Source organism: Grampus griseus (assembly GCF_964374135.1).
Source record: "Grampus griseus genome assembly, chromosome: 11".
NCBI lineage: Eukaryota > Metazoa > Chordata > Mammalia > Artiodactyla > Delphinidae > Grampus > Grampus griseus.
In genome coordinates this window covers 19,685,827-19,830,005 of record NC_139005.1, presented here as the reverse complement: position 1 = coordinate 19,830,005, position 144,179 = coordinate 19,685,827, and the positions used below count along the sequence as shown (strand labels likewise).

Sequence of the window (144,179 nt, the reverse complement as noted above, 5' to 3'; positions counted from 1 at the left end):
AGAAGAGAATTCACCTGAGAATACAGTGCATTCCAAATCTACGGCTGGCTGGGGTGGGGACACGGCAGGAGCCATCTGACTTCCCCGTATCAAGTAAAGACCCTCTTAAAGACTGGCTAAGTATCTGTCAGTGTTCTCAATGTGATGTGACTGTTTTTCCCTTCTAGAGCCAGTGAACTGAGGGACAGGTTGAGCTTGGGGCTAACAGAAGCCCTAGAACCTGAACCCCAGGCTCCTAGATCTGTCTGCCTAAGAACATCTGTGAACCTCCATGTGGGATGCTATTTGAGCACCATTGAAAAGCCTCCCTCTGTGGGCATTTGTGACTGATCCAGATGAATGTTCCGAGTATATTAGACACTACATTTCTATCTGCTTTTCCGAGGCATTTTTCTCCTCCTACCATCTGTTTTCTAAACGTCCATGACTCACCTAAGTGAGCCCTGCTCCACGGTCTCCTGTCCGTCCTGTCCAAACATTTTCTTTTAGTTTTAGATCCTGGTAGAAAAGATTTACTGCAATCTGCCAAAACACTTAAAAATACAAGCCTAACTTGCTTTGTGCAATAACTGTCACTGAAAGAGTACTAGCTGAAAATTAAAAACTGAAGGTTAATTGTACTAGTAGAATCGGTTGCTTGGAGTCTCTCTTTTACAAGGAATTTCCTCCTTATTTATCTGTTTTAGGTGATTGAATATTTACTATGTAAAGATGGTACACGTGTAGAAATCCCAATGGCTTCTTTTGTTTTTAAATTCTCTGAACCTCAGTTGTACTCCATACCATTCATTCCTTTAGACATTCAAGCCATGTCTATTAAGTACCTAAGATGTGCTAAACCCAGTGCAGATATGGGTGGCGCAATGACGAGCAAAACAGAATATCTGCTCTCCTAAAATTTTTGGTCTGTGAGAGCTACAGATAAAAACAAGTAAGATACTGGGCTTCCCTGGTGGCGCAGTGGTTGGGAGTCCGCCTGCCGATGCAGGGGAACGCGGGTTCGTGCCCCGGTCCGGGAAGCTCCCACATGCCGCGGAGCGGCTGAGCCCGTGAGCCATGGCCGCTGAGCCTGCGCGTCCGGAGCCTGTGCTCCGCAGCGGGGAAGTAAGCTACTAAAATTGCCAGATTAAATCCAGGATGTTGAATAAAGTTTGAATTTCAGATAAACAATGGCTAATTTTTTTAGTATAAGTATGTCGCAGGCATCAAAAAGTTGCACAGGAAAAATCTATACTGAAAAATTATTTGTTGGTTATCTACCACTCAAATTTCTCTGGGCATCTTGCATTTCTAACTAGCTAACTCTAACACCCTAAAGCCTAGAGATAATAAATAATTACACACTAAGAAAGAAAAGTGCTACGGGCTATGAGAGCATATAATAGGGGTTATCCTAGTTTGGGAGTAAGGACGGGGAAAGATTGGGGGCATCTATTATGTGTCATGCGCTGTGCATGTTATACAGATTGTTTGCTAAATCCAAGGTTATAAACAGAAAATTAAGTGGAATCATAAATCTGCTGTAGGAATGTCTATTTGGATTCACATTAGATAAATGTAATATAAAATAATATTAGAGGTTATCCAAACAAGTTACTTCACTAATTTTATCTATTTCTCCTCTTGTTTTACCTATATCCCATTGTTCTCATTTCTAGAATGAGTCCCGTTATGATTATTGCCTGAATTGCCTTGTTGTATGTAGTAAAGCTCTTGAATCAACACGTTTCAACCATCTCCCTGATCCAGAACTATAAAGCAGCAACTAAAAACCTCTAATGCATGGCAACACCTATAAAACAAGTGTGATGTATTTCTTATCTGAAGTAAGATTATTTTCGCCAGTGATGTAACTACAGAGTTCAACATTAATCTCTAAGACATTTGCACTCTTTGAGACTTACAGAAAATTTTCTACATTTGTTCTGAGTTCCGAAAGAAGTCTTCAATAGATTAGAATAAATTCACCATGTATGTATAACATAGACACTATCTCATATGCCTTAGGAATTTACAAAAAATATTAGAGCATAATTTGTGTTTTCAATATCCATATTCTTCAGTCACTAAGAAAACAGTTGGATTTCTTTGCAAAGAAAGACAAGATTTATACAGAGATACAAAAATAACGTCCTTGAAGAAGATTTTTAGAAAGATTTCTGAATCAAACTCTGACTCAAAAAAGATTATGTTGACAATGTAATTATCTTTTCTTTAACAACCATTTAAAGTTCTTCTCCCTTTACTAATAGTTATTGCTTGAATGTTGAACTTCCAAACTTAAGATCAAGTAGGCTTATTTTAACAATCACTTGTTAATTAATTATGAAATCCAGGCAAATCTTTCATGACTCACCTAAGTGAATTCCACTTGGTGGTTTAATTAAGGCAAAGCCCTTAATTAATGTATGTAAAAAATGTAAATACATATGTATATGTAGATAGATAAACAAGGGGTTCCTTTTGCCAAAAGAGTCCTTCACTAACAATTAGATGCCGGTAAACTTTTTTTTTTAACATCTTTACTGGAGTATAATTGCTTTACAATGGTGTGTTAGTTTCTGCTTTATAACAAAGTGAATCAGCTATATGTATACACATATCCCCATATCTCCTCCCTCTTGTGTCTTCCTCCCACCCTCCCTATCCCACCCCTGTAGGTGGTCACAAAGCACTGAGCTGATCTACCTGTGCTATGTGGCTGCTTCCCACTAGCTATCTATTTTACATTTGGTAGTGTATATATGTCCATGCCACTCTCTCACTTCATCCTGGCTTACCCTTCTCCCTCCTCGTGTCCTCAAGTCCATTCTCTATGTCTGCGTCTTTATTCCTGTCCTGCCCCTAGGTTCTTCATAACCATTTTTTTTTTTTAGATTCCATATATATGTGTTAGCATATGGTATTTGTTTTTCTCTGACTTACTTCACTCTGTATGACAGACTCTAGGTCCATCCACCTCACTACAAATAACTCAATTTCATTTCTTTTTATGGCTGAGTAATATTCCATTGTATATATGTGCCACATCTTCTTTATCCATTCATCTGTTGATGGACACTTAGGTTGCTTCCATGTCCTGTCCCGGCTATTGTAAATAGAGCTGCAATGAATATTGTGGTACATGACTCTTTTTGAATTAGGGTTTTCTCAGGGTATATGCCCAGTAGTGGGATTGCTGGGTCATATGGTAGTTCTATTTTTAGTTTTTTAAGGAACCTCCATACTGTTCTCCATAGTTAGATGCCAGTAAACTCTTTATTGACACATAAGAAGAAACATCTGTTCACTGAGATGTTCCCAGGAAACTCATCTTTAGGGAGACCAGTGGGAGAGCAGAGCATGGATTTCTACTTAACCAGTAAACTTTATATTTGCCAAATCACACTGTTTTTAGTCTCTTTGTGACTAGTATATAATGTGATAAAATAATACCACTTTTTCCCACCCTCTCTAGATAGATGGTAGCAGCTGTTAATCAAAATGATTTGCAAACCACAAGTCCCAGATTTAGTAAATGCTCAGTGAGTCTGCCATCTACAAACCCTTTTCATTTCTAATAATTGCAAGCTGGTGAGACTGGAAGCATCTCCTCCCACCACTCACTTAACCTTGTTATACTAAGCTCCTTGGCTGGGTCATACCAAGCTTATAAACATCTCATATTGGAACCATTCCTGAAATAGTACAGTCACAGATTATGCCTCTGAAAACTGTGTTCTTCTGTTTCAGTCCTTATTATAAGAAGTCTGGTTTTCTTCTCAGAGACCAGGAAAAAACCTATGATATATCTCTAACGCCAAGAACTCGGGTGTTCCCACATTCTGACAGTCTACAAAACCACATGACCACTTTCTACTAACACACATTCCAAACGACCAAGGCTAGAGACAACAACTCAGTGCTTTACCCTCTGAAAACAATTCTGGGATTTGTTTCCAAAAAAACGTTTTGGGGGAAGCTAGCTTTATCGCTTTCAGCTACTCATCTTTTCTCCCAATGTTTTCAGTGTTTTGGGGTTTTTTCCTACAGTTGTTTCAAATTTTCAGTGAGCTCTGTTGAACCTCCGTGTATCAAGTTTGGAGGTTTGTCTCATTCACAACAAACACATTGAACTGGAGACAACAAAGTAGCTACATCTGGGGTTGCTTTTCCCTGTTTAGGGGAGGATTTTCTTGACTTTCGATGACTAAGAGCCACCATCAGCCAAAGTTTCATTATTTGCTCCGGGAAAACTCACCACCTTATTTTCACTTGCCTTCACCAGCATCCAAGAACCGTCTTCTGAGAACTGGAAATGGAGAGAGAGGCCTGCAGATCAGATGATGTGGGTGGAGCTAACGTCTGCCAGGTGGTACGGAGCGAGGTGAGGCACAAAGGCTGGAGAAGAGGGAAGCCACTCACCAGCTACACCTGTCTCTCGGGTTCGGCGAGGCTCACGGGCGTATGTTGCGGCCTCTCCCGTTGCGGAGCACAGGCTCCGGACGCGCAGGCTCAGCGGCCATGGCTCACGGGCCCAGCCGCTCCGCGGCACGTGGAATCCTCCCGGACCGGGGCATGAACCTGCGTCCCCCTGCATCGGCAGGCAGACTCTCAACAACTGTGCCACCAGGGAAGCCCGAAAAGTCACTTTTTAAATTAAATTTCATATGTTTCTATTGGGCCAAATGCCGTATGGTTTCTCGAAGATTAATGCTATTAATTATTGCGTCTTTTATGGGACCCTATCTGGTTTGGAAGGCATAGCATATAAATTATGGAAACTGCAGTAAATGAGCAAAGAAGTAGATGAGTGGTACGTTAAGCGCCAAGGGACGTCAGGATAGGGTGAGTTCAATGTGGATTGAGAAGCCATTATAAAGTATTGTAGGTGGGACATAAGCTGGGCTTTAAATAATACATTATTTTGCATAACAGGGGCTTGGACACACCTGTGAGGTGGGGCGAGACTGAATAAAGCCTAGTGGTGAGATTAAGCTTGTTGTTTTGGCAGCACTGGGTAAACAGCCTGATGGAACCGTGAAATAGGTGGGAGGGGGTGGAATAGTGCAAAAAATGTAAGTTTAAGTAGGGAGGACACAGGCAGATTCAGAAATAAACGAAACCTCATATAATGCCATTTCCCATCCAAGGAAATGATATTCAGCTGTGACAAGCATCTTAAAAACAGAACAAAACAAACCCACCACAAAACAAACAAACAGAAAAGCAAACCAGAATCAGGGTTCCAAATGTACAACCCGAAGCATCATAACTGGAACATTTTGTTCTCAAACTGGTAGGTTTACTTACTACCTGTGGTGCTTCCCCAGCCCGACCTCTGCAGTCCCTAATCACACGCTTCACAGACCTTAGCATCGGTGATTTCCTACTTCTCCCCTCTTTTCTCTCTTCCCCCACTCTGCATAGGGTGCTCTGAAAATCTATTTTTGGAATATCAAGATTTTTATATATGCTCCTATGCCTGTGGGTCGTCATCATTTCTGCCACCAGGCAAGAGGGAGAGGAAGTGTAGTACTTAAGAACTGGGGCTCTAGTTTCAAATAACCTGGGCCAAATCCTAGCCCTTCTGCCCACTAGTGAAAACATTGAATACCCAAAGTGGTCTCTGATAGTACATTATAAAGAAAAATTCTATATTTTTTTGAATTTTATTTTATTTATTTTTTATACAGCAGGTTCTTATTAGTTATCTGTTTTACACATATTCGTGTATATATGTCAATCCCAATCTCCCAATTCATCCCACCATACCCCCTCCACTGTCCCCCCTTGGTGTCCATACATTGTGACAAAGTATTGATATTTAATTCTCTGTGCCTCAGTTTCTTCGTCTGCAAAATTGCATCAATATTATGAATGACCTCCTGAGTTTACTGCAAGGATTAAATGAGATAACATATGTATGATACACTTTCTGAAACTCAGTGTATTTATTCGGATATTAAATGTCCTCTTAAAGCACAAAATAGTGCCAGAAATAACTAATTAACCCACTCCTCTCATTAGACTTGCCCTGTTTAATTTCCCATGAAATGAACTCTCTTATAACATCCACGCTTGTGATCTTCTTATCAATCCACAGATACTAAAACTAGCAACACCCAGAGAGATTTTCCTCCTAGTCATAAAGGAAGCCAGTGGCAGAGCCAGAAATAATATTCAAATTCTGAATCCACTAGACTGTATCACCTGTCCGGCAAACTCTACTCTTTCTTCCTCCTCCAAATGAGTGTTTCATACCTGATGTTTCTCAGAGCAGTGAAACGAGTAACCTGAATTTATTCAGGAATAATCTGAATAAATTCCAATGGCTCTGCAATGAATTGAGTAAACATGTTATTTCATCACTTATTATTTATCACTTATTTATTTCATCACTTTTTATTGTTTGCCTTGGGCTGATTCTAACAGAATACAGTCGCCTCTGGGTATCCATGGGGGATTGGTTCTAGGACCCGCTTGGATACCCAAATCTGTGGAAGCTCAAGTTCCTTATGTAAAGTGACATAGTATTTGCATATAACTAAACAGCTTCTCCAGCCCCGAAAACATGCTTTGTTAACAGGGGAGGGAGTACAAAGGGATAAAATGCAGACTTTACCCCAAAAGAGCCAAGATGGGGCTTTGGCTTTTGGATATACTGCACGTAGGATGGATAACATGTTTCCTTGCCAAGTCATTTCCCTTTAAGGTAGGTTGACCAGACAGGGCCCCTGGTATTGCCAGACCTGAAAACAACTCTCTGTCTTGCTATAATTAGAGAACCTTTAAGAAATGCCATCCCCAACTCTTCAAAATTACATTTCAAGGAAATTAAATCTTGTTGTGTAAATAGGTAAAAAAAAAAAAAAATCTATTCAAATAACATATATCCCCTTCTCTCTAATGCAGTCTTTTTAAAAATTTTTTAACGAATTTTTTTTTTTTTTGGCGTGCTGTTCAGCACATGGGATCTTAGTTCCCTGACCAAGGATTAAACCCATGCCCCCTGCAGTGAAAGCATGGAGTCTTAACCACTGGACCTCCAGGGAAGTCCCTCTAATGCAATCTTTAATGTTGTTAGACATTAGCCAGTAGCTGGATCTCTGGAATTAATCTCTGGTTGATCTAAGGGACTCATTTTATCTAACCAAAACTGGATTGGAGGGGAAGAGAAGCACTATTGGAAGAAGAGAAGGAAGGAAAGAGAATTTCAGGAAAGATTTACGCTCCTGAAATAAAGCAAGACCTACTCGTCCTCATTCAGTTTCCCAGCAGACTGACCTCTACGGACAGCATCAGTCTGGCTCCCCTGCCCTCTGATTTCCTGTTGAACTTGGCCAGATAGCGGAATCCTCCTTCATGAGAGGCATGGCCAAACATACATACATTTTATTTTTCAAAACCTGTTCTATAGGGCTTCCCTGGTGGCGCAGTGGTTGAGAGTCCGCCTGCCGATGCAGAGGACACGGGTTCGTGCCCTGGTCTGGGAAGATTCCACACGCTGCGGAGCGGCTGGGCCCGTGAGCCATGGCCGCTGAGCCTGCGCGTCCGGAGCCTGTGCTCCGCAAAGGGAGAGGCCACAGCAGTGAGAGGCCCGAGTACCGCAAAACAAACAAACAAACCAAAAAAACCCCTGCTCTATGTAAAATTCACTATTTCCTTTTTTTTTAGTGACTATTTCTTATAGTACCTCCCTTAGATTCTAGGTATCATTGTCTTTAAACTGCTTTCTGTTAATTAAACCTTAAGCAAAGGCAGTGTCTTCAGGAAGCCAATTTTCATCAAGATACTATCCCAGAAAGAAAGGGACTGGGAATTTTAGGGATATATGGGTTCCATTCCGAAAAGGAGGAGCCCAGAAGAGAATACTTTGGAAGAAACTTGGCAATATCTTTTTGGAGGGAGGTTAAAATAGAGTGAGGCCCTGAAGATATTACAAGGTGTGTATTAGCTGAATGACAATCATCTGTTGCCCTCCCAGATTTACGCTCCTGAAATAAAGCAAGACCTACTCGTCCTCATTCAGTTTCCCAGCAGACTGACCTCTATGGACAGCGTCAGTCTGGCTCCCCTGCCCTCTGATTTCCCGTTGAACTTGGCCAGTACAAGGCACCAGCAGAAAATAGATGGGCTGAGCAGAAAGAGCTCGGGACATTTTTCTCCTGGATCCCACCCTGCCAGGTCTGTCTGACAGTGGTCCATGCTTTTCCACAGCTCCTGTCAGGCAGCCCTCTCCTAAAGTGACAGCCCTCACTTGGTTCTGAACATCTTCCCTCCCTTGGCCCTTGCTGGGATGCTGATGGCTCCCTAGAGCCACGACCCAGCACCACGTGGCACTCCCCACTCCTTATTATTTCCCTTAACCTTGCCCACACGATCATGATCAAAATTCTTTTCATCCTCCCCTTTAAAAAACTGTGCCGTCTGTTTCCTAAGGGACCCTGACTGATATACACTCAGAGATTCTTTTTGTTGTCATGTTAATTTCCATAGCCCAATATGGCTGTCATCCACATTACACAAAGGGCATAATACCTCCCTTAAAATATTTTGTTTTTATTTTTAAACTCTGGTAGCCTTTCCTTCTGGTTAAGTACATGCAGCTAATGCAAAGAAAGAGATTTGACTTAAAAAACAAAACAAAAACAAAACACTCCACAAACTTTCTGTTGAAAATTGGGATAGCTGTTGCTACACTGGTTTCCATAGCAATTGTATCAGTTTATCATCTCACCAACAATCTGCGAGCCTGTTTGATTCCCCACACCCTCATCAGAGCAATGTGTTGATCTTTGCCAACCTGAGAAGTGAAACATGGCATCTCCTCATTTCAATTTGCATTTCTCTCCTTATGAATATGGTTTCATGTGTTTAAAGCTATTTGTGTTTCCATTTCTAGGTTCTATTTCTTCGTATTCTTTGGTCATTTTTCAATACGGGCTTGATTTTACCAATTTACAAAAGCTCTTTACATATGAAGAAATTTAGTTCTTTGTATTTTATGTGTTAGGAATGCATTTGTACAATTCGTCATTTCTACTTTTATGGTATTTTTGCCACGCATATTTTAAAAAAATAAACTCAGATTTCTATCTTTTCTGTGTGGCTTCTGAGTTTTTTGGGGTTTTTTTGTTTTTTTTTTTTTTTTTTTGCGGTACGCGGGCCTCTCACCGTTGTGGCCTCTCCCGTTGCGGAGCACAGGCTCCGGACACGCAGGCTCAGCGGCCATGGCTCACGGGCCCAGCCGCTCCGCGGCATGTGGGATCCTCCCGGACCGGGGCACGAACCCGTGTCCCCTGCATCGGCAGGCGGACTCCCAACCACTGCGCCACCAGGGAAGCCCCCTTCTGAGTTTTTGTTAGACTTAGAAAGTCCTTCCTGACTCCAAAATCATAAATCATTCTCCCATGTTCTTTTCTAGTACTTTCATGAGTCAATACATTTAGAATTTATCTTGGTATATAGGGAAATAGGACTCCACCTTCATTATTTTTCACATGACTACCAGGTTTTTCTAGGAGGTTATACTAGAGATATACTTGCACATATTTACAAAGATAAATGTTAAAATATATTTATTATAGTTTTGTTTGAAATGACAACATATTGAAAACAACCTTTGCATCCTTCAATAAGGACTGGTTATATAAATTAGAGTTTATTCACACCTTACAATAAAATACAACTGTTTAAAAGAAAGAGGTTCTCTAAGGACTGATATGGAATCCCAAAATTATGTGCTCAAGTTATAAATCAACCCTAATGTGAAGAACAGTGTTTATTCAATTTCTGATTTTAAAATATACATACAGTACAAACCAAAGCAAAACATAGGTATACATAGTTGCAGAAAAAACTAGAGAAAAATGATAATCTGGGGGGTAAGAAACGGGTAGAGAAGAGATTTAGTTATTTCTTTATATTTTTTGTACTGTATTCATGTACAAGATCATCAGTTTAAATAAATGAATAAAAAAGAGAAAAAATAATAGATTTTGAAAACTCAAGTCATTCTATTTTGGTGGCTGATTCATTACCATGTTATGTAGATTTGTAAGATAATGTCATTTACATCATTGAAACCTGCCCCTTAGTTTAGCGCTTTTTAATACATAGGGGTAAAAAATGTGGATCAGCAGTTCCCTCTGCTGGTCATCAGTTGAAATGCAATGACCTAGAAATCAATAAACCTATCTTATGCTTTATTTTGTGATAATTATCATGTACTCAGTATATCATGAGTGATAATACTTTATACCATAATTTTAAAAAAATCACAGTGGGCGTTTCCTAAAGTTAAAAAAAATCACACATTTTTGTAGCAGTTCACAATTCTAGAGTTTTAACTGTTGTCTGAGTACAGAACGCTACCTTTGATGATGTGGGAATATTGAGAATAAAATAACTTTTTTTTTTTTTTTTTGCGGTACGCGGGCCTCTCACTGTTGTGGCCTCTCCCGTTGCAGAGCACAGGCTCCGGACGCGCAGGCTCAGCGGCCATGGCCCACGGGCCCAGCCACTCCACAGCATGTGGGATTCTCCCAGACCGGGGCGCGAACCCATGTCCCCTGCATCGGCAGGCGGACTCCCAACCACTGTGCCACCAGGGAAGCCCCAAAATAACTATTTTTTCACAATAGTTATCAACAATTTGTATAAAAGTAAGCAACATTGTGTATGCCTTGTCAGGCTGTATATTTTCATCATGTTCATCACTGTTATAATTCATTCATTCTACAGATATCAAGTACTTGGTATGTGTCAGGCACATCCTAATGCTGGGATACACTGTGAATAGGCAAACTTCCTGCTCTCATAGAGCTTACTTCCTACCAAAGGAGACAAAATTAACATAATTGACGAAAAATACATAGCATGCTAGTCTGATAAATGCTGAAGAAAGACAAATAAATATAATGTGAAGAATGAGTTTGGAGGGAAGGCTGCAATCGTAGATAGGGTAGCCAAAGGAGGGCTTACCTAGGGCTGAATTTGAATAAAGACCTGGAGCAAGTGAAGAGGCTAGCCAGGAGATACCTGAGAAAATGCATCCAGGCAGAAAAGCAAGTGCAAAGGTCCTGAGGTGCAAGTTTGCCCGGCATGTTTGAGAAACAGCAAGGAGGCCTGTGTGACTGGAGTGAAAAGGATAGAGGAGGGTAATAGGAAATGAGGTCAGAGCATTAATGGGGAAAACTAATCATGTAAGATCTTTGGGTTATAGAAGAACATTGGCTTTTACTCTAAGCAAGGTAGGAAGCCGTTGAAGGATTTTAAGGAGAGCAGGTATGTGCTCTGAATAAATGAATAAACTGAAAGGAGTCAAGGGTAGAAACAGTGAGATTAGTTAGATGTTTATAACAAGAATCCAGGAAGAGAAATAATGACAAGAAGTCATAGAGAGATGGACAGATGATGATAGATAGATGAATAGATAGACAGATAGGTAGATAGAGAGGTAGATAGGTAGATAGATGCTGTTAGATGAGACAGGATATGCTGGCATGAGACTAACAGAAGACTCAAGAATGACTTCAAGATTTTGACCTGAGCAACTGGAGGAATGTAGCTGCGATTAATTGAGTCGTCGTAGAGGGAGGGATGAGTATCAGGAGCTCAGTTTCAGAAGGTTGAGTCTAAGATCCTATTAAATATTAAATATTTGGGGCTTCCCTGGTGGCGCAGTGGTTGAGAGTCCGCCTGCCAATGCAGGGGACACGGGTTCGTGTCCCACATGCGGCTGAGCGGCTGGGCCCATGAGCCATGGCCGCTGAGCCTGCGCGTCCAGAGCCTGTGCTCCACAACGGGAGAGGCCACAAGAGTGAGAGGCCCGCGTACCGCAAAAATAAATAAATAAATAAGTATTAAATATTCAAGTGGAGGTTGTCAAATAGGCAGTTGAGTACATGGTCTGGATTCAGGGGAGAGGTTTGGGTTGGAGATAGTATAAAACAGGGAGTCCTGGGGCTTCCCTGGTGGTGCAGTGGTTGAGAGTCCGCCTGCCAATGCAGGGGACACGGGTTAGAGCCCTGGTCTGGGAAGATCCCACATGCCGTGGAGCAACTAAGCCCATGAGCCACAACTACTGACCCTCCGCGTCTGGAGCTTGTGCCCCGCAACAAGAGAGGCCTGAGCACCGCGATGAAGAGTGGCCCCCACTTGCCGCAACTAGAGAAAAGCTCTCGCACAGAAACGAAGACCCAAGCAGCCAAAAATAAATTAATTAATTAAATTTAAAAAACAAAACAAAACAGGGAGTCCTCAGCATAAAGGTGGCATATAAGTCTGTGGGACCTATTGAGCTCACCCAGGAAGCGAAGGCAGATGGGAAAGAGAAGTCCAAGGCCTGAGACCTAGGACATGTCAACATTGATCAGTATGGGTAATGGGATGAGGAGGAACCAGCAAAAGAGACTGAAAAAGAGCAGCAGAAAGGTAGAAGGGGGACTTCCCTTGTGGTCCAGTGGTTAAGAGTCCGCTTTCCAATGTAGGGGACTCGGGTTTGGTCCCTCGTCAGGGGACTAAGATCCCATATACTGTGGGGGAGCTGAGCCCGTGCGCTACAACGACTGAGCCCACGCGCTCTAGAGCCCATGCACCACAACTAGAGAGAGGTCCACACACCGCGAGGAGCCCACATGCCACAACTAAGATCCGATGCAGCCAAATAAATAAATAAACAAATATTTTTTTTTAAAAAAGGAAGGTAGAAGGAGGAAAATCCAGTAAATGTGATGTCCTCAAAGCCAGGTGGGGAAAGTTTCAAGCAAGACAAAGTGATCAACTGCTGATCAGTCAGGTAAAATGAGGACCAGGACATGATTTGGGATTAGCCATAAAGGAGCAGGTAGGTGGTAATCTTGAAGAGAGCAATTTCATTTTGCGAACGAAAGAATGTTGCTCACCATCTAGTTCTACAAGAATGAAGTCACTAGCCACTGCAGTCACTGACCTTTAACACACCCTGAAAGGAGTTCAGGGCAGAGATCAGGAATGAGGCACTCTGTGCTCTGGGGAAAACTGGCAGAACAGGCCTTCAGGTAGTTATTTTCAGGAGAAAATTTTATGAACCCAATGTCTTGCATCTTCTCATACCTAGAAAAGCACTAAAATCATTAACAGAGACACCTGCTCCTCGTGACCAGCAGCAACCTTCTACCGAGATCTGTGCTTGGTTGCACGTAACCCCTTCACCAAAATCACATACATACTGACCTCCCCCCGCACCCCTTTGGAGCAGTTCCTCAAGCTACCTGAGAGGCTCCCGGGCTATAGTCCTCAGCAAGCCCCCAATAAAACTTAACAGCCCTCACGTTGTGCTTTTTTTTTTTTTAAGTTGACAATTATAATGTGTTTAAAAGTGAACAGGAGGAGAGAAATTAGAGACTGAGTATTGATCCTGCTTCTTAAGAATTCACTGATTGGGGACCTCCCTGGTGGTGCAGTGGTTAAGAATCCGCCTGCCACTGCAAGGGACATGGGTTCGATCCCTGGCTCGGGAAGATCCCACGTGCTGTGGGGCAACTAAGTGCCCTGCGCCACAGCTACTGAGCCTGCGCACTAGAGCACGGGAGCCACGACTACTGAAGCCTGAGCACCTAGGGTCCGTGCTCCGTAACAAGGAAAGCCACCGCAATGAGAAGTCAGCGCACCGCAATGGAGAGCAGCCCCCACTCACTGCAACTAGAGAAAGCCAGCGTGCGGCAACGAAGACCCAACGCAGCCATAAATTAATTAATTAATTTTTAAGAAAAAGAGTTCACTGTGATTGCTGTACAATATTGTGCTTATAGTTAACAAAATTATATAGTGCACTTAAAAGTTTGTTAAGAGGTAGATCTTGTGTTAAGTATTCTGAACATTAAAAAAAAAAGAGCAAAGAGACATAAGGAAACTTTTGGAGGTAATGGATATAATTATTGCCTTGATAATGGGGATGGTGTCACAGGTGTAGGCATATGTCCAAACTCATCAAACTGTATGCATTAAGCATGTGCTGGGGTTTTGTATGTTAATTCTACCGCAATGAAGCTGTTTAAAAAGAAAAAGAGTTTGCTATGAAAGGAAAGATAGAGATAGACAATAGCAGAGAAGGAAATGGAGTCAAGGGAGCCTAGTGCTTTGGGTTTCTTTTAGTTGGAAGAAATAAGAGTATGCTTGCATGTTTATGGGAATAATCTGACGTAGAGGGAAAAACTGAGATTGCAGGAGAGAGAGTTGGGAATGGTGGAAATTGTGGGTGACCATGTATCAGAGAAGGAGGCCTAGTAGCCAGTAAGGGCTAGCCACAGAGACAGCCTATCCCCAGGACTGGGAAGGTACTGAGTTTGGGCCCAGATGCAGGTAGGTGGGTACAGGGGAGGGGTGGTGAATGTTTTCTTCTGATTGTTTCGATTATCTCAGCAAAGGGAAATAGTGTTGGAAGTTTGAGGAGAGAGGGAAACGTATAACAGAACCTAGGAGAAAGCATGAGAGAGACTGGATTAGGGAAGCACAGTATGCTTGCTGGACAGTATGAGAGTCAGCACGAAGGTTCATTGTCCCAAATCTCACGTGAGACCAGCTAGTACAGCTGCATGATTTTTAGCTGCGTGGGTATAAGCACAGAGTCAATGGAAAATTGGAGTTAACTAGGGTTGTGATTTATCCAAACAAGTTTGATATGAGACATGAGGAGTCAGTGGTTCTGAGAGTGTGTGCAAAGCAGTGACTCTGCTGATGGACACGGGAGTTAGCCTGGGCAGAGAAGAAACATAGGATGTCAGTGAGGGGATACAGGACGATGCAACAGTAACAGAATCAGTGGAGGGGAGATGCTGGTGGAGTGAAAGAACGGTGAAGGTGGGGTAGAAGATGGCAGTCAGAGTGGAATCCAGAATTTGGGATTCGACAGGGCTCTGGCTATTGTTAAAAACAAGGTCGGGCTTCCCTGGTGGCGCAGTGGTTGGCGTCTGCCTGCCGATGCAGGGGACACGGGTTTGTGCCCTGGTCCGGGAAGATCCCACATGCAGCGGAGCAGCTGGGCCCGTGGGCCATGGCCGCTGGGCTTGCGCGTCCGGAGCCTGTGCTCTGCAACGGGAGAGGCCACAACAGTGAGAGGCCCACGTACCGCAAAAAAAAAAAAAAAAAAAACAAGGTCAAGGGTATGACTGTGGCAATGAGTGGCAGTGGTAGGGTGTTCCAATAACTATGTAAACCCAAAGTTTAGGTTCTTTCTCCAAGAGGAGGCTGTGTATGGCTCTAGTGACTGAGACATTTATATTTTATATATCAGCCTGGGGTATACTTTCAAAAACAAGCCCTCAAGTGGTTCATGTTTCCATATTATATACTAGAACACCAAATAGAACACATACCCATATTTTTAAAATGGAAGAGAAATTTCATTCCTCCCAAATGTGCAATCATAAATACTTGAACCAGAGCTCTGATTAGTTTGCAAGACAAACATGTTTTTATTTTTCCCGCCTGGCAGGTAAGAATCAGTGTTAGTGTTGTGTTACGTAAGTATTCCACCCGCCTTCTTGTTTTTTATGATATGCAAAATGCAATCACTTATTCGCCATGACTTTTCCCCCATAAAACTACTCACAAAGTAACTAGCACACGGAGTTGAATAATGGATCACTCTCCGTAAAACCTGCGCCTTCTCCACATACCCAAATCAACAGATTCAGCTTTGTTGTGTTATGGGAGAGAGGAGGTTTCTCAGACAAGAACTTCTAGTCCTGAAAATCGGCAGCCAGGTGTGAAACTGGGACAAGGGTAGAATGATCCTGACTCCTGTGATATAAGTCAGCACTGCGTAGGTCATAAGAGGGAGTCATCAATACTTACACCTTCTTTAAAATTCTTTCCAATAATTGGTTTTGTCTACCATTATCTTGCTGGGACAACTCAACTGGGCTTCATTTCCTGATCTTCAATATAGCATTTTTGTCAACAACAACCAAAGTGTGCTGGGAATTTTTTTTTTTCGCCAATCACGTGGCAGTGCTCATAGCACAGATGCTGGGGGATTTCTTGGTGGCCTCTGTCTGCATGGACAGGACCGGCGTGAATGAATCTGGGGCTCTGCTGAGACCCCAGAGTGCCTGCTCCCTTCACGCTATTTTAAGTGCCACATATGGTTGCACGGAGGTCACTGTGAAAAGGAAGAGAAAGAAAGCAAAATGGCCTATGACCTCCATTATTTGTAAAAAATCACAATAATATATTTTGTTTTATCCTGGAGGAAAGCTGCATGGGTCAATCTGTTGATGAGTTTATTTCTTCTGAGGGAGTCATTTGGGATGGGAATGTTAATTTATTTGAGCAAACAGACATTATCACAGGGATAATGTCTGTGTATTTAACATTTATTAAAATAAATGTTAATTTATTTGAGCAAACAGACATTTTCACAGGGATAAAACGGAGCTAGATAACTGAGCTAGATAACGACTCAGGTGCTTTTACTGCCGGGGACCTGGTTCGATACCTGGTCAGGGAACTAAAATCCCGCAAGCAGCAAGGCGCAGCCGGAAAAAAAAAAAAAAGATATTATCACAAAACGGCACTGATGGCCATATCTACCTTATCTACTACTTAGGCTTTCTGTGTCTCTTGAAAAATGCTCCCAAAACAGGCAGATTTCCTCCTAGTCTGCTAGTTGCTCTTAGTGGGAGAAAGGGGGTGGGGGTGTGATTTTATTCACGTAGAGTATGCTTAGTAAAGTCAAAGTTAGCCCTTAGGGAGCCTTTCCAACTTCTTGTTTCTGCTTATGCCTCCTCCGCCCCTGCCTATAATGGCAATGACCCCTGCCTATTCTGACCAAACTTGCTTCACTCTCCCCACTAGAATTAACCATAAGAGGAGCAGGACAGCAGAGCAGTTAAGAGCATGGACCCAAGATCTAGACGGCCGAGGTTTCCTCTAAACTCTGCCTCTTGGACTTAACCTCTCTGTGGCAGTGTCTTTGTCTGTAAAATGGTGATAATAACAGGATCAAAGTGAGGATTAAATGAACTACTATATGTAAAGTACACAGAACACTGACTGCCTAGCACAATGCAGGCACTCCGAGCGTTAGCTATATAATTGCCAAAAATATATCGGACACCCCAAGTAGTGTCTTTCCGCTTCTTTAGGTCTTACGCATCTGTCTTTATTAATTATATATTGCTGGGAAGCAAATCACCCCGAGAGTTAGAGGCCCAGATCAATAAACATGTATTACCTCACAGTTTCTGCGGGTGAGGAATCTGGAACTGTGTAGCTGGGTGGTTCTACTTCCAAGATCACTCCCGTGATTACTGGCGGGCCTCCATCCCTCACCACATGGGTCTCTCAGCACGGCTGCCTCACAACTTGGCGGTTGGCTTCCCCCAGGGTGAGCAATCCAAGAGAAAGTGGGAGAGAAAATGAAGAATTTACACAAACACACACACAGACCAAGAATAGCAAAGTCTTTTTAAACCTAATTTTGGAAGTGATATCCCATCATTTCTGCCATATTCTATTCATTATAATCAAGTCAGTAAATCCAGCCCACACTTAGATTCAGGGATAACACAAAGGCAGGGCTCACTGGGGGGAGCCTATCATACCTTTGATTGTGAGTTGAGCTAGAGGGGGTCCCTAAATTATTTTGCCTATACATAGATCGAGAGAGAGTATTCTTTTCCCCAGTGAGAACCAGCTTCTAACATCCACACTCTTACTAAACAGACACTAGTTTTGGCAATAAAAACTCATATTTAACATCCAATATACTAATTTGCCAAGGTTGATGGTGGAGCTCGGATAGCAGAGAGCTGGCTTTTTCTGTGCTGAGCTAGATAACGACCCTGGAACACATGCTGGAGAGCAGGGCAGCTGGTCACCCCTGGAAATGCAGCTTCAACTAATTGGCGCATACGTAATATTCTGCCAACTACATTGAAGTTTTTAAAAGTAAATTACACACTTTATAACACCTTCCTCGAAGATATTCTCTATGTCCAACCAAAGTCCTATGTCGATGAATACCTCTTATTTTAGAAAATATGGCTATCAATAAAAGCATAAATAAAGGAAATAAGAACAAGAAAATGGTAGAACTTACATATTTTTCTAACGTACATGAGTCTCAAAATGGAAAATCCAGACAAGTGGAATGTCTGTGTTGAATCCCGCTGCACAGCAGCTCAAAGCTGAGAAAGTGTTTTGTTGACTTAATAAAGCTCTTTGGCAGCTCAAAAGGCTGTGGTGGCATTTCTGCAGCACACAGTTCTGAGGAGTTGATCTTCTGTTAACTCTCAAATACAACTAAAAAGGCAGGGGGACACCCAAAGCTGATAAAACGAGAATAGTACAAAAATAATCTTTAAATTTTTAAAGCAAATAAAAGCAAATTATATATACTATGATCTCAAATATATAAAGAGAAAAGGAAAAAGCCTGAAAAGTAAACCCAGATTATTAACAATGGAAGTTCTGAGTAGTCAAATTTTACTTTTCTTTAACTCCCAATATTTCCAAAATAAAGCCATGTGCTTGTGTGTGTATGTGTGTGCGCACACGCACATACACACACACAGACATGCATGTTTTAAATAGAGCTTTTCCATATCGGACTTGCAATGTCAATGGGCGGTCGAAATCCATTATAGAAAACTAAGAAAGTGAAATTCAGCTATCCTTCAATAATCTATTACATCCAAGCCTAGAAACTTCCTTCACAGCATTTTATATGCAGCCTGTTCTCTTCCAGAACAGACACTCTAGCAGTTTAATCTCTCTCAGAATCCATAGTGCTGGGCTTCCCTGGTGGCGCAGTGGTTAAGAGTCCACCGGCCAATGCAGGGGACACGGGTTCGAGCCCTGGTCTGGGAAGATCCCACATGCTGCAGATCAGCCAGGCCCATGCACCACAACTACTGAGACTGTGCTCTAGAGCCCGCGAGCCACAACTACTGAGCCCGCATGCCACAACTACTAAAGCCCGCGTGCCTAGAGCCTGTTCTCCGCAACAAGAGAAGCCACCACCATGAGAAGCTGGCGCACTGCAATGGAGAGTAGACCCCGCTTACTGCAACTAGAGAAAGCCCCTGCGCAGCAACGAAGACCCAACGCAGCCAAAAATAAATAAATTTATTAAAAAAAAAAAAAAAAGAATCCACAGTGCAACTGAGATCCCTGAGAATCTATATCTCTTCCAGGTCTGGGAGTGATTTCTAAGTCTCCTGTGGACCCATAATATCTGAAGTGCTGTCTATTTTTAAGAATATTTTCCTAAGTGGTAAAAATTAATTAAATATGACCACAAGTATATCATTCCAGCTTTATATTTCCTAAACTTGAGGAAACTGCTACGGCAAGCCACTTCCAGCTTGAGAGCAGATCCTGCCTGTTATACATTAGCCCACAAAGCTGTGAATATTAAGACACCAACTGACCAATCTGCATACCACTCATTATCTGGAACCACACCGGAGGTTTTGGAAAAAATTGAACTCCTATGATTATATATGCTGCCCATATGTGGTTATTTAAATTTAAATTAATTAAAAGAAGACTTTTTAAAATTCCATTCCTCAGTCACATGCGCCACATTTCAAGGGCTCCATAGCCACATGGCTGGTGGCGACTCTATTGAACAGAGCAGAATATAGAACATTTTCGCCATCACAGTAAGCTCCATCTGACAGCGCTGCATTTGATTATTGAAAAGTTACCTGTGGGTGGACCTAGAGGTGAACATAGTAAGTGAAGTAAGCCAAATAGAGAAAGGCAAATATCATATGATAACACTTAAATGTAGAATCTAAAAAAAAAGATACAAATGAATTTATACACAAAACAGAAATGGATCCACAGACATAAGAAATAAACTTATGGTTACCAAAGGAGAAGTGGGGGGAGGGATAAATTAGGAGTTTGGGATTAACATATTCACACTATTATATATAAAATAGATAACCAAAAAGGACCTACTGTATAGCACAGGGAATTATACTCAATACTCTGTAATAACCTTTAAGGGAAAAGAAGCTGAAAAAATGGATATATATATATATATATATATATATATATATATATATAAAACTGAATCACTTTGCTGTACACCTGAAACTAACACAACATTGTAAATCAACTATACTTCAATAAAAAAAATATTAAACAGAAAAAAAAGAAAGAAAATTTGCCTGATATCAGAAAATTCTGGTTACTTACTTTGTGACACAGATGTGTACATAATACAAAATTTTTTCTTATCTCCTGGAACTGAGAGTACAAAAATGAATAGAACTTAAGTAAAATCAAGATATTAGAGAAAAAAATGAACAGAACCTTAGGACTGCCTTCCAGGAGATTACCATCTAGACCTGTGATGGTGAATTGCTGTAATCTATTTCTTTGCTCTTCACTGACTTTCCAAATTTCCCATAAACCCTCTCAGTGGGAGTTGTGACACTAGTGAAAAACACCAATGATATGGGACATCGGATGTTGCAGACATATTCCTGCCATTTTTGAAAAAAAGTATTACTCTCTTACACAGGATTTTGTTCTTACAGAAAGACTTAGTATAAAGGCCACCTCTTTCATGCAGAGTTCCCTGATTCCACTTCCTTCTGTAACTCCCTTCCTTCCTTGGCAGCAGAGCATGGTGGTTAAGAGTCCTGATTGGAGGAGATTGCCCAGTTTCAAATCCCAGCTATGCTACTTACTAGCTGTGTGACCTCGGGCAAGTTGCTTAACCTCTCTGTGCTTCAGCAGCACCATCAGGAAAACAGCAATGATAATACTACCAATATGAAGAGGTTTTGTAAACATTCCACAACTTCAAACATATAAAGTGCTTAAAGTGGTACCTGCCACAAAGACAATACTCAGTGAATGTCAGCCAGAATTAAGTTATTCAAATATTTTTTCAACAAGTAAAATATTGTCTGTCCACTGTGAACTGTCCTATACTAAAAGAACTACTAGCTCTATTTTCTAACCTTCCAGAACACTTTGTTTCTTTATTAGGTAGGTTATAAAATCTATCATCTATTAGAGAGGTCTCTGCAGTACCTGTCTCCACTACCTGATAAACTCTTGGAAGGCAATTAGTCTCTTCCATTCTCGTGGTGCTAGTGCAATACATTCATTAGCCGTTAAATCAAGTGTCACACAATCTCTATCACACTCCTTCTTGAATAATAACAAGGATCTGCAAAGGCCCCAAGTCAAAATGGTCTTTCTATTTGAGAAATACGTCAATTTAAACTTTCGTTTAAATAATTATGCAAAATAACTTTGCCATCTTGTTTCTGCATTCCCTCTTTCGCTGACTACAAATACTTCTGTCTCTCCTATAATTTCTGGAATCAGCTTTATTCTCATGTTGTCTCCCTCATTAATGAATGAAATAAATTTTTGACACATGTTCATTCTATATTTGTACGGAGTCGTGTTACTAGCTTTTGCAGTTTATTCTTTGGAAGTTTGGGAGGTCTTACTGAGATGTCCAAGTGGACTCATCTGCCAGGATCAATTAACCTGCCTTAGAGGTACACCTCATGGGCTGCTTAAGCCCAGTCATGGGTCAATAGAATTTTCCCTCTGCTGACTCTCTCCCTCAGTCTCCTTTTCTTTTAATTCTGTGTATTTGTTTTTATTTCTTTTCTTGGCCAAATCTACTAATCTATCCACATTCTGTTTAACTTGTGATTTGGGCCATTTGTCTTTTCATTACTAGGTCCAGAAACCAGTGGATAAAAGAGAGTGGTGGGCTTCCCTGGTGGCGCAGTGGTTGAGAGTCCGTCTGCCGATGCAGGGGACACGGGTTCGTGCCCCGGTCCGGGAGGATCCCACATGCCGCGGAGCGGCTGGGCCCGTGAGCCATGGCCGCTGAGCCTGCGCGTCCGGAGCCTGTGCTCCGCAACGGGAGAGGCTGCAACAGTGAGAGGCCCGCGTACCGCAAAAAAAAAAAAAAAAAAAGAGTGGTAAATGTTTAACAACTGGTTCTTTGAAGTGGCACAGGGGCTTATTTTCAGCATCTACTGACTTCTGTGGTATAAATACTTCCAATGTAGCCAATGATGAGCTACCAAGATGGAGTCCCTGGCTGCAAAGCTAGGAATGGCTCTTGTGAGCCAGTGGAGCTGCCGCAACACACAGCTGGTCCTGGACCACTAGCTGGGTCTTTGTTTTATAATTGAGAGAGCACCCTGTATATTCCTGAGTCCTTAGGAAATAGTGGTTGGAACACATTTTTTCTACAGTATGGTCCAGGAAGTCGTGGGTAATGGACTTTTAGGCGTCACTTCCATGTGACGCACATGGTGGCAATCTCCTCATTGGTGGCAGCAATAATTGCAATAACTGAGGATCTGATTCCATCATCTGCCCCCTTGGTGATCTCTCTGAGAATGATGAGGATCAATCTTCCACTGGGTGAAACGTGACAGACAACGAATATGGTCTATTAGTCATTTTTTGTTTCTGTATTTGTCTATTCGTGAGCACAAGTCAATTCAGAAAATATTTTGTGCCCACTGGGAAGGAGAATAGCTCTTTGAGATATGACCGGAGAGTTTTTGTGTTTCTATATTGACTTTTGACCTGTGACTGAGAACAGAAGTTGTAAATTCTCTGAGGCCTGTGTGTCTATCACTGAGAACAGAAGGTGAAATATTAATAAATTAGATTGTAAATCATTAATACATTAAATTATAATGTCTCTAAAAAGAGTATGGACCAATTCCTTGAAAGATTCAATCTGCCAAAACTCACACTAGAAAAAATAACAATATGAACAGGCCTATATCTATTAAAGAAACAGAATAAATAATAAATAACCTTCCAAAATAGAAAGCAACATGCCCAGATGGATTCCTTGGTTAATTCTACCAAACATTTAAGGAAAAAAATTATTCCAACTCTCTACAAGCTCTTTCAGAGGATACAAACAGACAGAATACTTCCTAACTCATTCTATGAGGCCAGTATTACCCTAATACCAAAACCAGACAAAGACATTACAAGAAAAGAAAATTTCAGGCCAATATCTCTCATGAAATAGATGCAAAAAGCCTCAACAAAATGTTAGCAAATCACATCCAAGAAAGTATAAAAAGAATTATATACCACAGCCAAGTGGTATTTGTTCCAGATATGCCAGACTGGTGCAACATTTGAAAATCAATTAATGTGATCCATTACATCAACAAACTAAAAAAGAAAAACCACACGATCATATCAATAGATGCAGAAAACGTATTTGACAAAATTCAATACCCGTTCATGATAAAAACTCTCAGTAAACTAGGAAGAGAGGTGAACTTTCTCAACTTGATAGACTATCCACAAAATATCTCAAGATCACATTGTACTTAATGGTGAGAAACGTGAAGCTGATGAAATAAAATTTGTGTTTTAAGGCAGAACAAGAAAAAATTAAACATAAAATTCTCTCTCTGTGTTTGTTTGGGCCTCTTCCCTCCCGAATGTGCAGGGTGCAACTGCATTACACATTAACCAGAGCTCCTCAAAGTTGGGAGGGGCCGCTCAACCATAAAGACCAATTTTTTTTTTCTTTCTTCTTACCCTAGCTAAGTAACTTCTTAAAAGAATAGTGTTCTTTCCCAGCTCTGTAGGAGGTCCTAGTGACTTGCTGCTTGCTTTGTACATGCTTATCTGGACTATGTATCCTTGGTAAACTACCAGTATGTCATTTTGATGGTTGATCCTTTGTCTCAAAAATGTATATGATTAATGCCTTTGACTTCTAACAGGCAGAACAGTTCTCAGAGCTTTGAGAATCTGCTTCCCGGGTTATAATCCTCAGTTTGGCTCGAATAAAATCCCCTTTTTTTCTTAATTTTCGTTGACAAAGATTTCCCACCAAGATCAGATACAAAGCAAGGATCCCCTCTCACCACTCCTTTTCAACATTTTATTGGAAGCCCTTGATAATGCAATGAGTCAAGAAAAGGAAATAGAAGGCATACAGATAGGGAAGGAAGACATGAAACTGTCTTCATTTGCAGATGACATGATCATCTACGTACAAAATCTGAAAGAATCTACGAAAAAAAAAAATTCCTGAAACTAATAAGTCATTCTAGCAAGGTTTCAGGACATAAGGTTAACATAAAAAAGTCAATTGCATTCTTATATACAAACAATAAACTAATGGAATTTGAAATTTAAAATATAATACTATTTATATTAGCACCCCCCAAAATGAAGTACTTTGGTATAAATCTAACAAGATATATACAAAATCTATATAAGAAAGACATAAAACTCTGATGAATACAATCAAACTAAATAAATGGGGAGGACTTCCCTGGTGGTGCAGTGGTTAAGAATCCACCTGCAAATGCAGGGGACACGGGTTCGAGCCCTGGTCCGGGAAGATCCCACATGCCACAGAGCAATTAAGCCCATGTGCCACAACTACTGAGCTTGCGCTCTAGAGCCCGTGAGCCACAACTACTGAGCCCACGTGCCACAACTACTGAAGCCCGCGTGCTTAGAGCCCGCGCTCTGCAACAAGAGAAGCCACCGCAGTGAGAAGCCCGTGCACCGCAACAAAGAGTAGCCCCCGCTTGATGCAACTAGAGAAAGCCCACATGCAGCAACGAAGACCCAACACAGCCAAAATAAATAAATAAATTTAATGAAAAATATAATAATAAAATAAATGGGGAGATATTCTATGTTCGTGGATCAAAAGATTCAACACTGTCAAGATATCAGTACTTCCCAACCTGATCTATAGATTCAATGCAATCCTAATCAAAATTGCAGCAAGTTATTTTAGGGGTATTGACAATCTGATTATAAAGATTATATGGAGAGGCAAAAGACCCAGAATAGCCAACTCAATATTGAAGAAGAATAAAGTTGGAGGACTAATACTACCAGGCTTGAAGACTTACTGTAAAGCTACAAGAGTCTGGAGAGTATGATATTGGTAAAAGAATAGACCAGTGGAGCAGAATAGAGAACCCAGAAATAGACCCCCATAAATATAGTCAGCTGATCTTTGATAAAGGAGCAAAGGCAATACAATGGAGCAAAGATAGTCTCTTCAACAAATGATGCTGGAACAACTGGACATACACATGCAAAAAAAAAAAAAATGAATCTAGACACAGATCTTATGCCTCTCACAAAAATTAACTCAAAATGGATCATAGACTTGAATGTAAAACACAAAACTACAAAAGCTCCTAGAAGATAATGTAGGAGAAAACTTAGATGATCGTTTTTGTTGTTGTTGTTGTTCTTTTTTTTTGCGGTACGCGGGCCTCTCACTGCTGTGGCCTCTCCCGTTGCGGAGCACAGGCTCCGGACGCGCAGGCTCAGCGGCCATGGCTCACGGGCTCACGGGCTCAGCCGCTACGCGGCATGTGGGAGCTTCCCGGACCGGGGCACGAACCCATGTCCCCTGCATCGGCAGGCGGACTCTCAACCACTGCGCCACCAGGGAAGCCCAGTAACAGACTTTTTAATGACAGTGATGACAAAATGGAGCTGGGCTGTCTGGGGCTTTGAAATCAATCTCAAAGTTAGTGTCTCTGGGAACTGTTAGAAATTCTTTCTCTTCTTCGAGTTCAGAAAAACACACAAACACATACACACAAAAACAAAACAAACAAAAAGCCCACTGCCCATGGATAAAGATATGGAATACATCAAGTTTAAAGAATGCAACTTCTTTTAATATCTTTTAACTGTGACTTTCTTGAAGTGTAGCGCCACTGACAGCATAACAATCTTGGCTGCCGATGACCCTCTTCATTTGGGAAACAACATTTTTGGTGTCCAGGAGGGAAGTTTGCGGAATGTTTGCATATTGCAATGAGGGACCTCTGTGGGACACTCCTCTCAACATCAGAGGGAAATAGGAGAACAGACAGCCATAGAGAGATTGTTCTCATATTCTTCTGTAGATGTTAATTCCCACAATTCCTCTTTTGCTTTACTTCTAGCTTCCCTTCAAGCTCTTTGCCTTTATACCACCTTCTCTCTTCCTTTGTTGCTTACATAGGAAAGTCATTGGATCTAGAAGTCATTGCCAGGCATGGTTCAGAATTTACTCATTAATTCATTTAGGCCTATCACCCCATCAGTCTCTAACCCTTTACCATGGTTTATTTATCCCCATAAAATTTTCTACTTGCCACCTGATTTTTAAAAAATAACACCTTTATTGAGATATAATACACTTCATACAATTGACCTGTTTAAAGAGTATAATTCTATTTTATTGTATTCACAGAGTTGTGCAACCATCACCACAATTGCATTTTAGAACATTTTAATCATCCCCCCAAAAAACCCTGTACACATTAGCAGCGACTCTCTACTCCCCCCTCTCCCTAGATTGGCAACAACCATCTATTTTCTGTCCCTATGGATCTTCCTATTCTGGGTATTTCAGATAAATGGAATTATGATTTGTGATCATTTGTGACTGGCTTTGTTCACTTTGTGTAATGTTTGCAAGGTTAATTCATTTTATAGCATGTATCAGTAGTTCATTTCTTTTTATTACCAAATAATATTCTTTTGTGTGAATATACCGCATTTTATTTATCCATTCATCAGTTGATGGACATTTTGCTACCTGATTCATGTTCATTTTCTGTTTCCCACTCTAAAATATAAGCTCCGTGGGCTTCCCTGGTGGCGCAGTGGTTGAGAGTCCGCCTGCCGATGCAAGGGACGCGGGTTCGTGCCCCGGTCTGGGAAGATCCCACATGCCGCGGAGCGGCTGGGCCCGTGAGCCATGGCCACTGAGCCTGCGCGTCCGGAGCCTGTGCTCCGCAACGGGAGAGGCCACAACAGTGAGAGGCCCACGTACCGCAAAAAATAAAATATAAGCTCCATGTGTATCACTTTTTTTTTTTTTTTTTTTTTTTACCACTCTACCCCTAGAATCTTGCCCAGTACCTGGCACTTTATAAGAGTTCAGGGAATTCCCTGGCGGTTCAGTGGTTAAGGCTCCGCCCTTTCATCACCCAGGGTTCGGGTTCAATCCCTGGTCCGGGAACTAAGATCCCACAAACCCCGCAGAGACACCAAAAAAAAAAAAAAAAAAAAACTCAATAAATTTATCAAATGAAAGACTCTATCATTCATTCACCTAACCAAATTTAGTTAAGCATCCACACACACATTTGTGTTGATGGGGGCATGCAGGAAAGTTACTCTGGGGAGTGGAAAGTGAGGCGGGCAGGCAGTCAGCTAAGGAGGGAATGACAATCATGATCTGTGACCTGTTTTTCTCCTTTTCTTTGACATCCCCACATCAATGATATACGCACACCCAGGCACTAATTCAAGGGTTACGCGTTTGAAAAGCTGGCATCCTCCACCCCCAGGAGTGAGCGGTGGGTAAGGGTCTGGACTGGGCGCCGGGTCAGAATTTTCGTGCGCAAGAGGCTCTACCCACTGGGGCTCGTCTGGGGGAAACACAGCCTCAAGACTCTTCCTGCTGATGCAATCTGCAGGAGGGCCAGCGATAGCCGCTGCCAGGGTCAGTCTGCGAGGCGCCCGCCACGTGTGCCCGCCGCCACTCCAGCCACTTCCCCAGACTCGCGCCGCCCGGAACGCCTGGGACGCAGCGCCTTTGCCTCCGCTCTCCTCGAGCTGCTCTCACGGCCGACCGAACAATGAAGGTAACTGCTTATGATTCTGACTGTACTTTTACAAAAATGTGTGTGTGGATTGAGCCTGCGATTCCTCAAACGCACAGTTGGCAGAAAGGGGACGGAGGAAGGACCACACGGTTTCTTGCCACGCAAACATTTGCAATTTTTCCCTTATCAGTCATCGTCGGACAGGACCTTACATTCTTCTTCTCTTCAGACTTCTGCTTAACCCCCGCTCACAGGATGTACCGCCCGCCTCAAGCTCTTTCACAACTGCATTCGTGAACCGAGATAAAAGGCTGCTCGCAGCTCCTTCCCCTGCCTGTTTTGAAGCGCAGAAAGGAAGAGGAAGCTCTTCTCAATTTTCTAAGATGCACAGGAGGTGGGGAATTTCGGAGGAGAGGTCTGGGGGATGTCACTGGCTGTAAACGGGTTTTCTGCTCGGTGTTACATTATAAAAGAGGGAGGTGCAGAACTAGGTAAGGGGGGCTGTCTCGCCGCTATTAAAACAGAAGGCTTGTCTTACTTTGTTTCTTGTGAATAGTCAAGCTTCTAAGAGTTACAAATCAAAGAAGCCTAAGGGCATCCTTTTATTCAAGAACACCCTAGGGTCTTTTATTCTTATGCTAATAAAGGATAATTAGCCCAGCTGCCTATTCCTTGGGAAGGTTTATGTGTAGAAATGAACAGATTTAAGGGTTCTGTTTTCCTGGTCCTACATGCTGGAAAACTGCAATGATATGAAAAACTGAAGGGCAGCTTTTTTAAAGGAAAGTGAAGGATGGGCAAGTAGTCCTGCCTTCTAACATCTTGGAAGTAGGAGATTCCTATATGCAGTCTGAACTTTGAGGAGAAAAAAAAGCTGAGTTTCAGAGTTTCCAAGGAGGGAGATAAGTATGGTTTTCAACTGGGCTTATCCACAACCCATTCCAGTCTACAGTTTCACTTACGAGAAATAATATGTCAATGGTGCCTTTTCACCAAACAAAAATTTCCACTATGATTAGGCAGGAAATGAGTGGAAACGTAGTTCTGTATTAAGAAGGGATATGCAAATGCGCCGCGGTGAAAAATTCAGCAGCCTTCCTCTTCTAGAGTTAAGACATTCTATTTCTGACTTGCTCATGCCGTCTACTTTCAGCTGAAAAATACACTTTGATTGAGTATTGAATTAGTGAGTAAAAGGAGAAAATTATGAGAATAAACAGTCTTGCTTTTCCAACTTTCCCCTGTACCATGTGGAACTGTGGTTGATTATCTGTATGTAGCTGATTATCTGTAAGTTCATGGGTGCTTTAACATGAGTCCGAAACCCCCTTCCCTTTTACGATGCACTTTTTATAACACAGGAACTGAAGATATCTTCAAGTAGTCTCATTTCTGTTTTCTGATATCTTACTAAGATTAAGAAAGAAATGCTTATGTCTTTTAGGCATGATCTAAGGAGTACTTAAGGTTCCTTTAAGTGTGTTTTTATTATTTCAAAAAACCTTTCTACTAATCTTTTACCTAAGTATTGCTCATACTTAGGTCATTTTTAAAAAAAAAAGTTATTTGCACAAGACACCATGATAGGCTCTGTCCTCAGCAAATTTTCCAGACATGATCTTGCCTGGGAGCTATTATTTTAAGATGGACACTTACAGAATGGGCAACCGAGTGAGTAAAATAGCGTATACATTGAATAGGCTGTGTATAAAAATGGTAATTACATACTATAACTTACTGAATTAAGGTGGAGATTTACAAGAGACACATATCTGAAAGGACAGAGATAAGAAGTCATTGGCAGGGATGCATGGTTAAATGAAGGGAGAGGGCTGTTTGTGTGTGTGCGCGCGCGCGCGCGCAGGGGGCCCAACAGGACGTGGAGCAGGGAGAGGGGATTCACATTCCAGACACAGGATGTGGCCCCTCAGGCCAGGCTCAGAGATGCATAGCTAGTTAAGCAGGCCTAACAAAAGGGCATTGGTAGAACCTGCAATGGTGAGAAAGAAAAAAAAGAAAAAGGGAGAACAAAAAATGAGTTTAATTTTGGCCAATATTTCATTTAGTGAGCTTCCATAATAAATAACTTCATTTAATTTTAGAACTACAGAGAGAAAGGAAGATGAGTTAAGAAAATTTTCCATTTGTATGCAAGAATTGATCTTGCCTGTTAGCTCATTGAAACTGAGAAGGTCTAATCATTTGAAATGGGCTTAAAATCTTGTGGAAAAAAAGTTGAGAACAGTCCTCTGATTGTTACAGAGGTTTATGCTAAGAATTAAAATCAAGTTATGGTTTCCTTCAGTAGTTGTGTATCTCCCAATTATTTTCATAATTTTAGATGTTATCCCTTACATCAGGTCAGGACTTTTAGTTCTGTAGGGGAGGAAAAATAATTTTCCCTCTACCCTTCTAGATTCTTGGCTAAGAGATCCCTGTAATAAAACACAGCTTAACAGGAAAACAACCCCAGAAGTTTAATAACATGTATACATGAAAGATACCCAGGAAAACTGAGTCACAATAACATGTATACATGAAAGATACCCAGGAAAACTGAGTCACTCCCTGCAATGGCCCAAGCTATCGCCTTAAATATCATCTTCAGCTAAAGACAAAAGAAAGATGCTGGAGCAGTGGAGCAAACCAGTTATGGGAGGTTATCAGACAATGCACAGAAAATTACAGATTTAAGTCGGTATCTTCTTGGTACAGAGAGGGAGACACCCTTACAAATGGGGATTTCCCTTGTAAATGCAACTTCTACTCTGTTTTCAAATATTCTTTTGTGTCTGCAGCCTTTCAGAGACAATCAGTTCAAAATAATCGTTCTGCCAAAGAGGCATATTTTAGGGGTGATCTATTCTGCTCCCCTTCAGTTCATTATTTCTAATATTAAGAGATAGACCAGGGAAGGGTTGACCTAAAACAGATAGACTGCAGCAAATATTTCTCCAGCAAAGATGGGTTTGTTCGGTATCAGCGGAGAATTGCAATTCGGGGTTCGCGACCAAGGCCAGCCACCAGCAAGTCTCTGCACAGCAAGGAAAGAAGTCTTTATAGAGGGGAGGACATTGGAACGGCTCTAGTAAACAGAGTCCATGGCTTTTCACTGACCGGGTTGCTGCTGGAGTCTTTCTTCTTCTCGTTGGGCTCTGCTGTCATTGCGGGCCCGGAGAATTCCCTCTTCTGGGCTCCTGACTCTATTAAATTGAAGGTTCTGTAATTTTTTAAAGAAGTGCACAGCTGGATAGTATAACCTGAGAGGTCTAGGCTTATGAGTAAACTTTTTCTGTGCATAAATGAAGAGTTGTTTCTAAACTGTGGGCACTGTGAGAGTTCGGGTTAGTTATATCTTTGGGGGTTTCTGGTTGTTTGCTTCTCTGAATGGCCTCTCCTCAATGGGTGTAGAAAGATGAAAATGAAGAATTTTCTCTGTCTTATTTTAGGCTTGGCAACTGTAATTCCTCTAACTAACAGATGCCACACTACGGAAACCCAGTGGAATGTTCAGCCTTATTATGCCCGAGGGGATTTAGTTACCCCATTAGAGTGAGAATCTGGTACCTCCCATGATAGACATCATTATCCCAGGCAGCCTCCACTTCCTGTATGGTACATCATTCTTTCTGAGCACAGGAGGATACCATGGCTGGTCTGCTCACTTTACAGTTGTAAACGTGGGCAGCCTTTGTGTTGTAACTTTATCCCCTTAACAGCTGTCCAAATGCTCTAAACACTTAAAGTGACATATGGTAAACATTCCTACTGATGGGCTTTACTGAGTCTCTGTAGCCCATTTGGTAATACATGTCAGTGGCCATTCAACTAAGGCTACTGAAATTGGAATCCATGTACGTCAAACTTGGGTGCAACTCAAATGTTTAAAATGTTTCCAGATGAAGCATTTGGGATGCTCTGATTCCTAAACGTAACTGTAAATATTTGTACACATTTTAATCATAAGATCTAGTCTATGATTCGCAATGTCGGTTGTAAAGATGAAGCCACCGCAGAATCAGTCTTTTCTATCACACAAGGGTTCATGATGTGTCAGCTGCGCCTGTGTTTCCAATCAGTCTTCTCAAATCTACAAGATGAATAATAGTACCCTAGAAATTGACTCTTACATCCTTAAAATAACTTAGAAACTGGATCCCCTTCTTAATACAGTATAGCATATAAATATTTTCCTATTGTCATATAGGCCATGCCCCTTTTGTGGGAAAAGCCATTTTGCAAAATATTTCTCTCATGTTCAGTGATTAATGGGAGAAAGAAAATCTTAAAAAAAGAGATAATCATGCTCCAGAAATTTCGGGAAAAGATCAAGAAGAGAAGAAAAAGGAAGACAAGTGAAAAAAAAAAAAATAGAGGGAATTACATTACAACAAGCAATAATCAGGAAAAGTCATACTGAAAAACATGTGATTCTTTGTGATTGAAAAATTCACCTAGTTCCATTAATAGTCTTATATTTCATCTCAAAAGAACCAATTCATTAGTTTTTTAAATTTTGATATGTAGATCTGAATATTTGATCAATTGCATGTACAGTCTATCCCCTAGTCTGAGAAATGTTTTTGCTATTTTGACTGGAGATGGTTAAGAATCCTAGGACATAATTAGAGTTCAAATTCTGCTTGACTCCTTATAAATCTAGACAGAAGGGGCACCTGTTGGGATGTTCTAAACCAAACAAGCTACAAATGTCTCTTACGTGACCAGCAAAGACCTCAATGGATTTCCGGCATAAGGCCAAGGGTGGATTTGCACACGATGATCACTCAGCAGTTGTTAACATTCCATCTCTATTAAAGGGCAATTTTGCCTAGTACATTTCATTTCATTTTACCTGATTCAGATTCAAAGTTATATTGTTTTGATTTTAGTACTAGATATTAGCGCAGGAATCTGAAATCACAGTAAATGTTTCTTTGAACTTTGAAGATAAAAGGTAGAGTTAAAATGGAGCTGTAAGGTCACTTGGGGAAGCATAATAATGCATCGCTCAGGGATTCCATGGTTTTCAGGGTTAGTGAATGGTTTGTACTTGCAAGGTTAGTGTTGGTGTTCATAGTAGAAACACATCCAGGTTTTGGGAAGGACTTCTTTGCTTAACAAAAGTGAGATGCTTTATATTTTTAAATGCTATATAAGTTACGTAACATTGAATTGTAACCTCAAAACAGTCATATGAGGCTTCCCTGGTGGCGCAGTGGTTGAGAGTCTGCCTGCCGATGCAGGGGGCGCGGGTTCGTGCCCCGGTCCAGGAAGATCCCACGTGCCATGGAGCGGCTGGGCCCGTGAGCCACGGCCGCTGAGCCTGCGCGTCCGGAGCCTGTGTTCCGCAGCCCGAGAGGCCGCAACAGTGAGAGGCCCGCATACCGCAAAAAAAAAACAAACAAAAAACAGTCATATGAGGAAAGCATGGCGACTATTATTAACTCCCATTTTACAGGCAAGGAAAATGAAGATCAGAAAACTCACTTAAATTGTTTAAGATCACAAACTGCCCAACATTATGAGAAACTAGATATATTTGATTCCTAGTCCAGTGTGTTGTCTCCCTCACCGGTGGTTCTAGCTCTTTTTGGGTCTGATGTCACTTTGCAAATCTTAGAAGAATGAATAATCACCTCAGCAAAATGCACAATTACACATAGGCACAAAATTTTACATCTAAATTATTTATTGTTAAAACCAAGGCAATGCAGTCCATACAGCATGAAAGACTAGTGGAAAATACTGAAATGATCTAGTTATTTAGAACAGTGGAGTGCTACTGGCTCTTGCACCTGAAATCAGCTGAGATATGTAAATATATAAGCAAGAGAGCCACACTGCCCTTTGAATATTGAAAATACCTGCCTTTAGTCCAAAAGGCAAGCAATTATTTTCTTTGCCTTTTAGCAACACATGAGTTATCAGTTTCTTCTTTTTATCTCTTAAAGTACATAGTGTAGTGAAGGGAGAAAAAATTTTCTTCTTTCCTTTTAGGTTCATTTCCTGGTATCATGCAAATTAGGCTGACAAAAGACAGATTAGCAAGTGAAAACCAGAGTTTATTAGCTCTTGCAGCTTGCATACATACAGGAGAAACTCAGTGATGAGTAATTCAAGGGGTGGTTAGAACTTGGGTTTATATAGCATCTTAACAAAGAGAAACAAATTTGTAAAGGCAAACGTTTTAAGTTTCCAAGGGCAGCAAACTGTGGGAAGGTAAGTATATGGGGGATACTAGTGGGGGAATATTTGTGCAGGTCCATCTCAGTACTGACTTTCTGTCTTCTTCATGGCTGTAAAACTTCTTCAGGAGAGGAGATTTTTGGCAGTTCTCTTTTCTCAGAAGTTTCTGCTTTTAGTCAGAGAAGGGAGGTTCCAGGAAGCCTTCCTGTTGCATCTGTTCATCTCATTTTGAAGTGCATGCATGGCTGTTTTTATTAAACAGGGTTAGTACACAATTTCTTAGCAGAGTTTAGTAGTTTGGGGTGCCTACCCTTCCCATTTCATTGGTAACTTCCCTACCCAAATAGGTCTACATGGCTATGTTGCTACCAGATGACCACTGCCTCAGCCGCAGCTAATTACAGCAAGGGTGGATATCTGGCCCAAGTCCAACCATCTTTCACTTCTTTCTTACTCTCTTATCCCCTACATTCAGATACAATATCCTGCGGATTCTGTTTTATCTGTTTCTGTATGTTCTCTCTTTCCCATTGCTGGTGTACTGATTTATGCTCTCATTACTTCCTGCTTGCATTATTTCAAAAGTCTCTCAACTGGTCTCAAGATTATTTTTTCTTAATTTTCCTAAAGCATTATTTTGATTATGTCATTCACCCACTCAAAATACCTCTATGACTTCACCATTGTCTACTGAACTGAAGTTAGTGCATGAGGCCTTTTTCTAATCTATCCTCTCTTCTATGTGGATGTGCTTCTCCAATCATTATGGAGGATTTGCTATTCCTCAAAATGAGCTTTTGCATTTCCATATATTCATTTCTAACTGCTTCTTCCTCATACCTCCTCCCCATTTGTGCCCTCCATCATGCCACTCACCATGTGGCTCAGCCCCCAGGCACTTTTTGAGAAAGTGACTTGTTTTACAGTAGAATGAGTATGGGTGGAAGATGGTAAGGTAAGAGTAAGGTTACCTTTTCAAGTCAGGAAATAAGATATTGATCATATCTTGCAATTTCTGCACTCACATTTCCTCTCTTCCCTGAACCTTGTACCATCATTGGGGCTCTTACAGATATTGGTTGAGGTAAATCAATGACCACTTTCTAGACTTCCTAGATCCAGATTAATTGATTCTGTTTTATACTTCTTTGTTTTCAAACAGCAGATACATTTTTTTCCACGTCTGGATTTATTTGAAGTCAAAGTTTTAATTGACTCCCAAAAGATAGAGGGTTATAAAACCAGACAACAGTTAGTAATTACATGTTTTAATGCTTATTGCCAAATTCAATTTATACAGCTAGTTTTTCCTGATTGATTTTTTAGGGGTGGTGAAACTGTACATAGATTGTAAGCATTCATTGCACACATTTCTGGGAAAGTTCATTCAAAAAGATGCTACATAACAATATGAACTGGACCCATGAAAATCATAAGGATCAAACTCAACAACGCCAGTCCACTAAATCGCTACCGTCTTCAGATTTACGCAGTATGTAAAGAGAAAGCGTCCCTGCCACATCCCAAGGAACTGACTTAGAATATAGAACAAAGTCATGTGTCTAGGAATGTTAACAAATTCCAATACTGTTTAACATGGGGATTTTGTTGTTGTTTGCAAACAAAGCAGTTTTTAAGCAAACTAATTAGTGCATAACAGACAAATCCAACAAAAGAGGCACTTAGAAGCAGTGTTCATTGAATATTGGAATTTTGAAAGAAAAAACCTATTAGGTCATTTTAGGTGTTTACTTCTGCTAAAGAAGGATTGTTCTTTTGAGTTTATTTTTCTAGCTTTCAATTCTATTCCACTTAAAAACCTAAAGAACCAAGACTTCTCAAATCTCCTGTGGACAATTTTGCCATTTACTATATTCACTATTTAAAAGTTTCCTGATAATTATTTTCCTTTCCTTTTAGTTCTGTATTCTATTTGCTCTAATTAGTAATGTCAGTAGTTCAGTGAATATGTAGATAGAGAATGTCAATAAGTCTTGTGCTCCTTTAATTATTTCATGCATGCCTCTTACATTAACACTGTGTCTGCTGGTCTACCGGCACCTTTCCTCCTCTTGACCAATGTTCTTAGAACATTTATTCACAGTAGTCCATCAGTCTACCATTTGATGTTAAAAGACAACTTTTTTTTTTTTTTGGCTGCGTTGGGTCTTTGTTGCTGTGCGCGGACTTTCTCTAGCTGTGGTGAGGGGGGGGACTACTCTTTGTTGCAGTGCGCGGGCTTCTTATTGCGGTGGCTTGTCTTGTTGCGGAGCATGGGCTCCAGGCACGTGGGCTTCAGTAGTTGCGGTGCGTGGGCTCAGTACTTGTGGCTCGAGGGCTCTAGAGTGCAGGCTCAGTAGTTGTGGCCACAGGGTTGGTTGCTCTGCGGCATGTGGGATCTTCCCAGACCAAGGCTTGAACCCGTGTCCCCTGTATAGGCAGGCGGATTCTTAATCACTGTGCCAGGGAAGCCCGGACCTCATTCTCTTTTACACCTGATGAATATGTAGGTGACTTCCAATCTTTTCTTATTACAAACAATGCTGCAGTCAATACTCTCATTTGTATGTCATTTCACACATGTACACGTAAATACAAGGCACTTTTAATTAAACTAAGTATTAACAATGATGTTGAGCTATTAAATCTATCTCAGACTATGTAGTTAAGATAATGTGGTTGCAAATGACCCCTCATTCCCAGCATCCTAATGTTGTCTTTTGGGGCTTTCCTGGTGGCACAGTGGTTAAGAATCCGCCTGCCAATGTAGGAGACACAGGTTCAAGCCCTGGTCCAGGAAGATCCCACGTGTCACAGAGCAACTAAGCCCCTGCACCACAACTACTGAGCCCGTGCTCTAGAGCCCGTGAGCCATAACTGCTGAGCCCATATGCCGCAACTACTGAAGCCCACGCACGTGGAACCCGTGCTCGGCAACAAGAGAAGCCACCACAATGAGAAGCCCGCGCACTGCAATGAAGACCCAATGCAGTCAAAAAAAAAAAAAGAATGAGGTTAAAGGAAAAAAACAACTAATGGAGGAAAGAATGAGTGAGCTCTCTATACACAGATTAAAGGAAAATCTCCATGAGCCTTTTCACTGTATACGTTTGTACATTTGCTTTTTGACCATGTGAGTTTATTGCATTCAAAATTGAAATTAAAACAAAACAATGGAAATCCCTTGGAGTGGAATTAATTTGACTCTAGAGCTATTATCAAGGAAATCTGAAATTCTGGTTAATTCAGCACAATCAGTTAAGACCAAGGATATATTTCTTGACAAAATCTCCAAACTATTATATTTAATTATAACTAACTAAAAATTATCCTTTGCTGTACACCTGAAACTAACAACACTGTAAATCAACTATACTCCAATGTAAAATTAAATTTTTTTTTAAATTATCTATTGAGAAATCAGGTAAACATAATATGTACAACAAACTTTACAGTAACTATTATATTAAGAATACACAGGAGAGAAGATGGCCTTCTATGAGCCAGGAAGTGGGCCCTCACCATACACCAAATCTGCCTTGGTCTTGAACTACCCAGCCTCCAGGTCTATAAGAAATAAACTTCTGTTGTTTACAAGCCAAAAAAAAAAAAAGTATACAAACTCTTCTTGAAACCTGACATTTATAATGATGACTAGCAAACAATGATTGACTTGAGTTTCATTTAATTAAACACGTAGCTCTTACTAAGACTACCAGGCTTTATACCAGGTAATAGGCGAATGGAAATAATTCAAGCATTATTCATACTCTTGAGAAATTGCTCTATTCAGAAAGAGATATATAAAAAGTAACACAATAAAGTATAATGCGGGTTACAGCAGCAGTCTGCACAAAGTACTGTGGTACATGGAAAAGATTAGTCAGAGAAATCAGGGAAGGCTTGAAATCAGTGGAGGTGATGTTTGAGCAGAAGCATGAGAGAAGGTCAGGTGAACAAGGAAGTAAGAGTGTTTTAGGCACATACGTGGTCCACTTTCACCCACCCCCAGACTTCTGGACCTAGATTCAATCACTCATTCCTTTACCGTAAAAGACCATGAGGAGGGCTTCCCTGGTGGCGCAGTGGTTGAGAGTCCACCTGACGATGCAGGGGACACGGGTTCGTGCCCCGGTCCGGGAAGATCCCACAGGCCGCGGAGCAGCTGGGCCCGTGAGCCGTGGCCGCTGAGCCTGCGCGTCCGGAGCCTGTGCTCCGCAACGGGGGAGGCCACGGCAGTGAGGGGCCCGCGTACCGCAAAAAAAATATAAAAAATAAAAAAAAGACCATGAGGAAAAGCGTGCCTGGCCTCCCTTCCAGACCACTGGTAAATACAGAGGCCTGAGTACCCAACATCCTTGAGGAATGAACTATTAGAACTCACACCACTGGCAACCTTGCAGTCAGTTAAATTCACCAAATCACATTTTGCTCACAAAATGAGCAAATGGGGATCCCTGGTCAGGGAATTAGATTGTGCACGGCATGCGTGCACAATCTAATTCCCTGACCAGGGATCGAACCCGGGCACCCTGCACTGGGAGTGCGGAGTCTTACCCACTGGACCACCAGGGAAGTCTCCAGCTGGCTTCTTATCACCCTGCCAGCCTCAGACTGAATGTTGCTACCTCAGAGATAACCTCACAACCCCCCAGTGATTCCCAGTCCTTTAGAGCACTAATTACAATTTACAGTTATTTACTGGTGTGATTATCTGTACGGTTTGGGGATTGATATCTGACTCTCCCACTAGATCATATATTTCTTGAGGGCAAGGAGCATATCCAGTTTTTTTCCACTGTGTAAATGCATGTAATCCAATACGTGGCTTAGCATAAGTGGTTGGTGAGTGTGGTAAGCTGAGTAATGAACCCCCAGTTATGTCTGTGGCTCAATCCTCTGAAGCTTTTATGGTAAAGGAGATTTCGCAGGTATGACTAAGTTATAGCTCTTGAGATGGGGAGATTATCCTTGATTTTCTGGTTGGGGCCAGTGTAATCACAGGGGTCTACACAAGGAAGGCAGGAGGGTCACAGGAAGAGAAGGAGATGTGACAATGGAAGCAGAGGTTGGGGGGAAAGAGAGAGGGAGTAAGATTTGAAGATGCTACGCTGCTTGCTTTGAAGATGGAGAAGGGACCGTAAGCCAGGGAACGCAGGTGGCTTCTACAAGCTGGAAAAGGCAAGGAAACAGATTCTCACCCTACAGCCTCCAGAAGGAATGTAGCTCTGCTGACACCTTGGGACTTCTGACTTCCAAAACCGCAAGATAATGCCACAAAATGTATGGCGATTGGTTACAGCAGCCATAGAAAATGAATATAGATTTTGGCACCTAGAAATGGGGTGCTACTGTAACAAATACCTGAAAATGCGAAAGTGGCTTTGAATTGGGCATTGGGCAGAGGATGGAAGAAATTTGAGGAGTACAAAAGGAAAAGCCTACATTGTCTTGAACCGATTGTTAGAAATATGGATGTTAAAAGCACCGCTGATGAGGGCTCTGAAAGTACCGGAGGATATATTTATGGAAACCAGAGGAAAGGGGATCCTTATTATATAGTAGAAGAAAGCTTAGTGGGTTTGTGTATTACAGTTATGTGAAAAGCAGAATTTGTAAGTGATGAACTGAGATATTTAGCTGAGATTTCCAAGCAAAGTGTTGAAGTTGCAGCCTGATTTCTTCTTTCTGATTATAGTAAAATGCAAAAGGAAAGAGATATGTTGAGGGGAGAACTGTTAAGCCCGAAGGAACCAGGTCTTGCTGGGTTGGGAAATTCTCAGACTCTTCGGATTATGAAAGACGCTCACGTGAGGAGATTCACCATTAGGAAAGCACGCTCTGGCTGAGACTGAGTTAGGAGACTGTGGACATGCAAAGAAGAGGTGATGGTGCTTGGACTAGTGGGGTGGTGGTGGTGTGGAAAAGGTAGAGGAATGAGTTGGTTTTATTGGGACTTTGTTTAGGGTCTTTGGGGTCTATAAATGGAAACACATGTTGCCCTCTTACAGAGCTCCCTTTCCTGGCCACCTGAGCTCTCTGGCTGTCTAAACCCTCTCTGGAATGTTTTGTCTTAGTGTCCCTTGGGACCAGATCATCTTTTTCTCCAGAAATGCACTCTGGATTTCTCCCTGGACTAAAGGTCCAGTGAGGAGCGGTCTCTAGCTTCCTGCTCTTCCTCCACCACTCCATCAATGAGTCTTCCAGATGCCCTTTAGGCAACTCACTGGATCCACTTGGTCCAAGAGACAGTCACCATCACATCCATCTCACCCTGGGCACAGACCAGAGGGCGGAGCCATCTTGTCCTTCAGTCCTTGGGTAGCAGACAAGTTAATACAGTGTTTACAGGATTAGAGAGAAAAGGAGAGATAATAGTAATGTGATGGAGCCACCAAAGGACCCAAAGCCTGTAAGGAAGATAGAAATCTCTTGATTAAGAGATCCAAAAACTAGAAGAACCAGAGCAGCTGGTGCCCAAAGGTAAACAAAACTGAGATGTGGTGATATAACTAATAGCAAAGAAGGAAGAACATCCACACCCTTCCTCTCATTTCCCTCAAGATGATGACTTCAGATTACTATGATGCACTCACTGAACAAATATTTGAAAAGTACTTACTGTGTAAGCATCCGGCACTGCTCGAGGTCTTGAGGCTATGAGAATGAATACCAGGCAGAGTCAACACTCTCATGGCACTCATAGGGAAAGGCCACGTAACATGATGGTTATGGGCAAAATCTGGGACCAGGCTGCTGGTGTGTTTTCTTATCTATAAAATGGTGGTAATAATAGTACCTACCCCACAGGATGCTGTGAGGATTGAATAAAATAACAAATGTAGAACCCTTCTATCAGTGGTTTGAAATAAGTACTACATAAGTATTAACTAAAGTTATTCTAATTTACTCTCATATGCTAACAAATAAAATATGTCAATTAGTGATGCAGTAGCAAGGAAATAAAATGAAGTGATGTCATAGTGATAGAGCTGAGGGGAAGCCAATACTAATTTATACTGGCTGGTCAGGGAAAGCCTCACAGAGAAGGTGAATTTTGTGCTAAGACCTGAGTAGCATGAAAAACCATGGGGTGATCTGGAGGTAGCGTCCCATGCATAGCGAGCAGCAGAGTTAGCTTACTAAACTTCCTGGAGTTTAGTGAGAGAGGAGAAAAGTTTCAAGATGGGGCCACATCATGAATACTCCTTTAAGCCATGGTAAGGAGTGTGGATTTTATTCAAAGTGCAGTGGATCATTTGAGCAACAGATGGAATTACATTTTAAAAAGTCACTGGTGAGTCAGATAGTATATTATGGTTACATTTTTTTCCTTACACAACCTTTTGTTTTTCCTGTAGTTAATTATTGCATTCTTTTCTTCCATTTGCTCACTTTACTACATATTTATTACGAATTATTCCCAACTCTCAAATAGCCTCTATAATTTTGCATAGATCAAGTGTATCCATTTATCTGTCAGTCCTTTTTTATTTTTCCTGGACTATTTTTTTTCTGCCACCCTTCTTGTTCTTGTTCCAATCTGTGCTGGTTTCTCTCCAGGACAGCTGCACAGCTGTCTTTCTAAGACTTCTCCTTGGCATCCTGTATCCTCTGTGTTAGGCCCCCAGATTTCTGAATCTCATGGCTTCCTCTTTCTTAGTTTACTTCCTCATTTGTGTGAAGCATATCTTTCAGTAGTTTCTAATTAAAGAGTATATAAGAGGTAAGTGTTTTGATTCCTTGCATGCCTGAAAATGCTTTTGTTTTATCACACTAGGTTGATACTTGATTATGAACACCTTTCTGAGTTAGAAATGATTTTGCATCCAAATTTTAAAGGAATTACTATATTATTTTCTAGTTTCCTGTGTCATTAATGAGAAGTCAAAGGGCGCTCTTATTTCAGATCCTTTTTACATGCAACCTATTTTTGTTCTTTCCAGAAGTATTCAGGATCTCTTTTTATTGCTTGTGTTTGGAAACTTTACGATGACATGAGTCCTTTCATCCTAGGAAAATTTCTGGTCATATATCTTTTGATAATTTCTTCCCCTCCTCTTTCTTCTTTTCTTTTTCTTAATCTCCTATTTGTTTATTGTTAGACTGCCTTGACTGATCCTCTAAAAAAATTTCTCCCCGAATGTCCAATTTGGGAAGGGGGGAGATTTCATCAATGTTACCTTCCAACCTTTTCCTTGAATTAAAAAATTTTAGCCTTCATATTTCTAAGACCATTAAAAATTCCCTAATTATTTAAATAATAACATCATGTTCTTGTTTCATGGATGAAATACCTTTTTTATATTTCTGAGGAAATTAATTATAATTAAAACATTTTCTTCCTACTCTCTGTATTGTTCCTCCTCTATACCTCTTATTTGTTTCTGTTTTTTGGGAAGAGGGGGTTACCTTTCACATAGGAGGCTTTCTTCAAATATCTGGTGACCTGTGCCAACCCATTTATATTTAAGAATGAGGCAGCAAGAAGCCTCTGGGAAACTCTGTACACATGCTTGGTGCCTTCTCTGGTCCATTTCACAGTTTTATGACCACGGGGAAGTGACTAGGCCATTTCATTGGAGGATTCCCAAGTATCCTTAATTCTAGGTCTTTTCTCAGAGTGTTATATAGTTTTTTCAGGAAGAATCATCCAATCTGCATAGGACCTTCTGCCTATGTTTTGTGGACCACTGTAGGGAACTAGTGGTTTTATCATTTAGTGTGTGGATTTTCATTATTTTCCCTGGAAAGTGTTTAGATTCCCTTAAGCCTGGATCTCTTGTGGCTCATTCCTCCAGTGACTAAATCTCTCATTTCCTGCTGGAGTTAGGAAGACGTAGTAACCTGGCTGGGCTAGGTGGGTGTGGAACCCCAGAGGTAGGTGTATATGAACCTTATATGGGTAAGACAGGATGTTAAATGGGACCATGGTCTCCACTGAGGCTCTAGTAGAGTCGACCCTCCAAATCCACGACTCTACTACGTGGTTTTATATAAGGGACTTGGGCATCCTCGGATTTTGGTGTCTGAGAGGGTGTCCTGGAACCAATCCCCAGCAGATCCTGTAGGGAACACAGAGAGACAAGTACCTATACATTCCAAGCAGACATTTTTGATGTATCCAAAGAACTTCCTAAAGGACAGCAAGATTAGTTCTATAAACTTCTAACTCATTACTTATCTCCAATTTATATTTAACAGAAGGCTGGAGATTGAGCAGGCAGGGAAGAAAAGCATTACTTGGAAAAAAATTGTTGGCCAAGCAAGGTGTGCTTGGCATTTCCAAGCCAATGGGATACTCCCATCTCTCCTACAGGATCCTCACCAAAAACTTTGTGAGGAGATCAGTGGGTCCCTTTGCTGAAAGGGTCTGGAGAGGAGCCTGGAGATTTCTTGAGTGCACTTTATTTGTGTTCCCTGGCATTTGGGGGGTGGGGTATATACCAGTGTCTGACTCTCCCCTGGGTCAGTCAGGGCTGGCTGGTGCTGCCTGTGATGAAAGAGTCAAGAGAGAGGTCTTCAGAGGATGCAGTTTACAATTCCAGAGTTTTGTGTGGCAAAGATGCCATGAGCTATGAGGATTCTTAGGAAAGGAGCCATATCAGAATCAGCCAGAAAGGATCCTGTCCAAGAAGGATGCTTTCTGGGGCAAGGAGAGGCCAGCTGTCAGAGGCTGCTTAGGGGGTATAATGCCAGCGTCAGAGCTGAAGGGGCCCCATCGGAGGTGAGGCAGGGTGTGCACTACTGCGGAGGGGAACTGCAGGGCAGAGGTCTCCTTTGGTGGGGCGGTAAGAGAAGACAGGTGTGTGAAGCATCCACAGATGCCCTATGATGCTATTAAAAGCCAGTATTTGACCATTTGCCATGGGACGGGGTGGGAGGGCAACGCCAGAATACAATGGTCCTAGACAAGTCTGTTCCCGTTTCCTCTTGTTGCTGGTGCACATGACCCTGGGGGATCCAGAAATTGCAGCTGCGGAGTAGAGAGAAGATGGAACAAGGAGAGTGGTGAAAAAATAGGAGGCCACATTCCATGCTGGGTTTGGGGTGAGGGTTGATCAGGGAGAAACAGCCGTCAGTGTGATGTGGAAGTTTCATTTCAGTTCATACTGGGTCTTTTAAATGCTTGAAAACGAGATTGGACTCATACTTAAAAGTGACTGGGAACACAACAGGATCGGCCTGGTCGTCTCCACATGGGAGCTAGGTTTTAAAAAGTGGGGTTGAGGGTGGTGGTGAGAGAAAAATAAAACTCTTACTGATTGTACTCATCCCAAGCTAATGCCATTCAGTAATGGTTATGCAGATTTTTATCAAAACTCCCTACTTCAGCTCTAAAATCCCTGGTGCCTCTCTTCTGAGTCTTTCTGAGCTTCTGTGAAGGAAATCAGATTTTCTTCAGTGTCGCCTTTGCAATGTGGTTTCAGTTCCTTCTAGGCTACAGAGTTGGTGATTTCTCACTTTCCGCTTTCTGCCTTCCAGAATGGCTGACGTCACTCGGTACTATTGTCTCCTATTCTCTTTCTCCTGTGGATTACACTTTAAAAATTACTGTTGTTTCAGTGAGTTTCTGGAATGATTGTGGAGAAATGGGCTTGTATTACACCACGTTTAACTGGAATCTCAGACAAATATTTTAAGGATAAATAATAATATTCTCAGTTTTCCCAGTACTGTTACGTAGAGCTTGTCTATATAAATCACCTTGAGTTCTCCTTTTTTTTCCCCCATAATTGGATTTTTGGTCATTTCATCATCACCAAAGAGCTGAAATTTTTCTTTTGTTTCTGTTTCTTTTTTTTTTTTTTTTGGCCACACCACGCAACTTGTGGGATTTCAGTTCCCCGACCAGGGATTGAACCCGGGCCCTTGGAAGTGAGAGCACAGAGTCCTGACCACTGGACAACCAGGGAATTCGTGAAATGTTTTTCAATTTAATTTTTTATTTTTACACAATCTTTAAAGGTACTTTCCATTTAAAGTTATTACAAAGTACTGGTTCTATTCCCCGTGTTGCACAACACATCCTTGAGCCTGTCTTACACCCAATAGTTTGTACCTCCCTCTCTCCACCCCTGTATTGCCCACCCACCCACTGGTAACCATTAGTTTGTTCTCTTATCTGTGAGTCTGCTTTTTAAATTTTATATTCACTAGTTTGTTATATTTTTTAGATTCCACATATAAGCAATATCATATAGTATTTAGCTTTCTTGAAGAGATGAAATTTAACTCAAACCAAATAACTATTGTTTTATGCAAAATTTTTAATAAGGGGATGAAGACTGTAACTCAGAGTTGAAGTGGGGTTTAAAGGTTGTATGTGTTTTTTAATTATTCTGTCCCACATTTTACAGACAAGTGAAAAATTTATATATATGTATGAATTTTTATAATTTCTCCACAATTTTTTTTTAGAGGACTTCCAAACCTACTGTATTAGGCAGGGCTCTCCAGAGAAATAGAACCAATAGGACATATATGGAGAGAGAGATTTAGGCTAAGGAATTGGCTCATGCGATTTTGCGAGCTTGCAAGTTCAACATCTATAGGGCAAGTTGACAGGTTGGAAATTCTGGTAAGAGTTGATGCTGTAGTCCCAAGTCTAAAATTTGCAGGACAGACCAGGTAGGCTACAAACTCAAGGAGCGTTTCTGTGTTGCAGTCTTGAGGCCAAATTCCTTCTTCTGGAAAACATAGTCTTTTTTTTTTTTTTTTTCCTCTTAAGGCCTTCAACTGATTCGTTGTGGCTCACCCACACTACGGAGGGTGACCTGCTTTACTCAAAGTCTGCTGATTTGAATGTTAATCGTATCTAAAAACTACCTCCACAGTAGTTTGGAGTATGGTGTCCCACAAATGGGCACCATAGCCTAGCCAAGTTGACACATAAAATTAGCCACCATCACACTTACTGTAGAGATGACAGAATATGCAAAACACAACCTGTATGTCCTTTATCTAGATTCATCAGTGGTTAAGCTTTTCATGTGCTTTAACTTTCTCTCAAGTGATGAATCATGTGAAAATAAATTCCAGCTGTGATGATACTTCTCACCCAAAATACTTCATGTCCCAGGAATAGGGACATTCTCCAAATAGCACACTTAAGAAAATTAAAATTACTGCAGTGAGATCATTTCCAGTCCATATGCTGCTTGTTCCAGTTGGCCTCAGAATATTTTTCATAGCTTTGTGTTTATTGGTTTTGTTGTTTACACATTGCATTTGTCTCTTTCCAGCCTAGAACTATCCCTTTTTTGCTGCTGTTCTTTTTCATGACACTGTCTGTTTTGAAGATTTCAGCCAGTTGTCTTGTAGGATGTCCCCACATTCTGGATTTGTCTAGTTTTTTCTTTTGGGTCCAGGTTAAACCTCTCGGTAAGAATACCACTGAGCTGAGATTGTGTCCTCATTGCCTCCCATCAGGAGACACATAATGTTTGCTTGTACCTCCATGAACATGTTAAGTTTGATCACTTGGTGAAGGTGATGGCCAGGACTTCTCTCCTTGTAAAGGGATATTTCCCCCTTTTTAGTTTTAAAAATTTTTTAATTTTTAAAACTATTATGATTTTTGGCTGCATCACGTGGCTTGCAGGATCTTAGTTCCCCAAGCAGGGACTGAACTGAGGCCACGGCAGTGAAAGCACCAAGTCCTAACCACTGGACCACCAGGGAATTCCCTCCCCCTTTTTAATTAGTATGTAATCTGTGGCATGATACTTTGAGACTGTGGCTATCTCATTCTCCAGCCACCTTTCATCTGATGATTTTAGCATCCCTTGACTGATCTAATTATATTATTCGCAGCATTGGTCCATTGGCATTCTCATGTAAAGAAGAGGTTTCCCTTTCTCTCTCTCCTCTCTCGTAATTTGTTATTTTATTATAAGTTATTAAAAATTATAATATTTTTCAATAAATGCTCAGTCTAGAAAAGGGAGGAAATGAGAGAGTAAGTTACAAACATACCTGATTGAAAATACCTAGTATTCTAATCATGCCATCATTTAGACCAAAAAGCTACCTGTGCAAAATCAACTTGTATTTTTTTGTTCATTTTGTAATAAAATCTAACAGCGAATTAAACAAATTGATCAAGAGCCCCAGTAATTGCAGAGATGGATATAGACTACACAGACTGCTTTCTACTTTCACATCTGTTAAGTGCTCTGTGTGGTCTGAAGACTTGGGTTCTAGTACCAGCACTGCCTCCTTTTATTTTATTTTATTATTATTATTATTTTTCTTTTGGCTGTGCCACGCGGCATGTGGGATCTTAGTTCCAACCCGTGTCCCCTGCATTGGAAGCGCGGAGTCTTAACCATGGACGGCCAGCCAAAAAGCTGCCTCTTTTTAGATGTGACTTTGGTCAAGGCAATCTACCCTTTTGATATGCAGTTTGGTTATCTCCAAAGTGAACATGAGAACTTCACTTGGATTCTTCACGGCCTTTGCCCTCAATAACAACCTCTCCACAGTTGATCAGGTCTACTCCTGTGCATAAAAGGACTAATGAAGTCGATCTGAGATTGCTAGTCTTGGAAATGTCTACTGGCAAGGCTGGCCCTTGGTGTCTGGGAACTTGAATTTCCAGAGGGTTCCCACAGTTCCCTGATAAGAGTGGCTTACTGTACCTAAACTATTTGTACAATGTGCTTTCTGCCATACATCTGTTTCCTTCTGGGAGCCTGAAATTTGTTATGTGCTGGTAGAGGGTGCCTACATGGCCAGCCCCCGCTAAAAACCTCGGGCACTGAGTCTCTACTGTGCTTCCCTGGTAGATGACATTTCACACGTGTTGTTGCAACGCGTTGCTGAAGGAACAAAGCGCTTCCTGTGTGACTCAGCTGGGAGAGGACCCTTGAAAGCTTGCACCTGGTTTCCTCTGGGCTTTGTCCCATGTGCCTTTTCCCTTTGCTCATCTGCCTTTGGTCCTTTTTCACCCTGTAATAAATCACAGCTGTGAGCACTGAGTCCTGCACATCATCCTAGCAAATCATCACACTTTTTCCAATTTTCTCATCTGCAAAATGGAATTTATAATGATAATAATACCTACCTTATAGTGTTGTTGTATGAAACATGTGTGGGATTAAGGGCCTGATATAAATGTGTCTGATGGACGGTGGTTATTATGATGCAGTATGTTCATTGTTTATATGAGGAACACCTTGTGTTTTGAGTGCATTCTCATGTCTTTTTGTCAAAGTAACACTGACACATCCGCTCACATAAATTAACTCTCACATCTTTGACTCATTTGGTGAGAACAACAGGTTCACACACCAGCTTATAAGGACACCTGCATCTTTCACTAAAATGTGTGTGGGGGTGTGTGTATGGGTGTGTGTTTCATCACTTAACAAATATGAAATAACTTGGGAGTTTTTTATGGTCTGAATGTGTCCCCCCAGCATTCACATGTTGAATCCTAACCCCCAAAGGTGATAATAGTAGTAGGTGGGTCCTTTGGAAGGGGACTAAGCTCTCACGACTAGGATTAGTACTTTATAAAAGAAGCTCAAGAGAGATCCCTTGCCCCTCTACCACCCGGGACACAACAAAAAGTCTGCATCCCCAAAGAAGGCCCTCACCGGTCATGTTGGTACCATGATCCTGGGCTTCCTGCCTCAAGAACTGTGAAAAATAAATGTTTGTTGTTTATTAGCTGCCCACTATTTATGCACCCCTATGTTCACTGCAGCACTATTTATAATACCAAGAAATGGAAGCAACCCAAGTGTCCATCAACAGATGAATGGATAAAGAAATTGTAATACACACACACACACACACACACACACACACACACACAGGAATATTATTCAGCCACAAGAAAGAAAGAAAGCTTTCCATTTGCAACAACATGGATGGAACTTGAGGACATTATTCTATCTGAAACTAAGTCAGACAGAGAAAGAAAAATACTGTATAACCTCACTCATATGTGGAATCTAAAAACAAGCAAACAAACAAATAAACAAACAAGCAAAGCCAAGCTCATAGATACAGAAACAGATTGGCGGTTGCCAGAGGTGGGGTTGGGGGCTGGGCAAAATGGGTGAAGGGGGTCAAAAGGTACAAAGTTCCAGTTATAAAATAAGTAAGTAAGTCTTGGGGATGTAATGTGCAGCATGATAACTGTAGTTAACAATGCTGTATTGCCTATTTGCAAGTTGCTAAGAGAGCAGAACTTAAAAACTCTCATCGCAAGAAAAAAAATTTCTGTTAACTATGTATGGTGACAGATGTTAACTAGACTTATTGTGGTGACCATTTCACAATACACACAAATATAGAATTATGTTGTACACTTGAAACTAATATAATGTTATATGTCAACTATACCTCAATTTAAAAAAACTAAGTTTTTTATATGCTCACACTTTTAAAAACATCTTTTTCTATGGCAGAAGGTAGAGTGTATGAGAAATGCAATTCTTTACTGCTGAGCCTAATTTTACACAGTAGATGGCTGCATTATTGTAAAGTCATAATATCTACTTATATTTTGTAAACTAATCATACTCAAATGCACAGAGTAAATTGCTTTTTAAAATCTGTACTCAGCCGTAAAAAAGAACGAAACAATGCCATTTACAGCAACATGGATGCAACTAGAGATTATCATACTAAGTGAAGTAAGTCAGAAAGAGAAAGACAAATACCATATGATATCACTTATATGTGGAATCTAAAATATGACACAGATGAACCTATCTACAGAAACAGACTCACAGACACAGAGAAGTGTCGTAACTGCTCTAGTAAACGTAAGGTTAAACTAGCATCCCCAACCTGCAGAATTCACACCCCTGGGGATACAGGAAGACTTTCCAAAACAGTACACAGGACAGACAAGTGTTAGGAAGCCAATCATCTCCCAGGTTCTTAACCTTTATTTAACTCTTTCCCAAGCTCTGCCGGGAGGAAAACATCCATGGAGCAAGCATCTTGCCAGTTCTCTTTTCCCATCTCCCTTTTCTCAACAGCCTTCTCCCACGCTACAGGAGAAAAGCTTTTCTTTCATTCACTCCAAATTGCCCAGCAAACCACCAGAGCACAAAGAAATGGACGGTTCAGATGATGTGTCAATAAAACCTTTTAAAATTAAGTCCTGATAAACCCACTGTTGGCCTTCACTTCTTCGTCTTATTGCTGTTTCTCGTCTGGGGTGGAGAACGGCATTAGAAACAGGAAGTTTTGCCGTGTGTTGTGATAGTCTGAATTTGGACTATGTTTAAGATCGAGGCAGCAGGAGCAACGACAACTTTCGTTGAAAAGCCTTGCCTCTTCCATCCCCTGACTCTGATTGATGAATCGTCCCGCCTGGCGAGGAACATTGAAGAAGGCGGCCGTTATTCATCCAGGTGACAGACACACGGCACTGTTCCTTCTGTGCCTTATCTTTCCACATTAAAATGAGAGTATCTGAGGTTTATAGAAAGCACGCTGGAAACGACAGATAGACAAGGCGTGCCCTTGGCCTTTTCACCTCGAGAAAGCTTGATGGCCTCTCATCCCGTTTGTTTGCATTTCTCTTGCCTACTTGGAATGATCTCAAAGAGCAGGTGGTGATTAAGTGTCCTGTTTACCGTTCTGATAGGGAACAGCCAAAGGGACATATCTGAGAGAAGTTAGTATTTTATATTTTCTTGAACATATATTACACTCACAGGAAAGGCATTTTCATTAACTTTTTCCAAAAGTTCACTGTATTCCAAAATACCTAACTTTCCTTTGCTGTATATCTTTTGCTCATGTCAATCATCAACCACTCCTCATTTTTCCTACTTATCATGTACTTATTAGAATTAGTTTATCTTGATGGGAGTATGTTGTGGATTCTACTGTAAATAGTATACTTAACAAATATGTATAAAACTTAATACTTATCTACCTTGGTCGTGGCCCAAGGCCTTTTCTTTCTGCTGTTAATTTCCTCAAAGTAGATTAACTAGTACTCTTAAAAGCGGAGCAGCTGCTTTCGGTGGAAAACAAAATGTTCTCTAAAGCAATCCAGGATCTAATACTCTGGATTTAAAAAAACAAGCGTCATTTAGTTAGGATTAATTTCTCCCTCTCAGAAGTTGATATGTGGTTCTATGTCTGTAAAATGCAATATTATAAGCATAATTGTTTCCAAACATGAAATGAAATGTCTTATCTTTCTACCTAGATTCTTCAGGTGTCTGTTTCTCTGTCCTTCTGTCACTCCTTTTTAGGGTACGTCAAGATGACTCTAGTGTAGAGACTTGCCATGCTAAGGATTTCTTCTGTGTATGAAGGAAAATGAGAAGTGCCCGTGAGGGCGAGAGGAAGGGCGGGAAGGGAGAGAAAGCAAGAGCTTCAGAATTTGCAGAATCCACCGAGCTCAGGAGTCTGCACTTTGTCTGCGAGCCCAGTGGTTTCAAGGTGGCTGTGTACCCCCAGGATGTGCAACAGAGACCACTGGGGTGTCAGAAGCATTGATTATATTTATGTTTTTTCTAACATGTAGGAAAAAATGAAATTGTACGTATATTTGACTCACATGGGTTGACATGGGCACCGTCTACTCAGTCCATCGGAGGGTCACAGTCACTGACTTTGAGCACTGAGTGTCCTGAGGCAGTGCAGGGGAAGGGTCTCCCGTGCAACCTTGAGCATCCTCTTTCAGCAGAGGGGGTTGTGACTGTGACAATTTATATGAGCCTGGTTAAGGGGCTTTGTAGATTATGTCAGCCAGTGTTAATTGATAATCCTTGAAAAAGGGACAACTACCTTTAACAGATTTCTGCAAACAGAATAAAACAAACACAAACAAAATTCAAAGCATATATCATCAAAGAGTCTACAAATAATAAATTCTGGAGAGAGTGTGGAGAAAAGGGAACCCTCCAACACTGTTGGTGGGAATGTAAATTGGTACAGCCACTATGGAGAACAGTCTGGAGCTTCCATAAAAATCTGAGAATAGGGGCTTCCCTGGTGGCGCAGTGGTTGAGAGCCCGCCTGCCAATGCAGGGGACACGGGTTCATGCCCTGGTCCAGGAAGATCCCACATGCCGCGGAGCGGCTGGGCCCGTGAGCCATGGCCGCTGAGCCTGCGCTCCTCAACGGGAGAGGCCACAACAGTGAGAGGCCCACATACCGCAAAAGAAAAAAAAACAAAAAAAAACTGAGGATAGAGTTACCATGTGATCCAGCAATCTCACTCCTGGGCATATATCCAGAAGAGATGAAAAATCTAATTTGAAAAGATACATGCACCCCAATGTTCATAGCAGCACTATTTACAATAGCTAAGACACAGAAACAACCCAAGTGCCCATCAACAGAAGATGTGGAGATACACACACACACACACACACACACACACACACACACACACACACAATGGAATATTACTCAGCCATAAAAAAGAATGAAATATTTCCATTTGCATCAACACGGATAGACCTAGAGATTAGTAACTCAGACAAAGACAAATATTATATGATATCTCTTGTATATGGAATCTAAAAAAATAACACAAATCAACTTATTTACAAAACAGAAAAAGACTCACAGACATAGAAATCAAACTTACGATTACCAAAGGGGAAAAGGGAAGGGGAGGGATAAATTAGGAGTATGGGATTAACAGATACACACCACTACCTATAAAATAGATAAACAATAAGGATTTACTATATAGCACAGGAGCTATATTGACTATCTTGTAATAACCTATAATGGAAAAGAATCTGAAGCTGTATACCTGAAACTAAACAATATTTTAAATCAGCTATAGTTAAATTTAAAAATATAAAGTATTAGTGATATAAAAATAAGGAAATAACAAAAACAAAACAGCTAATATTTTTCCAATTCTATTTATTTGTTTATTTATTTATTTACAGCTGCATTGGGTCTTCATTGCTGCATGCAGGCTTTCTCTAGCTGCTGCGAGTGGGGGCTACTCTTCCTTGTGGTACGCGGGCTTCTCTTTGTTGCAGAGGATGGGCTCTAGGCGCATGGGTTTCAGTAGTTGTGGCTCGTGGGTGCTACAGTGCGGGCTCAGTAGTTGTGGCTCATGGGCTCTAGACAGCAGACTCAGTAGTTGCAGCGCATGGGCTTAGTTGCTCCATGGCGTGTGGGATGTTCCCAGACCAGGGCTCGAACCTGTGTCCGCTGCATTGGCAGGCGGATTCTTAACCACTGCACCACCAAAGAAGTCCCTATTTTTCCAATTCTTATTACAGCTTCTCCATTATCCATATCCCGAGATAGAAATACCAATGATTTAATCAGAACTGACAAGCAGTGGGGCACAAAATTGTGGTATCATCATGAAGACTATTTAAAAGGGAATTCTATCTACTGTCATTAATGATTACTTAGCCCTTCTGTATATTTGGCCTGTAGGCAAGGATGGTAGACAAAAACCACCATAATTAGGAAGATATTTAAAAATGCTAATTATTTCATGTTTATCTCATGTTTATCTCATCTTTTTTTATTCCTATTTTTGTGTATGACTTATGTATTAGGTTACTTTCATAAACGACTATATATGTTAGGCTTGCAAGCTGTTTTGGTTAACATTGCTATATAATCAACTAACCCAAAACTCTGTGGCTTAAAACAATGTTTTACTGTCTCTCATGGTCCATAGATTATCTGGGCTCAGCAGAGTAGGATTTTTCTTTTTTTTAACTTTTTATTTTATATTGGAGTATAGTTGATTAACAATGTTGTGTGGGACCACCCTGGCGGTCCAGTGGTTAAGATTCCATGCTTCCTATGCAGGGGGCATGGGTTAGATCCCTGGTCAGGGAACTAAGATCCCACATTCCGCATGGCGTGGCCAAAAAACAAACAAACAAGAAAACAATGTTGTGATAGTTTCAGGTGTACAGCAAAGTGATTCAGTTATACATATACATGTATCTATTCTTTTTCAAATTCCATTCCCATTTTGGTTGCTACATAATAGTGAGCAGAGTTCCCTGTGCTATACAGTAGGTCCTTGTTGGTTAACCATCTGAAATATGTACATGTCAATCCCAAACTCCCTAACTATCCCTCCCCCCCCTTCCCCTCTAGTAACTATAAGTTCATTCTCTTAGTATGTGAGTCTTAGCAGAGTACTTTTAACTTAGGCTTTCTCATGTGATTTCAATCAGTCATCTGAACGCTCAACAGGGCTGGACACTCAAGATGACCACTCACACGGCTGGCAGCTGGCGCTGAATGTTGGCTGGGAGCTCATCTGGGACTGCTCACTAGTGAGCCCGTACATGGCCTCTCCCTCATTTGCACTTCTTACAGCATGGCGGCTGGGTTCCAAGTGAGGGAGTCCCAGGCACCTTCCAAGAGGAAGGATGCAGAAGCTGCCAGGCCATTTAAAGTGGACGCCTAGAATGGGAGCAGCATGGCTTTTACATTTCTGCTCTATGCTATTGGTCAAAACAGTTACAGGGCCCACCCGGATTCAAAAGGGTAGGGGAAAACTCCACCTCATGATGGAGTCGCACAGAAGAGCAGATGCAATGGGAGAAAATGTTGTGGCCAGTCTTTGGAGAATACAATCTGCCACGCATGCTATCATTTTTAGTGATGGGTTTTTAGTTGTAAGATTTGGAGCCACTGAAACAAGTCAGAATTGTAGGTAAGATCACAGTCTTGAGGACACACTGATTTAACTGACAGCTCTTTGATCTCGGGGAATTTAAGTAATGTCTCTGAGTCTCTGAAAATCAAGAAAGTAGAAGTTATGGTGTGTGTGTCGGGGAGGGGCTCTTTTGAGTATTAGGTGAGAAAATGTGTACCCAAAGTGTTACGGAATCAAACCTGGGTCCACTGGCCCGTGCGTTGTAAAGCCAACCTACTGACGCCAGGTTGTGGTGAAGGAAAGTGCAGCGCTTATGATAGAGCGCCAAGCAAGGAGTCCAGGGCAGCTAGTGCTCAAAATCCCTGAACTCCCGATGGGCTTTTCAGCAAAGCATTTTTACTTTTTTTTTTTTTTTTTTTTTTTTTTGCGGTACGCGGGCCTCTCACTGTTGTGGCTTCTCCCGTTGCGGAGCACAGGCTCTGGACATGCAGGCTCAGCGGCCATGGCTCATGGGGCCAGCCGCTCCACGGCATGTGGGATCCTCCCGGACCGGGGCATGAACCCGTGTCCCCTGCATCGGCAGGCAGACTCTCAACCACTGCGCCACCAGGGAAGCCCTCAGCAAAGCACTTTTAAAGGCCACGTGAGGGAGGGGCGTCGCAGGGTGCACAATTCTCTAACTGGTTGATGGTGAGATAACAGGGCGGTGTCACAGGGGTTCACATTATCAACCCTTAGGCACCAATAGGTCTGGGGGCTACGTACTCATGATCTTCAAGTAGTTTTCTTCCACCTGGTCGTGGTTTTTAGCATCTGTAAAACAACTCCGGAAATGTGCATCAGATACCGTTATCTACGTACTTCGGATAGGAGCTAAAGCAGAAGATATGGGGGAGGGGTCTGTCCTGGGAAGGCCCCATAGGGTCCTGCTTGGTTACAAAAGTGCCCAGGACATCATAACTGGCTGGACCAGTAGCAGATATCATTATGGTTTTGAACTGGGGAGTGACTAGTTTAGAAAAAGCTTTTCAGAACAAGCACTCTGAGGACAGCATGGAGGATGTAGGAGGCAGGGGAGGAGATGCGAGATCAAGAATGGAGTGGGTGGAGGGACCACCTGGGAGACTGGAGCAGCGATGAAGGAGAGAAGCAGGTGGAGAAGTGAAATGTGCAGGCAGAGTCTCAGTGTGACTTGGGGACTTATTGAACGGGCTAAGAGAGGGAAGGGAAAAATCTAGAGCCATGCTTTTGTGATCTTTTGTAGACTATAAGTAAATTTTTCTTTTTTTTGCCTGCCCCCTGCCCCCACCCTATAAGTAAGTCTTATTAAAGATCTGTTCCCATGAAATCATAAAGTCCTGATGAAAAGTTGTGTGAAAGTCGTATGTTTTGTAAATCAATTCATTTTACTGGTAAAAGTTATTATTCAAAGTGGAAAACAGGACACTAAAGATGGCGTGATCATTAAATTTAAAGTTAGTTAACTGTTATGGGTTGAATTGTGTCCCTTCAAAAAGATATATGGAAGCCCTAAAACCCCAGTAACCTGTGGATGTGATCTTACTTGGAAGTAGGGTCTTTGCAGATGTAATCAAGTTTAAATGAGGTCAAATTGAATTAGGATGGGTCTTTAATTCAATATGACTGGTGTCCTTATGAGAAGAGAAATAGAGACACAGGAAAGGAGACACCTGTGATCTCTCATCAGAGGGTGAAGGCTAGAGCTGCAAGCCAAGGAACAACTAAGGTTGCCAGAAGCTGGAAGAGGCAAGGAAGGATTCTCCCCTACAGGTACAAAAGGAGGCATGGCCCTGCCCACCCCTCTTAAGACAGTAAGTTTCTGTGGTTTTAAGTCACCCAGTTAATGGTACTTTGTTACAACAGCCTGAGGAAACTGACACAGTAACTACAGTTGACCCTTAACACGGGGGTTAGGGGCCGGGACCTTCCATGCAGTTGAAAATCTGCACATAACTTAGAGTTGGCCCTCCGAAGATCTCATCCGAGGATTCAACCAACAGGGGATCAGGTAGTACTGTGGTATTTACTATTGAAAAAAATCCAATCCGTGTATGAGTGGACCCGTGCAGTTCAAACCTGTGTTGTTTGAGGGGTTAGTTTTATATACAAAGAACTGCTAATTTTACTTGGGTGAAGGAGGCATGGCATAAAAAAGGCCAACTCAGAATTCTTTTGTCAAGATTTCTTTATGGTCATAGAAAAAAATTATTATTGACATGGAAAGGTCAAGTCAACCTTTCCAACGATGGGGTGTTCTCAGGGCAGGAAGGAGCTGTTTCTCATCCATCTGTGTCCTCCCAATGCCAAGCAGAAGGCATGCAAATAATAGATGTGCAGTTTGCTTTATGAGCCAAACTAAGCCTCTCTTTTTTTTTTTTAACAAACTTTACATTAAAAACAAGAAACACTTGAAGTGCTAGATGTAGATTTTTAAGATTTCTCCTCATATGATATAGTTCTGATTATTAATATACCTAACCTAAGGGCTACACATAAGTGAAAAGCAATCATGGTTTTTAATTTAAAAAAACAGAAAAATAACAGCTGACATTTATTGAGCAATTATGAGATGCTAACTAAGACTGCTGAGTCCCTTATACAGTATCTTCATGTTGAATCTCATCATTGCCTTGTCACTTACTCTAATTTAAAATGTGAGACTCAAAAGAGGTTAGTCATTTGCCAAAGATCATAGAGCTGATAACTGACAGAGCCAGGACACCAGCTCTCAGCTATGGCCAAACTTATAACCATGCCCCCAAACTGCACTAAGACCAGAGCCACATATGGCTATTTAAATGTAAATGAAAATGAATGAAAATGAATGAAAATTAAAAATTTAGTTCCTTAAGCACAGTAACCACATTTCAACCGCTCAATAGCTACTCGGCTTTGTGCAGAGACAGAACATTCTCATCACTGCAGGAAGTTCTGCTGGAAAGCATTGATCGAATCCCTTAACAGTCATAAAATGTTGAAAGCCCATATGATGGGTGGTTAAGGGAAGAGATGGAATAGTAGAAGGATGAGAACAGAGGAAAAGGAAGGAGAAAGATTTAGAGAGAGCAGTTCATGGAGAAAGGAGCCTAAATCTACCGGTAGAGTGGCCCCTGAGGACGTTTTTAGTCTATTATATTTGTAAACTTTGGCAGTTAAAATTCCAAAATATGTTAAATACATACTTCAAAAAAATTAGAGTTGCAATTCAACAGATAGTTAAGTCTCAGTTGTGTGCCTGGCATTGGGTGAGGGGGGATTCCTAGGTGAACAAAATGGACACAATTTCCCATCATCAAAATTAGAGCAACATTAATCCAATAATTAGAATAAAGCATGACAGTTATTTTGTAGTGGAAAGAATTCTATAGAAATAAATAGCAGAGGGACCCATGTAGCCTAGACAGGGCTTAGAAATGTCTCCCCAAAGAAGTGCTGTCAATCTGAGAAAGGAAGGATGAGAGAGGCAGTGGGCAGTAGCAGGGGGGTGTTGCAGGCAGACAGCCAGCTGTGAGAAGGCCTGATGTCAAAAAGAAGGACTGAACTAAGTTACACGGGTGGCTGGAGAGAGGAAGAATAGCGAAAGGTGAGCCAGGGAGCCAGGGACAGGTGGGGGAGCTTGCTAAAATATTCTGTCATAAGGATGATGTAAAGCCTGAAGATTTTTCAGCCAACAAGAGATACGTTCAGATTCGCATTTTGAGACAATTTCTCTGGTTGACACGCTAAGAATGGCTTAATGGGAAGCAAGCCTGTAGGCAGAGGTTACCTGGAAGCTATTTTGTACTAGGATGGCGGTAATATGGCTGGAAAAATGGTGATTGTCATGCTATTTGGAGCTAGAATGTAGACGGTGGTGATCACTTGGTTGTGTCTGAAGGATGACACTTATATTTCTAGCTGGGGAAACTTCATAGAGTAGGGGTCAGTAACCTACAAGCCAAATCCACTCTGTACTGTTTTTGTAAATACAATTTTATGGGAACACAGACATGCCTGCTCTTTGATGTATTGTCTATGGCTGCTTTTGTGATACAGTGACAGATTTTGAGTAGTTGCAGCAGAGACCACATGACCCTTGAAGCCTGGAATATTTACTATCTGGCCCTTTAAGAAAATGTTTGCCAACTGGGATAAATGATCATTACCTACAAGGTATTAAGATTTACTAGGGAAGGCTTTAAATAACTTACATCTGTTACATATTTTATGATAATCTATCTCAATCGGCAAACATGAAGTGTTTGCTATTGTCCCATTTTACAGATGAGAAAACCAAGGCAGAGATATGACATTCTCATTCACACCCATAGCTTCAGTGATCACCACCAGTGACTTATCAAATGTTTACTTCTAATCCAGACTTCTCATTTGAGCTTCAGAGAGGCTCAATATCTCTAGCAGCCTTGTATCTCTAACAGCCAGTCTCAGAGGCACCTCAAAACTCAATAGGCCCCAAACCAGACTCCTGCTCACCCTCTCAAACCACATCATCTGGGCTTCCCTGGTGGCGCAGTGGTTAAGAATCGGCCTGCCAATGTAGGAGACACGGGTTCGAGCCCTGGTCCAGGAAGAATCCACATGCCGCGGAGCAACTAAGCCCATGCACCACAACTACTGAGTCTGCTCTCTAGAGCCCGTGAGCCACAACTACTGAAGCCTGCGCTCTAGAGCCCATGAGCCACAACTACTGAAGCCCATGCGCCTAGAGCCCGTCCTCTGCAACAAAGAGAAGCCGCCACAATGAGAAGCCTACGCACCACAACGAAGAGTAGCCCCCGCTCACCACAACCAGAGAAAAGCCCACATGCAGCAACAAAGACCCAACGCAGCCAAAAAAAAAAAAAAAAACAAACAAAACCACCTCATCTTTCAGTGTTCCATTTTTCTTGGTGAATATCACAACCAGAGAAGCAAGCCAGAATCCAGGGAGCCCTCCTAGGCCCCTCGCCCTCCCTTGTTCTTCTCATTTCCAATCTATCTAAAGATTGCTGAAATCTGACTGCTTCTCTCCATTGGCATCACCTACCACCAGCTTTTTAATAGGATCATCTCACATGTGGGTTCTGTTAATAGCTTCCTTATAGCCCGCTGCACCCAGGCCCTCCTCCAATCTCCAAACTGCAGCCAGAGGGCACTTCAAGCCTGTCAACTCCCACCCCCATTCCCTACCAGATCCTAATCTTTTTTTTTTTTTTTTTTTTTGCGGTACGCGGGCCCCTCACTGTTGTGGCCTCTCCCATTGCGGAGCACAGGCTCCGGATGCGCAGGCTCAGCGGCCATGGCTCACGGGCCCAGCCACTCCGCAGCATGTGGGATCTTCCCGGACCAGGGCACGAACCCGTGTCCCCTGCATCGGCAGGTGGACTCTCAACCACTGCGCCACCAGGGAGGCCCCGATCCTAATCTTTTGAACGTTTTTTCTCCTTCTGAGGATTCCTTGGACCCTTTCATTGTGGTTTTACATTGTTTTATTGTTTTTTTGAGTTATTGTTCAGCTAACTGATAGAAATGCAAAATAATTCTTGTCAGTAGACATGCAAATCAATTCTGAAGGTCAGGGTTCAACTAACATCTCTCCTCCACTTGGAAGAAGCCAGTTTCATGTCCATTAGCAACTTCCTTTAACAATTCACTAACCCAGTAATGTGTCTGTTCTTTGAACCAGTTTTAACCTGTGCCTGGTAACTTCATTAAATGAGTTAGATAAACTCTACAAGTTCATTTTATATCTATATGACAGTCATACTTTTACCTTTTGGGGAAACGTAACCTTTAACTCTCTCTCTGAGGCACTAGCTGGTTGGCTCTCTGCCTCTCCTCCCAGGCTCTCCTTTGATGGACCCCCCTCCACATGTCTCTCCTCCAGCCCTGGCTCTCTCTCTTTTATAAGTACCACATTCCTTCCCTTCTCAAAGATGTCCTTTCTGCCTGGAACTCACTTTCATCCCAGACATTCTTCATCCTTTCTTCCTATAGTAAATTTGTTTATCCTCCAGATCTTTGCTCGAGGATTTCTTGCTGGAAAGCCTTTCCAGACCTTTCTGAGTCAGTTACATTCCATCATTCCATCATTAGAGGCTCTTAAAGCACAGGCAGCACTGGCTACATTTGCAATTTCACATTTGTGGGATTAGTTAACACTTTAACACGAGTAACATTTTTCTATTTGGCTGGAGGCAGTGCATGGTAATAGGATGGAGGTGTGCTCACGTTGCATCTCCAGCACTTAGCCCACCGCCTGCACAAATGTTACATGCTTAATGAATATGTTAGACAGATTTTTGACTGTAATCACATTACTGCTCAGGAGAGAGGTGGGCTGAAAAAATATGTATTAAGAAGTCATCAGCATCTAGATGCTGCCATGAAAATGCACATGAAGGAAAACCATTGGGTTGAGCAAAATGAAAGCTACTAGGAACCTTGTGTAGGTGGAATAATTGGACAGAAGTCAAATTATAGTCACTTGAAAGGGAAGGAAATAGAAGCAGTTAATACAGATGGCACCTTCTCAGAGTCTGGCTCTGGAGGGGAGGAGAGGTCAGGGTGGCCCTGTAGTAAATCTTTAATAACACCATTCTTGTATTACACGTGCTTTCTTGGCTGAAAAGGGAGGATTTACAGATCACATTTAAAATGGCAAGAAAATTGGAGTTGTATAGGATCTACCTTTAAAACAATAATAGGCTTTGAATGAACAGTACAGTGTAGACTTTTTAAAAATTATTTATTTATTCATTTATTATTTATTTATTTATGGCTGCGTTGGGTCTTCGTTGCTGCGCGCAGGCTTTTCTCTAGTTGTGGCGACCGGGGGGCTACTCCTCGTTGTGGTGCACGGGCTTCTCATTGCGGTGGCTTCTCTTGCTGCGGAGCACGGGCCCTAGGCACACAGGCTTCAGTAGTTGTGGCTCGCGGGCTCTAGAGCGCGGGCTCTAGAGCGCAGGCTCAGTAGTTGTGGTGCACGGGCTTAGTTGCTCTGTGGCATGTGGGATCTTCCCGGACCAGGGATGAAACCCATGTCCGATCCTTAACTACTGCACCACCAGGCATGTCCCAGTGTAGACATTTAAACCAACATTTTGAACGCAAATAAGTTGTCTGTAGCTCTTCAACTAAGGGTTTCTTATTTTTAGGCTTGGGGCAGGAGTCAAAAACTGGCAGCCCTACAGTATACTTAATCTGTATATCTTCTTTACTTGTTCAATTCAATTTTACATTTCTTTAAAAAGGACTCTGTCCAATAAAATATAAAAATAAAAATAAATTAATAAATAAAAAAGACTTTGGTTTTTAGTGACATGTGACCTGTCAGGGCTCCACCCCAGCATAAGAGGCTTTTCTATGCCTAGTATTAAGGGGAGAGAGGAAGGGAGAAGTGAATGCAGTTTTCTGAGCAATAAGATTAGAGCTGTATTGTCTTTAGGGCTGTATGAAATCAATTCTAAAAGCAGACTGGATTTAACCGCTTTTATCCAAAATAAACTGCTCTCTCCCCTTCCTAAGATCAAATCAGCACAAGTCACCACTTCCTATTAATTTAAAAGCCCAGAAAGGCTCATAATTTAGGTTGACATTGCTTCAGGAGCACACAGCAGACAACAGCCATTACAGTCTTCCTTTTCCGTCTTTCTAAATGTTGCCATCACAGGCCTACCTCAAGAAATTGTCAAAGCTGCCTGGTTGGGAACGCGTGGTCTACTTTGCCTGAAAGCGATAAATGGGTTGGGTGGGTAGGTGGGTCTAAGTGCATCAAGGTGTTTGGGGAGAAACATCTCTTAGGGGATGTGAACCTAGTAGCCCTGTAACACCCCAAGTTACAAATCCGACTTGGGTAGGTGGCGGAAAGAAATCTAAAACCCGGATTCACGTTCTTCTCCTTCAGTTTGCGCGTGGAGGTTGGTGGCAGACAAGAACCCAGGCACCACTGCCAGTCCCGGCTGCAAACTCTCGGGGAAGGAAGGGGGAGGGAAGCAGAAACTGCCTCTTGTGATCTGGTCGAAAGAAAATCTGCCCTAATGTAAATTAATTTCCCCGAGGTTGCCTTCCCCTGGGCGGAGGGGCGTTTCCAGGCCCACCCAGGCGTTGTTTGGTAAATAAGGATGCTTGCTGAGTGCCTGCAGCCGGAAAGGCGCTCCTGCACTCTCGTGCCCTGGGGGCTGGGACTACGGCTTGGGGTTTCCCGACCGAAGGACCACAGTGACCAGACAGTTGAAGGTTTCTCCCTCAGGGATGCTGGAGGCGCTGCGCTGTTCCCTGCGCCTGGCCCTGGCCTGGGGTTCCGGGTGTTGGCGGCCGGCTCCTCGCGGTCCGTGCGCTGGAGCTTGGCCGCGCCGCCCGCTTTCGCGTCCAGCCGGGCGCTGCGTGCCGCCGCAGCTCTCCGCAGCCGCGCGCTCCCGGAGCCGCCCCATGGCCAGCCCTCCCCCCGCCGCCGCAGCCCTCGCCCGCCAGGTACCCCGACCCCGGGCGTTCGCGGGCGTAGGGGTGGGGCGGATTGGACCCCGGGTCCCGGAAGCCCACGGGCCCGGCCGGGTGCGCTGCTGCTGTTTCCCGCACCATCCTGCTTCGCCTTGCACCACCGTGCTGTCTCCATCCGGGAGTCTCCTCTTTCCCCAGCCCTGCCCGAAATCTCGAGTCCCAGCCTGCGAATTCCTCGGAGAAGCCCCCGCCAGACAGGTCTAAAGTCCCGCCGGGGACCCGCTCCGGAGCGCGGCGCGGACAGCCACGGGGAGCGTGAGGGTCGCCATGGAAGCCGCTTTGGTGGAGGAGGGGTTGGTGGGGGGAAGCGGAATTTCTGGGCTGCCAGAACTGACAGCCGCATCCTGCGTGCCTTCGCCACCCCAAAATATTTTGACCGCAGCCTTCTGCCTCCTTGGATTCCCTTTCTTCCTCTTTCCCCTAGTGCTGTACCAGATTAGGCTTTTTTTTTTTTTAAGGTCTTCACCGTTTCCAGTTCGACCTGTTTCCATTGTGTCCTTAAGTATGTTTAAAATTTACCCCCTAATTCCATGCGGTTTTGTCTTTCACGTGTGGGGTTTAGTGTCCTTGCGCCTGCATCGGAGGACCCTGCCCGTAGAGAAAATGGTTCACTCTGGTCCCCATCCTTTTTCTAGGCTTGCTATTGTGCGCCCGTGATCGACAAGACCACGAGGCTGAGCGCGCCCAGGAGGTTTTTTCTATTAATGGCTTAAAGCCCTAGTCTAGACTATTTTCTCGGATAAAAGGGGGAGACAATTACCTTCTTGTTCTTTGCTGGTGAACCCTGGCTCTGTAGGGCGAACCTGGAATTTAACCAGTCTGCCCGAAGCCGGCTGTGGAGGACAAAAACAGCCGCGACCTCCGGCAGGGCAGAAAGAGAAGGGCAGCCCTCGCAGGACGCTCTCCTTTGGGGCTCGTGCCTGGGTGTTTGATCCTCCTTTTCCTGTTTGCTTGGGGACCGGACCGGAGCGGAGCGAAGGGTGTGATGGTGAGTGATATTGATTACCCCAGACCCCAGTTACCCACCTAGTTTTACTTAATGGATTTAATTCTTCTTTTAAGGACTGCAATAATGGATGCTCCGCGGAATGTACCGGAGAAGGAGGATCAAAAGAGGTGGTGGAGACTTTTAAGGTAAGTTATTTGCCAGAGGCTAAGAGAAACAGCAATTCAATTGAATACAGCCATTTCTTGTTGAGATTGGGGCAGTTTTCACTGTACGGGTTTATACGGTAATTTAGATAAGCTGCATTGCATTTTAAATTCCACTCTTCCAGGGGAAAAGTGGAGAGCAGTGCAGTACAGATGTGTCTAAAATTACCTGGCAGTTAATTGCTTATTTTATTTCATGAATTATAAAAGTTTTCTTGGAAAGTAACCAGTTCCTGAATTTCACCTAGAGGTTTACATGATTATGTAATACTTTTAACCCTTCACCCTATTTGTGGAAAAAGTTAAACTCATGTATTTCGTCTTTAAGCAGCAGCTAACATTTTACAGTAAAAGAGGAAAAATGGCAGTATTTCCTTCTTTTCTCTCTAAATTATGGAATTTATATATTAAATAATCTCATACATCACAGAGGAATAGTGAGGAGCAAAAGAGAACGAATCTTGTAAAGTACTTTAAAAATCATAAAATCATAAATGTAAGGTGTATTATCATTTTCTCTATAATTCATTATCTCCACCTACTCCCAACCCCCCACACCACAGAGATTTTTGCTTTTTTTTTTTTGTCTCCTTCTGCTCTTCTGCGGCCTGTTTCAGTCACTGTCAATTGTCATCCATAGCACAGAGTGTCCTAATGATCTCACATCCTGGCAGGGTTCAGAGAGGGAGTGAAACTTGACTCATCAATTCCACACATACCCTGCTCTTACTGTGTGCCAGGGACTGTGCTAGGCATTGGAAATCCAAAGATAAATTTAATATAAGATCTCTGCTCTCAGGACTTTTTAAAAACCAAAATATAATAGGATATAGTAATAAGTTTGTGAATTTGTTCCTTGTCCTTTAATGTCCTCTATAACCCAACAGTCAATCTACTCTGCTAGCCTATGAAGACTAAGCTCCTAATACATTTGAGGGACTTAGATGTTGAGATGTGGGTCCTTGAAAGAGTGAGATAAAGAGGAATTCTACTTCATAATCTCTGAGGGTCATCTTATATAGTAAATTCCTCAAAGGTTATAGATAAATTAAAAATTTCCCCAAAGGCCTTTATACTTTTATACATAGAAGAATTGTTTGCAAAGTGAAGAGTTAATTCATCATGTAAGTAATCTTCTCTTCCTTAGTTTAGATTTCAGGTAAGGAGGGGTGTATTGATAGTCTGTACTCATGTATTTGCATATCAAAACACGAGTGGTAATGGTGGTTGTATTCACTGTGCAAATGTGATGAGGTAAACGAAAAATGAAATTGATAATTTGGGGGAGAAAAATGGTGGCTTTTACAGGATCGTGTTGGCTTTGGACGTATTCTATCTCCCTTTTGATCAACTCCATTTATAACTTTTAAATTGCCTTTTGGGTCTCAGGGGTAGTTTTCACATTGCATCTCTTCCCCCATTTTGATAGTCATTTTAATGTGAGGAAACCGTTATCCAAGAGTCCAGTAATGAGATGCCTTATTACTGGGAAATCCTACAGAATCTTTCTGTGGACTCCAGGGTTGTTCTTGTTTCAAGGAGGTCAGCTGTCTGTTTCTTCCCATCCCCCCTACTTCCACAGAATGTGCCGCTCCAAAAGCCCTAATTTACTCCTATTCGTACCTCGTTACTAGATTTTTAGAAAGTGTCTGTAAATGATAATGAACGTAGCACCCATGGTTTTCCAAATAGAGCAAGACAAACACACTTGTTTTAGAACAAAGTTATGCAACATCTGATACAGTTGTAATGCAGAGATAGCCTTTGAAAGTTTAAGTGCCAATTCAGAGAAGTACTGATGCCATGTTGCCTGAATGCCAGCTGATACAGCCCTCAGGTGCTCTCAGTCCAGTTGCAATAGCCTGCTGTGGCTTCCCCATCTCAGACCAAATGGTTCCCCAACCACACATATTGAGTCAAGAAATTGTGGTTTTTAGTATGCCCTGTTTTTGTCAATATTTCTTGCCATTTCACAATCCAGTCTTTGTGGCCTTCCAAATTCTTCCACAATTATATGGTAACCTGACTTTGAAGTCATCAGAGACCATTGGAGCATGGGAAAGAGCACTAAGTTGAGCATAAAAACATGAAAAAGGCTTTGCCATTAACTAACCTGATCTCAGGGCAAGAAGGTCCTACCCACTATGGGTGGTCTTAGAGGTATTTTAAAGAGAGGATTCAGAAAAGTAAAAAATATATACTAGGCCTTGATCATTCTTCAAGTTGGCTGTCTAAGGGTTTGGAATAACAACAACAACAAAAAGGTCTTTTATGAATTATAGTAGTACAAGTTTTTGTTTTCAGTTTTGTTTTTACACAGTCTGTTATGTTGAGATATCCAAAACCGTGAAGATAAATCTAGGTTTAGTGAAGTTTAGAACAGAATTAATCGGACATGATACTGTGCTGAATGAGAGGCCAAAATGATAAAGAGAAATGACTCCCATTTCCCAATTGTTCAAATCAATCTGAAGGATTTTATAGAGGAAACCAAGCATTTTGGAGAGTGGGCTGTCTATCTGGAGGGTTTGCATGAGCAGTAGGTAAGGCAAGTGTTAGGCAGTTGGAAAGCTGAGGATACCCCAGACTGCTGGGCTGGGTGAGGGTACTAGTTTCCACATTTACTGCTGGAGGAAGAAAGGAGGGAGTTTGGATAAACTGGAGACACCTGATTTCTGCTTTACAAGTGGAAGAAATAATGGAGAAAAACAGGTGAGGGTGGGAAGACATCTGTAGCCAAGTTTTAGTCCTTCTATCTCTTCCCATGTTAGACAAGAATATGTAAGTGTTCAGGCACTAGGCTGATGTGTACCGCAAATACAGCCCCAGACACGTTCCTTGTTAACAGAACTCTGATTTTGTTCGCAGTTCTCCAACCGGCCCTGGATGACAAACCTGCCTTCCCAGCCTCCCTTGCAGCTAGAGAGATCACTATGACAGATTTCTAACCAATAAGGCATAGGGAATTTCTGGGAAATTTTTGCTTTTGCGGTCAAAGGGAACAGATTTGTCTGGTATTGTCCTTTTCCTCCCCTTTCTTTGGACTTTGATTAGATCATTAACACTGAAGCTACAGCTACAGCTGTAGCAGCCTTCTTTTGACCCAGAGGAGACGGCCAAGAAAATCACAGAGCCTTGACATTAACGGGTGCTGGCAGGCCTGGCTCCTCCAGACTTCTTATGAGAAAACCAGCTCCTGTTTGGTTTTTATTTACTTGCAGCTGAACGCATTGATTGGTAAATGATAAAAGGTTTATGCATAACATTAGTGAGAGGTAGAATTGTAAAAGGAAGTTAGTGCCTTGCTTGGGATCCTTGATTTTGGGGTTAAAATATTTGGACTCGAGTCTGTAGCCATTTAGCTGTTCGTGGACTTCTGAAGGTAATGATTAAACATGTGATACTTGAAAGTACAAGTGTCTTAATTCAGTGATCGATATGGGAAGCAGGGTAGGGAGAATGTTGTGAGAATGATAAGCTCAGAAGTAATGAACAGGGCTTCCCTGGTTGCGCAGTGGTTGAGAGTCTGCCTGCTGATGCAGGGGACGCGGGTTCGTGCCCCGGTCCGGGAGGATCCCACATGCCATGGAGCGGCTGGACCTGTGAGTCATGGCTGCTGAGCCTGTGTGTCCGGAGCCTGTGCTCCGCAACGGGAGAGGCCACAACAATGAGAGGCCCGTGTACAGCAAAAAAAAAAAAAAAAAAAAGTAATGAACATGCAAAGAAAATAGAGGAAAAATACACAGTGAATGTGCTAGCAGAGGTCATCTCTGGGAAGTGGATATGTAGTTGCCAGGTAAAAGATGGAGATTTTTACTTTTCATTTTTCTTTACTTCTTTCAGTATGATTTTTTGAATAAATTAAGGATTAAGAAGTCTGGGCTTCCCTGGTGGCGCAGTGGTTGAGAGTCCGCCTGCCGATGCAGGGGACACGGGTTCGTGCCCCGGTCTGGGAAGATCCCACATGCCGCGGAGTGGCTGGGCCCGTGAGCCATGGCCACTGAGCCTGCGCATCCGGAGCCTGTGCTCCGCAACGGGAGAGGCCACAATAGTGGGAGGCCCGCGTACCGCAAAAAAAAAAAAAAAAAAAAAGTCAAGAAGTAGAAAGTAATATGAATATCAGAAATAGGGACCCAATTTTGAAGGAAATATTATGTGTTCCATTTTAGACATACTCAGTTTGAGATTACCAAGTTCATATGATTGCAAGAGAGTAAGTGGCTTTTGGTAAGTATTCACAAATCTGTGAGATTTGAATCTGTGTCACTGGTTCTCAGCCTTTCTTGTGCATTGGCATCTCCTGGAGAGCTTGAAACCAAAACCGATGTGGAGCCCCACTCCTGAGTTTCTTTTGCACTGATCTTAGGGAGGGCGCGGGCATTGATATTTTTCTTAAAAAAAAAAAAATCCTCCCAGGTAAATCAACTCAGCAGCCAATGTTGGGAACCATTGCTGTTCAAGTTGATGAAATCTTCAGGGGAGATGGTGTGGTGTGGTTCTCAGCCCTGACTGCACAGTTGGAATCCACTTGGGTAAACTTAAACAAACAAGCGCCCCCCTGCTCCATCCTTCTGGGATTCTGGAATGGGGTCCAGTTTAATGTTTGTTAAAAACCTCCATGGTTGAATCCAGTGTTTGGCCAGGGTCAAGAACACAGATGCCAAGGGGGGAAGTGTAGAGGCTCAAGGAAAAAGCTCGGCATTACCCAGATTCTCTTATTTTTCCACCATTTAAACTCTCCTCCTTCCTCCAACTTTGCTCTTCCATACTTAGTAAAAACAGCGAGAAATTAAAGCATGGTAGCCTGGCTCTAGTATTATCCTTCAAATTACCTGGAATGGAGAGAGAAACTGGGTTTACCTTAACTGCCAGGAGTGTCTATGGTACTGGTCCCAGGAAAAGAAAGAAGATGGCGTACAATCTTGGTTACACAGAGCCAGGGCTCATGGAGAATTGGCATGTCGGTCAGTATACAATGGAGTAACTGGTTCTCTCAGCCCCTCCCTTTCCTGCATCCCCACCATACTGGCTCTCTGCTGTTTCCTGTACATGCCAAGTGTGTTCCCACCTCAGGGCCTTTGCACTTGCTCCCTCTGCCTGAAAGACTTTGCCCCTAGATATCTAAATGACCTACCCTCTTCATTCAAGTTTCTGCTCAAATGTCACCTCATCAGGGAGGCCTTCCCTAACGCTTCTATCTAAAATAATCCTTCTCTTTCCCACTCTATCCTTTCAAGCTGCTTTCATTTTCTTCTTCATAGCACTAATCACCTCCTGACATCTATTTATCTGTTTATTTCTTTATACTGTTTTTCCCCCTCGCTAAGGGGACTCCCCTGAGTTTCTTTGTGCCTATAGCAATACAGGTACATAGTAGCTCAAAAACTGTTAGGTTAAAAAAAAAAAAATTGTTAGGTTAATATGTTACTGAATTGATCAGCCAGACCTGTGCCGGGGTCCTAGCCTGGGCCAAGACCCCAGTTTTTTCCCCAGGGAGGTTCTTTTTCCAATCAGATTGTGCAGCCAATAACAAAACCAACGCTGAGATTGGAACAGCACAAGCTTCACTCAGTGGTTAAAGAATGGAGAAGTGGGAACCTAGTTCATTAATCAACTTCTCAACCCAAGTTGGGCAGGTTGTATAGGAGGGTCAAGGTAAAAGGGAGGGAATTGGAAAGAGTGGGAGAAATATTCATGAGTTATATGAGAACAGGGGTGTGATTTGAACCCAGAACTGATGCAGCTCTCCTTTTCAGTCCTTGTACGTGCTTTTCCGGTTGTTGTCATGGCAATTGTCAACTGTCATGGTGCTGGTGAGGGTGGCATTTAGCTAACTTATTACAATGAGCGTATAATGGGGCCCAGGGTCTAGTGGAAGTCACATCTTCCTCCATCTTGGGCCTACTTGGTTCTAACCAGTTCTTGTTTTTTTCTTTCAGCTTCGTCCTGAAACTTAGATGAGTTTCTATTGGTTTCTATTCAGGGGAGGGGAAGGGGTATGATTCTGGGGCGACAACCTTCGTAACAGAATGAATGAATAACAGTTGTTCACAGAGGCTACCACCTGTCTTTGGCCGGCAGCAAGTGTGCCTGAGAAGGAAGGCTGAGCCCTTGCATCTTGGTATCTGCTGTGCTTGTTTAGTGCACTACCTGAGCCACTGTGCTGGTGCAGTGTTCACTGAGTGAATAAAAAGGCAAAATACTAAGAATAATAAAGCAGGTGAGGAAGGAAGAAGAGTGAGGGAAGGAAAAAATAAAAAGAATCACCCTACAGTTTGATATGAGGCAAAGCCATAGTCTTGTTTTTAAAATATTCTATGCAGATTGTTGTTGGAATAAAGTTGTATATATTCAATTGCCTATTGGTTTCATGGCAGGTAGGGTTACTGGAAAGCCTAGAAATCCTGAAAGGTAGATGGACCCTGTGTGGTTTGCTTCTTGTTGATTAGCTAATGATAGAATTGTTTGTTTGTTTTTTTCACATCTTTATTGGAGTATAAATGCTTTACAATCTTGTGTTAGTTTCTGCTGTACAACAAAGTGAATCAGCTATGTGTATACATATATCCCCATATCCCCTCCCTTTTTCGTCTCCCTTCCACCCTCCCTATCCCACCCCTCTAGGTTGTCACAAAGCATCTAGTTGATCTCCTTGTGCTATGCAACTGCTTCCCACTAGCCATCCATTTTACGTTTGGTAGTGTATATATGTCAATGCTACTCTTTCACTTCATCCCAGCTTCCCCTTCCCCACCCCCTATGCCCTCAAGTCCGTTCTCTATATCTGCGTCTTTATTCCTGCCCTGCCACTAGGTTCATCAGTACCGCTTTTTAAAATTCCATATATATGCATTAGCATACGGTATTTGTTTTTCTCTTTCTGACTTGCTTCACTCTCTGACAGATTCTAGGTCCATCCACCTCACTACAAATAACTCAGTTTCGTTTCTTTTTATGGCTGAGTAATATTCCATTGTATATATGTGCCACATCTTTATCCATTCATCTGCTGATGGACACTTAGTTTGCTTCCATGTCCTGGCTATTGTAAATAGTGTCTCAGTGAATATTGGGGTGCATGTGTCTTTTTGAATTATGGTTTTCTCAGGGTATGTGCCCAATAGTGGGATTGCTGGGTCATATGGTAGTTCTATTTTTAGTTTTTTAAGGAACCTCCATACTGTTCTCCATAGTGGCTGTATCAATTTACATTCCCACCAACAGTGCAAGAGGGTTCCCTTTTCTCCACACTGTCTCCAGCATTTATTGTTTCTAGATTTTCTGATGATGGTCATTCTGACTGGTGTGAGGTGATAGATACCTCAGTGTAGTTTTGACTTGCATTTTTGTGGTTTTGATTTGCATCATTGTGGCTTTGATTTGCATTTCTCTAATGGTTAGTGATGTTGAGTATCATTTCATGTATTTGTTGGCCATCTGTATGTCTTCTTTGGTAATGATAGAATTGTTTAGCTAATGTTAGAAATAGCAAGTGGAGGAATTCCCTGGTGGTCCAGTGGTTGGGACTCCACACTTTCATTCCCGGGGCCCGGGTTTGAACCCTGGTTGGGAAACCAAGATCCCGCAAGCTGTGGGGTATGGCCAAAAAAAAAAAAAAAAAAAGGAAGAAATAACAGATGGGAGGTTGAGATTTTTTTTAATCTTTTTTTTTTTTTTTTTTTGCGGTACGCGGGCCTCTCACTGTTTTGGTCTCTCCTGTTGCGGAGCACAGGCTCCGGACGCGCAGGCTCAGCTTCCATGGTTCACGCACCCAGCTGCTCCGCGGCTTGTGGGATCTTCCCGGACCCGGGCACGAACCTGTGTCCCCTGCATTGGCAGGCGGACTCTCAACCACTGTGCCACTAGGGAAGCCCTATCTTACTTTTTTGTTTTTCCCCCCTCCCCTTCCTCCCTCCCTAGCTTACTTTTTTTTTTTTTCCGGTACGCGGGCCTCTCACTGTTGTGGCCTCTCCCCTTGCGGAGCACAGGCTCCGGACTCCCAGGCTCAGCGGCCATGGCTCACGGGCCCAGACGCTTCGCGGCACGTGGGATCTTCCCGGACCGGGGCACGAACCCGTGTCCCCTGTATCGGCAGGCGGACTCTCAACCACTGCGCCACCAGGGAAGCCCCCTATCTTACTTTTGAAGAACCATGCAAATTACTGGTTTTGTCACTGGGGAAAAAAAAAAAAAAAAAAAAGCTAAGGTCTGTTGCCTTTGCAATATTTCAGATGTATCCAGAATTCAGGGATAAAAAACTCACCCCTTCTACTCACTCTCTCTGCTACATTTTCACCTACTTTCATCTTTCTGCTTTTGTTTTGTATCTTACTGCTCTCCCGTTATTAAGAAACTTTTATTAATAGTGTTAATAGGTAAAATTTTCCATTAAGTTTGTCTTACTATATTGATATAGTTCTAGATTTTTCTTAGCCCAGGATCCCCCCAGCCACTTTTCCAAAAAAGCTAACTAAAGCAAAAGAACAGGTACTTCCTTGTGGAAGAATACTGTGAAACCATTCATGTAATAAAAAGTTTATGTTAGAATTTCACTCACTTTAAATCCTGGCCATCTTCTGTGAATGAGTCTGTCATTCATTATGGAGTGCATCTGAAATCAACCAAAGTTATTTTCAGCATTTAAGAAAACTTTACTGCTTGTGTGCCGGGCACTGTGCTAGGGCTGGAGATTTAACTGCAAATACTCTAGCCAGATTTTTTTTTTTTTTTTTGCGGTATGCGGGCCTCTCACTGCTGTGGCCTCTCCCATTGCAGAGCACAGGCTCCGGATGCGTAGGCTCAGTGGCCATGGCTCACGGGCCCAGCCGATTCACGGCATGTGGGATCTTCCCAGACCGGGGCACGAACCCATTTCCCCTGCATCGGCAGGCGGACTCTCAACCACTGCGCCACCAGGGAAGCCCCAGATTTCTTATCTAAACAGTCAAGAAGGATTGACAAGCTTTTTGAATGGGCCAGATAATAAATATTTTTGGCTTGAGGGTCATCAGGTTTCTGTCACAGCTAATGGACCATGCCATCAGGTGAAATTTGCCCAACATCCTACCTAGTCTAGAGGATAAGGGGAGAGAAATGGAATTCAAAGATCAAAACAATTTAGCTGGAGTAAATTTATTTTCTTGCACTTAGTAAAGGGTTTTAGGTTAACTTACTTACTTGGATTAAGTACTGATAGAAGAAAGTTTTTCCCCAAAGTTTTGCATTTTACTGGCATATTCCAAAGTAGCGTTACTAGACTGGCCTGAAAGTTACAGTTAATATGTTGTCCTTAATGCCTTATACTTTGTAATGTGAGCTTTCTGGTTGTTTTGAAATAAATACCATTTTTATGTTATTTGGCAGCCTGAATGGGAGGGGAGTTTGGGGGAGAACGGATACATGCATATGTATGGCTGAGTCCCTCTACTGTGCACCTGAAACTATCACAACATTGTTAATCGGCTATACTCCAAGATAAAATAAAAAGTTAAACAAACAAAAAGTAAATAACATTTGTAGCCTAAATGTTTTTCTAAAAATAACTATCATTCCTAATATATCAAATGACTAAAGCAGCTATAAAGCAGTGAATTAATCCGAAGTAATTAGATTATTTGAAAAATAATGATCAGAGCTGGTGATACAAAGTGAAATTCTGTATTTGATTTTGGGGGGCAATGACTACTTTTGTGTATAGAAAGAAGTGGAGTCTGGTCTTCCTTAGAACCTATTAACAGCTTGAACTTGTCCTTGGTTAGTTTTGTTTTTAAGTGGTCTAAAAGCTCCTTCCCCTGTGGTTTTTGTCAGTATTCTACCGCTATTGTATAGTTAGTGGTGCTATTGTCTATGATCCGGATGCTTACGTGTTGGCCATTTGTAATAGGCAAGCCGGCTGTGGAGAGCTGGTGAAATGGGGCTGTGTGAAGTTGTTTCCTATTACTCTTATTTATCTTTCTTTGAATAAGGGGTCCTTTGTTCACTGTTTCCTCAATACAGAATAGAGGATTTATATCTTAGTGTTCAATCTCTACTTCTGTTTTCAACGAGGAAAACATTTGCTTCACTCTGCTTGCTGCCTGTCCCCTACGACGCACCCAGAGGGTTTTGGAAGCCTTCTGCCAAGAATTCTTTGGGGGAGCTGGAGTATAACCATCCCAAGAGCTGCAGTTCTTAATGACATTCTTTTTAGTTTAACAAGTCATTGTGAGTGTTGCTGTTTTCATTCTAAGACCCCTCTTTCTTTTTTCTCGAAGGATCCACATGGGTTCTGTGGTGGGAGTGAAGAAGAGATATGTTCTTTTAGCGTCATTTAACTCCATCTGCTCTTTGGTCCCTGTTTCTAAATGCCACTGAATTTTGGTTCTGATATTTGTTCGGCAGTATACCTTGCAGAGATTTCTCTTTTTTTTTTGCTGTGCCCTGCGGCCTCTGGCTCTTAGCTCCCTGACCTAACCACTGGACCGCCAGGGAATTCCCTACATTGAAGAGACTTTAAACAACAGTCCAAATTCTGAACGCAGGCATGATTTGCTTCTCTCACACGGTGTTAAGTTTCTGCGTTAGTTGCCAACATTTAAAAGTCAAATGACGGCCAGTGACTTAAATTATATCTGTCTTTTTACCCTCTGTCTCATCTAGCCATGGATGTTCAGTTACTTTTCTTTAATGGTGCTGATTTTCTTCCCCCAGGCTAAAGATCTAATAATCACACCAGCCACCGTTTTAAAGGAAAAACCAGACCCCAATACTCTGGTTTTTGGAACGGTTTTTACGGATCACATGTTAACAGTGGAGTGGTCCTCGGAGTTTGGATGGGAGAAACCACACATCAAGCCTCTTCAAAACCTGTCATTGCATCCAGGTTCGTCGGCTTTCCACTATGCAGTGGAAGTAAGTACTTGGGAATTAATGATGGCGACATGCTTGGTCTTCACTGGGGTTACTAGGTAGCTCCCCTGCTCAAATAGCTTTAGGGCAGCAGGGCTTTACCGTATTAACTAGAGGCAATCATAAATGGCCTGTAAACAGTTGTATTGAGGGTAAGTCTTAAGAACTAAATTTTCAGATAATCTTGAATTTTTTAACATCTCAATTAAAAAATCATGTAGCTGGTAAGCACGCTGTAGGGTATACAGAAATAAAAATATAATGTGCACATGAACTTGTAACATCGGCTTATAATATCATTTAAAAACTTATTTAGAGCAGATGGGAATGACAGTTGGCAAAAAAATTAGCAACCAAAAAGCCTGTACTGTTAATATTTCACTAAATCACCTCTCTTAGATCTTCTAATGATTGAGGAGAGGTCATTGAGTACAATATTATATTTAATTTTAATGCTAACTGCATGGTTTTATGACAGCAATAACTTGTAGTTAGGCATGTTAAGGGACATGTAATTAAATGTCATCCTTCAGGCACGAGTGGGATAATTATAAGCATAAAATATTAAATAGTTAGAGGGTGCTTCTCTGGTCCTTCTCAGGATACACACTTAGCCAAATACACAACACACTCCCCATTCCCTTGACCCCAGTATATTTTACTCTTTTTTAATGTGTTAAATATCTTTCCTAGAATATTGGGGTATAGAAATGAAGCAATGGCCTACTTACTAGGAGACTAAAAGGTGGTAATAGTAAATATTCAGAATGATAATGATAAAATAACTACATTTGTTTATTGAAATCCTGCAATATGCCCTGTACCTAGGTATCTTATACGGGTCATTTCATTTAATTGTTTTAAGTGAAAAAGCATATGGTTAATTATTCAGGTTCTGGAGTCAAACTTCCTGGGCTCAAAGCCTGTCTGTGGTCATATTATTTTAATCCAAAAGTGAACGTACGAATAATCTCCTTGGATTTCTTTCTCCTCCACTCATCAGCCCTACTGATTTTAGAATCCTATTGATTTTATTTTTAGAGCTACAATTACATGTGGTTTTGTTGATTTCACAAGTAGTTTTTGATAAATATGTGAAGATTTCGAAAAGTGAAGGAGAGACGTGAAGTGTGAGTAGGGAACCTGGATGAAAGAAAATGCAATTTTATTACAGTTACTTCATTTTTCAGGTTGATATTAATATTTAGTGAGATAAAACGTAATTTGAAAAAATGGAAAACATGTACTATTTAATGAATACTAATGAATGAGTGCCCACGTAGCTACCACCCGAGTAAGGAAATAGACCTGGACCCTTTGAGCATCCCAGAAGCCTTCTCGTGTCCCTTCCGCATCATAAACCCGTATCTTCTGGCACTCGTTATTCTTACTTTTGTGGTAACTTTGCTTTGCTTTTCTTTTTGGATTGTATGTATCTCTAACACTACGGTTTTGCTTCTTTCTGAACTTTGCATAAGTGGAATTATAGTGTGCATGCATGTGTGTGTGTGTGTGTGTGTGTGTGTGTGTGTGTGTGTGCGCGCGCGCCCGTGAACCTGTTTGAGCTCAGTGTTATGTGAGCTCTAAGCATCCAGGACCAACCCTAATATCTGTGGGTCCTGGGACAAATGTACAAGCAGAGCCACCCCAAAGTCCACCCTGTATCTCTTTCTGTCCTGGCTCCATCCTGTACCACAGGGGGCCTCGCGCACACACGTAGATGCCCACACCACTTGCAAATGGATGACCCTTGGCCATCTTTGGACTGAGATGTGGACATCCTAGTAGTCCTGTCTGTTCTTAAGAGGATGAAACCAAGGATGCCCATTGAGGCCCTGAAAATAGGATCAGGGCCATTTGGGTAGGGAATTCTGGGGAACTGAGTACTTGGAGTCTGTCTAGAAAAAGGATTCAGCCAACTACTTGCTCCAAGGGGGTCACAGCTGGAGAAAGACAGGGGTGAGAGCCCCTCTGAAGTGTGAGGCTCCGGGCAGAGGCCCAGGTTATCTGGGTCAAAGCGTGGTAGGTACCACATCATACGCTCCTTGAAGCAATAGGATTCCGTTACGTGAATATATTCAGTCTGTTGTTGACGTGCGCTTGTGTGGTTTCCTTTTCTGTGAACATTCTTGTACATAGTATGCTGGTGTGCTTGTATACATGTTTCTTTAAATCAGCAGTTCTCAAAGTGTGGTCCACAGACCCCTGGGCTCCCCTTTCAAGAGATCCCGTGTCCCATGCATCGGCAGGCGGACTCGCAACCACTGCGCCACCAGGGAAGCCCTGTGATGACTTTTTGATGTGTTCATTTGCTTATTCTGAACCACAGTCCCCAGAATAACATTTTTCATCTCCTGCTGGGGATGGACTACAAGGACATTCTCTTGTGAGCACTGGAGGACATAGGAAGGCAGTGGCAGTTTTGTTGCGTACACACGCCTTCTTCTAGTTATTCAGTCACACACTAATTTAGGTGCTGTTTGAAGGAATTTTGCAGATGGGGTTAAAGTCCCTAATTAGTTGATTTGAAGTTGATCAAAAGGGAGATTATTCTGGGTGAGCCTGACCTCAGGACTTCCACGCAGCAGCTAGGCCTACACATGCACTCAATCTCTTCCGCTGCCCCTCCTTCCTGACTCACTTGCAGATGGACTGCAGCCCACACCTCCTGGGTCCAGCCTGCTTGTGATCTTCTCCTTCTCACAGCCTGTCCTACAGATTTTGGACTTTGCTTAGCCAGCCTCCACAAATGCGTTGGGCATTTTATTCTAATAAATCTGTAAATGTCATACGTATTTCTTTTCTTTTTTTGTTTTTTTAAAATAAATTTATTTATTTTTGGCTGCGTTGGGTCTTCGTTGCCGTGCGTAGGCTTTCTCTAGTTGCGGCGAGCGGGGGCTGCCGTTTGTTGCAGTGCACGGGCTTCTCATTGCGGAGCATGGGCTCTGGGCACGCAGGCTTCAGTAGTTGTGACACACGGGCTCAGTAGTTGTGGCTCGCGGGCTCCAGAGCGCAGGCTCAATAGTTGTGGTGCACAGGCTTAGTTGCTCCGCGGCACGTGGGATCTTCCCAGACCAGGGATCGAACACGTGTCCCCTGCGTTGGCAGGCGGATTCTTAACCACTGCGCCACCAGGGAAGTCCCTGTTTTATGTATTTCTACTGGTTCTCTTTCTTCTCAGTTGAACTCTGACTGACGGACCATTGAATTTTAAGGAATTAACAGAGTATGAAAACCTCATTGATGGGGTTTGATTCCACAGTGTAACTAACCTTTAAGGGACTGCCACTTGTCAAGTTTTGGAGGAGTATCAGAGAAGAAAATCCACAATTATCTGAAAAGGTTATCAAAAATACCTCCTTTCTCAACCACATATCTATGTGAGACTGGGTTTTCTTTGTGTACTTCAACCAAAACAACATTTCAAGAGATTGAATGCAGAAGCAGATATGAGAATCCAGTTGTCTTTTGTCAAGCCAAAAATTAAAGATTTGCAATAATTTTAAAACAATGCCACACTTAACATTCATTCTCTTGGAAAATATAGATAATTTTAATGAAAATATTTTAACATGTCATAGTTTATTGTTAATAAATAAATAAATTTAAAATTTCTCACTACTGATAATGGTAAATATTAATAGAATTACCTTATAAATAAAAGCTCTTTGGGACCTTTATAATTTTTAAGAGTATAAAGACATCCTGACACCAGAAAATTTGAGAAATGCTGCTTAAGGGTCTAGGAATATGCTGCTGGTACTGGATATTAGCTTCATTTTTACACAAAAAGGGTAACTATTTTCCATAGTGATTTTACCAGTTTTTACACCCACCAGCCATGAATTAGCAACCACATTCAACCATGACTCATCAACCTTGCCAACTCTGAGTATAACCTGATTTTAAATTTTTAGCCAGTTTAATGCAATGGCATATTATTGTGATGTTTATTTCAATGGATATCTCTTTATTTGAAGTCCCTGCTTGTTTCCATCTTTTGCTCACTATTGTGTTCCCTTTCTTTTTGATCTTCAGAAGTACTTTATATATTTTAGATATGGGTCCTTTATCAGTTATGTGTTTTAAGTATCTTTTTCGACACTTTTTATTCTCTCCAGAATTTTTTGATGACAAGAAATACATTTAAATTTTAAAAAGTTGAATTTATCAATCTTTGCTTTATGTTTGGTCCTTTTGTGTCTTGCTTAAAGACTCTTTTTCTATTGCTAGATTATGAAGACATCTTCCTATATTATTGTATGAAGTAGGGTCCAATTTTGTATGAAGTAGGGTCCAATTTTTTTTTTCCCCTACAGATACCCAATTGTCCCAGCACCATTAAAAAGACTGTTCCTCCTGATACATTTTGTCACATCTTAACATATACACATGGGTCTGCTTCTCGATCTCCACTTGCATTCCATTGTCTTGTCTATCTGGATCTCTATTCTGTTTCATCATTTTACTTGTCTATCTGGACAAATGCCGCACTGTCTTTATCTCCAAATCATTATAATGAGTCTGGATGTCTACTAGGACAAATCCTTCTGTTTCTTCAAGAGTGCCTTGGATATTTCTTGGTCATTTGCTTTTCCATATTACTTTTAGATTCAGTTTATCATGTCAGTCAACTTTTGTCATTCAGTTTGTTACAAGAAAAATAAATGCCCTGACATGATTTTCATTTGGATTGCATTAAATATATAAATCAATTTGGAGAGAGTCTTTATAATATTGAATCTTTCAATCTATGAGTGGCGGATTGCTTTCTACATTTAGTTATGTCTTTAATGACTTGGTAAAATTTTATAGTTTCCTTATGGGTCTTTCACTTACCTTAGATTTTCCCCACTTAAGTATTCCTTTTAATTCTACCGTAAATAGTGTTTGTATTTTCTAACTGCTGCTGTTACATGGGAATATAATCTTGTATCTGGTTACTTTGCCTAAACAGATAATTTCAAAAGATTATATCAGTTTTTGTGTATTTTCTACGTTTAATCTTATCTGTGTTGCATGATCTATGACAGTTTTATTTTTTTTCTTCTCCTAACTTTATGCTTTTTATTTTATTATTATTATATTGGTAGTACAATATTGAATTAAAGTAGTCGCAGCAGGCAGTGTGTGATGTTCTCAATCTGAAAGGAAAGCTTTAAATTTTACCATTTTAATAGATAAACAACAAGGACCTACTATATAGCACAGGGAACTATTATCTTGTTATAATCTATCATGGAAAAACATCTGAGAAAGAATATATAATGTGTATATATGTATGTGTATATATATATATATATATAAAACTGAATCACTTTGCTGTACACCTGAAACTAACACAACATTGTAAATCAACAATGTTCCTGTTCAATTAAAAAAAATTTTTACCATTTTAAGTATAACGTTTGCTACAAGTTTATTTCTCACATAAGGAAGATTCCTTTTTTTCTTAGTTATCCAGGAAACTTTTAAAAATCATAAACGAATGTTCAGTTTTATCAGATGCATTTATTACAATGAGATGATCATATAGTTTTTTCCACATAAACTCTTCATATAATGAATCTCATTACTGTAGTTTCTAATGTTAAACCCAACTTCTATTACTGGGATAAATCCAGCTGAGTTAGGCTGTGTTATCCTTTGTGTATTTTGCATCTGTATTTTTCAAGTGAGATTATCATACAATCTTTGCATAAATTTTAACTTATATCAAATGTGTGTAATTTTTAAACCGGGAAGTAAATTGAACTCTACGAAGTTACCTTCTTTATCTCCAGTAAAGCTTCTTGCCTGAAAGTCTATTTTGTTTTATATTTAGCAATATAGCCTCACCAGCTTTATTTTAAAAAGTATTTGTACGATATATTGCTCTCTGTGCTTTTTTGGGTTTCAGATGTTATCAGCTGAGTTAATCTGACAACCATATCTTTTAACTAAGGCTTTAGTCCTACTACATTTAAAAAATTACCCATATATTTGCACTTCAACAAAACATCTCAGTTTTTGCTTTTTAATTGTGCTCCAGGATTTATATGTCTTTTCTCATGTAAGCTTTAAGGCTGTAAGCATCTAAAGGCCCTCCTTTTCATTCTCATTCAGTTCAACATATTTTCTAATTTCCATCATTTTTCTTCTTTGACTCACACTTAATATTAAGTAATGGGTTTCTTCTCCAAAATGTGGATATCTTGGGGTTATAGCTTCGGTTTTGATACCTAGCTTATCTTAAGGTCAGAAAACATGTGAAAAGAACATGCCTTCTACAGGTGGTGTGCACAGGGCTCTGTGTGTCCATTAGGTTAGTTTGTTGTTCTTGTTCAAATTGTCCATATCTTTACCATGTTTTGGCCTATTTGTTCTATCAATTACTTAGAGAACCTGTGGTAAAAATTTCCCTTTTTTTTTAAAATTTTAATTTTATTGCAGTGTAGTTGATTTACAGTGTTATGTTAGTTTCAGATGTACAACAAAGTGATTCACTTACACATATACATACATTCATCCTCTTTTAGATTCTTTTCTTATGTAGGTTATCACAGAAAAAAATTCCCTTTAAAATGATTGATTTTCCTCTTTTCTCTGTATTTGTCAGTATGCACTAAATTCAAAGCCTTTTCACGTCCCTGCCCATGTTTGTCTGTGGCAGCTCCCTGAGAAGGTGGCATGGCCCTAACATAGTGTAGTCTTGACCTGCTTGGTTTCTGTGATTTGGGAGACTGAACCAGCTCTGGTCACATCTAGATTACCCGCTCTCCAGAGTTCATAGGAGCCAGATAAAATGAAAAGATACATGGGTGTTTGGGGGTGGATTGGGGGCCGGGTACTGCAGGGCCTTTGATTCCATTTCTATTTTCTAGGCAGTCAGTCAGTCCATGTTGTGTGGAGATGTTTTCTTCCAGCCTCCACTGATGTGTGTTAACATCTGGCTCCTGTTAAGCAAAGGATAGCTCTGAATTCCCACCAGATCTTGGTAATAAAGGGACTTCTTATGATCCCAGTGACTGTAACCAGTCTGTCCGGCTCTTCTAGATTTAGGGTCTGTGTCAGTAGCTTTACATGGTAAAGGAGATGAGGGCCCATAGAAAAGTCAGTCTTTTGAACACAGGGATTGTTTTCATTTAGTTACCTTGTAACATTTATTTCTCTTTTATCTTCAGTTATTTGAAGGATTGAAGGCATTTCGGGGAGTAGATAATAAAATTCGTCTGTTTCGGCCAAGGCTCAACATGGATAGAATGTACCGGTCTGCTATGAGGGCCACTTTGCCGGTATGTATATTTAGGAGTTTCTCTTGTGTTTCTCTTGCTGTAATGGGTCACTGAATTCCACCAGACAAACCATTTCTGAATACTTAGATCAGTATTTGGTATAAACCATATGAGTACTGAATTTCTTTCTGATCTGTTTTTTAATCAGTGAGTTAAAAATACAAGGAAATAACCATTTGGCAACTCCACAATCTGTTTCTTTATGAGTGTCTGTGGGAGATAATGGGATAAGGAAGAAAAATATGCCTCAAACTGAAATAATAAAATTTAAAGACCGTATGAAATTATGATATGAAAATACGGTGTACTGCACAGATATATGTGGGATGTTTTGCCTAACTGCTTAAGACACTAGCGAGTATGCAGTGATTTAAGTGGTTGTTTCGATATTTTAGCCCAAGTTTTATTTAAAGGAAAAAAAAAAAAGGATGTATAAAACGGTTTCTCACGGCCACTGGGTCCTGACTATAACATTGTTTTTTATGGAGCAGAATTCATTCTAAGGTGGGTTGGATTTAGACCCTAAGGTTCATGTCTAGGTAGGAGGTGACTTAGATTGCTCTCATTCCCTGAGATTTGACCAGGCTGTCTTTCTGAACTGAAAGAAGTCTTTTCCCCCTTTGACATACTTTGTCCCTAACCTTCAGCTGTGCGTTGAAGAAGCCCAAGTGATGACTCCTTTTTAGCCAGGCTCTTCCTCCTTCCTTTTTTTTTTTTTTTTTTTTTTTTGCCGTACGCGGGCCTCTCACTGTTGTGGCCTCTCCCGTTGCGGAGCACAGGCTCCGGACGCGCAGGCTCAGCGGCCATGGCTCACGTGCCCAGCCGCTCCGTGGCACGTGGGATCTTCCCGGACCGGGGCACGAACCCGTGTCCCCTGCATCGGCAGGCGGACTCTCAACCACTGCGCCACCAGGGAAGCCCTTCCTTCTTCCTTTTATAACACATGCTTCACCGACCTTCTTCAGAGGCAGAAGGGAAATTCAGGAAATTTCTTTGGACTCCTTCCTAGTTCCACTCTTTACCCATTACAGACAAATCATTGGGAAATCCTTTAAAATGAGGACAGAAGGAAAGGGAAGTAACATTTATTGGACAGCAACTGCCACAAACTGTGTTATGTGGTTTTACGTTCCTTGCCATTTTAATCATAACAGTAAGCTATTGTCAAGAAGGTATGTATTGTAAATTTTAGCAGCACCTTTGTACAGAGAAGAAAACTCAAGCCCACAGAGGTTCAATGACTTGCCTAAGATGACACAGTCTAATGGGACAGGGCAAGAGCTTCACTAGGGATGTAAGTTTTAAAATCCCTAGTGAAGTTCTTTCCACTAAATCTTACATCTAGACAGCAGTATCAGGGAGATGATATGTCCTATATGATTGGCAATCCCGATTTCTATAACATTACCACACTGTGATTGCTGTTGTAAGTTAGTATTTAAATAGCCAAATCCTGATGTCATGAGCTCTATTCATGTGTGTTTCTGACTCATTTTCTACCTTGAATAACCCATAGCATCTCTGAAAGTATGTTTCTTTGCCCTGCCAAGTGAATAGAAACTACTTATTTTACAAACTGTCACCCATCTAGTATATAAAACCCTTTTTCACCTTAGAAGTAAACTACTCTTTGCTTTTGCCCATTTTCCTGTTGGATCATCTGTCTCTTTCTTACTGATTTTCAGGTTATCTTAACATTTTCCTGTTACGATCCTTTGTTGGTTATGTTACAAATAAGTTCACCCAGTGTGTCACTTACATCGTTTGAAGAACAGAAGTTCTTAAGTTTTAAATAGTCAGATTTTGTCCATTTTTTTCCTTTATGATTTATGCTTTGTGTCTTTTATTTAAGAATTCTACTTTAAGGTGACAGAGATATTTTGTATGTTTTTTTATAAAAGTCTTAATGTTTTCTCACATTTAAGTGTATAATCCAACTACAGTTGGTATTTGGTTATGGTAAGAGGTAGGGAACCACTTTTTTATCTTTCTCATGTGGATAATCTCTCATTCCATCACAGTTTGGGGAAAAGTCACAGAAAAAAGAATTCTTGTTTGGGTTTATTATTATTACTTTAAAATATTTATTTATTTATTATTATTATTTAATAAATTTATTTATTATTTTTATTTTTGGCTGCATTGGGCCTTCATTGCTGCGCACAGGCTTTCTCTAGTTGCGGCAAGCAGGGGCTGCTCTTCGTTGTGGTGCACGGGCTTCTTGTTGCAGTGGCTTCTCTTGTTGTGGAGCGCGGGCTCAGTAGTTGTGGCTTGCGGGTTCTAGAGCACAGGCTCAGTCGTTGTGGCGCACGGGCTTAATTGCTCCGCGGCATGTGGGATCTTCCCGGACCAGGGCTTGAACCCGTGTCCCCTGCATTGGCAGGCGGATTCTTAACCACTGCGCCACCAGGGAAGCCCCTTATTATTTTATAATTTAAAAAAATTTTTTTTGCCCGCACTGCACGGCCTTGTGGGATCTTAATTCCTCGACCAGCATTGAAAAAGGGCCACTGCACTGAAAACACCGCGTCCTAACCACTGGACCACCAGGGAATTCCCTATTATTACTTTTTTAATAGTCAAAGCTTTCATGAGGATCATTTCTTACTGCTACAATGGAAGAACATTGCATTATTCATTATGTTTTTCATTCCTTCAGGCATTTGACAAGGAAGAGCTTTTAGAGTGTATTCAGCAGCTTGTGAAATTGGATCAAGAATGGGTCCCCTACTCAACATCTGCAAGTCTGTATATTCGTCCTACATTCATTGGAACTGAGGTGCAGACTGACTTCCTGTTTTGGGGTACTTTGGTGGGGGAGTTATCATTGTTTATGCTTGAAACTTCTAATATGTAGTTTGAAAATAGCCCCCCCCAGTAGCATCATTAATGCTCCTTTCCCTTGATTATTAAGACTGTAAACATTTTTTTAAAGGGCCAGATAGTCAGTATTTTAAACTTTGTGAGCCATATGGTTTCTGTCACTAATCAGCTCTGCCACTGTGGTACAAACACAGCCACAGACACCAACATAAATAAGTAAAGAAATGAGCGAGGCTGTTTGCCTTCTGCTAATCAAGACTAACCATGATCTCCTCAGCTTAGCGGTGTAATGCCAGGTAAGTGCTCCTCCAAGGTAAGAGTGGTAATGGTTTTGAAATTTGGAGGAGAGAGAGCTGCTACTTTTTTATCTTCATTTTGCTCATGTTTTGGGATTACTTGGTAAGGAGAGGGAGTGGAGGGCCCTCTTCCCCCACAGAAAATGTTGGAAATAAAGTTCACGGTGGATATTAGGGGAGGCACTTGAGAGCTAGGGGAACAGGTTTAAACAACATGGCTGTGAGATCTCCCAGTAGCTCACAGTCTATTGGTTGGTGCCCTTGCAAAGGAAGGACATGCCTGGAGTGGCCAAAGCCATCTGTGCGGGTGAATATGTGATATAAAATATAAAGACCCTGTCCCTATCTCCTTCCTCTGCTGGGTAGGGTTGGCCTTATGGAGAATGGGTGATATGAGAGATAATTGATGGGGGGAGTTGAATGTGGGTGGGGGGGTGAGGGGGTGTGTGGCATATGGAGATCTTCAAGGATAGGGGCAAGGAGACAGCTTTTGCCATAGTCTAACCATTCTGCTCTCTACGAGGTAATTGTATGGTTACCAGATTTTCCACTAGGTCGTATGAATGCCAGCAGTAAGGCCAGAGGATAAGTACCTAAGTGGTCCTTTGGGATCCTTTTCGATGCCTTTTGAAATACTATTAAGAGCCTACATAATGAATTTCATGAATTGCAGTCTCCCTCATAAGCTTTAAAGAATTGGGACAATTTAAAGAGTCATCTTCTCCTTAAGTTTCTGACATTTTAATATTGCTGAGTTTTTAAATATTATTATTTAACTTCAGACTAAGAAGAAGTAATTTTTTAATTTTGTTGAAACGTTTCTAATCTCAAAGCACTACCTTCTAGGTATCCTGAGGTGCTTTCCCACTCTGAGATCTGATTCTTCTATTCCTAGTTTGTTGAGAGTTTTTATCATGCATGCAGGTTGGATTTTGTTGAATGCTTTTTCTAAATGTCTTGACATGATTATGTGGTTTTGTCCTTTATTATAATGTATTATATTAACTCATTTTTAGATGTTAAAACAACCTTGTATTCATTGGCTAAATCATACTTGCTCATGGTGAATAATTCACATTATATCTTGCTGTATTCACTTCGTGCAAATATCTTGCTACGAATTTTTGTGTCAACGCTCATGAAAGGTGTTGGTCTGTAGTTTTCTAACATACCTAGTTCTGTGATTTAGTCAATTCTTTAGAGTCCTGGAATTCTGTAATCTAGAGTTAGACAAGCTTTTAAATCTGATTTTATAGTCTGGCTGGTTGTCCCAATAATCCTGTCTATTGGTAGCCCTCAAATTTTTGCATATGAATCACCCAGGTGTTGTTTAAAATACACATATTTATCCCAATCCCCAGAAATTCTGGTCGAGTAGGTCTGGATGGTGATTCTGATGCCTGCCCAGATTTAAGAACCTCAGTGATAAAAATCCTGCCAAGCAGTCCTCTCCCACTGCACTCTATCAACTTACATGTTGGATCACGCTTTGGACCTAAGAATCAAGAAGTTTTAAAAATCTGCTTTCCAAGAATTGAAAGCAATAACTGATACCATCTGATGAGTCAACACTATTTATATTTGGTTGCTATGTTTATATCAACTAGAATCTTCTAATTCATGGTATAGGCAGAAAAAACAATAGCCTGTAATTCAGAAATGAGCGTGATATAAATAGCATTCAGTGAAGTATATGGGTTTAAACATTTGTGCACCACATGAATGTGTATACAGTCCAGTCTGGTAATTATCACTTGTTGCCTTTTCATGGTGGCTACATTTGATATGTGAGCTACTGGCTGGAGGATTGGAGCCAGTGGGTTCTAGGTCACTAGGATTCTTTCATCGGCAGGCGGACTCTCAACCACTGCGCCACCAGGGAAGCCCTATCAGGCCACTCTTAACAATGGACATCATCTTGAGGCTGTTCTTGACCATTTCAACATTATTACAGGGGAAGATTGTTTTTATTCTCTTTGTTTTTACTTTTTTGGAGTGTTGGTGCACATGGTTAATAATGATACCGCGCAGTTCAATGCACTTACCATCGCCGGGCAGAAGGGAGGCCCTCTCTTTGTTTTTTAATTCCCTTTTATCTTCCCTACTCTCATCTCCTCTTCCGCCATTGGAAATCATTCTTATGTATTGAACGAATATTCTTTTGGTTTATATGGGTTTTAAGTATCTCTTATTACCTTGGATGCCTGTAATTTTAATTTATATAAATGATTTTGTCTTACACATCTCATTGTGTCTCTTAACATTTTCCCTCTGTGCTGTGTTTCTCATTTCTATCCAGGTTACTACGTGTAGATCCAGTCCATCACTTCTAACTGCTGCAGAGTTCCCCATGCTAGACGCTAACCACACTGTCCTAGTTCCTTTACTGGGATTCCATTTCCCTGTTTCCTTATATGCAATGAGCAGTTTGAAAATATGCAACCTAGGGAATTGCTGAAAGAGTTACTGTTTCCCTGAAAGATGTCGTAGGCCAATCCCAGGAAAGTCCTGCTGCCTTTCAGGGAGGTCCTGGTTCTCTTTGATGAAACACAGTGGTCCAGTCTGTCATCACCCCCATCACCTGGCTTTGTGAAGTTCTCCTAAGTGCCAGGCGCTATGCTTGGTGCCATCCCTGCACTGACTGACAGCAGCCCTGTGAGTAGGTGCCACTGGCATCACTTTAGAGATGAGGAAACTGAGGCCCACAGAGGTGAAATCAGAACCCCTGTGTTCTTGCCTCTGTGCTGTATCATGTTTTATGCACTGGTTACTGTGCTGTTCTAGGGATGCTACCTCCCTGCCTTCATGGAACTCAGTGTCTCATGGAGCTTGTGGGAGTGTCAGACCCATGGAATGAATGTGTTGGTAGATGTAGGTCAGTGTGGTGAAGAAATGGGGCCTGGTCGAATAAGGCTGCTTGTTGTGGTAACTCGGATGGGAGCTAATAAGTGCTTTCCCGTCTTGTTTCTGTTTTTGTTTTTTATGGTAATTTAGTTTGACAAGGATGTCAATACAATTCATTGGGGGAAAAAGTATAATCTTTTTTTGAAAAATTTTTATTGGCGTATAGTTGATTTACAATGTGGTGTTAGTTTCTGCTGTGCAGTAAAGTGGATCAGTTATATCGATATATATACATATATACCCACTCTTTTTAGATTCTATTCCCATATAGGTCATTACAGAATATTGAGTAGAGTTCCCTGTGCTGTACAGTAGGTTCTTATTAGTTATCTATTTTATATCTAGTAGTGTGTGTATGTCAATCCCAATCTCCCAGTTTATTCCTACACCCCGTCTCGTTTTAATGTAAATCTGCCTTCATGTCCATTTCCTTTCCTCCTCTGAGCTACCAGCTTTCCTGCTCTCAATTATAGTTGACATAATCATTCCAGATTTTATATATTGTATTATATATTTTACAATATGTTATATGTATTCTATAACACATGTATAGTCACACTAAGTCTAAAGTTCATTCACAATGCTTCTGAGTTTAGGAATATCAGTTTTCACATGAAACCTGCCAGTATATTTCTGGGATTTTAAAGGAGGGATTTGGGGGAGGGAAAAATTTGATTAGAAAATTCAGATAGTACCAAAAGTATACAATGGAAAGGAAGTTTCCTTCCTACTCTTACTCTGATCCAGAGTCCACAGTTCACCTCCTTCTGAGCAATTCCTGTTGCTGGTTTTTCTTATATCTGTCTAGAGATATATATAGATAAATATACACACCTCTTACCTGCTTACATGTGTTTGTATATTAAGTATTATCCTTCTTTTTACAAAAATGGCAGTAACTCTTTGCCCAGTTTTTGCCAATACTCAAGACTGTTTTCAAATGATTTTTCTTATTGGCTGTGTTGGTTCTTCATTGATGCACGTGGGCTTTCTCTAGTTGCGGCAAGCGGGGGCTACTCTTCATTGCGGTGCGTGGGCTTCTCACTGCGGTGGCTTCTCTTGTTGCAGAGCACAGGCTCTAGGCATGTAGGCTTCCGTAGTTGTGGCGCATGGGCTCAGTAGTTGTGGCACACAGGCTCAGTAGTTGTGGTGCGCGGACTGTAGAGCACAGACTCAGTATTTGTGGCACACAGACTTAGTTGCGCCACGGCATGTGGCATCTTCCTGGACCAGGGCTGGAACCCGTGTCCCCTGCATTGGCAGGCGGATTCTTAACCACTGCGCCACCAGGGAAGTCCAGAGAAGGAATGTCTTAGTCAGCTTGGGCTGCCATGACAGAATACAAAGATTAGGTGTCTTAAACACCAGAATTTATTTCCTCACAGTTCTGGAGGCTGGAAGTCCAATATCCAAGTGCCAACAGGGTGGGTTTCTGGTGAAGCCTCGCTTAGTGGCTTGTATATGTCCACTTTGTCACTGTGCCCCTCAGGGCGTTTCCTCTGTGTTGGGGGAGGAAGAGGGGTGCGGGAGGGAGCAGAGTGCACTTGCTCTGGTGTCTCCAGGCTGACAGGATTAGGGCCCCATCCTTTTGACCTCATTTAACCTCAATTACCTCCTTAAAAGCCTTATCTCCAAATGCATTCACATTGTGGGGTCAGGGCTTCAATGTATATATTTTAAGTAGAAAATTGAGGAAGAATCTGAAGGGTTCTGTATGGTTTGAACATGGGTTGCCTAGACTATGAGAGCTGTGGTGAAGGCTGAGGGTAGAAGGAAGGTCTGGTTTGAACTCTCTTCACATTAGGAAATCCTGGGAATTTCACTTTTTTTTTTTTTTATCAAACTCATATCGAAAAAGAGCTCTGGACTAAGAGTAGAGGGTGTAGAGCTTAATAACTGAAACTTCGGGTGAATCATTTGAGCCTCAGTTTCTTCAACTTAAAAATAGGAATTATAACCCTTAACTTCCTGGATTGTTGGATTTTCTGAGATAATGGCTATGGAATGTCTTGGAAACTGAAAAGTACTGTGTAATTATTGAGGATGCGGTACGCGGGCCTCTCACTGCTGTGGCCTCTCCCGTTGCGGAGCACAGGCTCCGGACGCACAGGCTCAGCGGCCATGGCTCACGGGCCCAGCCGCTCCGCGGCATGTGGGATCTTCCCGGACCGGGGCACGAACCTGTGTCCCCTGCATCGGCAGGCCGACTCTCAACCGCTGCGCCACCAGGGAAGTCCCTGCCACCTGGCAGGCGGATTCTTAACCACTGCGCCACCAGGGAGGTCCCTTTTGATTAATATTATACTATCATAAACTACTCTTAATTGTAGGAGTAGTGCAGAATTTAAATTGCTTTCCATGAAAGAAGGGAGAATTAAGAAAAAGGAACAAATAATGGTTCCTTGAGTGTAGAAACAGACCTAATCACCAAGTTCCCTTCCTGATAAAGGAAGGGAACTTGGTGATTAGGTCTGTTCCTACCTTAAAGTTACATTCCATAAAGTTTCCCTGTTTCCCTTCCATAAAGTTACATTTTATTTATTCTCACTCATGAAGCGGTGACCATTTTCAGTAAAGTCATAGTTCTTTTCATGAAAAGACATTTGACATAAATAATCATTTAAGGATGAAGGTGACTGAGCTATGATCAACACCAGTACTTGAAGTGCTTGTAGAGCATGAGTTGACCTTGCTTAAATTTAAAATAAAATGTTAGTACACATAAACACATTTTTTTCTCAGCACTGAAGAACTCTAGTCTATTATTTACCTGCTTGCTAAGAGTAAAAGTATTGCTTGAAGATTTATCAAGATACTCTTTTCTAGAAATAGATTTAATGCATGTTATTCTGTTTTCCATCTGTGCTCTCTCTACTACCACCTAGTGGAATAAATGCAAGTTTACCTGTCAATTAAATCAGGGGAAGTAAATGAATAAGATGAAATTTATCTCTGAAAAATATTTCCATGATCATGAGTTATTGTTACTTTTTAAAAAATATTTACTTATTTATTTGGCTGCGCTGGGTCTTAGTTGTGGTGTGTGGGATCTTTGTTGCGGCACGCGGGATCTTTTAGTTGAGGTACGTGGGCTCTTAGTTGCGGCATGTGGGATCTAGTTCCCGGACCAGGGATCGAACCTGGGCCCCCTGCATGGGGAGCGTGAGTCTTAACCACTGGACCACCAGGGAAGTCCCTGTTACTTTTTTTAATAGTGTGTAGGTTGCAAAATATACGTGAGTGAGAAAAGTCCAGGCATTCATGTGGTATCTAATAAAATGCTTGTTAGCTTGTCCATAAATAAGCTATTTTATTTAGAACACTAGAAGCTAGGTAAATTACTGAGATGTGTCCTGCATATTGTATTTCTAAATTATGTTGAGAAGCTTAATTCCTCATTATAATGGTCAATAAAATTTTTTTTAAATATTAAGCTTCAAAGCATCGCTGATATGAAGTGTACTTACGTAACTGATAGGTAAATAAAAGTGCAGAGATAAGATAGTCAATTTTTATCAAAGTTGGGAAGAAAGGCAGATGTGTGTGTTATTCTGAGGATTTCTTTTCCAAGTAACGAAACCAAAAAAAGCAAATGGAGTTTAAGTCTCCTCATTCTTCCCTCGTAGGGGTGTCCTCTTTAGTCCCCATTAAAGAACAGACACAAATGAGCAAAAAAACCAAAACCTGTGGTCGCTTGCTGACTCATATCTTTTGTTTGTTTTTGTTTTTTTTTTGCGGTATGCGGGGCTCTCACTGCTGTGGCCTCTCCTGTGCTCCAGACGCGCAGGCTCCGTGGCCATGGCTCACGGGCCCAGCCGCTCTGCGGCATGTGGGATCTTCCCGGACCGGAGCACGAACCCGTGTCCCCTGCGTCGGCAGGTGGGACTCTCAACCACTGCGCCACCAGGGAAGCCCTGACTCATTTCTTTAACTCAGTTATCCGTCAGCTATAATCCGTTTGCTCTGGGGCCAGCCAAGCCCCGCGTGGTCCTCACGTTCACATGGAGTGTGAATGGACTCAGCTTCCCATTTCCTGCGCCTTTCCGGTGGCATCAGTGTGCACATGTACAATCACATTTTATTCTGCTCACGGATATTTTCCCTACCTGATTCTTGATGATCTGGGCACAAGTAGTGGGTGCGGGGCCTTGAGCTAATAGGTAGTGGAGGAAGAGATTTAATTGAAATTCAGAAAAAAATATATCCCTAGGTCCACTTTCAGTCAGTTTCATCGAATATTGCAACAGCCACAAAATCAGGGGAACGGAGTCTCCTCTCATTATTTCCACGCCATACTACCACCCCATCCAGGCAGACCAGGTTCCTTTTGAAGACTAGACACAAGTATTTTATATCCCAATACTTAATGTAAGAGTCCTGACTTGTTTTCTTACTCGTGTGGTCTTGAATTGCACAGGATAGCCCAGTGGCCTTTTTTGCCTTTATAATACGTAGCCCTCAAAACTTTTCAGTCTCTCAGTTTTCTTCAAAAAACAACTGGCAGTAATTACTTAGAACCGCTTCTGTGCTGGAGGAATTTGTATGATTTCGCATCGTTGGCTTGTGATTTTCCAGTATTGGTGGGAGAGGCCATTTTCTATCTTTGTCATTCCTGACACGAGTTCCTGAGTCCTTCATCCTCTTGTCTTTTTTGGGGGGGGGGGGGCGGTTACCTTGTCTGGCGTCTTTGCTTCTGGTGCAGCTGCGCTCCTGCTGTCTCTCACAATCAGGTGTGCTAATGGCACACTCCCCCGAGCCCACTGCCTGCGGGAGGCACTGGCACGTCCAGAAGCAGAAGAGCAAGTTAGAGAAGCAGATATTCGGTTTCACCCCCAAAGACTGAAATCATGTCTAGGTTCTTCCCTTTTTCAGTTCCCAATCAATGCAACACTGAAAGGTGTTATAGGGCTAGTTGTTAAAAATATACTCCTCTGAAAAAGCCTACTATTAAAAAAGTTGACAAATTTGCTTTTCCTTTAAAATCTTAACTTAGAAAGCAAAGTAAAATGGAACCAGAGTACCCCATTCTCGGTGTTCTCTTCTTGAAAGAGAAGACCATCAGGCTTGTGTAACTCAGCTTTAGAAGTAACAGCTGTCCGGGGCTTCCCTGGTGGCGCAGTGGTTGAGAGTCCGCCTGCCGATGCAGGGGACGCGGGTTCGTGCCCCGGTCCGGGAAGATCCCACATGCCGCGGAACGGATGGGTCTGTGAGCCATGGCCGCTGAGCCTGCGCGTCCGGAGCCTGTGCTCCACAACGGGAGAGGCCACAGCGGTGAGAGGCCCGCGTACCGCAAAAAAAAAAAAAGTGCACTTAGAAGTAACAGCTGTCCGTAGTCCCTTCTGGGAGATGGTTACAAATCTCTTCTAGACTTTGAGACTGGTGTCTGCATTTTAAATTAACAGCTGTGTGTACTTTTGCTTTATTACAGCCTTCTCTGGGAGTCAAGAAGCCTACTAAAGCCCTGCTCTTTGTAATCTTGAGCCCAGTGGGACCTTATTTTTCAAGTGGGAGCTTTAATCCAGTGTCCCTGTGGGCCAATCCGAAGTACGTAAGAGCCTGGAAAGGTGGGACCGGGGACTGCAAGATGGGAGGGTAAGTCAGTCTGTGTTTCTGTCTAAAGGAAAGAGTCCCTCGTGACCATTTAGTTATTGCCATTTCACTTCAATACAAGTACATATATTAGTTTTTACATTGTAATGCTCATTTTTCTTCTGTGTTTAGTTTTCAGTGTTTTGAATGTGCTGGTTGTTTAAAGGATAACCTCTGTGGCCCCCTCATAAGGGAGAAACATTGACTGTTATACATAGGCAAGAGCTAAAGTAACTAAACCAGGAATAAAAGCAGTGCTTTGAATGAACTACCCCTGGATGCTGGGCCCTGGCCGCAGGCTGAAAGTTGGCATTCAAGAGCATCTGGTGCTGGGGCCCAGGCTCCCAGTTGGCTCCAGGGAGTCCTGTCTGGGGAAGATGCCTGCTTCACTGAAGTGCTGTCTTCATTGCCACAGATTGTAGACATACCTGCTGCCAACTGGCTGAGGGATAGCCGTGCTTTGGCTTGGTCAGGCCAGTCGCATAGGCCATATGTAGCTGGCTGGAAATAAAAGAGCATTTGCAAGTGTTAGACAATTTCAGGGGTGGACTTGGCTGTGAATCGGGAATGCCCTGATGGGTGAACAAGAATTGCTGGATTAACCGGCATGGCTCTTCCTTTGTGTGTATCACACACCCAGGGCAGCAGCAGGCCCGCAAGGTGACTCAGTGACCGTCTTCTGGGCCCTGTTAACAAAATGTAGATTCATGGAGCCCTGGCAGAATTGAAGGATGTGCTGCTGGGATGCCAGAGAGACATTGACAGCTGGCTTTGACCCCACCATAGACTTTATTTCTTTCTTTTCTACCAAGAAAATAGCATGTTGACAAAATTCTATGTCCTGTCATCCCTGTTGGTGTTCCCTCATAACTGCATTCCCTCAAGGGGTTAGAGAAACCCTGTTGGAGTCCATTAAACTTTTTTCCTTCTGCACTAGAGCACTCCTTCCTGACTATGTCCTAGGCTAGCCAGGTCCAAAACTACTGTTGTTTGCTCTCTTGATGTCTTTTTTACTTGTTCAGACTTCTTCACAGAGCGTATGCATATGCACCACTGCATACCACCTGGATTACTCTATGAAAACTTCTCTTAGGGTGCAGTAAAGCAACGATCTCGATGAAGAGATAACAACTTAAACGTTTTTCTTCTTTAAACCTTGCTCTCTAGCTCCCCCTTAGGGAAAAGTTAACATGGGAACACTGAGAAATTGGAGGGAAATCTTTAGTTTGGTGTCTAGGCAGATTGTTATTTGTTATAAAGAAGATATAATGCAGTCTCACAGAATATATGATCACTATAGGGCAATTAAAAATAAATACTTTCTGGGACTTCCCTGGCAGTCCAGTGGTTGAGACTCCGCGCTTCCAGTGCTGGGGGCGCGGGTGTTCGATCCTTGGTCGGGGAACTGGGATCCCACATAACATGAAGGTCGGCCAAAAAAACAAATAAACAAACTTTCTGTACAACACAAGGAGTGAGCCCCAGTGTTACTATGTACACCTAGTGTATCAATATTGGCGGGGAAACTGAAGTGGGGGAGTAAGGGTATATAGGAGCTCTATGTTTTGCTCTGTTTTTCTGTAAACCTGAAACTGCTCTAAAAAATAAAGTCAATTATAAAATAGTTAAGCTCAGTTTGACCAGGATCAGTGGAAGTTGACTTGAAATCTCTTAGAGGAGAGAGTACTAGATCTCATAAGTAAAAGGAAAAATGGCGAGAGGGCAGGCGGGAACCAAAGAATGGACTTGTCCCACACACGCCTGTTGTTTCCAAGAAGTTGCAAAGCTCTCTACTCCTGTCCTTCCCACCTGGAGGAGTCCAAGGGAAACAAAGGATTTTGCATTTACCATCATCCAGTTTAGTTGACAAAGACTTTTGTCAGGAACCTTAGATTTGTGTATTATTGCTCTTTTCTAAACATAATTAATTTATTAGTTACCTTCTAAGCTTTTTTTAAAAAATCAATTAGTATTTATTTATTTATTTTGCAATACACGGGCCTCTCCCTGTTGTGGCCTCTCCCATTGTGGAGCGCAGGCTCAGCAGCCATGGCTCACGGGCGCAGCCGCTCCGCGGCATGTGGGATCTTCCCGGACCAGGACACGAACCCGTGTCCCCTGCATCAGCAGGAGGACTCTCAACCACTGCGCCACCAGGGAAGCCCCCAATTAGTATTTATTAAATAGCTATTGATTTTCATAAGCTCAAGAACTTTCTGCTTTCTATCTCAGTGAATCGGAGGAAGGGAGAGGAGAATATATATATATATATTTAATTCTAAGATTATTTCACTGTTTTGAAGCCATCAGAGATAATATTATCCTTTTATTTCTAAGTGTACTTTAGTGAGAAAAGTAACAGTGGCACACGGTTGAAGGAGAGTTCTAGCACAGTGGTTCTCACCTGTGGGTGCAAATTGAAATCACCTGGAGGAGCTTTGCCACTGAGTGATGTCCGGGTCCCCCGTTAGAGATTCTGGTTTAGTTGGTCTGGCAGATAGCCTGAGCATCAGGATTATTTTTATTGTGCAGCTAATCTTGAGAAGCACTGAGCTAGAAGTCAGTCTTTCATCAGAGGAACATCTTGATTCCCAGGCAATTTCTTAGTTAATTTGCACTGATTCAGGCCTCTCCCTCTCTCCATCTTAATCTTCCTCCTTTTTTCCTTATATTCTCTTTCTGCATTTGAGTGCAAGCTTTGAAGTCAGAAGGACCTGGCTCAAAAACCTAACTCCTTGGGCATGTTACTTGTCTAAGCCTCAGTTTCCTCATTTATAAAGTCAGGGTAATAATGCCCACTTTACCTGTGAGGATGAAGCGAGATAATATAAAGTGCATAGGACCCTGGCTGGCATATAGGGAGCTCTCAGCAAGTGTGGTGTTAGAACCAAGCAGCTACCAGAGTAGACTTGGGAATCAGATATCTGAGAGTCATACACATACATAGTCATACACGTCACACATCTGCGTAATCTTGTACAATTAAGTCCTCTCTTCCTTCAGGTCCTCAAAAGTATATTAAAGTCTAGGGTTGTGTTGAGACAATTCATTGAAATAATGGGGTTAAGCACTTAGTACCCTGCCTGGTAGGTGGTACTCTCTCAACAGACAATAGTTTCTATTGTAAGGCTCTCTTTCTTGTTTCATCTCCAGGACTCTCTTTATCTTAAGAGCAATCAGTTGGATTTCACACAATAGAATTTACTCTTTGGGAAGGATATATTTAATATGTCCATCTCCCAGATTCTTTTAAAATTATATTAAAATATTTTCCATGTAGACAGTTTTCCCACTTTTTCATTTTTCTCTTTCCTCCAAGAACATGTGTTTCTCTTCTGAATATTGGCAGCACATGGGAGGAAACCCAAATATATTACCAAGGTATCAATTACCCTGTGGCCATTAATAATACAGTTTACACCTGAGAGAGAATTTTTTTTTTGGTTGCCTGGGTCTTCATTGCTGCGCGCGGGCTTTCTCTAGTTGCGGCGAGCGGGGGCTACTCCTCATTGCGGTGCGGTGGCTTCTCTTATTGCAGAGCACGGGCTCTAGGTGCACGGGCTTCAGTAGTTGCGGCACGCGGGCCCAGTTGTTGCAGCACGCAGGCCCCAGAGCGTGTGGGCTTCAGTAGTTGAGGCTCAGGCTCAGTAGTTGTGGTGCATGTTGCCCCATAGCGTGTGGGATCGTCCCAGACCAGGGATCAAATCCGTGTCCCCTGCATTGGCAGACGGATTCTTAACCACTGTGCCACCAGCGAAGTCCTGAGAGAGAATTTTGATACACACTTGTGTTTGGGGAAAAACACCACCTATAAATAAGTACTCCGTTTCCTTTCAATGCACTGAAGCAGTCGGGATCTTTAATTCTTTTTCCTGCCCAAGTAGCTTTATGATGCTGGGGAGCCATGGTTTTGATTCAGCCATACTCTCAAAAGTGTATGTTTGTTTTTAGAAGTTTCTTTGAAAGGCTAGATATTCACACTGAAAATTCTCTATGTGCCTTTTTTTTTTTTTTTTTTTGCGGTACGCGGGCCTCTCACTGCTGTGACCTCTCCCGTTGCGGAGCACAGGCTCCGGACGCGCAGGCTCAGCGGCCATGGCTCACGGGCCCAGCCGCTCCGCAGCATGTGGAATCTTCCCGGACCGGGGCACGAACCCGTGTCCCCTGCATCGGCAGGCGGACTGTCAACCACTGCGCCACCAGGGAAGCCCTCTATGTGCTTTTGAACAGACCAAAGGGCATTATGCTTAGGAGAGAAATTGTTTCTTTGTCTTCAGATGTTTGTCTCAACAAGTTTATCTTATGAACTAGAGAAAAGTCAATTAAAATAGTCATTAAAAAACAACCTTAATTTCATTAGGCTATAACAGGCTTACATAGCCTGTTTCTTGGCTTTTATTATTTTATTTTTGCCAAACAATCTATGCAGTATATCAAGCAAGTATTTTTACTTGCCAAGCGAATTCAGTGATGCACAATATGAACTGACTTGCTTTAGTTCATTTATAACCCAATAGTAGAAGCAAAAGAGCTGCATCTGGGCCTGCTGGCTCCAAACCCATGCTCTTTCTACCAGACTCCCCCTGCAGCCTGGTTTAGACTCATTCAAAAGTACTCATGATGTAACTCAGTTATTGCCTATTTGCCATTAAAAACAAAAGCCTCCTGCATATCAGAATTGTGTCATCTCCAGATTGACTGATAATTTACGTTTTATTACCTGTGTTTTGAAGTATACATATTGAGGGTCTTTTAAAGGAATCTTAACATCTTGGATTGAGTAAACCCCTTCATGCCCCAGATTGCAATAGCCTTATAGTATGATGCCTGTTTCCCATAGCTTTCTAGAATAGTTTAGTTATTAGTCAATAGTCTTTGAGTTACAAGTCAGAAAACCAGCTCAAACCATCTTAAGCAGAGAAGGGATTGATTGGCTCATGTAAGTGGGATGGTAGCTGTGTTCTAATAGGAGCTCAAATCATTGTTGCCAGGTTTCTTCTGCCCTTGCCTGTGTCCTGCCCATGCTGCTTCCTCCCCAGTCCCTCTTCCCTCCCTTTCCCTCTGCTTCCGTCCTACCTCCGTCTCTTGTCATAGCTTCTGGCTTTGTGTTAATTTAGGGCCCTCCTACTTCAGATGCCTTCTCCTTTGAAGGCTGGTGATTATGGACACAGTAGACCCAGGCTTATGTCATAGCACACAAGCTGCCGCTACTGTCAAAGGGAGAAAATACATCTTTCAGGTTTCATACATTAAAATGAAGGGTGAATGAACTCAAATAAGAACTTATGAGCAGCTTAGTTACTTGCCCACCCTTTTGTTCAGTCGTGGCAGGACAAGATGCTATGATTGTCAACCCAAGCAGAATGACTTGGCTCCGTGGGAAGAGCCAAAGAGAATATAGTGGGAAGAGTACGTGTGCAGATGAGAATGGCACGTAGCCACTATGATATATGGCTTTTGTGCTTACCTTACACTTTGACTTAGACGATACTATAGTTTTTAATCTCGCCCAGGTGTAAAAGAGATCATTAAAAGGCCTAGGTGTGTATTTTGTAGAAGGTAACATTAATGCTTTGTAGCAGTTATTGTTATATGTTTGATTATTTCTGTGTACTTCTGGGGGTTCATGGTCCGAGGTGGGCTTAGGGTTTATTTCCTATGCCTAATTGTCATGGCAGTTCTTCTCAAACTTGTTTGCTACTATCCTCTGAAAGCCAAGGAAAGTGAATTATATAACCAGGGGCATAGAAAGGCAAGCGAGCATCACATTTATTTGAGGACTCTCATGTTTTGTCTAAAACATTGATTCATATTTTGTATTATACTCCATAATTTTCCCATTTAAGTTTAATAAAAGATAAATTTTTTTTTTTTTTTTGCTGTACGCGGGCCTCTCACTGCTGTGGCCTCTCCCGTTGCGGAGCACAGGCTCCGGATGCGCAGGCTCAGCAGCCATGACTCAGGGGCCCAGCTGCTCCGCGGCATGTGGGATCTTCCCGGACCGGGGCACGAACCCGTGTCCCCTGCATCGGCAGGCGGACTCCCAACCACTGCGCCACCAGGGAAGCCCAATAAAAGATAAATTTAAATATTACTTCCTTTTCTCCTAAAGCAACATAAAATTGGAGAACTCGTTAATGAAGACAGTGAGAGCTAGGCATCGTTATGAATGAATCTACCCATGCCAAATGAAATTTTTTTTAACATCTTTATTGGAGTATAATTGCTTTACAATGGTGTGTTAGTTTCTGCTTTATAACAAAGTGAATCAGTTATACATATACATATGTTCCCATATCTCTTCCCTCTTGCATCTCCCTCCTTCCCACCCTCCAAATGAAATTTTAAGGTATAAAGAACATTAATATTTCTGTTTAGTTTAGAATTCAGTTCTCCTTCCAAATGGTAGACCATTTGTGAAAATATACCTTCTTAAAAAAAGTCAATTCCAAGATATTTCAATTTCTTATCTCTGTAGTTTGAGTTTATTCTCCACGGGCCGTGTGTGTGTGTGTGTGTGTGTGTTAAATGTCAATTGTATCTTACACTCTGATTCACAGAGGAAAGTGTTCCCCTAACAAGTTTACTTAAACTTCTCCTAGGAGTCAGGTAACGAATGAATGAATGAATGAATAAACTACTAAACTACATTGTCATTCCAGGAAGATATGCCATGTTCCTTTGATTTTGAGTAATCCAAGGTGAATAGTGCTGGTTGAGAAAAACAGACTCTTGGAATACTTTTTGGTTAAAATCAGGATTTTTAACATCTTGCCTCACCTTTAAGGGAATTTAGACCTTGGACATTAGGCGTTTCTTGGTTATACTGAAAGAGGTCTCAGAGCACAGGGTTGGTGTTCTGCTAATTAATAGCTGTAACTTGATAGTAGTTACTTCTCTAAGCCTCAGTTTCTCATCTGAACCATGGAAATAATGATTGTGGCTAACTCACAGTGTTGGTGTGGGGTTTAAATGAAATGTAAAATTGATTGGTATGTGAAAAAAATAATAAGTTTTTAAGTGTTGCTAACTTGTCTCTTTACCTGTGTTTAACTTTTCAAGTTAGAATTCCATGATTTTTCTTTGCTCTCTCTTTCTCAAATGAGTGCAGTTAGACCATTTAGGTTCTCTAATGGGTTTCCTTTAATATTATGCAGTTAACTAGAGAGTATATGTTATTAAAAACATAGTACATTGACTACATCCACACGTGAATTAAAGACTTACTGGGAGGTAGGAGCTAAAGTATAGTCATAATCAGTATGTTTCCTCTTTCTTAAAAGGAATTACGGCTCATCTCTCTTTGCCCAATGTGAAGCAATGGATAACGCGTGTCAGCAGGTTCTGTGGCTCTATGGAGAGGATCATCAGATAACTGAAGTTGGAACAATGAATCTTTTTCTTTACTGGATAAATGAAGATGGAGGTAATCCACTCAGATTTCAGCTCTTGGCTCTTTTTGAGTCATTTTCAGTGGGACTGGAAAGAAAAGAACTAGAACCTTAGAACAAGAGAATAAGTAACACGCTTGCAAAATCTAAGAAATTCTGTGCTTTTGCTGTCCAAGTAAACATGAGTTTAAGTTTACAGCATTTATAAAGATTTTGAGTTTTATTTTTGTTTTTTGGCTTTAGATGTACTTACTACTGAGATGTCAACTGAAGGAATTTATTTATTTATTTATTTTTGGCTGTGTTGGGTCTTCGTTGCTGTGTGCGGGCTTTCTGTAGTTGCAGTGAGCGGGGGCTACTCTTAGTTGCGGCGAGCAGGCCTCTCGTTGCAGTGGCTTCTCCTGCTGCAGAGCACAGCCTCTAGGCGCACGGGCCTCAGCAGTTGTGGCACGTGGGCTCAGTAGCTGTGGCTCGCAGGCTCTAGAGCGCAGGCTCAGTAGTTGTGGCACACGGGCTTAGTTGCTCCGTGGCATGTGGGATCTTCCCGGACCAGGGCTCGAACCCGTGTCGCCTGCATTGGCAGGGAGATTCTTAACCACTGCGCCACCAGGTAAGTCCCAACTGAAGGAATTTAAATCTCCACAATTTGAAGATATGCTGCCTTATCCCCTTTACCATCTTATCATTTTTCCTATCTGAAATCCCTTGCATTTGGAGATGGGTCCCGGATCAATTCAGTGGTTATTTACCATATACTATGTATAAAATGCTGTAGTAATAAACACAGTCTGCTGTTTCTACTGATACGAAATTGAGTGTACTCTCTTGTTGTAATTCATTGAACAATCATTGCCCTTTCTGCTTTTTTTTTTTTTGCGGTACGCGGGCCTCTCACTGTTGTGGCCTCTGCTGTTGCAGAGCACAGGCTCAGCGCATGGCTCACGGGCCCAGCCGCTCCGTGGCTTGTGGAATCTTCCCGGACCGGGGCACGAACCCGTGCCCTTTCTGCATATTTTGACAATACATTAGAAGCCTTGCATATTTACCCTGGAGCTCAGTTTGAATGAAGAACACTATTTTTAAGGACAGATCGATCTATTTGGGTATTGTTTTTAGATTCGGGTTCATTTGAAACTATTAATATATGTTACTATAAAAATCAGTACTTCTTTGTTACCTTTAATATCCTGAATGCTCACTTTATCCCTCTTTGCGATTATTTTTTTTAATTAGTTGGCAGAGACCATAGCAGTTCGGTGATGTTTTGGCAAAGTCTATGGTATTAGATTAAATGGTATTTTTCCCAATAATGGAGGGAAAAATACATATATATGCATTTATTTTCATTAGAATTTTAATAGTCAAAAAATTTAAAAACATTTTTAGGCCTGTTTACATTCTTTAGGCTGTTCATTTCACAGTACTAAGTGCTGAGACTAGAAATGTAAAATAAGTTTCTAAATACTTGTGAAGTCTCGGGATTGGTTTTAATTCAAATAGTAAATGAAATTTTAATTTTAAAGCAGCTGTAGTAGCCTCTATTGCTCTTTTGTTATTTGGCTACAAATAGAGGAAAATGGTGATTCAAATGTGACTTCAGAGCTAATTTGAGCATTACTTGCAGAGTTATAAGATGAGCCTTATATTTCAGTCAGAGTTAGAATAAACAGAAGGTGTAGTGAGTACACCGTGTCCTGGGGTTGACCATTGGTAACCCTTAGCATATGAAAAGCCAGGTATAGATCATGCTCATTCTTCCATACCTGCTGTTTGTACTTGACACTCTTGAAAAACAAAATTTGTACTGGAATATTTGTGATTTCTAAATTTGAGTTATTTCATATGACCTGTATCAAAAGCCGTGCTTGGGGGCTTCCCTGGTGGCGCAGTGGTTGACAGTCCGCCTGCCGATGCAGGGGACACAGGTTCGTGCCCCGGTCCGGGAGGATCCCACATGCCGCGGAGCGGCTGGGCCCGTGAGCCATGGCCGCTGAGCCTGCGCATCCGGAGCCTGTGCTCCGCAACGGGAGAGGCCGCAACAGTGAGAGGCCCGCGTACCGCAAAAAAAAAAAAAAAAAAAGCCATGCTTGAATGTTGACAGCCAGTGTTGGACAGGCAGTATTACTTAGGAGATAATAAATTGATTCAACTCATTCTTTCCACTTGCCCACTGCCATCCCCACCCCCCAGAAAACCCACACAACCCCAAACAAAACCAGTTACATCATACAGAAGTGGCACCATCCTTATTTATGGATGGGAGATGTCAGGATTTAAGCACAGTCTGAATCAGAGCTACATGATTTAACCAGAAACACCAGAAACTGTCCTGGTGAAAAATGACCCATTATGCAAACAGTAATCATGAACCACTTGCACCATGGCTTTTAAAAGTCAGAGGAGAAATGAATGAATTTCTCTCTGGCTCTTATAAAATATACAAGACCTTAAGAGTTACTCTTCAGGTTATGGTTGCCTGAGATAACTTTAGTTTTAATGTGAAGATCCTCCGTCAATTTGAGGCTGTTCACCTGCCAGATCAGATAAAATTTGAAGGAAGGAGAAAGGAAATGGAATAAATGTTTGAACAGTACTCTGAGAAGTAAGTAGAAAGTCAGGAATAACCTTTGGGCTTAAAAAAAACAAAAGACATTGAAGCAACTCCCGTAACTTTGATTTACACCATGTGGCTTTAGGAAAATACAAAGAATAATGTGTTGAAAATCAGAAGAATATTGATTTTCCTCCCCCCTCCCCAACTTTACCAAAAGCAGAGTTCTTCCCATGAGCACCCACTCTCACTGCTCCTTTGGGACAAGGTGGCTGCCACAGGGCTGTGCACTATTTTGTGGCACTTGGCCTGAAACTCATGTGGTTTTTTGTTTTGTTTGTCTTTGTTTTTGTTTTTGGAGCAGAGAAAGGTTTATTGCAAGGCCGTGCAAGGAGGTGAGATGGCTCATGCCCTGAAAAGCCTCGAGCTCTTATTTTTGCTTTTAAATTGAAGTATAGCTGATTTACAATGTTGTGTTAGTTTCAGGTGTACAACAAAGTGATTCAGTTGTATATACATATACGTGTGTGTGTGTGTGTGTGTGTGTGTGTGTGTGTGTATTCTTTTTCAGATTCTTTCTCCTTATAGGTTATTACAGAATACCGAGTATAGTTCCTTGGGCTATACAGTAGTAGGTCCTTGTTGGTTATCTACTCATGTGGGTTTTGATTCCAGTAACAGCAGCCCTGGTTGTAAGATCGCACGGCCCCGTATTCTCCTTTTTTATTCCGTTGATGAGTAATTTAACACACACGCTTGCTATTCACTGTTGAGAAAACAGTTTTATCTTGTACCAGACACTGGAGCTACCTTGAGAGTAAGACTCAGTTGTTGTGGTTGAGTTCACAGTTGGTTTTGGAGGCATTTACACCGCCTCTGCTTGGAGCACTCTTCCTGCATGGCTGCTTGCCCCCCTCCTTCAAGTCTTTGCCGCATACCCCATTCTCAGAAAGGCTTTCCCTGGATTCCTTAATACAAATCTTAAACTCTCTCCCCCAGCACTCCCCATCGCCTTCCCCATTTTTTGCCTCCATCATCTGACATACAATTTAATATAATTGTTTGCCTCTGCTTGTTAGAAAGTAAGCAAGGAGTTATATCGGTTTGGTTCACTGCTGTATCCCTAGTGCTTAGAACAGCCAACGGCACTGATACTGATAGACACTCAGTGTATATTGTTGAACGAATGAAGAATTGTGCTGATGGTGTTTGAGGTATTCCTGGTTCCCATTAGTGCTTGAATTTGGGAAGTCACAGATGAATCCAGCTGTTATTGCTTCTAAATCCTTCATCTCCCCAAAATGATTTCTCTGTCAAGAACAAGCTTCATTCGTAGGCTCTCTTTTCCTCCTGTTGAGCAATCTGGAGCCCGTTTTGGCTCTTGTAAGCATGTTTGTGGTTGCAGAGGAAAATGAATATTTCTCACCCAAATGTTGTCATGTCATCATCTCTGTCTGGCAACCAGAGAAGCAGATGTTCTGTTCCTTGACCTCAAGCTAGTGGTTACAGTTTTGGGTGTTAAATATATTTCACAAAACTGCATTTGCACATGACGGGCCGCTGTTTTCATTTAACTTTATGCCGTCTTAGAGCTCAGCAAGTATTAGGAATGGTCCCGTTTGGGAACACTAGAAGTGTTTGTCTCTATGTGTGCAGTGTGTATGCATACGTGTACACACATATAGATCTATACATCTATACATCCAGCGAGCTTGCTATTGCAAAACACATGTTTATTTTGAGACAGACACTTCTAAACAAGACAGAAAGTAGCCCTAAGAACAAATTTTCTTCTTTTGAGAAGTGATTTTCAGCAGATAATTTTTAGAAACAAAATTCAAAGAAATCATACTGCTGTATCCTAGCATAAAGGATTATTCATTTATTTTCTTATTCAAAAACATTTATTACATACCACTCAGGGCCAGGCACATTGCTGAGGGGACACAGGAATGAACAGAAGAGTTTTGGTCTTCCAGAGAGCTGGGTTGTCGAGGATGTCTGATGTGGCCACAGTGGAGTGGGTGAGCCCAGACCACAGTTTACGAAAGAAAGGGCGGTGGCCACAGTGTTGGGAGACTTAGGCTCTGGTCCCGACTGGTCCCCAGCGTCACCAACCTTGGCAAGTCACTTATGTTTTTAGGGCCTCAGTTTATCCTTCTATAAAATAAGGATTGCACTAGGTGATTTCTAAAGTCTTTTTTGCCTGCATCAAATGGCTTTGGAGCGCAAAGACTGATTTCTACACTGCTTTAGCTACCCAGTGATCCTTCCCAGCATCCCTTGTGAATTCCTCTGCAGACACATGATGGGCAACCCATCATCTGTTACAAGGCTCAACGTGTATATAAAGTGATGGTTGAAGGTTTGAATTTCTCACTAGATTCAGCTTCCTGGGTGCCAGAGGTGAGGAGGAGGGCGGATGTTGAGCACCAGAGACATCCTTCTGTAAGGAGGCTTTGTGGCTGGCGGACCACACTGACTCCTGCAGACAGGTCATAATGCCAGCCCTCGCCACGGTTGGGAGTGTCTGCGGTCATTCTCAGAGTAGACCAGTGTCTGGGCCTTGGGTCTGTGAGTCACCCGTGGAGTGTTATTTTGGATTTTTTGGATTTCTTTTTTTCCTTCTTTTTTTTTTTTAAATTTATTTATTTAGTTTTGGCTGCATTGGGTCTTGGTGCTGCGTGCAGGCTTTCTCTAGTTGTGGCGAGTGGGGGCTACTCTTTGTTGTGGTGCGCAGGTTTCTCACTGCCGTGGCTTCTCTTGTTGCAGAGCACGGGCTCTAGGCTTGCGGGCTCAGTAGTCGTGATTTGCAGGCTCTAGAGCGCAGGCTCAGTAGTTGTGGCTCACGGGCTTAGTTGCTCTGAGGCATGTGAGATCTTCCCGGACCAGGGCTCAAACCCGTGTCCCCTACATTGACAGGCGGGTTCTTAACCACTGTACCACCAGGGAAGCCCCTTCTTTCTTTATTATTTCTTTGTTAGCCATATACATGCCTGAGCCCACTCGGAGCCCATTACATCTGAATCTCAGAGGGTGGAGTCAACATCTCCATATTTGATGTGGATACTTCACCAGGCTTGAAAATCACTCTGGATAGACTTGTCAAAGGCCAGTGTGGGAGCAGTGATGGCCTGAGTGGGCACTGACACCTCTTAGGGCTGGGTTTCTCCACAGTATTCATAGAAGGTTTGGTAATGCCCAGTGTTTCTGAGTAAGGGTCTATCTACATTATCCTAATTACTAACCAGCTTTAATCCACTGAGGTAAATTTTGACTTTGGAATGTTCCTCTTAAGAGTATTTTATAACTCTTACTGTTTGTTAGTGGGAAGCCATCTCATTTTTCACAGGTTAAGGATAAATTGAAGATGGTAGGATGACTGATTTCCTTTCTTGTTCCTTTTTTTTTAAAAAAACATAAGGATCTACCTGAAGTATGAGTTGATTTGGAAAATTTGACAATGCAGAACAGTGACCTCCTTTTCATGTTTATCACCAGCAAAATTGCAAGAAACTTTTTTTTTTTAATGGGTATTGATAAAAGGCATGGCTAATAAAGTTTGAAACGATTCCAATTTCTAATTGACAGAGGAAGAACTGGCAACTCCTCCGCTAGATGGCATCATTCTTCCAGGAGTGACAAGGCAGAGCATCCTGGACCTGGCACACAAGTGGGTGGGTGCCTTTGACATGAACCACTTTTATAAGCATGGAACAAAAAGTAATCCAAAAAAGTCCAGCTTAGTATTGAAATAATATCCTGTAGTTCCAACCAGTGCTGTCTAATCTTTAAATCTTAACTTGAGTGAAAAGAACTCTTCTAGAAGGACTGTCTTGGTGAGACTATCAAGTAAGTATTGTTTGTAGGGAGGGCAGGCAGAAACCAGTTCAGCAGGTCGTCCTAGTGCAGAAGTATTCTAGTGCTAGTCTCAGGCTTTATACCAGGTGTCTCCTACCGACTCATCTGGTTTATCCTCCGAGGGCTTCCTTTTCGCCAGCCTTTAACTTTTCAAGTCTGAGTGTGTTGTTTCCAAATGGCAGTGGTACGTAGTCCTTCCCTTCCTCTGTTTATTCCAGTGTAACCGTGCTAGAAGTTAAAGAATTTTACTGACATATAAATGCTTTCTAACATGACAGTATTAGTTTCGCGGTCTTCTTTCTCCCTCCTTCCTGCCCCCTGTCCTCCCAAATTCACATACATGCTTATTTTAACATCTAAACATTCAAGCAAATGTAAAGTTGTTTTCAGTAGCCTTTCTGATTCAAGTGACACAGGCACGTGTGTTAAACCATTCGGTGTTGGAAGTGACTTAGCATATTCAAGATGAATATTGAATGAGTTGATTAATCTGGCAAAGGTTCCTGGATGGGACTTTTGACCCATGTATTGAAATGGTCTCCAAGGGACAAGAAAAGGCTTTGAGCAGACTGTGGTGAAACAGTGCTAATAGGACAAATGTTTAGAAACACACACGTCTACGAGAGTACAGTTTCTCTGGAAAAGGCTTTGGAAATAGAGAAAACGTGCTATAAATAATTCTCAAAATCCTGAAGTAGACAAGACCCAACTGCCGCATGCTGGCTGGCGCATTGGGCATGACATTTACAAACTGTTGGTATAATTTCAAACAGCTTGCCCTGTCCTAATTGTGTTTTCAATTGGAAAGATGCATTTTCCAAGCTCAGTGATTTTTGTTTTATTAAAGAAAAGAATCAACCAAGTACAGAAGGTTTGATGAGAAGTTCCAAGTGGAAATTCCCCCACACTAATGATTTGCTAGCGTGAAAAATAGGTTATTATAGAGGAAGTTTCTTCCTGACTCCTTAGCTGTAATTTATTTTTAAAACTGTGAGACACAAATGCCAAGAGGCCCGCGGGGGGTTACCACTGTTTGCCAGGTAGGGGAAATTGTCCAAAAATAAGTGAGGATGAGCAGAGTAAAAAGAATTCTGTTTATGTACAAGAGATTTTTTCTTTTCTTTTCTTTTCTTTTCCACAACGCAGAACTCAGCTTGTTCTCACTTGGCTGATTTGCTGGAATTTATTTATTTATTTATTTGCCTTTGTACAACTTAATTGCAATCGCAGACTGAGATAGGTTGAAACTTACAAAAAGCCATATTTCTGTTGCAGGCATATTTCCCTACCCTTCCAAATATACTTACAGCATGATGCATTCTTCTTCTAATGTTTTGAATCTTTCCAAGGGCTGTGATTTCCATTTTTATCTATTGTGGATTTGTAGATTTTAAAAAATACTCTCATCTTATTTTTAAAAAATGGATTCATTCGTTGTTGCCCTTAATTCAAATAGCCTCCTGACAAGCTTTGAACTTTAACCACTAACATAGGAGAATGAGAGTTAAACAGATTAAAGAATGAGTATTAAACAGTTTAAACATAGCTTAAAAGCATCAGATTTTTTTTCCACTTCCTATCCTTGAGCAAATAAATAGTTCAGCTGAAGTCGATGAGCGGGTATACCAGTAATTCTGTGATTAAACTCAACCTAATACAGCACCAGAGAGAAGGAAGAGGATTGCTGCTGTGAAGTCGACTGAATCAGTGAATTTAGGAAGAAAAAATATACAATGTAATTTCTCATATAAAGTCCAAATACACGATGTTTTAAAGTAATGAAATGTTTCCGATATTTAAATTCAGTCTCTGTTTCTACTCCATAAAAGAAACAGTAGAAAGAGGACCACATTTGGAGCCAGTCATTATCAGACCTGAGTTCAAATCCAGTTTCTGCCATTTACTAGCTGTGTGGCCTTCAGGGTGTCACTCAGCCTCCTTGAACTTTAATTTCCTCATCTGTACAATGGGGATGATATTACCCACCTTAAAAATTAGAGGACGTGGCATGTGGTGGATGCTCGATAAATGGTGGCTATAATTATTAATATTAGATAATAATATATTTTCTCTTATGATAAATAGGGTTTAGAATACACATTAAGTAGCACTTGGGGTGCATCAACTTGTGAGACTTTGGCCATGATAACAAATAAAAGGCAGAAAAGCAGGCGTGTATTAAAACATACCATGTACTCTGTCATGCTGATCTTACATTTTCTATTCTCATCATCTCATTTAAAGATGCTGTGACCTTAGAGTAGGTTGCTTAGCATCTCAGTGTGTTTCTCAATAAGATGGTGTCGATCTCTCCAGCTTTCCCTCTAAGGACAATTATGACATTATCTGAGTTCAGTCAGAATGTAAAGTAGAATGGTCCATACCACCGGGCATTTTTTTATATGCCTTTTCCTTAAAAATATATTTATTTTTATTTCTATCCCAAACAGGGAGAATTTAAGGTGTCAGAGAGGTACCTCACCATGGACGACCTGAACACTGCCGTGGAGGAGAACCGCGTGAGGGAGATGTTTGGTTCTGGTACCGCCTGTGTTGTTTGCCCAGTTTCGAATATACTGTACAAGGGTGAGGTAAGACACTGTTTCTTCACTTCCTATCATTTTCAAACATTTGCCTGTAATTTAATTCTTTAAATATGTGGACAGAGTGCTAGTTGGACCCAGGATGCGAAGGATTTTTTAAATAACTTAGCGTTCTGTTAACTGTGGCAGTTTGTCCCGATGAACTTGTGTTAGCAAATGACTTATTCATCTTTCCAGTGGTTTCCTGTAAACTCCAACAGTTTTGTCCTTCATTATCATACCTGCCTTACATCAGTTTAGGGATTGGAGATGTACCAATAGACCTACACTCATTTCTTTCTATCATCTCACTAAGGAAGGTTTTACAACTAAGTGAAATTTCAGTCTCTGGTTTCTAAAAGTACTTCTGAACTACTGGAGTAGGAATAGCAAATTATTAAAGAAAACTCATTTGAATGATCACCTCCTACATTTTTCATCTTCATCATTATTAATTAGACCACTTCATAAAAAATTTTCATTTGGCAAACCTCATGGCATTTACTAAAATCTTTCAGAAGGAATTCAAGCATTTAGTTAGAAGAAATTTCCTCCTAGTAAATTAATCTTGTTTATATGTGCTGTACATCCATTTTCTTGTTAGTTTTTTTACTTTCCTCTTTACAACACAGCTCCAATACTTATGATTAACATCGTCATCTAACTTCATAATTCAGAGGCATGTGGGCATTATTTTTATAATGTGAATGAATTGGCTTAAATTACTCATAATAAATACAAATTCTATTGTTTTTTTTGGTTTTTGTTTTGTTTTTGTTTTTGGCTGCATTGGGTCTTTGTTGCTGCGCGTGTGCTTTCTCTTGTTGCGGCGAGCGGGTTCTCATTGCAGTGGCTTCTCTTGTTAAAGAGCTCGGGCTCTAGGCCCGTGGGCTTCAGTAGCTGTGGCACACAGGCTCAGTAGCTGTGGCTCATGGACTCTAGAGCACAGGCTCAGTAGTTGTGGTGCACGGGCTTAGCTGCTCCGTGGCATGGGATCTTCCCGGACCAGGGCTCAAACCTGTGTCCCCTGCATTGGCAGGCGGATTCTTAACCAGTGCGCCACCAGGGAAGTCCCTTCTATTGGTCTTTTTCCCTCCCACCCTCCCTATCTCACCCTTCTAGCTGGTCACAAAGCACCGAGCTGATCTCCCTGTGCTATGCAGCTGCTTCCCACTAGCTATCTATTTTACATGCCACTGTCTCACTTTGTCCCAGCGTACCCTTCCCCCTCCCCATGTCCTCAAGTCCATTCTCTAGTAGGTCTGCGTCTTTATTCCCGTCTTGCCCCTAGATGCTTCATGACCTTTTTTTTTTTTTTTAAGATTCCATATATATGTGTTAGCATATGGTATTTGTTTTTCTCTTTCTGACTTACTTCACTCTGTAGGACAGACTCTAGGTCCATCCACCTAACTACAAGTAACTCAATTTCATTTCTTTTTATGGCTGAGTAATGTTCCATTGTATATATGTGCCACATCTTCTTTATCCATTCATCCGTCAGTGGACACTTAGGTTGCACCCATGTCCTGGCTATTGTAAATAGTGTCTCAGTGAATATTGGGGTGCATGTGTCTTTTTGAATTATGGTTTTCTCTGGGTATATGCCCAGTAGTGGGATTGCTGTATCATAACGTAGCTCTATTCTTAGTTTTGTTAAGGAACCTCTATACTGTTCTCCATAGTGGCGGTATCAATTTACATTCCCACAAACAGTGCAAGAGGGTTCCCTTTTCTCCACACTCTCTCCAGCATTTATTGTTTGTAGATTTTTTGATGATGGCCATTCTGACTGGTGTGAGGTGATACCTCATTGTAGTTTTGATTTGCATTTCTGTAGTGATTAGCGGTGTTGAGCATTCTTTCATGTGTTTGTTGGCAGTCTGTATATCTTCTTTGGAGAAATGTCTATTTAGGTCTTCTGCCCATTTTTGGATTGGGTTCTTTGTCTTTTTGATGTTGAGCTGCATGAGCTGCTTGTATATTTTGGAGATTAATCCTTTGTCAATTGTTTCATTTGCAAATATTTTCTCCCATTCTGAGGGTTGTCTTTTCATCTTGTTTATGGTTTCCTTTGCTGTGCAAAAGCTTTTAAGTTTCATTAGGTCCCATTTTTTATTTTTGTTTTTATTTCCATTTCTCTAGGAGCTGGGTCAGAAAGGATCTTGCTGTGATTTATGTCATAGAGTGTTCTGCCTATGTTTTCCTCTAAGAGTTTTATAGTGTCTGGCCTTACATTTAGGTCTTTAATCCATTTTGAGCTTATTTTTGTGTATGGTGTTAGGGAGTGTTCTAATTTCATTCTTATACATGTAGCTGTCCAATTTTCTCAGCACCACTTATTAAAGAAGCTGTCTTTTCTCCATTGTATATTCTTGCCTCCTTTATCAAAGATAAGGTGACCATATGTGCATGGGTTTATCTCTATTCTGTTGGGGGTTTTTTTGTTTTTTTTTTTGCGGTACGCGGGCCTCTCACTGTTGTGGCCTCTCCCGTTGCGGAGCACAGGCTCCGGATGTGCAGGCTCAGCGGCCATGGCTCATGGGCCCAGCCGCTCCGCGGCATGTGGGATCTTCCCGGACCGGGGCACAAACCCGTGTCCCCTGCACTGGCAGGTGGACTCTCAACCATGCACCACCATGGAAGCCCCTATTCTATAGGTTTTTAAATTCAACATTATAATTATTTTTTCCTCAGCTGGGTGGATTGATTTTTTTTTTTCCTGCTAATTTTAATGGTGGTTGCTTCATTGCTTGAGATTTTCAAACTTGGCTCCTGACATAATTCCATCTACAGATTGATTTTTCAAGGGAGATGAATTATTCTATTATATATGAATGCTTACACTGATTATAAAGCTACTGTTTCACATTTTACTATGGTAGTATCTAGGTAATATATTATCAGTCCACTTTTTAAATGAATTAAAGTTGTCATTAGATCAGATTTTTAAAGTCCAGTTATTACTTCTCCTCTAGAAGTAAGTTAATAAAGTTTAATACATTTTTATGGTTTTGTTTTAGGTAGCCATTCAGAGCCAAAAGGTACATCGAATTATCCTATTACCCTAAAGGGCATAATAAGAAAAGTAAGAGTACGGACTCTCTACTAAAATCAAACTATCAAAAGCCTGCAAGCCAGCAAGGCATGAATGGGCGTGACTCAAAGTATAAATTAGGGCACATAAAATCTCTGTGCCCTGAATTTAACCATGCTGTCCAACTTCGTGGAATTTGTGGCCCCTGGAAGTTTGGCTTAGAACAGACAGATTTGGCAGCCCCTTTTGTGAAGATATGGACGTGCTTCAGTTTATGTCCCTGAAAGGACTTGCTTTAATTTGCGGCACACTGTCTTTTGAGGTCTCATTCCCTGCCAAGAGCGTTAGATGTGGAGGTTAATCATTCATCCTCATAGATTCTCAGGATGCTGGAAGAGGTAGGGTTCTTTAAGTTTAGCCCCTATTCTAGGTACCCCTGCTTCTCATGGTTCCTCAAATCAGCCTGAAGACTGGCATATAAACCAGTTATGCCCTGAAATCAGTTGGTAGGAAATGAACAACCTATCACCGGCTAGTTCATTTTTATTCAAATTCAGAATAGAAAAGAGTCTTTGGCATAAGGAGTTAGCATCCGTAATGAGGTTACCATAGTGCCATTCCTTATTTCGGTAAAATTGCTGAGTTTCTTACTTGTTGTTACTGTGTACATGAATATCCTCAAATGATTTCGTGTCTGGTTTTCTTTCATAGACTATACACATCCCAACTATGGAGAATGGGCCTAAGCTTGCAAGCCGCATCTTGGACAAATTGACTGATATTCAGGTAAGGGCTTCTATTTTTAAAATGCTGTCTTTTTTTCATTCAAAACCTAGAACCAAATCATACTTCAGTGGAGAGAAGAGAGTAAGTGCTACCATCTGAGGTCAACAAATTAAATTTAAGGAAGATGTTCCCAATAGTATATGTGGACATGAGCAAAGCAGAAATGAGAAAAAAGATACACAGTTTAAAAAAAAAGAAAAAAAAAAAGGAAGGAAAGAAGGGGGAAAAATATATATATATAGTCAGGGACTCAATTACTTAACATTTTTAAAAAGTATATAAATTTTGATAACACTTAAAAATCTCATGAAAAGTATAACAGACTTCTTATAAAAGAAAAGACTTTAAAGTACAAGAAAACACAGAAAAAAACTAATATTACCTGTGATTACATCACAGATAAAATCACTTAACTTTTGATATCTCAACTTTCAGTATTTTATAAGCACTCAGTGTATTTTTAGATAGATATTTTTCTGACAGTGGGATCGTACGTAATTTTGTTAACCTGCTTTTTTTCAATTAATAAATCATTTGCTTTTTCGTATCAATAAATTTTAAAATTCAACGTATAAAGTTTAATTAAATTCCACTATGTTGATATACCATAATTTTTAAAGAAATCTTATTGAACATTTAAATTGTTGGAAATTCTTTCACTATTATAAACAGTGCATCCTTGATTTTTTCCTTAGGATAAATTCCTGGGATTGTAATTATCAGGTCAAACAGTGTGCACACCTATTTTTTAATACTGCTAACTTTGTTTTGCCTATTTTTTCTGAGCAACAATTTACAGTAATGTCATCAGGCAGTTAAGCATCTTTCTAGGTAGACATATCATATACCAGGTAAACCTGGGTCACCTATAAAAGATATTGTTCTAAAGTTTGCTGAGCCCGGATGCCATCGTTGCCAGTCAGTGAAAATACCCGAGGGAGCTGAGATTCATATTGAAATGTGAAATAAAGTTTGATAGATTGGGTGACATCAAATCGTGTGGGGTCTTAAAAAGTAAGCAAAAATGTAAAGTTGGTTGGGAAAGCAGCAGGTCCCTACAGAGAACTTTGGATGAAAATGCTATTTTTTGAAGACTTAGCCACTTTTATGCAAAATTTATAGCATTAAAAGAAAAGAATTATTGTGCTTTTAGAACCAATGAGTTGTCTTACACTCTTCAGTAGAAGTGTTCTATAGGAATTTTCTGTAAGCTAAATAAAGGAATATCTTAACATTGAAGACTTAAAATTTATTCAGAGTTGGTTTCTGCATAGAACCAATCCAAAGTAATTCGAAGAAATTTAATAAAAATTTCTGCATGGATGGTTCATGTATTTTTATTTTTAGAGTTGTCTGGGTAAGATTACAGAAGCCAGGAATGTAGGTGAGGGAAGTGAATGCTTTTGATTCATTCATTCAACAGATACATAGTATTGAGCACAAACTGTGTGCCAGAGGCAGTTCCAGGTGCTGGTGATAGAGTAGTGGAAAAAGTGACCGAAAAACTAGAGAGGTCAAAGCACACTGATGTAGACGAAAGACAAATTTATTCAATTTAAATGTGAGACCATATCAAAAGGTTTAAAAATAAAAGTTATATATGAAGCAGAAAATGAGAAGAAATAGACCATTTTCCTCTTACCTGTGTATATGCTCTATATAACTTGGTGCTTGTGGCCAAGAAGTTAATACTCTAGGTAGTAAAGTATAAATGGTAGTAACACTAAAAACTAATGATACGTTCGGAGCTCCACACTGAAAAAGAAACAAGGGGATACGTGAGATAATACAAGGATTCTGAATTAAACTGCAAACCAGAAGCACCAAATCTGCTCCAAATTGTTAAGTAACAAAGGACCATCCATTTGGAATCTAAGACCACCTCTTTCTTCTTCTTCAATTATTTCGTGCCTGTGGGCATGGAACCTACAGTTTTGAAATTACTCTCTTACAAGCTGGCAAATTGGTGCTGTCAGCCAAGCTACTAAATTGTCTGTTTCTCTCCAAGAAAAATAATTGAAGTATAATTATTGAGGAAAAAGCGTAGAATTGCATCATGTTTTACATTTGATCTCTCTGACATTGCGTGGAGGAAACGTGGTGTTTCCTCCAAAGTGCTCTGGTGAATTGAAGAAGAGAACAACAATAACCAAGAAACCTCAAGATTCCTACAGTGTGACCTAGAGGGCAAGATACCTTCTTAACCACAGATCTGATTTTTATTTGACTTGTGTACTTCCATATACAAGTAAGAACCTCTGAGGTTGAGTGTTCATCCCATTTGGCTAATTATCCACATAGTTCCCTGGATCTTAGATTGCCCTACAAATACCTCTTAGGAGGGGGACATTTCAGATGACAGGATTCTTTTGTTTTAAATAAGTTTGTTTGTTTGTTTATTTTTGGTTGTTTTGGGTCTTCGTTGCTGCACTTGGGCTTTCCTTAGTTGCGGTGAGCCGGGGGCTACTCTTCATTGTGGTGCACAGGCTTCTCATTGCGGTGGCTTCTCTTCTTGTGGAGCACAGGCTCTAGGCGCGGGGGCTTCGGTAGTTGTGGCACGCGGGCTCTAGAGCGTAGGCTCAGTAGTTGTGGCAGACGGGCTTAGTTGCTCTGCGGCATGTGGGATCTTCCTGGACCAGGGCTCGAACCTGTGTCCCCTGCATTGGCAGGCAGATTCTTAACCACTGCGCCACCAGGGAAGTCCTGTTTTTCTTTTTATTTCTTCCTTTTTTTTTTAGTGCAAAAAAGAAAAACACTTCTGTGTTCATACTTAACCAAACTTGAACTTGGAGAACATCTCCACATTGCCCATGTTTCCCCTCTCTCCCATTGCTCTTTGCTATTCCAGTTACCATCATCTTCACCTTTGCCGCTGCCATTAGGGGTCTTCTCTGTCGTCCAATATGCTCTGCTCTCTGCTGCTTCCTTTCTGCCTTTCTGTATCTTCTACAGTTTTCCCACTTGATAAGGTGTTGGTTATCCTTCGAGACACATCTCCTTTAGGAATCTTTTCAGTCTCTTGAACAGCGTCCCTTTCCCCCAGTACAAACACAGATTCACCCACTTAAGTGCTGCTTCATCCTCCAGCTTCCATGGCCCCTGGGATGATCACATACGACCGTTTTTTTTTTTTTTTAATGGGATGACATTTATTCCTTTTCCAAATGTTACAGTAAAACCAGGTGGAAGAGAATGGTTTTAGCAGTTAGGAAAAAAAAAAATTACAAATTTGGGGTTTGGCCATTAAATTATTTACAACAATGGGAGGGGGGAAAAAAGACAACAAGAAGTTGTTTCACATCACATACCTCCCCTCGACCCCAAAGCTTAATACTTGTTTACCAAGTCAAAAAAGAGACACAGTTGATTCACAGGCTGGAGGTTTGAACTCGAGTAAGACATTTATGAAAACCTACACAGGGGCAGTGTCCTCCCTAGCCCAGGGGCCACTAGGCACAACACGAGACTAAAAACTCAACAGGGGAAGGCTGGCCACTCAGGGTTTGGGAGTATAGCCACCCCTACGTGGGGCTCAGGGATTTGGGGAATAAACAACACCTACTTGGAAAAGAATTGGGGAAGAAAACCAGCAACTGCCTTCTGCACGGGTGGGGACAGGGAAGGAGGCAGGGACAGGGGCAGGAGCATTTCACATCACTAACCCAACTTGGGAAACTGCAAGGGACCATCTTCAACTGGCCTTAAGGGGAAGACCAGCTGGATGATGGGAGAATCCACAGGAGGGAGAAGAGGAAAGGGAACGTGGTGAGGGGGCAACAGCCCCTTCCTTTCTGGGCACAGGAAGGCAGCCAGGGCACCAGGTCCAGTCAGTGACCACAAGGACAGCACAGTTTTCTGCAGCTTAGAGACCACCCACCTGCCCTCACCCGGCTACTCATTCAGCCCGCCTGCTGGTGTAGGGCCCCTAGCGGTGGATGGCTCTGCACCCGGGCCCTGCACCAGCCTCTCCCCTGTGGCCTGGGGCTCCTGGCTCTCGGGTGGCGGCAGCCTTCCCTCCCTGGGCGGTGCCTCCCTCGCCGCAGGCACCGACCCCCCTGCTCCTGCCCTTCCTCTGTGGGTGACGAGGCAGACGGATGCCCCCTGCCCCCTCCCTCCGATTTCTCTTGAAGGCCAGGCCGCTCAATTTGAAAGGTTTCTTGAAAGATATTTCTTCTTCTTGGGGGTCTCCTTGGGCGGGACCTCCCCCTTGGCCTCAGCGCCCTGGCTAGGGGGTGCCGGCTCGATGGCATCGCCAGTGGCCCCGGCTGCCTCCTCTGTTCCGTTCACGGAGGGCGACTCCCTTGACCTTTGGGGGATGAGTCTGCATGGCTTTTCGCGTGGCGGTCCTCTGGTCCACTGACCTGAGCGGGGGGAAGCGCCGGCTGCCTCCTCTCCGTTCCCGTCGCCGCGGGGAGCCTTGGAGCTCTGGCTGCCCGTGAGCTGCCCGGGGCTCGAGCCGCAGTGGATCTTATCGATCGGTCCGGGTGGGCCTGGCCAGCAGGAGGGATGGCGCCTGAGGGGGAGGGTTGGCGGAGGAGACCGAGCTGCAGCTCCGCTCCGCGCCGGGATGCCCCACATATGACCTTTATATTATGTTCTAATTAGTCACACACTTATCTTTGTTCTGTGGTTGTCTGAGGGTGGGCATTGTTTTATTCTCTTTTGGTAAACCTAGTATTAGGTACAGGGCCTGGGCCATAGTACACACTCAGTAATGTTTTTTAAATAAAGGAATGAATGGGTGATTGACACACCAAGCAAGTACTAAAGAGTAAAGCCTTTTGCATATTAACACATTCTGAGATGAGATGGGAGGAAGGTCTTGAATAACGTCAAATTATTTTTCAAAAAAAACCTTCAGAGAATCTGATTTAGGTCTTTTCAAAGTGAGGTACACATCAACTGCTGTCAAGATCAGATAAAAGCTGGAAGCCGGGTCTTCGATATCCGGGTAGCGTGTTTGACTAACTAGCAGCGCTGCTATTACCATTTCAGAAAGTGGGAGGAGTGATTGCCAAGACCCAGAGGGGGACATCTTCAACAGTTTAAAATAAGGGAAGCTGAATGGGATAGAAGCAGGATCTGTGTTGATTGCACGTCACCAGATAGAATTTCAGAAATCTGTTTTCCCACCAGTGGCTACAACTTCATAAGAATAAATGGCCATTAGTTGTTACTGGCTTTTTCTTGTTTTCAGTGGAACAGCATGATGACTTTAGTTCTGGAAGTTAAGAGTCCCACCCCTTTCGTGTGCAGACTTGGTAAACATTCCAGATTGCCTTGATGGCTCAGTCCCTTGACCAGCTTCCCAGCCCCTCCTTGTTCCCTAATCCACACTTCTCCCCTTGTTACGGGATCACAGAACTTTGCATGGCCATCGAGTGCGGTTTAGAACCAGGATGCCAAAGTGCTACCTGGTGAGCAGTGCTGGTTATATTTTTTTGGACCTTGTGGAGAGTAAGTACCTGATGTGAAGATTCACCTTTTATGTTGCTAAGAATTTTCTGCTGAATGTAGAAAGTATTTTAGCGAAGGCCTTGTAAAATTTGCCATACATGCATTGAATGCAAATAATAAGCGTGTCGTTAGTCATGTTTTAGTTCAGTGTTCTAACTGGAATTGATGAAAAGATAAAAATTCTGCGCATCCCACTGAGCCTTCCAGGTGGACTCAAAGTACCATCCTACAGGCTCGATTTGATTTGCTGTGTTGCAAACATTAAAGGTGTGGGACTGCCACTGTGGTTGTGTTAACGACACTGCCAGTGGTATACGGACAGCCTGGCTCATGCACATGAGTGTTTTCTTGCCCCTGCTTCTCTGGACACCTCTTGAGGAAAAATTTCTATCCCTGCTAGAATCTGTCATATCTACTCTGAATTATTTTGCCTTGGAAAATTAAGTGACATTATCCATCATTGAAATGAAAGGTGATTGTTAACCACCTAGGTCTAGACATTATGAATTACCTGTATTATCACATCTCTTGGACACATCTCGGAATGCTGTGATTTTACATAAAAGCATAAATTATAGGATGAGAGAGATAAACCTTAACACATATTCTGCAGGTTCATAGAATTACACAGCCTATGACTGTCATTGTATTGAAAATTGATCTTGACTGTTTTTAAAACTAAAACAACTAATTGAAAGCAAATTCACTTTAACTGGTGAGATTCAAGATGAAATTATAGTGGTCATGAATCAAGTTTTGTAACAAGATCTGCTAAAATGTCAGTATGCTGATGCCCAATTATTATTAATGACTAAGGTGTCTGATGTATTAATGGGAATCCACATAAGAAAAATAAAACATATATTTTGCTCTTACCCCTAAGTTGTGTCGCCACCATCTATAAATCAGGCAGAATTTGGGAATGTTTTATCCAGCGTTCATCATTAATCAACAGAGTCAACAGTGGGGGGCCACCGTCTTTAGGAAACCCTTTCTGATATGGATTAAGCAAGTCACTTATAGTCATTGGGCTTCCTTCATTCTCCTTTTCATGTAAACCAGAAGGTTGTAGGTGGACCCATTCCTGGCTTCCAGTTTTTTTTTTACCAATTTGATAGATTCTGTTCTCTGAGGTCTTTTTTTATTATTTTTTTAAATTAATTAATTAATTTGGTTGTGCCGGATCTTTAGTTGCGGCAGGCAGGCTCCTTAGTTGCAGCTCTTGGGCTCCTTAGCTGTGGCATACGTAATGTTAGTCATGGCATGCATGTGGGATCTAGTTCCCTGACCAGGGATCGAACCCAGGCCCCCTGCATTGGGTGCATGGAGTCTTAACCACTGCACCACCAGGGAAGTCCCCTCTGAGGTCTTCAAAGTTCTTTAAGAGGCACCCAGCACATGGACATTGTGATGTAGAAGGAATAGCATTGCATAGAGGCAGAACTGGGCTGTGATTAAGAGCTTCCTAGAAGAGAGCAGACTTGTGGTTGCCAAGGGGGGCAGTGGGGTGGGGGAGGGATGGATTGGGAGTTTGGGGTTAGCAAATGCAAACTATTATATATAGAATGGATAAACAACAAGGTCCTACTGTATAGCACAGGGAACTATATTCAATATCCTGTGATGTACTGCTATATTTATTTATTTATTTATTTTTCATTTATTTGTTTTTGGCTGTGTTGGGTCTTCATTGCTGTGGCGAGCAGGGGCTACTCTTTGTTGCGGTGTGCAGGCTTCTCATTGCAGTGGCTTCTCTTGTTGTGGAGCATGGGCTCTAGGCACGCGGGCTTCAGTAGTTGTGGCACGTGGGCTCAGTAGTTGTGGCATGCAGGCTCTAGAGCGCAGGCTCAGTAGCTGTGGCGCACGGGCTTAGTTGCTCCGCAGCATGTGGGATCTTCCCGGACCAGGGCTCGAACCTGTGTCCCCTGCATTGGCGGGCAGATTCTTAACCACTGTGCCACCAGGGAAGCCCCTGTACTGCTATATTTAAAATGGGTAATCAACAAAGACCTACTGTACAGCACAGGGAACTCTGCTCAATGTTATGGGGCAGCCTGGATGGGAGGAGAGTTTGGGGGAGAATGGATACATGTATATGTGGCCGAGTCCCTTTGCTGTGCACCTGAAATGATCACAACATTGTTAATCGGCTATACTCCAATATAAAATAAAAAGTTTAAAAAAATCCTGTGATAAACCATAATGGAAAAGAATATGAAAAAGAATATATATATATGTATAATTGAATCATTACGCTGTACCACAGAAATTAACACAATATTGTAAATCAACTTTACTTCAATATTTTTTTTTTTTTTTTAAGAGTTTCATTGAGCCTCAGTGTCCTTAAATGAGAAGCTGGGCTTGAGTTCATTGCTCTTCACACTTGATTTTTAAGCCATAGAAATTTTCTACAAATGAAACCTTTCCTGTAATCCCACTATATAAAACCAGTAGAAGTGGAACTGCTCTGAAGTGAAATCCAGAGCCCCACTTATGTGGCTCATCCCCTGCATGCTAGATGGTCATTAATGTTCTTTCCAGTTCAGGAATTCTATTGTTTGTGTTCATTTCAACTCAAGTTATATTAGTACGAAAGAGGCAATTCATGTGGAAGGGGGACATGATCTGAGACGCTAAATACAGAATGGCAATGCAAAGGCATATGTAAGGGACCTATACCAGCTATACATCGAGCTCCACAGTAATTATAAAATTTGTGATTCTTTCCAGGTATTTGTTTACACATAGTCTTATTTTCAGTGTGAATATGCTTTTAATGTTCAAAACAGAAGTGAACCTTTTGTACAACGTTGGTTATATCATTACATTTATTTATAAGCTGCCCCTGCGCTGTGAGTTTTTACACTGAAACATGTTTTCTTGCTTTTGTTGTAGTACGGAAGAGAAGAGAGTGATTGGACAATCACAGTATCCTGAATGGAAAAGAACAGGCTATCATTTGTGTGTTCTTGGGACAGACTGTTGCATTTGAATTATGAGAAATTTCTTTGGCTACCTGTTTTTAGTTGTGCATAATGTAGTTTGTATTATCAGTGTTTCCAGGGCGATTGTTTCCTCGTGCCAGAGAAGATGAATTGCAGTCATCCAGTGGTAGTTTATAAACTTGCTCCTAGAAGCTTACCTTACCTTCTCTAGAAAGATGAGAATGGAAGCCATCTAAGCGTAGAATTTTCCTCCATAACCTGAGTGCTTCCCTTGGTACTTCAATCAGATAAAAAAGTGTTTATTCTTTAGCATAAGTTACGTTCTGCTCCTCAACCAAGTGAGTGTTTTTGTGTTTGAAAAGCTGATCTGAGTAAATTTCATAGGTACCATTTCCTGCCACACATCTTCATCCTCAGAAAGTGTTTGTTGTTGTTTTTTTTTTTAAATCAAGACTTTGAGAAACTGGATTTCCTCCCCTCATATTTCTTTCCAGGTCCCCTAAGTCCGTCTTAGGGAAAATCTCTCCCTCCTTCCTGATGTCCCGGTCTGCGCCAGGCTCTCCTGGTGCATCAGCAAGGCCCACCGCTGCCCTTTCCACATTGTGTTGTAATCAGCAGTCAGGCTTCACTACAAGACTGAGGGTCTTGTGCCTTATAGATCTTTGCATTCCCCTGCCTGTCACATAACAAGGAATGAATGAACATGTACCTTCTATAGAAGTGTACCTTCTTTGTTTCTATATTGTGAAACCTCTTTATTAGAATTTGTGATCGATTCTGACTTTGTCTGTATTTACCTCATTGAGCAGTTCACATGTGCATGAATATAAACAGAACTGGTGGCACTTAAAATGATAATGATTAACTTATTTTATTTTTAATTAACAATTTTCATATTGTCTTTATTTGAAGACTGTCTTGGAATTAAAGTAATAGCTCTAGAGAGATCGTGATACCGTACCAACCAAATGGAAATGATATAGGTTTCGTGTTAAACACATAAATGTTGTGATAAATACAAAATAAATCATATTTAGTTTTTTGATAGAAAGCAAAGAGGTATATACTCTGGATTTTATACTCTGGTTTTATAGGTGCTCATTTCTGTTGAATGGGGATTGGATAAGCACATGGTTAGGGTACAGGGAGAGTGATTATAGATGATATTTTCCTTGTTTAGGAGCCATGAGTTAAAATTGTATCCTGGTTTATCTAGGGGAAAGTCAAATCTTGATAGAAAACATTTACCCTTGGAAGGTCAACTCTCAGACATTATATTTTGGTTTCCTTTAGTCCTAATAACTTTCATCTTGCTGATCATATTTCATCCTCTTTTCAGAGCAAGGAAAAAAATTCTAAAAGTTTTGCCGTGCTGGAAAATTTTCCTTAAGGCATTTAGCAGCACATAGCAAATGGGGCTTTGATTCTTTTCCAAGACTTTTGGCCATAGAATCTTTTTAGATAGGAACGGTAAAATGAAAATGAGGGAAGTATAAGATGAAAAGGAATGGTAAAAATGTCTTTTAGGGGGCTTTTAATTGGCGATCTGAAATCTTGGGAGAGTCTGTTCTTTTTAGGTAGGGCTGAAGTGCTTTAACTATGCTCTGCACAAGTTTGTTCACCAAGTAGCATTCTGAGAGAATACATTTGCCTTGGCCAAATCCTGGGACCTTATTTTCAATATTGTAGGCTAGAAATGACTTAAGGTAATCCTAACCTGTCAAGTAGCCCATGATAACCAGACTCAACATTCCTATGAGAAATGGAAATCATCTATTTGCCACAAATAGATTTTATACTTTGCATCTCTGAATTAGTATGGCGAGACATGTTCGTTGTAAGAGTTCGAGAACAATATGTCTTGACATTATGTCTGTGTGATTTCTTTCATCAGACCTTAAGAGCATTTTAAGCCCTTTCTACCAGACTCTGTGAAGATGAAGGATATACATTTAAAGAAACAAGGTCTCCTAAAACAGAGGACACAATCTGCCATTCTCATTTAAGTAATAAGACAGGAAATTGACCTTGACACTAACTTGTTAAATAGATTTAAAGGGAACATCTGCACATCTCTTTTCCTTGTGCACTATTTGTTTAATTGCAGTGGATTAATACAGCAAGAGTGGCACATTATAACTAGGCAATTATCCATTCTTCAAGACTTAGTTATCGCAACACTAATTGATCATTTAAGGCGTAAGATAGGCTAGCATTAGGAACATGTGAGGCTAATCTGCTCAAAAAGATCAACAAATTAATATTGTTGCTGATATTTGCATAATTGGCTGCAATTAGTTAATGTTTAATTGGGTTGATCAAATGGGATTCAGCAGTTCACATGTGCATGAATATAAACAGAACTGGTGGCACTTAAAATGATAATGATTAACTTATTTTGCGTGTTCTCTTCCTTCCACTTTTTTTTCAGTTTTTACACTTCAGACCAAGTTCATCAGCCTTTTTCAAAACACATCAGTAGAAACCAAGATTTTAAAACGAAGCTTTCAGGCATTAGACAAAACCTGAGCATTTCCTAAAGCTTTAGGAATTTTCTTTGTTACAGTCATTTATCAAGGCTTCAACTCATGATACACCAAAAGAAGAGTCCATTTCAGGGATGTGTATCGTGCTCCCCAGAACCTGCAGGACTGAATAAACTAGTAATACCTAATAAAACCTTTACTTTCAAAAGTACAGAGGAAAAGTAAAAGGGAAAGAGGAATAAATGACTGAGAAAACTTGTTAGGGAATCACTATTTTTTCTACCTGGTAAACACCGTTTATTCTGTTCTCAAAAGATTGTCACGAGAAAAAAAAAAAAGATCAGAGGTAGCAAGAAAGTGCAATGTCACATCGATTCTATAACTTGGCAATGTCAGCCCTCCTGAAGATCTGGGAAGCCTACATTATACACCCTGGGTGAAAACTCTTCCTCATATCTAGCTTTCCTGAAATCAGAGTACTCTGGGGCACTTAAACGCAATTAATGAGTATATCTTGGTCAAAAGAATTGTAGGAACTTTACTAAAGCTTCGGTTTCAGCTCTGCTTTAGGGAGTTTGTGCTATAAAGTTAGCTGCCAACATAAGCTTATTTATTTTCCCCATTCCCACTTAGTGCTCAATCACTGTATTCTTTTTCCTTTAAAAGTTCCTTTTTAAAATTATATGTTCACGTTACCCTTATGATTGGGAAAAATCTATTTTAAGCAGGAAACGACAACATTCACTGTCAATGAGTGATATTTTCTAAAATATTTAGACCAATAAACATTCATGAGAGGCACTAAAGCTTAGACAGGGGTTAGAGAAACATTGTAAGAGGGCTCTTTGATTTCATGTCCTGATTCTAAATACTATCAAAGAATTATTCCTTTAATGTGGATTTAGGATATGCAAAAACTTAAGTTATAAATAGTAATCCTGGCACATAATTTTAGCAGATGTTTATAACACCTATCACTTTGTTTTGCCACAAGTAGAATTTGTTCAGCTGTCTGTTTTCCAGATATCTCCTCAAGGAGAGGAGGCAGAGAGTACCACTCTCTGAATAAGCATTACTTATTAATTGACAAAGATCACAGAGATTATAATTAATTGGATCAGTTAACTTGAGAAATGTTGATTGAATACCCACAAATATGTGTCTAACACAACTCACAGTAGGGATTAGAAAGTTAGTTTTAGAAAATAAGTAGTATAAAGACATTACCCTCGTGGAGTTTCTACTCTCCTACTTGAAGTTTTAGGTATAAAAGTAATATTTAATACAGTTAGATGATAAGGAGACAAAGGCCAGAGCACACCTCTGTTATTGGTGTGCTATCAAGAAATCACAGTAAACATTTTCATCTCATTTTTAAAAGAAATAATGTCCTTTTTCCCCATTCCTTTCTTTCCTCTCGTGGGAAACTACTCAGTAGATTAGTATTTAGGGGTTCTTGGTGTGAATTACCTCCCGGTTTACTGTTTACTGCTAACCTGATACATTTGTTAACTGCATCCCTTTGGAGCGATGTTAAGTTGTCATGGTTCGTCTAACAAAAGAACACCTCAAATTACAGCATCCTTGCTGATCTTAAAGTCAGGTATTATTGAAATAAACAAAATGTTCCTAGAGTGACTTTTTCTGGAAAATGTCAATTATGAATCAAACTGTTGAGACTGTTGGCTTGAAAATGATGGATTACAGCTACTCAGAAAATAGCAGGTGGAAGACTTAACATTAATACAACAGTTTTTCAAAGTGTGAGGTTTTAAAAGAAAGGCCATTTAAAGTATTTCAAAGAGATTCTTTTTTATCATTGCCAGAAAGTTCTTTTAAAAATACAAAGGTAGAAGAAAGTGATTTATTTTCCATCTTCAGTACACATACCATAGTAAAAAACTTCTCAGATGTTAATTTGAGGAAGTGATAAAGAAACATATCAATAGAATAGAAACATATCAAGTGTTTGGAGGTAAATAATTCCCTGGGATCAGATATATGTAAACATATTTGCTTTAGTGAATGATAAAGGCATGAAATTCAGTCTTAGCAAATGAGGTGGTCTTTAAAAATCTGCTGGATACAAGTATTGAAGTTTTAAGCAATCTTTGTATACTTTCTGTCTGAAAGTTTGTTTTGCATACCACATACCGATTAATAAGGTCTAAAACATGAGCTACCTAATGTTCTACCTATGGAACCCACTGTTGGGATGGTAAAAATTGCGAGCTGTGATACGGGAATGAATTTAAAATGTATTATCATTGACATGTATTTTCTCTACATGTCCACTGTCACAATGGCTAGGTTCCTTGTTACCCATCATTGAATGGAGACAATTTTAACTACAGAAGATGTCAGAGGAAGAACAAATGGTAGTAGAGAAAGTAAGGCAAAAAGTCGAACTTGCTTCTGTGCTGTCCAAGAGAGCTCTTTTTCCTCATTCTGCCAGCCGTCGGGATCTTTCAACATAGGTGCCAAGTACAAATAGTGCCAATTAGAAAGTGACTAAATATAGTGGTCAGCTTATCAGATACTCTTGAGATAATGATCTAACGGTCATGTTACATGGGAACTACTTTAGATTACTACCAATATGGTTAAGACTTTATACTTGCATAGTCTATAAGACCTATTTTGTCGTTTCTTCAACCATTTTATTTTAAGATCTGTGAAGCTTCTTGAGACTGAATAAAAGAATAAGTGGCAAGGAGTAGATGGTGACTTCTTTTTCCCCTTGGGAATACTATTGGCCACCATCCCCCTTTCCTTGGTGAAGGTTAACTGATTTGGAAATTCGTTGAATATTATCATTTTAGTTTTAACTAAAATGTACAACACGCTGCGATTTCCTCAAGCTAATTTCACAATGGTCGTTAGAGTCATTCTCAGCGTCAAGACGGGAATACAAATAACCTGCCTCAATTGCTACTTCATTGATAAGTGTTTGAAGGGTGTTGGTATTCAGGAATATGGCAGTAAGTAGATTCTGAATGAAATTTTAAGGATAAGCTGGCTAATCTGTATGCACCTATAAATTCAGGTGGTCCCCTGTTGACGTAAAACAATGCATGATCCCATAGTTAGCCAATAAATGGAGCCTAACGCCCTAGGCTGAAGAATCTGTGCTTACTTGATATGGTGGCTGAGAGAAAAGTAGTGTGAGGAAGTAGTTTTTAAATCAGTTTATAGTTAGAAATGGGAGAATACCAGCTTAACTATGGAATTTTTAGAACGTGTTCTCTTGCATCTAAGTCTGATTGTAATGAAAAAGCCCCAGCCATTGCTTGTCTCAAATTTCTCTGGTTGTGTAGTTATTCTTGAGATTATCTTTAAGGATAATCAAGTAGAAAGAAATAAACATTTTATAAATAAGCCTGGGCTCTCATGAGCAATTGTTTAAAGATTATGTTAAAAGGATTTAAGCTCACTGAAAGCGTAATAATGGAAATGTGGAAAATATGGTGGGTAAAGGAAACTACCTCATTCTTCGAAGGTTTTGTAGAAGCACAATTAAGCATTCTTAAATGGCTTTGTTACGTATGAACCGTCTGGTGTGAAAGAACTGTATTTGTAACGTCTAAAGGACCTGGAATAATTGTATTTTGCTGGCAATAGACATATTCTTTATTGTTCGCAGGTTCCTCATCAAATCCTCATCAAATTATACACTGATTCTGTCATCAATAAAACAATTTCAAGGATTCCTGTTTGTGTAGTCTCTTGAAATCAGCATTGTTGAATGCATAAAATAATAATGCTCAATTACCGTTTTTTTGATGTTCCAAGCTTTTTGGTCATGGGATGTAAATGTGGTGTGGTGTTTTTAAACCAAAATGACTTTGAGAAAGAGAAGGAATTAAGCACACCAGAAAGACCTGAAACCATACCCCTGGCTAGAGTCTAACTACGTCTCATATTTTCAAACATGTGGATGAGAAATTCAATGGGCATTTAAGAGTTGTCCTTTCCTCTGGGATGGATCCGTCCTTAGCAGAATTTAGCCTTGTCTTTTGCATTTTGAGCAGAATAAGGGGAATGGATTACTTCTTCCCATTCACTGTCATGAATCTCACTGATGAAACAACACACGCACATATGTGGCTTTAGAATAAAACACAGTATAAAGTGAAAGGCATTCGATTTAAACTTAGAGAACATCAATGATGTGTCCTTTTCGTCAAACAGTGATGTGTATAAATTACTCTCATGAGCACATATCTTTGAGAGAATAAAGCCAGATGCAGTATCTCTGAGGGTCACATATTTCATTCATTTTCTTGTGATTTGTCCCAACAATTGCAAGTGCAGCAAAACCTCAGGCTTCTCAAGGAGTTACTGTAAACTGAACTTAAAAGTGTCAAAGTGCTCAGTGACCCTCTTCTCCCGACCCTGCCAACCTGTGAAAATATTGGCCTTTATCAAGATTTTTATCAAGAAGTTATGTGCAGTTTGGAAGGTCCAGGTGAAGGTTATTAGTCAAGTTCTCTGACAGTGTCAATGCTCAAATCCCACAAGAGCGACAAAGATAGACCTGTCATTCCTGCGGGTGATGACATACATTCACTGGAGCTTATATGATTTATCAGATGAGACAGCAGTCTCCTTCAGCGTAGAAAGTGTCTCTTCTACATGGGTTTACTAACAGAAGCCAAAAAAAAAAAGCGGGGAGCGGGGCAATTTTCAGCCTTTGTAATTATTTTTCTGTTACATTGATTCGATTTGATCTTAAGCATATTTTTTGAATCAAGAATTGATTCCACATACATGGCCTTTCATAGGTGCTTGACACCATCATATCTTTAGATGAAATGTTCTGTGGTAGGCTGGCACTACTTAAAATTGTGACGACTTGTAGAGTCACTCCTGTAACCAACAAACCCACAGCCAACACGTAGACTCTTCTGTGTGTATAGAATCATCACTGGGCTTGTTCTCTAACTATGTCCTTTAGGCAGCAAGGATAGTTTTGATGCAAACCCATGGTTCCTTCTCTCCAAAGGTCGTCATCAGGAAGTCAATAGGATTTTTGAAAAATTACAACCCTAAAGAGGTGGGTAGAGTGTAACACAAGAGCTTCACTTATGAAAACATTTTAGAGTTGCAAGATTCAGGCTGATTGTATCCTAAATGCAATATACCTATTTTTAAACTGAACTGATTGAATTAAGAGATTAAATTGCATTGATTTCAAGATAGTTACAATAATCTAGTAAACATTTCTCATCGATATCCATGATAATGATACGCAGAGGTAGTGCATGCTTTTCTCCGGCACCCTCCAAGCCACAGCTGGATGTAACGAAACCTCTTGCTGTGCAGGTTGCCTAACAAGTAATGGTTGAGAGCCACCCACTGATCCTTTGATCTTCAACTAGCTACTTAAATTAGTGAAAAAATGGAGATCCTTGTAGTACCAACCTCATGCATTACAAAGATTAATGAGTTAATATTGTAAGGCGCTTACAACAGTTCATGTATAAAGCTGATGAGATTTGATTAAAAATAAGAGAGTGAACACAAAGACACAGGGCTAATAGATACTTCACCATATACTGGTGAAGAAGCTGGGATCAGCCCCTCCCTCTAGGCCTGGTGGGGGGGGGGCGTGGAACGTCCCAGATCCAGGGTGCAAATACTTGCTACAGGACAAGTGGCATCATCTAGCTCCCCTTACTGCATAAGGTGAGTTTAGAAACGTGTGATCTGCTCAAGCCTGGAGATAAAAGCCGTTAAGCAGTGGTTGGTAAAATTATTGAGAAGTAATCAGGTGTTTTCAGTTTTTAGAAATACAAATTGTTTCATGTTCCACATGAATGTAACCATGATGGTTAATTTCATGTGCCCATTTGACTAGGCAACGGTATCCAGTTGTTTGGTGAAACACTAGCCTAGATGTTGCTGTGCAAACAGTATTTTTTTTAATGCGATTAACATTTTTTTTTTTTTTTTTTTTTGGCTGTGTCATGTGGCATGTGGGATCTTAGTTCCCCGACCAGGGATTGAACCCACACCCCCTGCATTGGAAGTGCCGAGTCTTAACCACTGGACCGCCAGGGAAGTCCGTGATTAACGTTTAAATCAGTAGAATTTGAGTAAAACAGATTATTCTCCCTAATGTGGGTGGGCCACATCCAATCATTTGAAGGCCTTAAGTCATGTTATATATTATACATAAATATTATATAGGTTCTGTATACATTGGTTCTGTTTCTCTATAGAACCCTGACTAGTACAACAATGAACAACATTCTTAACACTCTTACTTATGGTTCCCTCTTCTAAGGAAGAAAATCATGTGCTATATTATTTCCTTTTGACTCTGGTGTCTTACCTAAGGCATGCCTAGCTTTCAGAAAATTGTTCATTGCATAAGCCACCAGTGATAGTTTCTTCAGAATTCCAGGACTAGCTATGTTATACAACCCAAACTGACTAAACGAAGGCAGACCTCACCAGTGAAATTTCAGGCATCAGTGAGGAAAATATTTTTTAGTGTTGGGTCATGAAATACCCCATAAAATACCGTTAGCTTAGTGTTTCTTGCCTGAATCAATGTCCTTAGAATGCAATGCGGCCGAAAGTAGATGGTAAGAACTCCCTTTTTGGTATAATTAAGGGATGGGGTTATTTTGTCAGGTGAGCAGTCATCTTGGTGGCAGAAATCAGTTTCACAGACCCACTAGGCTACAAGGGTCATCATGGAGTCGTCTGGACCGTGCTGACCTCACACAGCACGGCCACCAGGTCCAACCCCATACTTACCGATGCTCTCACTCTCAATTTAGGAATCATCTTTGTAGTTGTCTGGACTTTTATTTACCTACCTTCCCCATATATTAAAGTTATATTTTGCAAGACAGTCTTTGTAAACTCCTGAGTAAAGAGAACCAATCGGTCTGCTTCTCCAGTGATATTTGACAAGGCAATTTAAAGGCAATAAGAAGCCAAATGAGGTTAAGTGATGGGGACAGAGAACATCCAAAATACTTCCTCATCAGTTTGGTTTTTGTCACATGAGAAGGTGATTTCGTATTTCCTATGAGAAGAAATGGTATATTTCTTGGGCTGGCTTTTGCCATAAGCACGAGGTTAATGTTTGCATTTTCTGCAAGAGTAGTCCTCCGCCCCAGTTTAATGCAAACTCTCTCTCTTTTTTTTTTTGGCTGTGCCGAGCAGCATGCAGGATCTTAGTTCCCCAACCAGTGATTGAACCCGTGCTTCCAGCGGTGGAAGCTTGGAGTCTTAACCACTGGACTTCCAGGGAAGTCCCTGCAAACTCTCTTTAATGTCAATAATTCCAACACACTTCAACAGTTATTCTCATGACTATTCACTGACTTGAATGGCTAGTATTCAGCTGAGCATATGAAGGCCACAGATGGTTCTACTCTCATCCTTCCGCGCTCATCTAGGTGACCATGAGAACTTATAATTTTTTATGTCAACGGTTGCCTCTACCACTTGACCAATAACTCTTCAAAGGATTACATCTTCCTCATTCTCCTATCTTCTCAGAGCAAAATTCTTTAATCCTATTATATAATCAATCCTATTATGTAATTGTAAACAGTGGCAAATAACAATGACAATCATATAAGCAGAAACAAAACCTCACATGAAAAAGAAAACTTGGCACCAAAACTCAAGATGTAAAATAAGACAAGAAAAAGAAACTCCCATCAACATACTCACGTGTGGTGCTAGAAAATGTGCAATGGTGCACAGCAGCGGACAGGTGTTACCTTACAGATGCAGCCTACACTGACAAGTATGTATTAAATATGATTATGTGGTGTGTGTTAAACACCCTGTGTAGTGCTCAGCATCTAGGAGGTACACAATATTTGTCAGCTCCACACTTTTTCTTGAAGCACCACTTAGCTCCAAGTATTGAAGACATCTCATCTGCAGACTTAATCTCACCTCATTCATGAGTTAATTGGAAACAGGTCTGATAGTACATTAACAGCAGAAATTCAGAAGCATGAAATGAGCTTTGCTGTCCTAATCTCAGCATCTGGTGTCTCTTGGATGAGCTCCTGGATCCCACTGCGCTTTCTCCCTAACCCTCAACCTGCATGTCCATCCATCCTGATTGACTGGATTTCTGCGCTGATATAGTTCTTTGTAAGAATCACCCTGCTCACAGCCTCAGCCCATCTGACCGGGGCCCAGCCACTGCCTCAAGCTTGGACATCGTCTCTTCCTACCTAGACATAGACTAATCCAGTTTCCATCCAGATTGACTCCTTTGGAACAAAATCACTGCCTATTGCTCGATTATGATGATTGCTGGACCCCATCAACCAGACTGTAACCATTCATTATTGAAAATGACCTTGATTAGACCTGAGTTTGCCAAAACCCATGGACAAGGTAATTCAGGCTGAGCCCTATCTCCCCCATCAGGTGGCATCTTGCCTGGCACTGTTTTTGTCTGCCAGCTTGCTCTTGATCTCAACTCGCAAGAGCTCCTTCTTGGCCCAAAGAGACATAAGCATTTAGCTTTGAAAATCATCTTAGCTTCCTGTTGCTTGGGATTAATTTAATTTATTGTTTTTAGAGAGTGACTTTTAAAATCTAAAACAACTACTGGATGAGTTTCGAAGTTATCTAAAACCTCACTACCCAAAGCATCGTTACTAGACGAACAACATGGGCCTCCCCTAGGCACTTGTTAGAAGTGCAGAATCTCAGGCCCCTCCCCAGATCTACTGAATCGGAATCTGCATTTTAACAAGGTAATTCATTTGCACATTCACATTTGAAAACGCTGATCTAAATACTTCTCAGCAAACATCAAATGGAGGTACTCCTGAGAAACTATTGCGAGGTTAGAAAAAGATTTGTTTATTTTTAAAAATATTTTCTGTTGGTTTTGTATAGATATTCTTTATTTTGTTTAGGTTATATCTCTTTCTTCCCTCTATTATTATTATTATTATTATTGTTATATTTTTTGGCCGCACCTCAAGGCTTGTGGTATCTTAGTTCTCCGACCAGGGATTGAACCCGGATCTTCAGCAGTAAAAGTGCAGAGTCCTAACCACTGGACCACCAGGGAGTTCCCAGAAAAACATTCATCTGAAAGATAGAATCCATTTTATCAACAAAGGCATTTGTTCTGAAGTCGAAATGGTTTTACGTCACTGTACTCAAGGTAGTCAAGTTTGCTCAAAACCCAGCATGTGCAGGTTTGATAATGAAATGCACTTCCTGAATTGCTAATTGTTTCTGAGTTTTCTCCTGGTACTTCCTTTCTGTCTCAGCCTCATGTGAGTAAATTTTCACAGTGGTCTCCGTGAAAATTACCACACAGGAAACAACAGGAGACTCTTAATTACTGAATTCCCACACAGCATTTATTCTTTATATTAGAGCCATCGGAGAGCCTCTGGACATATATACACAATTAAAAAGATAAACAAGATTCCCAGCCAAGTTGCAGCTGTTCTTAACTTTCTTGGAACACTAACCTGGATAACTGCTTCCTTTTATATCAGAGTAAGTTCCCTGCCAGTGACAGTTCATTGTCTAATAACCTGAGGGACTGGAATGTGCTTGTGAGGCAGTGCAGGTGCAGCGCTGGGCCCAAGGGATCCCAGTGGCTTTTCCTTCCCCAGCTCTGAGTGTAGCAGGTTTCTTAGAACCTGAAATTAGGGTGCTGAGAGGCAAGTCAGTTAGGTTTAGCTCCTACCAGAAGAATGTTTCTTGCTCTACTGTGGACCAGAAGTGACTCTTACATTGGCTGCACTACACCTAAACCAGCACAGACAGAAGAAACAGCTGGCCCTTTTAGATCATTCTTATGTTTAACATGTTAGGAATTTTTTTTCTCTGAAGTCTAAAATCCTTTTTGCTGCCAAATGAAGACATTTTCATACATATTCTATCTACAGACAGACATCTACACACTGGAGAAAATGATAGAATATTAGTGTTCAGTGTTCAATAATTCTTCTCTAGGTGAAACTCCAATTCTCTTTGTGCCTCATTTTTTCTCTTTAACTTTTGTGTCTTTTTAAAAACCCTCTCAAAGCTCTCTTCTTCTCTCAGCCTTCAGACTCTGCACCCGGACAGTGAGCTTTAGTAACCGTCTGGGCAATGGAGAGGATGCAGTCCTTACAGGCAGCATTCCTTTTATACTTCCTGATATGATGCTCTTTTTCTTACATTGCTTTACTCCCCCCTGGAGAATCAACTGTAGTTATTTCTTCAGTGGCTTTTTCTGTTCAGCCATTGTGGTTGTCCCGTTTACCCCTCTTCATCCTCGTTTAAGGTACTTTCTCCAGTTTGCCAGTAAATAACAGGTCTACTTCTAACTTCCAGATAGTCCTTGTGTTGCTAAAATGAAATTTGGTGTCACCAGTGATTAAACCAAGAGGAAACTCCAAGCAGTTGTAGTGTAATGCTGGGCAACAGACTGAAGTCAGGAGTTCTGGACATGAGGCTCTGACCCCATATCTCCTCCACCAGCTCCACCAACTGGCCCCGTGACCTTGAACAGATTTACTGCTCTAAAAAGAAGGACTTCCATTAGTTGACTCCTTAAGTCTCTTCTTGCTCTAAGCTTCCTTCACTCTCAGAAATCTGTCATTAGTGGACTCAGTCTTTTTCACGATCCTTTCCATTCCTCCACTCTCCTTTTTCTATTTTTAAGAGCTCATTTGCTTGAAAATTACTCTTAGGAGAGAATCTGAAGGTAATCATCTACTTTTAATAAAGGAACTATTAAGGAATATATACAAAAATCCAAAACATTATAAAGATTAATACTTTTATCATTATGCACAACTTTAATAAATAAAATATCACCATTAAAGTTTAATCCACTCAGTATTTTTTTTTTTTTTTTTTTTTTGCGGTACGCGGGCCTCTCACTGTTGTGGCCTCTCCCGTTGCGGAGCACAGGCTCCGGACGCACAGGCTCAGTGGCCATGGCTCACGGGCCCAGCTGCTCCGCGGCATGTGGGATCTTCCCGGACCAGGACACGAACCCGTGTCCCCTGCATTGGCAGGCGGACTCTCAACCACTGCGCCACCAGGGAAGCCCCACTCAATATCTTAATTTAATCCTCTCATCTATTGCCATTTCTTCTCTATACCTAGGAGGTAACCTCTCTCCAAGATAGTCTTTTAGCCTTTAATGTAAATTCAAGTCATAGTGTTATCTTTGCGAGGGCTATTGTATTTTAGCCTAAGCTCTAATAATAAAATAAATAAGTTATAAATACATTTATCAGAATTTTTGGCAGATGGAAAAGACGCGAGGAGCAGAGTGTCCATCCCAGTGGAAAGAGCTGACGCTGAGAATCATAATATACCTATATTTTGTCCTACGTGTGTCAACAAGTGGACATTGCCTGTTGCCGGTGTTTTATTTACATATGGAGGGCTCTTGCAACAGTACTAATTCTAACTTATCTTTTGCATTTTTTAATTGCTTAACATCCTTGTTCATTAGCTTTCTCTTTGGAAACTGAATATGGAGGAATATGGGAACAGTAGTGGTATCTACAGGAATGAGACAAAGAATGACTACTTTACGATTTATTAGTTCAACAACAAACTTGTTTAATTTAGAACACGTATCAGTAATTATGTCAGTCCTAGCTGACAATCACCTATAACAACACTTGGAGTTACTAGGCTTTTGCTCTGCCCACAATGTTGCCAACATCATCTTTGCTTTTTCCTTACCAACCATCTTCCAGCCATACTGACCACCTTCCGGGTTCTCAAAAATATGCAGATCCATCTCTCTCCCAGGCCTTTCACACATGCTCTTCTTCTGCTCTTCACAGTGTTAGTTATTTCTCCTCCTCCATCTCCTCAGATGGCCACCTCGTCTACAGTGGATCCGCACTCCCCTTATCTCATCTCAGCCCTCTCTTAGTTTTCCTCTAAGCATGTATCACAATTGCAATTTTACTGTCTCCTCCTTTAAAACATAAGCACTGTGTGGGCAGACACCTTTCTGTCTTCCTTACCAATTGCTTACCATAGTCTTTAGCAATAGGAGGGATTTAATTGTATCTTTTAAAAGAAAAAAAGTAAGAGAGGGAAAGAAAGAAAAGAAAGAAAGAAAGAAAGAAAGAAAGAAAGAAAGAAAGAAAGAAAGAAAGAAAGAAAGAAAGAAAGAAAGAAAGAAAGAAAGGAAGGAAGGAAGGAAGAAGAAAGAAAAGAAAAAGAAAGAAAGAAAAAGATGAGAGGGAAGGAAGGAGGGAAGGAAGAAGGAAGAAAAAAAGAGACAAAGTAAGTACTCACTTTCTGTATAAATCTTGTGTCTTTTTTTTTTATTAGTAATTCATGGAAATATCCCTTGACTGTGGTTCAAGTCTTTGCCACAATGAATCTTATTGTGTGGTAAATTGGGCATTTCTTCATTAAATTATTGGTTTGAAAGAGAATCTTGACATTTTCAAGTCCTTTAAATAGACTTAAAGCACCAGCACTAGCAGTCAACCATCTTTGGGAGGCTATTGTAGATTTTTTTTAAAAACTTTTAACTTTGTGATAATTACAGATTCACATGCAGTTGTAAGAAATAATTCACAAGAACCCTGTGTATCCTTCACTCAGTTGCCCCCAGTGGTAACATCTTGCATTACTATAGTACAGCATCACAACCAGGAAAATGATTGTTTTTAACAAAGTGACAGGTTTGTTTTGTCTTTTTCAATTCCAATTCTTTATTCATTCTTCATCTCTTTCACAAAAGATCTTGAGGTGGTATATAAAAAGGATAAATATAATACCATTGTTTTACAATTAATTACAAAGAAGGAAAACAAGGTTAAAAGCAGCTAAGAAAATAAGGTTAACTCTTGGGGCTAATTCAAAGTTTATAACCTAGTTCTCTGCAGGGTCAACAGATTCTAATTAATTCCCAACAGGAAACATGCCAACTCTTCAATGGAAGACAAAGCCTTTCTTAGTTCCTAAAACAGTAAAAAGTTCTCATAACGGACAACTAAGTATGCTTATAAGAGACACAGTTTTTAATCACTTTCCTTGAATTACAGTGAATGTGACAAGTGGGGAACCACAGAGCTAACTCTTTAGCTAAATATCTGCCTCCTGCAAGACAATAGGTCTTATCATAGACCTTCAGGGTCACTCACGTAGCATCAAAACGCTAGATGCTAAATTATCAAACTGCACAGTATTATTAAACTATGAGTCAGTCACAGGGAACAGGCAGATCTACTCAAAAATATTCTGGTTTTCCTCCTTCTGGGTCTCTGTTAAGATTGCAATTTCCAGCCCCCTTGAAGTTAAGCTTAGCCAGTGACTTGCTTCAGCCAATGAAATATGAGTGGAATTGACATGTGTCACTTCCAAGTGGAAGCATTTAATTGGTGGTGTCAACTGCACACCTCTTTTCCCTACTTCAGTGATAGTGGGATCATGAGTTAGCAAGAAGCCTCCATTATCCTGGGCCCCAAGAGACTAAATGAAGCAGAGACCTCTCTGCTGATCCATGTTGGACTCATTGCATGAATGAGAAATAAACCTGGATGGAGGTTGAGATTTGATAGTTGTTCATTATCATAGGTTAACTTGATAGCCCATCTTGGTTGTTATAGGAAAAAATCCCTTAAAATATAGTTACTTGATTATTCTGTCTAGTCAGGCTCCTTTTCTTGAGGCTATCTATGCCCATTTCCTCCCATTGGTGAGTGTGGAAAAGACTGGTTGCAGAATTAAATAGATCTTGCCGCCAATTTAGCTGTAAGTATGATTTGGTCCTCGTTTGCTCTGAAAATAATCTGTCCATGACACTCTACGTGAGGATGACTCTAGCAACATACTGAAACTTTGGGAACATCTCATGACTAGTCCCATAAGAACTGGTTGACTCGTTAAAGGAGAATAGCTCATCATTAAAACCCAAACCTCGGGGGTCAAGTGACAAAGTGAGATGGGAGGATGTTTGCTTTTGATACATCTGACATCTCCCATTGCTGTGACTGCTTCCTGCACTTCATCCTTACAGGCACTGCTCACTCTTTGGTGATAAAAGGAAAGGGGGAAAGGTACTCACACAAAGCATTTTTAATTATCTGTTAATTGGATGAAATGGCAGTTAAAGTGCCTAAGGGCTATATGCATATTCACAGATTGTCTTCAAAGGGTACAATTACCAAAGCCAATGAAAAAGATTATGAGTTCATATTGGATTGTGATTTGGGGCGGAGGAGTGTGAGGTCTGTTCAGATATCTTCCTCCAAATAGCTCCTAAGATTAATTTGTCTCTCTGGTTTTATATGATAATGTGTAGAGGTACAGTTTGCCTGGGAGCATAGTATGTTTGTCAAAGGAACAATTTCCACAGTGGGTAGTCATTGGCCACTTTCCTGATTGCTCTAGGTGTACAATACTCAAGAGGTACAGGATGGATTTCTTACTCAATATAAAAGTTTAGATAATATTTTCCATGATTTCCATGTCTAATATTATTTCCATCAGAAATAAGTATTTCTGCTGTGGTAAAGATTAAATATAATATTCCCTTTGTGAATTTCCATGGGAACATAAAAACAGTATTTTTGAGAGTAGTAGCAACATTTTCTTTCAGAGCTGCCGAAAAGAGTATGGAAAAGACATTTTGGGATACCATGCTGAACTCCTCTCTCTGCCTTGAAGAATATTTTGACAGTTAAGATTTAATGTCCGAGTGACAACGCAGTAAACATAAGTTCAAATTCCACCGGGCCCAGGAATGGATGGGAATTACAGGCACTTTACTCTGTCTGCCCGCGTCCTGCTCAGCTTCTGAGGTCGGTGCAGGGGAAGATGTGGAAGGGGAAAAAAGCCATACACATCCCCAGGGCACCCTCTAAGTGCCTGAGTTTTTGTCACTATATTCCTGCCCCTTCAGATAATGTAAGGCAAGTGGCGAAATATAAATGCTCAGTGACCACAGTATGGAGATTTCCAAAGATAAAAGTTTTTTCAGTTACTTTGTGGGCAGGTCCATCTGAAAGAACCATTGACTTTTTTAAAAATATTTTTTAAATTAATAGATTATTATTTTTAAAATGTTAATTGAAATATAGTTGATTTACAATGTTGTGTTAGTTTCAGGTGTACTGAAAAGTGATTCAGTTTGTGTGTGTGTGTGTGTGTGTGTATGTATATATATGTATATATATACATATGTACACACACATATATATATTCTTTTTTAGATTCTTTTCCATCATAGCTTATTACAAGATACTGAGTATAGCTCCCTGTGCTATACAGTAGGTCTTTGTTGGATAGCTATTTTATGTATAGTAGTCTGTATATTTTAATCCCAAACTCCTAATTTATCCCCCCCTTCCTTTCCCCTGTGGTAACCATAAGTTTTTTTTCTATGTCTGTGGGTCTATTTCTGTTTTGTAAATTAATAGATTATTTTTTAGAGCTAGTTTAGGTTTACAGAAAAATTGAACATAGGTACAGAGTTCCCATTCTCTACCTTCCCCCATTCCCTTATTATTAACGTATTGCAATAGTGTGGTACATTTGTTACAATTGATGAACCAATATTGATACGTTATTATTTTTTAAAATTTATTTTATTTATATTTATTTTTGGCAGTGTTGGGTCTTCGTTGCTGCGCGTGGGCTTCTTATCGTGGTGTCTTCTTTTGCTGTGGAGCATGGGCTGTAGACACATGGGTTTCAGTAGATGTGGCACGTGGGCTCAGTAGTCGTGGCTTGTGGGCTCTAGAGCGCAGGCTCAGTAGTTGTGGCGCACGGGCTTAGTTGCTCCGTGGCATGTGGGATTGTCCTGGACCAGAGCTTAGAACCCATGTCCCCTGTATTGGTAGGAAGATTCTCAACCACTGCGCCACCAGGGAAGCCCCAATACGTTATTATTTATTAAAACCGATCCTTCACTTAGGATTCACTTTTGTGTTATACAGTTTTATGGGTTTTGACAAATGCGTAATGTCTTTTTTTTTAATATTTGAAATTGAATAACTATAAATTTTTTTTAAAACCCCACATTTGTTTATTTATTTATTTATTTTTGACTGTGTTGGGTCTTTGTTTCTGTGCGAGGGCTTTCTCTAGTCGTGTCAAGCAAGGGTCACTCTTCATCGCAGTGTGCAGGCCTCTCACTATCGCGGCCTCTCTTGTTGCGGAGCACAGGCTCCAGATGCGCAGGCTCAGTAGTTGTGGCTCATGGGCCTAGTTGCTCCGCGGCATGTGGGATCCTCCCAGACCAGGGCTCAAACTCGTGTCCCCTGCATTAGCAGGCAGATTCTCAACCACTGCGCCACCAGGGAAGCCTGCGTAATGTCTTATATCTACCATTATAGTATCAGATAGAATAATTTCACCTAAAAATCCCCTGTAAGAGACATTGACTTTATAGCTATTTAAGAAGTGTGTTCCCAGCCTCCTGGCCCTCTGGACACAGTCTAGCTCCACAGGGCTGAATTCTGTAACCAAGAGGTGCTCTGTAGTAATGAGAGATGTGTGGCCTGGTGGTAAAGTGAATTGGCCCTGCTCTGCCACTGCCACATCATTTAGCCTCTCTCGTCTGTAAAATGGAGCTAAGTATACAGTACTTGGTACGTGAGTATTAGATGAGATTATACATGTAAAGAACTTAGAACAGTGCCAGGTAGACAGCAGGTACTCCATACATTTTAGCTGAAATGATTATTCAAAAATGAACGTAGGTGTAGAACTAAACACATACACACATATACACACACAGGAGTACAAGTTAAATTAGGAAAATCCAAATAAGTTCAGTGGGTTGTATCAATGTCAACATCCTGGTTGGGATAGAATCCTACAGTATTGTAAAATATTACTTATCACTGGGGAGATTGGGCAAAGTGCAGCTCTATTATTTCTTACATGTAGCATGTGAATCTACAATGGTCTCAATAACAATTTCAATTTAAAGTAATTCAGGCAGCGGCGGGGGGCAGTGCTTTAGGGGTTACCAGTTAGAGATGGAGAAATGGCAACGGGGAATCATTGATCACACCCCACCTGGGAACCAAAACCAGCCATCAGGGCCTTTGGGAAAAGTTGGGGAAATTTGGATACAGAATGAGAATTGTGCTCTTATTTTTGTTAGAATGACCTGGGTAGGAAGGAAAAAAAGATGAATTTAGTGCCTCAACGCTTCATGGCCTGAACCTGCAAGGCTGTGACAAGCTGATTATTAGAAAGCCTCCCTACATAACTCTTTTTTAATATATATATATATATATATATATTTATTTATTTATTTGGCTGCACTGGGTCTTAGTTGCAGCACAGAGGACCTTCAGTTGCAGCCTGTGGGATCTAGATCCCTTACCAGGAATTGAACCTGGGCTCCCTGTATTGGGAATGCAGAGTCTTAGCCACTGGATCCACCAGGGAAGTCCCCCAACATAACTCTTTACTTCAGAGTTATAATCACCACCATGGTCTCAATGTCTGCTCAAAATTTCTAGAAGAGAAACTCAAAAAGCCACAGCAGGCTATTATTTTGCCCAAGACCTAAGCCTTTAGATACTGCAAACAAAAAGTCCTTCTATAAGAGGGTCACCAGCTCTATGGGACATATTCTCAATAAGGGATTATTAATCGTACATTATGTGCAAACTTCCTCTCAAAATGAACTACCCAGATATAAAACGGAACAACAGGCTCTACTGAGGATTCAGCCTCCTTGAATTTGAATGCCACAGATGTATTCCCAGCAAGACAAATGAATGAGTAATTATGACTCAGCACAGTGATAGACTGTATGCTTTAGACAGTGTCATTTCGACTTTAGCCAAGGCGTTTAATGTCCCTGTTTGTAAAACACTTTGTTCCCATAAACAGCTAGATCTTGGGAATTTCCTTATTATCTAACTTTCAAGTTCTTGCAACCGAGGAGTGCATTTCCAGGCATGAAAGTTTAGGGAATGCCTTTTCACCTACTGAAGATATTCACATTGCTTGGAAGTTTTGGATAAAGAACTGCTCTATCTCACCTTCAAAGAATTGTAATAACATATGCATTTTTTTCCTCTCTAAAGATCTTTTGTCGACCAGGCTCCTCTCTTTCTGATCTTTTCTGATAGAAAGTTACCAGCATGAACATGCTTGTGGTATTCCTGGAACTGTTATGTTAAACTAAATTTTTAAAGGTATTTTGAATTCAAATATGAAAATAAGCTCCCGTGGGTTATTCTTCCTGATTGTAGATATATATATTTCTTTTTTTTTTTTAACATCTTCATTGGAGTATAATTGCTTTACAGTGTTGTGTTAGTTTCTGCTGTATAACAAAGTGAATCAGCTATATGTATACATATATCCCCATATCCCCCTCCCTCTTGCGTCTCCCGCCCACCCTCCCTATCCCACCCCTCTAGGGGGACACAAAGCACCGGGCTGATCTCCCTGTGCTATGCGGCTGCTTCCCACTAGCTATCTATTTTATATTTGGTAGTGTGTATATGTCCATGTCACTCTCTCAAAAAATATGGAACGCTTCACGAATTTGCGTGTCATCTTTGCACAGGGGGCCATGCTAATCTTCTTTGTATCGTTCCAATTTTAGTAAATGTGCTGCGAAGCGAGCACTAAATATATATTTCCATTCCTATATTTTAATTATAAAAATGTGGGGTTTTAAAAATATTTATTTATTTATTTGGCTGTGTCGGGTCTTAGTTGCAGTACGTGAGATCTTCGTTGCGGCGTGCAGGAGATTTTAGTTGCTGCATGTGGGATCTAGTTCTCTGACCAGCGGTCGAACCCGGGTCCTCTGCATTGGGAGTGCAGAGTCTTAGCCACTGGACCACCAGGGAAGTCCCTATAAAATGTGTTTTTAAATGTATGCTTCACGGATCAGATATTTAGGACAGGTACCATCCACACTCCACCCACAGTAGTAGCTCGTCAACACTCAGGGAGTTATTTTTTATAGATTAAATAGAACAGTTAAATCACATACGAGTAACCTGGGCTACCAAATTTAGTTTCTCTCTTGGTTAGTATTGTTTCTTTCAGCAGCTTTACCCATATATTACAGGTTGCTTCTCATTTGTTTGCAATGAAAATATTGTCTCATGCGTTAAAGTTTTTTGGTTTTTTTAAATTCTGAAAATGGAGAAGTGTTTGTTCAGGTGATGGTTTAGGCATCAATCACAATTTCCCCTTTTGCAAAAAAAGGGGGTGGTGGGAGTTGTTAACAATTAACAAGTAATCTCTAGTTCCCTTTCAGATTCCATATCCTTTGAGTCAACTCATTAGTAGCTCAGAAGAATACCCAGAAAGCTGTGG

General features: G+C 41.2%; 1 protein-coding gene and 1 pseudogene across 4 annotated transcripts; one reads left to right on the top strand and one right to left on the bottom strand.

Moving 5' to 3' along the window:
* The first annotated feature begins 27,511 nt into the window (after positions 1-27,511).
* On the top strand, positions 27,512-128,540 carry BCAT1 (branched chain amino acid transaminase 1). 3 transcript variants are annotated; one of them, XM_082665505.1, is made up of 11 exons: positions 27,512-27,629; positions 63,928-63,999; positions 74,707-74,907; positions 82,068-82,178; positions 84,838-84,957; positions 93,630-93,793; positions 101,074-101,216; positions 107,324-107,409; positions 110,044-110,184; positions 113,924-113,998; positions 122,354-128,540. In XM_082665505.1, exons 1-11 carry the CDS (start codon positions 27,624-27,626, stop codon positions 122,393-122,395), a joined length of 1,161 nt encoding a protein of 386 aa, XP_082521631.1. In that variant the 5' UTR covers positions 27,512-27,623; the 3' UTR covers positions 122,396-128,540. The 3 variants fall into 3 exon arrangements, with proteins under 3 accessions (XP_082521631.1, XP_082521630.1, XP_082521632.1); XM_082665504.1 differs by lacking the exon at positions 27,512-27,629 and adding an exon at positions 62,732-62,838; XM_082665506.1 differs by lacking the exon at positions 27,512-27,629 and adding an exon at positions 63,769-63,853.
* LOC309829338 (MARCKS-related protein-like) lies at positions 117,890-118,576 on the bottom strand (annotated as a pseudogene). The gene has a single exon. The product of its transcript is annotated as an MARCKS-related protein-like (transcript).
* Positions 128,541-144,179: the final 15,639 nt, after the last annotated feature.

Excerpts from the sequence above, each read along its gene's own strand:
- BCAT1 (XM_082665504.1), top strand. The coding sequence starts at position 62,797 with ATGGCCAGCCCTCCCCCCGCCGCCGCAGCCCTCGCCCGCCAG. Across the intron at positions 62,839-63,927 it reads CCGCAGCCCTCGCCCGCCAG|GACTGCAATAATGGATGCTC; the intron begins GTACCCCGACCC and ends TCTTCTTTTAAG. Across the intron at positions 82,179-84,837 it reads CTATGAGGGCCACTTTGCCG|GCATTTGACAAGGAAGAGCT; the intron begins GTATGTATATTT and ends TCATTCCTTCAG.